Source organism: Tripterygium wilfordii, chromosome 11, assembly GCF_013401445.1.
Source record: "Tripterygium wilfordii isolate XIE 37 chromosome 11, ASM1340144v1, whole genome shotgun sequence".
Taxonomy (NCBI): domain Eukaryota; kingdom Viridiplantae; phylum Streptophyta; class Magnoliopsida; order Celastrales; family Celastraceae; genus Tripterygium; species Tripterygium wilfordii.
Window position 1 is genome coordinate 1,983,204 of NC_052242.1, and position 142,512 is coordinate 2,125,715.

The 142,512-nt window shown below is 36.0% G+C and overlaps 10 protein-coding genes, 8 long non-coding RNA genes and 1 pseudogene across 30 annotated transcripts; 10 read left to right on the forward strand and 9 right to left on the reverse strand.

The window, feature by feature from the left end:
- Window positions 1–13,213: 13,213 nt before the first annotated feature.
- Window positions 13,214–43,815, forward strand: LOC120009128 (cytochrome c oxidase subunit 6b-1-like). 2 transcript variants are annotated; one of them, XM_038859595.1, is made up of 5 exons: window positions 13,214–13,354; window positions 41,811–42,122; window positions 42,263–42,345; window positions 42,456–42,537; window positions 43,439–43,815. In XM_038859595.1, the coding sequence occupies exons 1-5, from the start codon at window positions 13,313–13,315 to the stop codon at window positions 43,490–43,492; spliced, it is 573 nt and encodes a 190-aa protein (XP_038715523.1). In that variant the 5' UTR covers window positions 13,214–13,312; the 3' UTR covers window positions 43,493–43,815. The 2 variants fall into 2 exon arrangements, with proteins under 2 accessions (XP_038715523.1, XP_038715524.1); XM_038859596.1 differs by lacking the exon at window positions 13,214–13,354 and adding an exon at window positions 39,809–39,964.
- LOC120009137 lies at window positions 13,361–15,816 on the forward strand. Its single transcript, XR_005470612.1, has 2 exons — window positions 13,361–14,774; window positions 15,460–15,816. It is a non-coding gene; the product is annotated as an uncharacterized LOC120009137 (long non-coding RNA).
- On the reverse strand, window positions 16,010–18,810 carry LOC120009127. 4 transcript variants are annotated; one of them, XM_038859594.1, is made up of 6 exons: window positions 18,601–18,806; window positions 17,477–17,747; window positions 16,987–17,168; window positions 16,782–16,882; window positions 16,384–16,582; window positions 16,010–16,335 (listed from the first exon to the last, which is right to left on the reverse strand). In XM_038859594.1, the coding sequence occupies exons 2-6, from the start codon at window positions 17,732–17,734 to the stop codon at window positions 16,269–16,271; spliced, it is 807 nt and encodes a 268-aa protein (XP_038715522.1). In that variant the 5' UTR covers window positions 17,735–17,747; window positions 18,601–18,806; the 3' UTR covers window positions 16,010–16,268. The 4 variants fall into 4 exon arrangements, with proteins under 4 accessions (XP_038715522.1, XP_038715521.1, XP_038715519.1 ...); XM_038859593.1 differs by having other exon boundaries at window positions 16,010–16,573; window positions 18,601–18,810; XM_038859591.1 differs by having other exon boundaries at window positions 16,010–16,582; window positions 17,477–17,750; window positions 18,601–18,808.
- On the reverse strand, window positions 21,419–23,789 carry LOC120009131. The gene is made up of 6 exons (XR_005470605.1): window positions 23,603–23,789; window positions 23,307–23,402; window positions 22,533–22,719; window positions 22,161–22,441; window positions 21,985–22,041; window positions 21,419–21,835 (listed from the first exon to the last, which is right to left on the reverse strand). It is a non-coding gene; the product is annotated as an uncharacterized LOC120009131 (long non-coding RNA).
- Window positions 27,570–30,616, forward strand: LOC120009134. Of its 2 annotated transcripts, XR_005470609.1 has the most exons (4): window positions 27,570–27,774; window positions 27,976–28,729; window positions 29,046–29,224; window positions 29,330–30,616. It is a non-coding gene; the product is annotated as an uncharacterized LOC120009134 (long non-coding RNA). The 2 variants fall into 2 exon arrangements; XR_005470608.1 differs by lacking the exon at window positions 27,570–27,774 and having other exon boundaries at window positions 27,813–28,729.
- A 259-nt stretch (window positions 43,816–44,074) lies between the features above and the next one.
- LOC120009124 lies at window positions 44,075–46,658 on the reverse strand. The gene is made up of 5 exons (XM_038859585.1): window positions 46,638–46,658; window positions 45,510–45,789; window positions 45,021–45,202; window positions 44,816–44,916; window positions 44,075–44,616 (listed from the first exon to the last, which is right to left on the reverse strand). Exons 2-5 carry the CDS (start codon window positions 45,774–45,776, stop codon window positions 44,207–44,209), a joined length of 960 nt encoding a protein of 319 aa, XP_038715513.1. The 5' UTR covers window positions 45,777–45,789; window positions 46,638–46,658; the 3' UTR covers window positions 44,075–44,206.
- Window positions 46,659–49,929: 3,271 nt separating this feature from the next.
- LOC120009135 lies at window positions 49,930–52,100 on the forward strand. The gene is made up of 3 exons (XR_005470610.1): window positions 49,930–50,213; window positions 50,530–50,708; window positions 50,814–52,100. It is a non-coding gene; the product is annotated as an uncharacterized LOC120009135 (long non-coding RNA).
- An 11,609-nt stretch (window positions 52,101–63,709) lies between these two features.
- On the forward strand, window positions 63,710–66,353 carry LOC120009136. The gene is made up of 2 exons (XR_005470611.1): window positions 63,710–65,289; window positions 65,977–66,353. It is a non-coding gene; the product is annotated as an uncharacterized LOC120009136 (long non-coding RNA).
- A 194-nt stretch (window positions 66,354–66,547) lies between these two features.
- LOC120009125 lies at window positions 66,548–69,333 on the reverse strand. 4 transcript variants are annotated; one of them, XM_038859589.1, is made up of 6 exons: window positions 69,139–69,328; window positions 68,015–68,285; window positions 67,525–67,706; window positions 67,320–67,420; window positions 66,922–67,120; window positions 66,548–66,873 (listed from the first exon to the last, which is right to left on the reverse strand). In XM_038859589.1, exons 2-6 carry the CDS (start codon window positions 68,270–68,272, stop codon window positions 66,807–66,809), a joined length of 807 nt encoding a protein of 268 aa, XP_038715517.1. In that variant the 5' UTR covers window positions 68,273–68,285; window positions 69,139–69,328; the 3' UTR covers window positions 66,548–66,806. The 4 variants fall into 4 exon arrangements, with proteins under 4 accessions (XP_038715517.1, XP_038715516.1, XP_038715515.1 ...); XM_038859588.1 differs by having other exon boundaries at window positions 66,548–67,111; window positions 69,139–69,333; XM_038859587.1 differs by having other exon boundaries at window positions 66,548–67,120; window positions 68,015–68,288; window positions 69,139–69,331.
- A 2,623-nt stretch (window positions 69,334–71,956) lies between these two features.
- On the reverse strand, window positions 71,957–74,327 carry LOC120009130. 2 transcript variants are annotated; one of them, XR_005470603.1, is made up of 6 exons: window positions 74,141–74,327; window positions 73,845–73,940; window positions 73,071–73,257; window positions 72,692–72,979; window positions 72,523–72,579; window positions 71,957–72,373 (listed from the first exon to the last, which is right to left on the reverse strand). It is a non-coding gene; the product is annotated as an uncharacterized LOC120009130 (long non-coding RNA). The 2 variants fall into 2 exon arrangements; XR_005470604.1 differs by lacking the exon at window positions 73,071–73,257.
- Window positions 74,328–78,105: 3,778 nt separating this feature from the next.
- On the forward strand, window positions 78,106–80,995 carry LOC120009132. 2 transcript variants are annotated; one of them, XR_005470607.1, is made up of 5 exons: window positions 78,106–78,310; window positions 78,927–79,265; window positions 79,581–79,759; window positions 79,864–79,965; window positions 80,648–80,995. It is a non-coding gene; the product is annotated as an uncharacterized LOC120009132 (long non-coding RNA). The 2 variants fall into 2 exon arrangements; XR_005470606.1 differs by lacking the exon at window positions 80,648–80,995 and having other exon boundaries at window positions 79,864–80,153.
- A 9,548-nt stretch (window positions 80,996–90,543) lies between these two features.
- LOC120009129 lies at window positions 90,544–94,560 on the forward strand (annotated as a pseudogene).
- A 157-nt stretch (window positions 94,561–94,717) lies between these two features.
- Window positions 94,718–97,403, reverse strand: LOC120009123. The gene is made up of 5 exons (XM_038859584.1): window positions 97,383–97,403; window positions 96,255–96,534; window positions 95,766–95,947; window positions 95,561–95,661; window positions 94,718–95,361 (listed from the first exon to the last, which is right to left on the reverse strand). The coding sequence occupies exons 2-5, from the start codon at window positions 96,519–96,521 to the stop codon at window positions 94,952–94,954; spliced, it is 960 nt and encodes a 319-aa protein (XP_038715512.1). The 5' UTR covers window positions 96,522–96,534; window positions 97,383–97,403; the 3' UTR covers window positions 94,718–94,951.
- Window positions 97,404–100,494: 3,091 nt separating this feature from the next.
- On the forward strand, window positions 100,495–104,912 carry LOC120009815 (replication protein A 70 kDa DNA-binding subunit E-like). The gene is made up of 12 exons (XM_038860524.1): window positions 100,495–100,636; window positions 101,757–101,905; window positions 102,010–102,283; window positions 102,367–102,463; window positions 102,548–102,678; window positions 102,770–102,851; window positions 102,946–103,075; window positions 103,163–103,320; window positions 103,674–104,048; window positions 104,188–104,273; window positions 104,516–104,561; window positions 104,681–104,912. Exons 2-12 carry the CDS (start codon window positions 101,762–101,764, stop codon window positions 104,769–104,771), a joined length of 1,614 nt encoding a protein of 537 aa, XP_038716452.1. The 5' UTR covers window positions 100,495–100,636; window positions 101,757–101,761; the 3' UTR covers window positions 104,772–104,912.
- A 5,615-nt stretch (window positions 104,913–110,527) lies between these two features.
- LOC120009516 lies at window positions 110,528–115,006 on the forward strand. The gene has a single exon (XM_038860137.1). The coding sequence runs from the start codon at window positions 110,528–110,530 to the stop codon at window positions 115,004–115,006; it is 4,479 nt and encodes a 1,492-aa protein (XP_038716065.1).
- Window positions 115,007–119,448: 4,442 nt separating this feature from the next.
- On the reverse strand, window positions 119,449–121,020 carry LOC120009835. The gene is made up of 4 exons (XR_005470751.1): window positions 120,798–121,020; window positions 120,502–120,597; window positions 119,727–119,914; window positions 119,449–119,635 (listed from the first exon to the last, which is right to left on the reverse strand). It is a non-coding gene; the product is annotated as an uncharacterized LOC120009835 (long non-coding RNA).
- Window positions 121,021–127,794: 6,774 nt separating this feature from the next.
- LOC120008864 lies at window positions 127,795–131,076 on the forward strand. Of its 3 annotated transcripts, none has more exons than XM_038859227.1 (5): window positions 127,795–128,454; window positions 129,303–129,582; window positions 129,890–130,071; window positions 130,176–130,276; window positions 130,477–131,076. In XM_038859227.1, the coding sequence occupies exons 2-5, from the start codon at window positions 129,316–129,318 to the stop codon at window positions 130,872–130,874; spliced, it is 948 nt and encodes a 315-aa protein (XP_038715155.1). In that variant the 5' UTR covers window positions 127,795–128,454; window positions 129,303–129,315; the 3' UTR covers window positions 130,875–131,076. The 3 variants fall into 3 exon arrangements, with proteins under 3 accessions (XP_038715155.1, XP_038715154.1, XP_038715152.1); XM_038859226.1 differs by having other exon boundaries at window positions 127,796–128,344; window positions 129,300–129,582; XM_038859224.1 differs by having other exon boundaries at window positions 127,797–128,344.
- Window positions 131,077–132,218: 1,142 nt separating this feature from the next.
- LOC120009893 (alcohol dehydrogenase-like 2) lies at window positions 132,219–135,539 on the reverse strand. The gene is made up of 10 exons (XM_038860619.1): window positions 135,448–135,539; window positions 135,204–135,343; window positions 135,085–135,131; window positions 134,659–134,981; window positions 133,994–134,076; window positions 133,526–133,601; window positions 133,358–133,422; window positions 133,067–133,162; window positions 132,771–132,932; window positions 132,219–132,554 (listed from the first exon to the last, which is right to left on the reverse strand). Exons 1-10 carry the CDS (start codon window positions 135,497–135,499, stop codon window positions 132,438–132,440), a joined length of 1,161 nt encoding a protein of 386 aa, XP_038716547.1. The 5' UTR covers window positions 135,500–135,539; the 3' UTR covers window positions 132,219–132,437.
- A 2,923-nt stretch (window positions 135,540–138,462) lies between these two features.
- LOC120009918 (14-3-3-like protein) lies at window positions 138,463–140,225 on the reverse strand. Its single transcript, XM_038860652.1, has 4 exons — window positions 139,619–140,225; window positions 139,085–139,207; window positions 138,844–138,960; window positions 138,463–138,753 (listed from the first exon to the last, which is right to left on the reverse strand). The coding sequence occupies exons 1-4, from the start codon at window positions 140,102–140,104 to the stop codon at window positions 138,697–138,699; spliced, it is 783 nt and encodes a 260-aa protein (XP_038716580.1). The 5' UTR covers window positions 140,105–140,225; the 3' UTR covers window positions 138,463–138,696.
- Between the last annotated feature and the right edge of the window lie 2,287 nt (window positions 140,226–142,512).

Here is a 142,512-nt window from a genome sequence, read left to right on the forward strand (position 1 = left end):
TTGAGAAGGGACCGCGCTTATAAACTAGCACCTCTTCTCCCACCTAACCGATGTGAGACTCATGACAGATCTCTAGCTTGTTCAAGCTTTGACATTGAACATTCATTCACAAAGCAATATTACATGCCTTTCTGGATATCTGCTCAATCCCAGTGGCTTTTTATGCAGTTAGAAGCATTTTGGAGTGCCGTATACTGGCTAAGTTATCATATTGATCTCCATTATTAATTATTGTCAGGATCTGATTCATAGAAGCCGGATTTTTCCTTTTATCAAGATGGGTTGGTGTGCAGCATTTTGGAGTGCTTTATCCAGGCTAATTTGTTTCTGGATTGATAGTGGAGCTAAAGGAAATATGGGTAACACAAGCAGTGACTCAAAACCAAGTAGTCAGTCTGATGCAAAAGAGCTTAATGCGCCCTCTGAACAAAAAGTTATAACAATGAAAGATTACATTCTACAGAAAGCTAAGCCATTTACCAACGATTGGCCTATGTACAATGATCCCACCATCTGGGGTATCACCGAAAGTGCAATTAATGGCAGAAAATACCAGGGATGCCAGGTGTTCATTGAAGCTTCAGTTCTCTTGTGATTTTCATTATGTTATTTTGATATTTGTGTCTACTGTGGCCGAGGATGATATGAATTAATGTTTTACTAGTGGCTTTAGTAATTTATTCTGCAAAAGAAAGGTTACATAGCTTGACATGAATTACAAGGAAGTGCTGAAACCTTCATCTGTTTGATCTGATAGTTTGACCATACCCTTGGCCATTTTATCTGTTTTTTTTTCTTTGTTCAAAAAATGCTCCACATTGGTAGGACATTTATCGATGTTATGTATTAGTTTTTAATGCTGATAAATGGTGCAAATTAGGGACACTGTATTATCTTGAAGCTGGCTGAGCATTGCATTGGCCTAGTATTGAAGGAAATGTTCAAATTTCCATAGGAGATGGTCAACGAAGACTATGGAATATATCTTAGCAGAGTTGATGGTGAAGAAGCAAAGCATCTCGGGAGCTATTATCCACCTGTCTTCTTGTGCGACACTAGGTAGTTATGCTTATAGATTTGGATATATTTATGCATAAGTTTGCGCGGATAAATACTAGTTATTTTTTTATTCATATATGCTGATTGTTCTGACCTTTTTGCAGCGCTTGTGACACATATGTCTATTGGCAAAAGTTGACCAAAGGAGAACCTGTTCGAATTTATCACGGAGATATCATATCTTTTTTTTTAAAGCTCCTGATCATGGTAATATAAGTACTTCTTCTCCTCCACCAAAAAACATAAAGAAAAAAAAAAAGTTTTCCTTGGCGGAACTTATTTCCTCTTCATTGTTGAAGTTTTAACTTCTAATGCTACAACTGTTGATCAATTTTTCTGCTTCTATTTTAATTGAGTGGCATTTGGATGGATTATTGTGTGTGTTTGGGGTGAGCGGTAGCGGACTCATATCATCCCCTTTCTTTGCCTAGTTCTTTTTATTTTCCTTTTTTACCTTGACGTCAAATCAAGTTATATTTCGTTTATGTCATTTGGCATCTATTTCTATTTTTCAGTGTTTGATAGTAATATTAAAATGTTTTCTTATATGAATCTAATGAGTTTTTACCATCAAAATGAGAAAGAATTTCATATATGAATAGCCATTTCAAAACACAATATCTTGTTAGAACATATTGTTCACTAATATCCCTGTCGATGTAACATTACAGAAGGTTGGGGATTATTTCAAAACCAAGTCGTAACAACTTGTTGGTGGAATGTACATCTCATACAGTCTTGTCTGTGGTTATACGCACAACTTGTGATTTCGAAAAGAAAAGCGATTAGATATTGTGGTTATTGTTGTGATCTTGAAGCTGTTAAGAGTTTATATATCTCATGTTAAGATAATAGAAAATAACTTCTGATATCTGTTACGTGTTTCCAGTTGATGCAGTTGGATATGTATATCAAATAGCAAGTAGGTCCGGTCCTTGGCAAGAAGGTCCCGTAGCAACAAGCCATGACCAATTTGAAACATTGCTTAAGGAATTTGCGGAGATGAAGAAATTGTTGTGTGTAAAAGAGCGTGCAGAGCTCAAGACTGAACTTAGGACCGAACTCAAGGCTGAACTAAGGACTGAAATCAAGGATGAAATCATGGTTGAACTCTCAAGCACAAACTCAGGTTAAAGCCTTGATGGCCGTATATGTTAATGCTAGAGCTATTTTATGCTTAAATTATAAGATGCTGAATGTGATTGCTAAATAAAGTTGCATTTCAGAACATCATAGGAGTTGGCTTGTCAATTAGCAAATTGACTCCCTAGTTGAATTTGCTATGGTGTGCGCTCTTCTTAAATAATTAAGAGTATTGACTCTAAACCTGAATTTGCTTTGCTGGGCTGAGCCATGACATACAATGTTGTAAATGTAGGTAAAAAGTGTGTGCGCAAGATCCATGCATATCACTCATAACCTTGTTTATGGCACTTGTTTTACTTTTGTAGACTAAAGGGTTTGCGATTTCTTTATTATAATTGTCTTTTTTTCATTTTGAATCTGGATTTATCGTCCATGAAATTGTACATGCATGTCTGGAGATCAACTCAATTCTAGTGGCCAAGTAGTTGCCTCCGTGCGAAAATTTCATCTTGCCAATTTTTGTGATGTTTGACGAACCCTTTTCATTAATGTCTGTCTCTATACACCGGACGGACGATGGTGTTGAGAAGAATGCTCATTTTAGGATTCCTTTCATTCTTTTTTGATCCTTATCTAAATCTGCAGCTAGAAAAGTTGTTATGAATTGCTCTGTATAAATTAAATTATGAAGTTTATATCTTCATTGTTAATTACTGTCACAATCTAGGTCCTAGAAGCGTATTTTTCATTTCTTGAAACTTTGTATGTGGCCAAAATTGTATTCTTTTGTTGCTGGTTTTTTGTAGTTTGTTTATCTGTGCAGGCCCAATTCTTGATACCTTCCATACCTAACTGTTCAAAGTTTTGACATTGAACATGGTTGGTTCATCTGCAATGGAAATTTTACATGGATTTGTTGGAACCAAATGACATGATCTCTAATATAGATTCATCCACAAAGCGATTTTACTCCTAATATAGAATAAGGCTACACAAATAATATTAGATGATATATGCGTCCAATTGTAGTAGTCCTAATATTAGACAAATTTCATTCAAAAGTTAATGCTGGTTTTGGATTTAGAAGGTGATAAAGTAATTTTGGCCATCACTTTATGAGTATCGAGAAAGGGCATGCTAACAATGTCTCTGATCTCTACCAATGTGCAAAAGAGAAGAAGTTGCATATATACTAGCATATATATGTGAGGGCTTTTCATTGTTGCAGTGTTTTTTTTTATTTATTTAATTTTATTTGGTAAGAAAAAGTGATAGGTTTACATGCAAGTTTGTAGAGATTGTTTTCAGATAATAAGAAGAAACATGTGGAATTCATTCCAAGTAATTTTGCTGGCGGCTCATCCGTGGTATTGCTTTATGGTTGATGTCTATAGCCTAAATCTTTGATTATTTCAATGGGTGTTTAGACGATTTCTCCTATCACGAGAAGCCAAGCCAAGACTTTTATGTTGCTTCAATGGTCACTAAGCCAAGACCCATTATCGATACAAAACAAAGCCCACCGTTGGTAGAAATGGGCGGCCTACTTATACAATGTGGGTGGGTTGGGCTTAATCGGCTATGTCAAACGGAACTTTGGGGAAGCAGCACTAACAGTCCCAGAATCATAAAGAATCAAAAATGACTGATCCAAAGCCAACTCATAAGCAAAGAAGAACTAATTCCGCTTACAAAATGATCATAAATAAGTTCAATAATAAGTTCCAAGTGCAAATGAAGAGCACTGTGTGCCTCAAAATAAAAAGTATCTTCAATCTAGAGTGATTATCATGTCCAAACCAAATTAACTTTTACAATACCTATAATTATGAAGTATTTAATACTGGCAAATCTAAACAAGTCATTAATCAAAAGTATTAGAGGTTAAATTTTGTAAATTGGCTTCCCACTCCACCCATCAAGACCACTTGCTTCCAACTTCACCCATCAATTTTTTGGCCACTTGCAACTACTTGGAAAACCTGCAAATCAAATTATATTTATAAGAATAATAGTTTCAATTTTTGTTTAAAAGCATACATAACTATTGGTAGAAAAAATTACCGCATGTTCCGAATTTGACCACCAATGCCAATACACCTCCCAACAATATCCCTGCCACGAGCAGCAACCACAATAGAGCTATCTTGTGATGGATGAATCTACTCATGTGCACTCTCGCCTCAATAATCTGGAGAGTGATAGATTCTGCTCGCTCAACCAATCCAACATCAAGTGGTGCACCTTCGCTCCAAGTAATTACCCTACCCTCCATATTAGCATACCGCACCCCCAATGCAGTAAAAGAAACTCCTATCTTCCTAAACCTCACAAGTGCACTCATGTGGGTGTGATATAATGTGGGTATGAACCACAAGAGGGTGACAAACAAGGGAGGCAATGAAATACTGTATGGAAAAGTGCGCAAAACAGACACAACTATTCCTACACATATAAGATAGAAGCCCATTGCCACTATTACACCATTGATAATTGCATCACTGTCACCCTCTAATGTAGCATGATCTTTCTTCACCTTCAGGAAATCAACTTCAATTTTTTCTAGCGAGCAAAAAATATTAACAATCAATAGACATCAACCGAGCGTACATTCTGTTCTAAACCAAGAAAAATAGATCGAAAGCTAGCATCATAAGGCCATGTTTCAATTCAACCTAAATCCACAACCACAAATGCGCAAAAGGAACATGCCGAATGTGGCTTAATTATTCTTCATGAAAATCAGTGAAGTAAAAACTCCTAGAAAGCATGCAGCATATTACAAATGAAGAAGAATCAACAAGGGAGCGCGAAATCAAAAACAGAGAGAGAAGTTCGGCTACTGAATTCAGCAATGACGCAAGTCGCTCATACATAGATATTGTACCATAAAATCAATTGGGGTTTTACAAGTCTGCTAGGAAAAGGAAAGCTAACAAAAAAAGAGAGAGGAACCATAGCTTATGGAGATTGCTGGAGTTTCGTTTCATTTCTTGATTTATATTATAGCAGCACCGGAAAAAAAAAACAAAAGAAAAGAAAAATACCTATTGCATGCTGAGGAGAAGGGTCCGGGGGTTGTTGAGCGACCGCTGCTAGAAGTTGGTTCTCCGAAAGTTGGACCTCCCGAACTTGCACTTCCGGAGGTTGGCCTGCCTGAACTCGTCCCTCCGCTCCAACTTGGCCCTCAGTCTGAACTTGGCCCTCGACCTGAACTAGTTCCTCCGCTCCAGCTTGGCCCTCAATCTGAACTTGGCCCTCGACCTGAACTTGTCCCTCCGCTCCAACTTGGCCCTCAGTCTGAACTTGGCCCTCGACCTGAACTTGTTTCTCCACCTGAACTTGCCCCTGCGGTGCTGGACCTCGTCCTTGAAGTGGGTCTAAACAAACAAATAACAATAAATAAGAAGAAGAAGGAAGAAACTAAACAAACAATTAACAATAAATGAAGAAGAGGAGAATCCAAGCAAAGACCCGAATAGATAAATGCAAAGAAAAACAAACCTAAAAACCAGATAAAGAGGTAGCAAGAACAAGAAGAATTAACTTAAAATAACCCAGAAAAAAAGAAGCCTAAAACCCAGAAAAAGTACCTGCAGCATAAGAAGTCTAAAACAAAAAAGGCCGTGCTATTTCATCCCTACGATGAAATGCAACCTAAACAAGAAGAAGAGAACCATACCTTGAGGAGGTTGGATTTCTGGAACATGTGGAGCTTCGACTCTCACACTCGGACTTGGTGGAAGTCCACTTGGAGCTACGCCTTTCCCAGGGTCTAAACGAGTAAACAAACAGTAAATGACAAAGAAAAAGAAACCTAAAAAAACCAGAAAAGGATGTAGCAAGAACAAGAAGAAGAAGCCTAAAACCCTGAAAAAGTAGCAGCATCAAAAGTCTAAAACAAATCTAGCCGGGCTATTTCATCCCTCTGATGAAATTCAACCTAAACAAGAAGAAGAGAACCATATACCTTGTGGAGGTTCGATTGCTGCAACATGAGGAGGTTGGGCTGTCACGCTCGGACTTGGTGGAAGTTCACTTTGAGCTACGCCTTTCCCAGGGTCTAGACAAGTAAACAAGCAGTAAATGACAAAGAAAAAGAAACCCTAAAATCAGGAAAAGATGTAGCAAGAACAAGAAGAATTAACTTAAACCCAGGAAGAAAAAAAAAGAAGAGCCTAAAACCCTGAAAAAGTAGCAGCAGCAAAAGAAGTGGCCCGGCTATTTCATCCCACTGATGAAATGCAACCTAAACAGGAGAAGAGAACCATATACCTTGTGGAGGTTGGATTGCTGCAACATGAGGAGGTTGGACTGTCACACTCGAACTTGGTGAAAGTTCACTTGGAGCTACGTTTTTCGCAAGTTCTAAACAAGTAAACAAACAGTAAATGACAAAGAAAAAGAAACCTAAAGAACCAGAAAAATATGTAGCAAGAACAAGAAAGAAGTAACTTAAAACCCATAAAAAAGAAGCCTAAAACCCAGAAAAAGTAGCTGCAGCAAAAGAAGTCCAAAAACAAAACAAAACAAGGAGGAAGAAGAAGAGTAAACTCCAGAAAAAGAAACCTAAAACCCATAGAAAGAAACATACTTCTCCCAGGTGGTGTGGAGCTTGACATGTTGCACAGTGGTGGCGGCCGGGGAAGAGAGTGAGGATGAAGAGAAATGTATTAAACCAGACACTCTTTCAAAACACACACACACTCTCTCTCTCAGACATTCCTTGGTCGCTCTCAACGTATAAAAATTGAAAAGGCAATTACTGTTATTTTTAATTTGTAATAAAAATTCATCTTCACCCTTAATATCATACCTATCCATGTCCACTTTTGAGATGTGTCATTTATTTGATAATTATGCTAATTCAAAACTTATCCTATTATTTGATAAATGATCATCCATTATATCAAGAAGAAAGTCGAAAACTTAAGGAAGTGTCTAGTCTAGCTGTGAGACTATTTATAACTATAGAATTTAGATTGCATGAACTCATTAAAAATCTAGTTGCAAATTAAATAAATTGGACTTTACGGTAATAATTCTAATCACAAATGTGTGTGTGATAATGTCCATATTTTTGCCATATTATATATTTAATTGTAATTTTTATATTTTTATGTGTTTGTATGATAATTATAGAAATTAGTATTTGTAATTAACTTTCATTTGAACTTACATTAGTATGACCACAAAATAATCAAATCTTCAATTGATCTTATAAAACACTACATATAAACTTGATTTTTTTTTAACAGGGAGGGAGATTCAAACCATGGTCACCAAAGTGATACATCATCTTTACCACTCCAACTAGTGGCTTGGATGTCATATAAATTTGATTTGATTACCTAATGATCAATATATATTTAGAATTATTTGCGGTGTTTCTTTTATTAAATTTCAAATAGTAATTTTGAAGTATTTACTTAATAATGTGTCTCAAACTATGCAAAACTGCAAAGAAAAAAAGGTACATCAAATGATGAATAAGAAAAACAATTGAATTAGAAATAGCGGAAAATGTTGAATAACAATTTTTTAGATCTTACAACCTTGAGAACAAATACCAATATGTTTTGGGGTTTGTACTTTTATACAATTGAATACTCATAAAATTTGTTAGTAGTCTAGATCTTTCATAAATATAACAAAAAAAAAATCAAATAATATAAGCAGTCCACTTGAGTCAAATATCTTTATTTTATGGGATAATTATCGAAAAAGCCTTTGTACTTTCCAAAAAAAGTCATGTATATTTTTCGGGTTAAACAAACCCTATAATTTACATGTTAGGCTCCAAAAAATAAAAAAAAGGAAATCGATGCAGCTTCAAAAGTCATTTTACTAATAAAAAAACCGAAAAACTGATATAATCTTAATTAATGAATTAAAAAAGGTATTTATAAAAGGAACTGTGAAATTTTGACCTGCTTGACATAGGATAGGATAAATGTCAAATCATGTGGATACAGGGTTTGGGGTTGGAAGAGATGACATCCCCAAAAATTACAAGAAAATGTGTGATGTGACAAAAAGGATTATACTTGACATGAGATAAGGGAAAAGGTTTAAACAGGTCGAATTTTGCAATGATTCTTTCTAATTGCATGCAACTATGCAAGTCAAATTACAAAATGTCGAAACAATTATATATCAGTTTATAAATTTCTTCTCTGACTACTTTTGGTCATATCTGTCTGTGTATATGGAATAATTTTGAAGTATTTTATTTATTTGATGTTGTCGTCGTTGTTCGTTTTTAATAATAATAGAAATAAACTCTCTGTTGCGAACCAATAGGCGTTGGGGTGCCTCTCAAAATTATATGTACGTGTGAGTTTTTGGTAGAGCTGATCTGCTGGTGACTACTGTGTAGCAGTGGTGATGGTGGTGGTGGAGCCGTGGAGGTTATCGAACAGACTAGTAGGTGTAGGTGTAGAGTGTGTGTGTGTGTGAGTAATGATGAGATCTTGGGGAGTGGAGATTACTCATACTCATAAGCTTTTGCATTAAATGATATGCATGCAGGGAGACAAAGTATATATATATATGTAAGGATTGGCGGCGTGAGTGATAGAGAGAGAAAGAGAGTGGGTGGGATCAAGTGAGAGAGTACTCCTCTCTCTCTCTCTCACTTGCCATGAAAAAGGGACAGACAGACAGACAGAGAGTTCACTCGCAGGGTTGTATGACTATGTTCTGCAGGTCCCACTACCATGCAACAATCCATTTTAAAAATACGAACGGTGTTTTTTTTTTGTTGTTTACGTTGGTTTTGGAATTTGAGCAAAGCAATCATGATTAATTAACCTAATCTTTCAAGGAAAATGATAAAATATCCAAAAGATTGTTTCTTAGAGAGGAAGAGAAATCAAGACTACTTAAAAAGCCTACTATTGATGCATATGTCGAAGGCACTTTTTCATGAATATAGGTAGCCTTTTTACATGCTAGGGCTTTCAAGGTCACTGTGAAAAAACACAAATATCCCTTTAAAATGTAAATTCCCCTTTCAATGTTGTGCTTTTTTCTTCCATATATAGTCCATGTTTTCCTTCAGATCCATTAAAATGAAAACTTTTCAAGTCAATAGAGCAGAAACACTTGTTGTATATAGTCATCTGTCTGTCTTTCTCTCAACTCCACCATTCATATATATATATATAGCTTTTAATCATGCAATGCAAGATAAGGCTAAAATGTATTTGGAAGGTTTGACTATGCCATTGGGCTTTCACTTCATGACCTGTTTTTAGCTGAAATAGAAACCCATGCTTAATTATTCTGACATGTTGAGGTGCCATAACAAACTAAACAAGTTAATAAATAGTACGATATTGGGTTTCGATTTTTGCCATTCTAAGTAGTCATGCTAGCTTTCTTACCAAATGCTTCAAACTGTCTTTTCTCTCTTCTTCTCTTTTCATTTGCATGTATGTATAAGACTACACGAAGGAAAAGAAGAAAGTGGACTAGTTTTAGCAAAGCATATCATGTGTTTACCCCAAAGAACTTAAATTCTCGAATTTACCTTGTGTGCCCAAAACCCAATCCCAATAAGAGACGGACCTTCTCTTCCTGTCATTAGAATAGAAAAAGTTGGCATTCTTGACCAAAATAAGCTTTTTCTTCAAATTTTTATTACATATATTTGAAATTTCGCAACTTACAAGAAATTATTATTAGGCGTAAAATTATGGATATTTTGCTGGAGGACGGTGATCAGGTCATGTGATATTAAGTCTAGAGAGAAAGAGAGGCATAGCTTTTGCATTCACACTTTCACAATGCCTACGCCATAGTATATCCCTATTTTTCTACTATTTTGTACGTATAACGAGTTAATATCACATTTGGGCATTGAAAGATAGACAGTGTTCAAATTTACACATCAAAAGTTAAAACGTTTCAATTTGGTTTCTCAAAGATCAAATGTCCCAAATAGATCACTCGAACATATTTTCTATGTTTTGGACAATCAACCCGTCTATGTGACAAGTTGATCGAATGGAAACTGCTAACATTTGATGACGTGGCTTGATGGCGTTCGCCTCATGGAAAATAAATTTTTATTTTTTTGAAAAATAACATATGGCAAAAACAAAATCACACACCTGTCTTCCATCCCTCTCGATATTATAAACCCTAATCTCAATTTTCATCCATCGCCTCAACCGATTCAATAAGCCCCCAAACCCAATCCAAGACTAAAAAATCTATCTTGCCATCGCCAATTTCTAAATAATGGGTCAAAAGGTCCAACAAAATTTTGAACCCTAGAAATCAGCTCCCCCTTGGCTAGAAATCAACCCTATTTTGACCAAATATGATATTAGCCCATTTTGCATATACTATATACATATAGATGAACTAATACGCAGAATTATCTTATGCGGACATAAAATGTGGATCTATATTTTCAACCTTGATTAAGAACATGTAAGTGACATTATTGCGAAAAGCATACACTCCATTGTTAGTGATGTGAAGTGTAAGATTGTGAAGTGCTATATTGATAAAAAAAAATTAGCAGGCAAAATTGTATTATTGGTATATGAATCTGTACGGATGTTAAAATTTGAAAAAAGGTCCAAATTTATAAGGTGCAACGTAGCAGCTTGGAGCTCTTGGACAAATGGAGGTGCAAAAATCAGATTGTGAGTTAGCTTGTTGCTTGCTGCATGCGGTACACGACTAACGACCAACATTTATTGTTCCACGTCGCAAATATCAGTCATAGTGGGTCTATGTTCTCATCAATGGCTAGGCAATAGGGGTGGTGGTACGATGTTTTGTTGCTGTAATTTTTAGAATACTTCTAATCTCAGCCTTTAACTATATCTAACGGTTCTGAATTGTTGACACGTCATTAATCTAGTTTCAACGATTCAACGCTACTTTTCTTCCCAAATGAGTAAACGACGTCCCATCTGTCTCCTCACGATCTCCCTCGCGAGCCTGTGGAAGAAGAGGGGAACTCGGTTTCTGGCGGAGGAGATGGACATTCTATTCTCCGTCGATTTTCGGTGCGGGAGGAGAGAGTGGGTATCTATGTTTTTTCCGATTTTATCCTTAAGCTATGAACTTAGCTATTTCTATCCTCGAACTTTCAATTTTTATCTTAAGTCACACTTCCGATGAGATTTCAGTCAGATTTTGCTGATATGGCTTCAAACTCTGACAAATTGTATAGATAGCGTGATGATGTGTCAAAAATCAAAAAAAATAAATCAAATCTTCTACACATGGCATCCACATGGCTATGACACCAAAAAACAAATAAATGTGTAATCCAAAGAACACCAAGAACACAAAATCTCAATTGCAAAATCCTACTATAATCTCAAAATTCGCAAAACCCGACCATCAAATTCGCAAAACCCTACAATCAAAATTTGTATTGAAATCCCAAAATTTGTTAGAACACAAAATCTCAATCTCCAATCGCAAAACCCACTGAGCTGACTCTAACCGCTTTACCAAAACCGTCTGCAATGTGTTAGTAGAGGTATTGAGAGTGTTTGGAGGAATTCATTGTAAGCCAATACAGATCCAGAGTACAAAAGACTTGGAATATGTGGCCGAGGACTAAGGTCGAAGCAAGCAAGTGCCAGCATTACCATTGCGAAGATCTGGGTTTGCCCCTTTTGCTTCCATCGTTGCGATTTGCGAAGATATGGGTATGCCCCATTGCGAAGATTTGGGAGAGAAGGAGCTAGTGAGTCGCCAATAAAATCAAATGTCTAAAAATTCAAATATGTCATGATATGAAATTCTTGTTTTGATCTACATATGAAAGAAAATGGCTTGTTCTTTTGCTAGGTTTAGCAAGAGAAGAGAGAGCGATAGTAAAATCGATAATCTAGAAAAAATAGGTAAAAAGGAAAATTTATGGTCAGAGAAAGATTAAACAAGTAGAGTCATTCTCCATCACATTCTCAATCGTCTCAGAATCTTGAAGAAAATGTGATTGAGGAAAGGGGCTCTGATGGTAGGATTTTGCATTTGGAGATTGAGATCTCGTGAGTTCTGGGTTTGGTTATTATTTTTTTTCATTTTACATGTGGAAAGAAGAAATTTTTCAAAAATTTTGATACACCAACATTTCACTTATATTGTTCATCAGAATTTGAATGCCACATCAGCAAAACTCGACAGATATGGATGGACAAGTAGCCGAATTTTATGTGTGTTATGAAAACTACATCGGAAAGATATTAATGACCAGTAAACTTGTTTCATTCCTTGATATTAAACCATCCCTTTACTGCTTATCTATGTATAATTTCATGCCATGAAAATGGAAGCTATTAGAGGACACTTGCCACGAAACAAAGTTAGTTTATACACGTATAGTCTTGACTCCTCGCAAGGTACTTAGTGATGATTTCGTGAGCAATAATAGGATTTTTTTATCTTCCACATTTATGATTGTTTACGGGAGATGATTATTTTAAGTATGACTCTAAGAAAATAACCCAAATAATCGATAACCGAATTGATTGATTGGTTTACTTTCTAGTTTTTAAATATATATTTCTTAAATGGAACCGACTGATAATCGAAATAATCATTGATAACTGATTGTCATTTGGTTAAATTTATGTCAAAAAATCAAAGAAATCGATTGTAATTGATTGTTCACACCTTACATAATTTTAAGATTAGGTAGGATGTTCAACTGTTTGGCTCATTTTTCACACAACCACGAATACTAGTTGGTATACACGTGGGCAATGGAACAGACCCAATTAAAAAAAAAAAAACCTGTGATCGACTTGAAATAGTATCAATGGATATGAATTTCGTAGATAAGAGTATGATCCTAAATAAAAATAAATAACGGAAATGAATATGGGTAGTTATTCTTTGGATACTTAGCGGGTTGGCCCAATTCACGGATCTCACGGGCTGATAAAACATCATCCTACATAGTGGATTCCTTGGATATTTAGTGGGCCGGCCCACTTTACAACAACCAACACGACCTACAATCGTCATCAAAACTACTGGATTTACATATGCGACGTGGCATGCACAGATGCACTGGTGGACTCTCAATTTACATTCGCAGTGAAACGGTAACCACACTCGAGCTCTTTTTTCTTGCGTTTGGCCGTCTCTGCGAAAGATTCCAGCAGATCGATAGCTTCGTCGTCCATCGATGGCGGAAGCTCAAGCTGTCAATACCCCAAGCCTCTCCGAGTTACCTATTTCATTCTCTTCTTTCTTTCTTTCTATACGTAAGGAGTGGGACAATTTTCGCAGTCCAATCATAAACTGAAAAAGGGGGAGGGAATTGCGGTAGTGTGGCCTTGATCTGTGTTGCTCATTTCCTTTTGTGATGTTCTGGAATTGTTATGTCTCATGATTATGATTTTTGATTGTACTGGATTCTTGATAGTAATTTTAGGACAACGATAATGAAATGCGGCGCGTATAGCGAATGGATTATGGTGATTTGTAGAATTCTTGATACCTGGTGCGAAAGTAATATAAATGAATTGGAGTAGTTCTTGGTTTCCATTTTTGCTGGGAAGAGTTGAGGTCATGGATTTATCTTAAGATCAATAGAGAGAGAAGGAAACTTATACCCTTAATTTCAATAGCTATGTGTTGGAAAATCTGGTTCCAGAGTTTCTGATGGCATTGGTTCCTTTTTGAGGCATGTAGTTGACAATTGGTCCAGTACTCTTAAGATTTTTCGGTTCATTTCGATCTGACTTTAATGCTTGTATTGTTTTAGATGTGATGGTCCTGATGGATTTAACCTCATATTTGTAGCTCTTTGCTGCACTTCTGCCATGCAATAAATTATTTTCTTACTGAAAAAGTATTGTTGAAGGCAGCGTCTATTAGTTGATTGTGAATTGAAATGCTTTTAATAGTTTTATATTGGATGTTGATGGGGGACTTCATTACACTGGTTCTTTTTGGGTTTAAGGTCCTACTGCTTGTGAAAATGGATATTTGTAGAAGTCTGGAAAATTTTCATTTGAATTATCAGAAATTCTCAAAAATATGTATGTGCGTTAAGGGCGATGGATGCAAAGTATGAAATGCTTCATAATTAGTATTATTACTCTATAGGTATCAGTAAAAGTTTGTTTTTGGACATGATAGACCCTTTGGAAGTTTTGGATTGAAGATGCTCTCTATTGTGAGGCAGAGGCACACATTGGTGTTCTTCATTTGCACTTGAACTTATTTACCATTTTGTGAGGGGAATAGTTCTTCTTTAGTTATGAGTTGGCTTTGGCATCAGTCTTTTTCTGATTTCAAAGGATGCTTTACTAATGCATGTCATATATAAAAGATTTTTGTTGTGGTTAACATTTCATAAAAGTATTCTCTTTATTGAGGTGCGAGATTTTTTAGTAAAATCATAATCTGAGACTGAGATTGAGCAACCGTGGGTTTGGTTTCAGGAGGATGATTCAGTACATTTTGGAATGATGTACTCTTGTCATCCCCGATAACTAAATTAAGTTGCTGGAGCGAAATACTTATGAAATCATTGCATATGGGGCACAAGTGCACAACGATTATGAAGTCATTTAGGTTGTAGCAATGTTGGAAGTTTAAACATTGAAGTATAAGAAGGATGTGAGCTGGATCAGATTGAGGTAAATACTGTCCTGATTCTTTCTTTATGACTCTGTATGGTTGTTAAGACTCAGGCTCTCGAATACCCAAGTCTCTGTTATTGGTAGCCTAAGTCTCCGAATATTGAATGTGGTGAGTACAAAGACTGCTCGGTCTGTACCCCCCATGAATTGCACACATGGCTAATGGTGTGAATTGGGGGCTTGTGAATATGTGTCTTCTGCCACTGGCGCTCAAATCCTTTGGAGTATCATGGGATATGACATATTGTTTTCATTACCATGGCCACCTTAAGTGCCAAGCATGTGTGCTCTTGATTAAGAGCTTCTGCCCATTGTCTTACGGTACCCCCAGAAAAGAGCGGATTTGCAGAAGCCATCGATTGAATTCTTAAAACAGCTGTTTTTTTCCTTCCCTTTCTAGAAAGGAAAGCTATATAATCAATCTGGTCATTATTTTTATCAGTCCATTACTGTAATGAATAAACTTCAGTTGAGGTAAAAGCTGGCTTTGGCTGTGCATAGAATCTGTGGGCACATTATGAATGTTGTTTCTCTATGACCAAGTTTAGGTTGTCAAGTCACGGCAGCAACCTTTTAGAAATTCTGAGCTAGTTTTTTTTTTGTCTTTGTTCTATTTTCGTTTACTTATTTTCTTTGTTACTCAAGGCCCAAGCTAACTGCCATATTACTAAACGGTTGGCAGGTAGAGAGATGGAATGAGCAGAGGGAGAATGGCACCTTTCCAGGTCCTCTGTAGGTGGCATCTGTCTTGGTTAATGGTTTGGTTCCAGCTTAATCAATTACTTGAATTTCTTCATTGGAAAGTGATTTCTTAGGGAATGGCATATTTAATTAAGTATGGGAATTAATAAGAAATTCTGACTTGTTTATCAGAGTTTCAGAAATTCGGAAATACAAAGAATGTATGCTCATAAGATGAAGGCGTTAGCCCTGTTTTTCATGTCAAAATTTTCTACATTACCTGCTCTCTTATGTTACAGCTGGCTGGATGGGATTGTAAGTAAACTTGCCACATAATAAAGATAATTGTTTTAGCATATGATCTTTATCTTCGACTGAAGATTATTAAGCCATTTCGAATCCACCGTTCTTGACGGACTCCAAATAACAATGGTCCGTTTGCTAGTTTAATGTTTGGCATGTACAAGCAAATCTTTGTAGATTACTAGGATCGGATTTGGCAAAAAAAAAACAAAAATCAGGCTTGAGGAGAGGAATTCTTATCCAGCCCCGCAAGTAAAACAAGGAATAGCATACCCATAATCTTTTCATTACAAGACAACATTCAACAGTTAGCACACGAGTAGAAATAGCCATTAGCATCAAGATCGCACACCATAAATACAGCTACAGAGTCAATTTGCTAATTTATAAGCCAACCCATATGAGGTTTCCAGATGCAACTTTATTTAGTAATAACATTCAGCATCTTATAATTAAAAGCATAAAATAGCTCTGGCATTAACATAGCCATCAAGGCTAGATCATAACTCATTTGAAACCTGGTAACATGAGTTCAGTCTTGAATTCAGCCCTGAGTTCAGCCTGAAGTTCAGTTCTGAGTTCAGACTTGAGTTCAGTCAGGAGTTCAGACTGAAGTTCAGTCCTGAGTTCAGACTTAAGTTCAGTCCTGAGTTCAGCCATGATGTCAGCCTTGAGTTCTACACGCTCTTTTACACACAACAATTTCATCTCTGCAAATTCCTTCTGCAATGCTTCAAATTGGTGATGGCTTGCTGCTACTCTAACTTCTTGCCAAGGACTTAACCTATATGCCATTTGATATACATATCCAACTGCATTAACTGGAACCACGTTACAGATATCAAAAGTTATTTTCTATTCGCATAACATGAGTTATATAAACTCTTAACAACTTCATCATAACAATAACCACAGTATATAATCACCATTTGATATACATATCCAACTCTTATCAACTGGAAGACACTTCTTTTTGTTTATGGTTTTTGGGGGAGGGTGAAGAAGAAGTAATTATATTACCATCATCAGGAGCAGCGAAAAGAGAGATGATATCTCCGTGAAAAATATTCACAGCTTCTCCTTTAGTCAACTTTTTCCAATTGACATATGTGTCAAATGCGCTGCATAAAGGGCCCAAACAATCACAGTATATGAATAACAAAATACATAGTATTTATATGCACAAATTTATGCATAAATATATCCAAACCTATAAGCATACTACCTAATGTCCCACAAGAAGACAGCTGGATAATAGGTCCCAAGATGCTTTGCTGCTTCACTATCAACTCTGGCAATATATATTCCATAGCCATTGTTGACCGCCTCGTTTGGAATTTGGAAATACATTTCCTTCAATACTAGGCCAATGCAATGCTCAGTCATCTTCAAGTCAATACAGTGTCCCTAATTTGCACCCATTTATCAGCATAAAAAACTAATATACAACACAAATAAATGTCCTAATAATGTGGAACAGTCCTTGAACAAAGAAAAAAATGGCCAAGGGTATGGTAAAACTATCAAATCAAGCAGATAAAGTTTCAATATTTCCTCGTAATTCAAGTAAAGCTATCAAACCTTCGTTTTGGAGAATGAAAATACTAAAAAGGCCGCTAGTAAAACAATAATTCATATCATTTTCGGCCATAGTAGACACAAAAATCAAAATAAAATAATGAAAATCACAAGAGAACTGAAGCTTCAGTGAAGACCTGGTATCCCTGGTAGCTCCTGCCATCAATTGCACGCTTGGTGATAGCCGTTAATACGCCCCAGATGATAGGATCATCATAGGTAGGGTAGTCATCCGAAAAGAGCTTAGCTTTCTGTAGTATGAGATCTTTTGTTGATATAACTTGTTGTTCGGAGGGCTTATCAAACTCTTTTGCATCAAATTTACTTGGTTTTGAGTAACTGCGTTCTTTTGCATCAGACATACTTGGTTTTGAGTAACTGCGTGTGTTACCCATATTTCCTTTACCTCTGCTATCAATAGAGAAACAACGTAAGCCAGAAACAACAAATTACACATCTGACAGATCTTGAGAAAAATCTGCTTCTATGACTCAGATTCTGACAACAATTAATAATGTTAGCCTGTATATCTAACTGCATAGAAAGCCACTGGGATTGAGCGGATATCCAAAAAGCATGTAAATCGCTTAGATCAATTGGTTCCAACAAATCCATATAAGAATCCACGTAAAAATTCCATTGCAGATGAACCAACATGTTCAATGTCAAAATTTAAACAGTCTGTATGGAGGGTATCATGAATTGGGCCTCAACAGATAAACAAACAAAAAACCAGCAACAAAAGAATACATGTCAACAATCATTTTTGCCAAATACAAAGTTTCAAGAAAAGAAAAATATGCTTCTAGGACCTAGATTATGTCAGTATTTAACAAAGAAAATAAATTTCATAAATTAACTTACACAGAGCAATTCATAACAACTTATAGCTGCAGATTTAGAGAAGGAAAGGAATTCTAAAGTGGAGAATCATCCGGTGTATGGACACAGAAATTAATAAAAAAGGTTCGTCAGACATCAGAAAAATATGCAAGATCAATTTTTTACACTGAGGCAACTACTTAGCCACTGGAATTGAATTGATCTCCAGACGTGCATGTACAATCCCAATATCCCATGGCAGATAAATCCATTTTAAACATGGAAAAAAATAAAATAATAATTGTAACAAAGAAATCGAAAACCCTTACCCTTCAAAAGTAAAACAAGCAACTAAAACAGAGATCGAAGGAGAGACACAAAACAAATCTCTTCAGAACACACAATTCATGAAAAAAGCAAACAAAGATGAGAGAATTACATGAGTGTTCCAAAGCAGAAGATTTGATCTGCCGAGATTCCCAGTTTGATATGATCGCACCGAATCAGGAAATAAAGACGTATCTTTCCTAAAGCGCAAACCGTTTCGTTTCTACTCGTAACGTTGCTTAGACTCGGACTCCCTCTTTTCGTTTACCTATCTACAAAGTGGCTTCCGTTCGACATAAGCGATTAAGCCCAACCCACATTGTCTAAGCAGGGTGGGCAGTAAACGGGCTTGTCAAAGCCGATGCAGCCTACTCTTATGGTACCTGGAAGAGAAGTAGCCAGCCTGGCCCAGCCATTACCAAATGGGTTCGTAGCAGGCTAAGCAAGAAGACTAGCCCAATTCATCACCACACCTCCCAAGTCCCAATGCTCCCATCAATATTTGGAGCAATCAATGGTGGGCTTTGAGAGCAAACTTGGACCTCTTCCTCTTAACAACCTTTGAACTCATTTGTCCCATATCTATATGCTAGAGCAATACCCTTGAACAGTTACATCTGATGATGTCAAAACAACTTTGATTATGTGTTCCCTTTGATGCAATCTGCACAATTTGGTGGGTGGGTTGTGAGAGATTTGCCCAAGGAGTAGTTTCCGCATCAAGAAAAATTTGCGTACCCAATAAAAACGACAGAGAATTAGGCGTTATTGTGGTGTAAGGCCAGGGAGTACACTCTGAGATGGTTTTTGTTTGAACTTTCCGTGCCAAATCAAGTTGACGGAGATTTTGCCAGTAAGAAAACCCAAACTCACAACTTAAAACTTGAAGAATTTGCTACTGAGATTTGAAAATAAGTTACCCTACCCATTCAAGTAAATAAATGGGCCTTTATGTGACTCAAAAAAAAATAAACTTTAATCAGACCCCTACTTTTATTAAAGACATTCATATTTGGGTTGACTTCGCACTGACTGTGTCCTGTTTTAGGGTTTGTCTCAAAACACCCCATAGGGCCATACCATTTATGGGGCCATACCATTTCTGACCTTCTTCCACTACAAAGTAACGAGCTCCCCCGCCTCAACCCCATAAACGAAATCAGAATCAGCTTTGCATGTCGTCGGTCTTGCTGCAGATCACGATTTAGAGTGCTTCTCCAACATTCTCTGACCTCCGCTCGGATTTTTTGTGGTTATGATAATCGTGATCGGGGATGCTTGAGGTAGTAATGCATTTTCTTCTCTCTTATTTGATTTTGTTTCTGGTTTTGTTTCGTTGAAGAAAAACATATGATTAGCTCTTAAGTTTTCTCTTCTTCATTGCTTCAATTTTTTTTTATTTAAAAAAATGGATGATGTTTTGATTCTCGGTATATTGAGTCAATGTTATTGTGTTCAAACTAGTAACGCTTACCTATTATCCTTTGAGATTGGGTACCAAGATGGGTTTCAGTCTTGGACCTGTTATGATGAGATTTGGGATGAGATCAGACCCTGATCAAGCTTCCATTAATTCTATTACTTTGTTCGTTGCCCTCCTTTCCACTTGCATAGTGATTGGGTATCAAGATGGGTTTCAATTTTGTACTAAGACATTTGATTTCTCCTCCACCCCTGTTTATTATTTGTTTTTATGGCTTGGGGTGTACTTTGAAAATGTTTTAAATTTAGTGTACTTTTGATGTATTCATAAGAATATAAGATTCTATCAGGTTTGTCTAATAAGGAGTGTTTTTAATAAACTTAGGGATGTGACTAAAGTTTACTAAAAAAAAAACTATATAAATGGGCCACAGGCTTTCAACAGGCAGGTTGCATATATGTACTTGCATAAAGTCAGGAGGGCCCAATCAAAAACAAAGAAGAGGCTGCCATCCATCACATAAGCTAAAAATAAAACCGTGATAATAAAAAAAAATTATAATAAGAGTATATTGTAATATAAGATGTGATCAAAATATAAAAACATTGCAGTTTTTATAAACCAATATAACTTTGCCTGGTAATTTTTTACCAATCTAGTACTGTCAAGAACATGAAGGCATTTGATCTCGAAATAGTGTGGGTAATCAATGAAACTGATGGTTTTATGAGATTAATGGTATGTGTGTAATAATATCAATGATTTGCGGGTGATTAATGGCCATTGGATTGCATATGCGGGCATTTTTCAAAGACAAGATTGTTTCAGGTTGGGGCCTACAATTTTTTTTATATGTACTTTTAATCTCAGATTTTAATTACATCGAATGGTTTTAAGAGATGGCACCTCATTATCCTATGGTGAGATTTTATACATATTTTACACATCAAGGGTAAATTAGTATTTTCATTATAATTTTGTGTATAAACCTACAATTTGTAGTGCAAACTTATCATGTTTAAAAGTAATGTGTAGATAAAATTTTTCTTACATATATATATTAGTCAGAATCCCGCGCGATGCGCGGGTATGTTTTTATTTTTTTTTTTGAGTTTTGCAATATCATAAAAAAGGGATTGCTTTGCACACTAAATTGAAATGACTACTGCATAGATTACTGAATTACAAATTGAAACTATACATATCACATATGCCTCTATATTTCATATTTAAAAATTATCAAAGGCGAACACTATACTGTCACTATAGGATAAAAGATACATTAAGAAATTAATATTATCAAAACCTAATACATGTTGTAAATTACAGAAAATGCACAAATTAAACATTACAAATCAAGGTATTAGGGTTCTACCACCCCTTTCAAGTAAAAGTAATTGTCTCATATTCAAAATTTGCTGCACATTTAATGCAACAATCTTCACAAAGAAAAAGTAGTACTCTTTCATAATTGTAAAATGATATCAATACGTCCGAACCTGATATATATATGAAATGAGAACCCCCAATAGTAGTTAGTCATCCCTCCTTTAGTAACGACAATTCATTACATCATTGTCATTAGACGTACAAATTAGTGATGTATACAGAGTTTATATGCTAGATGGTCGAAGAAAATTGAAAGGCTTAACATGGTATATAATTTGATAACTACAAAAGAGATCAAAATAACTATTAATAGCTTCTTTTCAATTGCTGCAGTGACTGAAGAGGATAGTAAGGGGCCTATTAATGTCAAAAGTCTGGAGATCACTGTGGTGATGGAGCCACCAAACCAAGCCAGGAATTGTTTCCAATTGGTAATTTTGAGAGACCTGCCTTTGAGTTGCTTGTTTGGTATGGAGCATCTCACAGTAATCCAGCAAAAATGGCCATAAAGAATTATACCCTGCAGGTTGGAGGGCTTTACCACAACAAAAGAATCATGTCAATTGTAAAACCATATTTGCTTTTAACCATAATTATACAAAAACTAAAAAATGTAACTTGAACGGCTTAGAAAGTTTGTGGAAATGCAATGAATTAACAAAAAAGTTGAGACCGAATGCCTACCTATATTTTCTCTTCTCCAAAAACCTTTGCAGGGAAGTTTCCTTGCTATTGGCAGAACTGACATCAAAGCAAAAAAACACTTACTAGAAAATCATGACCAAATAAATTGAAAATTTTGCTTAACTTGTGAATAACAAATGTAGGAAACCAAAGAGGCGGAAAGGATTACCATTTACCACTAACTATATGCTGACTGGGAGCTTGAATTTAGACTTGCTTTAAATCATTGCCAAAATTATGGGCAACATTAGGAGGACTCAGACTGTAAACTTCTACCGGTTTAGTAGTGATATCACTCTCGAAAGAAGAAAAAAATGTTGTGCAACTCTGTCCATTTCCCTTGCATGCTAAGAGAATGACTTCTTTAGCTTTGTCCACAGGAAAATCACTAAACACAAACACTTGCCAACCATAAAATATAGTCATATGTGCAGTCTAAAGTTCCCCCGCTGCATAACTACTTTACAATGAACATAACAAAAATCAATCAAAACTGTAAATTCAATTATAAAAGTAATAGCCTATATTTTATTAAAGCATAAACTCACCAAGAATTAGCCCTTTTGGGAGCTCCTCTTCTAATTTACCATCGATGATAGTCGTAAAACATTAATTTTTTACATCTAAATCGACATAGTTTCCATTTTCTTTTGTCTTGCGCTTGATTGCAGGGCTTGGATTCCAAACTCTGCGATGCAGATCCGATAGCAGTATTCACAGCACCAGTCCTTAAAACTACATATATTAAACACTTCGACTCATGTTATATCATGTGTAGATCAGACCATGAGAACATTACAAATTTAAAAGCTCTTATCAATAGATAAGAGTATCAATCTTTTCAACTTCCACATTCCAAATAATTCCAAAACAGAAATTGTATGCCAAATCCACGTCTTGTCACTCAAGAAGAAACAAAAATGTAAATTATAATGCAGTTTCTGGTTGAAAAACCTTCAATCCAATAATTGAGACACTTTCATCAAATTTAGGATCAGCAGAAGGAAATACGCGGACAAAAGGAGATGAAAGGATTAAAACCGTAGTATCCAGCATCTCCAGGAAACGTCCTATCTAATTACATCCCATGGCAACGTCTAAAATATACGCATCAAAAGGCATCACTCTAAAACTTCAAAATGTACTAAATTAAAAAACACAAAAGACCCAATGAAGGAAAAGGACCAAATTTCTAAGACCCATAACATATAAACAAAGAAACCCACCTAGCAATTCAAGGAAATCAATTGAGCCTGAAAAGGTGGTACCTATCAAAACTCCAAATGACAACATTAAATTGATCGTCAAATTGAGATATCTACCGTTCACGATAGATCATATGTTTCGTATTTCGCTCTCTCTGACTACTCCGTACCGATTCGTTCCGAGGTTTGATTGAGTTTTGCAATCAATTGAGTCTGTACATAGAATCGTTAATGATTAGAGTTGGGGAATGAAAAGCGATTCTATTGAAAATTTACAATTTTCACAAAAATGGATCATCAAAATGGATTAGATGACATAAGCAAAACAATAAATAACAAATCAACTTCATCTTTTTAAGAAGAATGGAATCATTATATAGAAAGAGACGGAAAGTAAAAATTTGAAGACGAACCTGGTCTAGATAAGGAATTGTTGTGCGATTTCTTTGTGTGAAGAAAAGGATAGCTGGTAAGAAATTGAGAGAGACCTGCATCGAGAAGCAATCGATGCAAAGGAAGATCTCGTAGAGAGAGATTCAGCGAAGCACGATAGGTACAAGACGTTTCATTTTTTTGTATTTATTGTTTTTCTGTTTTTTCTTGGCTTGCCGTGTGGGAAATTTAGCTAAACAAACGGTATGTGCTTGATTCAGAAATAGGAAGCAGTGAAGAGTCCACGTGGGCATCAACTAAGAAGAATAGCAATCCAGGTGTCAAGATAATATCAACTGTTGTTAGAGTTTTTGCTTTATATATATAACTAGTTTTGTGCCGGCGCTTCGCGCGGCATGCAATCCCATTTTTATGAAACCTTCATGCCTTGTCAAATTTGGGTATTGCGTTATATTTTTAATTGATAAATGATTTGGTGAGTTGACGGTGATTTTGTCATTTTTGGTCATAAGTTGTTTCTAACATTCATATTATCATTCACGTGGTCTTTGCAATTACGTTGCCGATCACCGTTGCAATGATATCCAATATGTAAACATTCTCAACTCGACAATGACATTATTTAACACAGCAATTCCATACTTGGAAAAAATAGATGAGGAAATCATTAGACTTCCCCATTAGCAGAATTTCAATTTTGTCTTCCAGCACAACTAAAAGAAGAATGAGTGGAACACCAGAAAAGTATAGAAACATATTTATGTATAACACAATAGAATAAACAATTAAAATTCCAAATACATTACGGCATATGTTTGTAAACTACCACAACAACCCTGTGTAATGCAGAGTCCATAGCTTAATTTAATAACGTTATTTTTGAAGTATTCAAGTTTTGAAATCTGAATAATAGAACCTTTTTTTCCCTGATAAGTATGTTAGTATACATTGACTGGGAAAGTTTAGATACAGGAAAAATATTGCAATAAACTATATGATCCAGAGGGCAAGCACATGGTAGTTTTTATAATCATTGAATAGGCAACAATTTTGACTAAGGTTTGTTAGAAAACCCCATTAACCAACTACCAGCTCTCTCTACATAACGTCACCAAGGAAACAACTGAATTTTGTTTCTCCCATGATTAGCATCATTTTACCTCACGGGTTATATGTGGTCGCATTACGATTCTCCGAAATCTATGACAGATACCATCAACAATTTCAATGAATTGACACAGTGATAAATTGTAGTTGATGGGAAAAATAGGATGGTTGGTTGAGTAAAAAATTAACTGACAATGAAAATTTATAAAAATTAATCACCAACCTCTCTCTTAAGGATGCAAAAGTCATTGGATCATCAATAGTCTTTCGAAGAATATTAGTAATCAAATCAACCGAAAGTGTAGTGAAATGGTCCATGATAGGGTATCTCCTGTTAGTCTTTATTATTCTTGTTTACAGTACATATAGATTCTTCAACGTTGACGAAGATACCATAAAAGTTTTCCTCACTTCATATATCTGCATTGGAAAGGTTTTTTTGTTAAGCATTGTTTGGAAGAAATAAATCACATCAGAAAGCATGTGGAGTAGTAAGTTAACAACATGCTGCAGCTCTTAAAACTAATAACTGAGATACTTCAATCATTGTACTAAAATGCAGATTGTCAAAACAGAAAGTAACAATTTTTTTTATAAAAAAAATGGTCAAAGTTTTCAAAGTACAAATCTCGTTAGCTCTAAAGGAGTGGCAGACAGTGTTTCAACAGGAGTTTAAACACTGTAGTTAAATTACTGGTAGAAGAAGGCCACAAAAACGATATAAAGAGCTCATAGTCTGGCTAAAAGCATATTCCCATTGAACCTAAAAAAAGAATAACCTCTCTATCCGTGCCTTCAGTCTGGTTTACACAGATTGGTAAGAAAGAATGAAGGCCAACTATTTTTCGTTAAGAATTGAAATAATAACATTATGGCATAGATTCAAGAATCTCCATACACCGGTTAAGTACAATAAACACATACATCTAAGGAGCTCACACTCTAATTGAAAGTTTATTCCCATCAGCCATTAAAAAGGGAAAAACTTCAACATTGTTTACACAGGTTGTTAAGATAGATTAAAGCACAACTTTTTTCCGAAAGACTCGATTTTACATTACCTGCTCCAAGAAAAATGACTGCGGAATACATGGTTCCCAATATATGGAGATGGGAACCAAAACAGAGCATAACAGGTGGGAAAGGGCTGAAGGTGCGAACAGACCCAGGCAGAGAGAGTTGAAACTCAATACCACATGATCAGATAAAAGATGACAGCAGCCATTAAAAAGGAAAAACTTCGACAATGTTTACACTGGTTGTAAAGATAGATTAAAGCACAACTTTTTTCCGAAAGACTCGAATTTACAATACCTGCTCCAAGAAAAATGACTGCGGAATACATGGTTCCCAATATATGGAGATGGGAACCAAAATAGGGGCATAACAGGGGGGAAAGGGCTGAAAGTGCGAACAGACCCAGGCAGAGAGAGTTGAAACTCAATACCACATGATCAGATAAAAGATGGCAGCAAGGAGAAGTTCGATGATACCTGACATTGAATAGGAAGTGTTGCGTGATTTCTACGCGTGAAGAAGAGGAGCGAGAGTAGCGTTGAGAATAAGATTTGGGGATTGAGAAGATTATATATAAACAATTTTAATTTTCCCCGAATTAAATCACCAGAGGGATTAAATAAATTTAGCCGGATAATCAAGTAAGAGACGAACCTGTCTTACAAAGGAGCAAATCATTGAGAAATACTCGCAAAGTATGAACCACCCCAATAAATCTTGCTTACCTCAAAAGAACTCGCAAAGTACCTTGAATTCAGAAACCCATGTGTATACTATATATAGATGGACAACGAACAGAGAATGAATCTAACATTGAGGAGCGGAACCGTTAGGTAGAAATAGAATGCAAATCGATTTCGTCCCTTTTGACGCAAAACTCAGAAGAATCGTTTCGAAAATCACGATTTGAAGGAATTTATTGCATATATTCAATTCTTCTCACTTAATGCATGAATTATGGCTTTCGTCTAAAGACGACAGGAGAGACGTGAGCGGATGAATCAAAAACGCGTCTATAATTGCAGTTTTTTTTCTTTAAACATTAATTTAAATCAGGAAATTTCCAGATGGCACTCGTACATCGCCTGTAAAATCTGACGAGGATGGCTAAGAGTGCTCTATTTCCGCCTCAGAACTCCGTAATTATATATATATATATATATATATATAAATGGGCATTGGGCCTCTTGGGCCTTTGATTTCTTCACAACTTATAATCTCTCTCTTTTAAATAACAGTTTTTATCTATACATCTATCTATACATCTATACATCTATATAAAATGGAAGCTCTAAATAGACGTTCTCTCTATTTGGACACCTAGACTATTTACATTTTGTTAGGAGTCTCCTAAAATTTCTCTATTCCTTTTATAAGCCTTAAGAGATTTTGAAAGCAATCAATTCAAAACATCTAAGAAATTAATAACAATATAAAAAGTAACAATTGTAACAATTACTATATTTACAAAATAGTAGATTGGTAGAAAATTACAAGAGAGATGCAGTAGGAGAGAGAAAGTTACTGTGATAAGAGAGATGCAGTAGAGAGAGAAGGTATAGTGAGATAAGAGAGATGTAGCATATAAGAAAGTAATGAGAGAGAAATCATATTAGATCTAATCCTCTCTGAAAAATGGACAAAAAAAAGATTCATATAAAATTTAAATGATTTAAATATTATAAAAAATAAAAATGAATTTATGAGGGATAAAGTTTTTTGAAATGAATCTAGATGTTCAATAATTTTGAAAGTGGTATTAATATATTATTTTCCATAAAATTTTCCAATATGATTTAGCAATGGGCCGCGTGCTTATTTAATGTGGGTTGGGCTTATCGCTTATGTCGAACGGAAGGGTAAGCACTTTATTGTTAGGTAAAAGACAAAAGAGAAGTCCGAGTCTAAACTTTAAACAAAGTACAACCAGAGACGAAACGGTTTGCGGAGAGTCAGTACTTGATACGTGTCATTTCCTGATTCGGTGCGATCATATCGAAGTGGGAGTCTTGGCAAATCAAATCCACCTCTGTGTTTGTTTTCTAATTCTGATTTGGAATCGACTCAAGTAATTCTCTCATCTTTGTTTGCTTTTTTATGAATTGTGGTCTGAAGAGATTTGTTTTGCTGTCTCTCCATGTATCTCTGTTTTTGGTACTTGTTTTACTTTTGAACGGTCAGGGTTTGCGATTTCTTTGTTACAATTATTGTTTTATTTTATTTTTCCATGTTTAAAATGGATTTATCTGCCATGGGATTGTACGTGCAGATCAATTCAATTCCAGTGGCTAAGTATTTGCCTCCGTACAAAAATTTGATCTTGCCTATTTTTCTGATGTATGACTAGAGCCGGCCACCCGCAGGCAGCCCGAGCTCGGCTCGTATGACAAAGGGGCTCGCTGGTTTTTGTTTGTTTTTTTGTTGAGGCCCAATTCTTGATACTTTTGACATTGAATATGTTGGTTCATCTGTAATGGAAATTTGTACATGGATTTGTTGGAACCAACTGATATGATCTCTAGCTTGTTTAAGCTTTGACATTGAACATTCATTCACAAAGCAATATTACATGCCTTTCTAGATATCTGCTCAATCCCAGTGGCTTTTTATGCAGTTAGAAGCATTTTGGAGTGCCGTATACTGGCTAAGTTATCATATTGATCTCCATCATTAATTATTGTCAGGATCTGATTCATAGAAGCCGGATTTTTCCTTTTATCAAGATGGGTCGGTGTGCAGCATTTTGGAGTGCTTTATCCAGGCTAATTTGTTTCTCGATTGATAGTGGAGCTAAAGGAAATATGGGTAACACAAGCAGTGACTCAAAACCAAGTAGTCAGTCTGATGCAAAAGAGCTTAATGCGCCCTCTGAACAAAAAGTTATAACAATGAAAGATTACATTCTACAGAAAGCTAAGCCATTTACCAACGATTGGCCTATGTACAATGATCCCACCATCTGGGGCGTACTAACTGCTATCACCGAAAGTGCAATTAATGGCAGAAAATACCAGGGATGCCAGGTGTTCATTGAAGCTTCAGTTCTCTTGTGATTTTCATTATGTTATTTTGATATTTGTGTCTACTGTGGCCGAGGATGATATGAATTAATGTTTTACTAGTGGCTTTAGTAATTTATTCTGCAAAAGAAAGGTTAGATAGCTTGACATGAATTACAAGGAAGTGCTGAAACCTTCATCTGTTTGATCTGATAGTTTGACCATACCCTTGGCCATTTTATCTGTTTTTTTTTTCTTTGTTCAAAAAATGCTCCACATTGGTAGGACATTTATCGATGTTATGTATTAGTTTTTAATGCTGATAAATGGTGCAAAATAGGGACACTGTATTATCTTGAAGATGGCTGAGCATTGCATTGGCCTAGTATTGAAGGAAATGTTCAAATTTCCATAGGAGATGGTCAACGAAGACTATGGAATATATCTTAGCAGAGTTGATGGTGAAGAAGCAAAGCATCTCGGGAGCTATTATCCACCTGTCTTCTTGTGCGACACTAGGTAGTTATGCTTATAGATTTGGATATATTTATGCATAAGTTTGCGCGGATAAATACTAGTTATTTTTTTATTCATATATGCTGATTGTTCTGACCTTTTTGGCAGCGCTTGTGACACATATGTCAATTGGCAAAAGTTGACCAAAGGAGAACCTGTTCGAATTTATCACGGAGATATCATATCTTTTTTTTAAAGCTCTTGATCATGGTAATATAAGTACTTCTTCTCCTCCACCAAAAAACATAAAGGAAAAAAAAATGTTTTCCTTGGCAGAACTTATTTCCTCTTCATTGTTGAGGTTTTAACTTCTAATGCTACAACTGTTGATCAATTTTTCTGCTTCTATTTTAATTGAGTGGCATTTTGATGGATTATTGTGTGTGTTTGGGGTGAGCGGTAGCGGACTCATATCATCCCCTTTCTTTGCCTAGTTCTTTTTATTTTCCTTTTTTACCTTGACGTCAAATCAAGTTATATTTCGTTTATGTCATTTGGCATCTATTTCTATTGTTCAGTGTATGATAGTAATATTAAAATGTTTTCTTATATGAATCTAATGAGTTTTGACCATCAAAATGAGAAAGAATTTCATATATGAATAGCCATTTCAAAACACAATATCTTGTTAGAACATATTGTTCACTAATATCCCTGTCGATGTAACATTACAGAAGGTTGGGGATTATTTCAAAACCAAGTCGTAACAACTTGTTGGTGGAATGTACATCTCATACAGTCTTGTCTGTGGTTATACGCACAACTTGTGATTTCGAAAAGAAAAGCGATTAGATATTGTGGTTATTGTTATGATCTTGAAGCTGTTAAGAGTTTATATATCTCATGTTAAGATAATAGAAAATAACTTTTGATATCTTTGATGTGTTTCCAGTTGATGCAGTTGGATATGAATATCAAATAGCAAGTAGGTCCGGTCCTTGGCAAGAAGGTCCCGTAGCAACAAGCCATGACCAATTTGAAATAGTGCTCAAGAAATTTGCGGAGATGAAGAAATTATTGTGTGTAAAAGAGCGTGCAGAGCTCAAGACTGAACTTAGGACCGAACTCAAGGCTGAAGTAAGGACTGAAATCAAGGATGAAATCATGGCTGAACTCTCAAGCACAAACTCAGGTTAAAGCCTTGATGGCTGTATATGTTAATGCTAGAGCTATTTTATGCTTAAATTATAAGATGCTGAATGTGATTACTAAATAAAGTTGCATTTCAGAACCTCATAAGAGTTGGCTTGTCAATTAGCAAATTGACTCCCTAGTTGAATTTGCTATGGTGTGCGCTCTTCTTAAATAATTAAGAGTATTGACTCTAAACCTGAATTTGTCGGGCCGGGCCATGACATACAATGTTGTAAATGTAGGTAAAAAGTGTGTGCGCAAGATCCATGCATATCACTCATAACCTTGTTTACGGCACTTCTTTATTATAATTATCTTTTTTTTCATTTTGAATCTGGATTTATCGTCCATGAAATTGTACATGCACGTCTGGAGATCAACTCAATTCCAGTGGCTAAGTAGTTTCCTCTGTGCAAAAATCTCGTCTTGCCAATTTTTGTGATGTTTGACGAACCCTTTTCATTAATATCTGTCTCTATACACCGGACGATGGTGTTGAGAAGAATGCTCATTTTAGAATTCCTTTCATTCTTTTTTGTTCCTTATCTAAATCTGCAGCTAGAAAAGTTGTTATGAATTGCTTTGTATAAGTTAAATTATGAAGTTTATATCTTCATTGTTAATTACTGTCACAATCTAGGTCCTAGAAGCATATGTTTCATTTCTTGGAACTTTGTATTTGGCCAAAATGGTTGTTGACATGTTTTCTTTTGTTGTTGGTTTTTAGTAGTTTGTTTATCTGTGGAGGCCCAATTCTTGATACCTTCCATACCTGACTGTTTAAAGTTTTGACATCGAACATGTTTTGTTCATCTGCAATGAAAATTTTTACATCTGGTTTTGGCCATCACTTTATGAGTATCAAGAAAGGGCATGCTAACAATGTCTCTAATCTGTACCAATGTGCAAAACAGAAGAAGTTGCATATATATTAGCATATATATGTGAGGGCTTTTCATTGTTGCAGTGTTTTTTTTTTTTAATTTTATTTTATTTGGTAAGAAAATGTGATAGGTTTACATGCAAGTTTGTAGAGATTGGTTTCAGATAATAAGAAGAAACATGTGGAATTCATTCCTTTTGAGTAACCTCTTGCAATTCCATGTAATTTTGCTGGCGGCTCATCCGTGGTATTGCTTTATTGTTGATGTCTATAGCCTAAATCTTTGATTATTTCAATGGGTGTTTAGACGATTTCTCCTATCACGAGAAGCCAAGCCAAGACTTTTATGTTGCTTCAATGGTCACTAAGCCAAGACCCATTATCGATACAAAACAAAGCCCACCGTTGGTAGAAATGTGGGTTGGGCTTAATCGGCTATGTCAAACGGAACTTTGGGGAAGCAGCACTAACAGTCCCAGAATCATAAAGAATAAAAAATGACTGATCCCAAAGCCAACTCATATAAGTAAAGAAGAACTAATTCCGCTTACAAAATGATCATAAATAAGTTCAATAATAAGTTCCAAGTGCAAATGAAGAGCACCGTGTGCCTCAAAATAAAAAGTATCTTCAATCTAGAGTGATTATCATGTCCAAACCAAATTAACTTTTACAATACCTATAATTATGAAGTATTTAATACTGCCAAATCTAAACAAGTCATTAATCAAAAGTATTAGAGGTCAAATTTTGTAAATTGGCTTCCCACTCCACCCATCAAGACCACTTGCTTCCAACTTCACCCATCAATTTTTTGGCCACTTGCAACTACTTGGAAAACCTGCAAATCAAATTATATTTATAAGAATAATAGTTTCAATTTTTGTTTAAAAGCATACATAACTATTGGTAGAAAAAATTACCGCATGTTCCGAATTTGACCACCAATGCCAATACACCTCCCAACAATATCCCTGCCACGAGCAGCAACCACAATAGAGCTATCTTGTGATGGATGAATCTACTCATGTGCACTCTCGCCTCAATAATCTGGAGAGTGATAGATTCTGCTCGCTCAACCAATCCAACATCAAGTGGTGCACCTTCGCTCCAAGTAATTACCCTACCCTCCATATTAGCATACCGCACCCCCAATGCAGTAAAAGAAACTCCTATCTTCCTAAACCTCACAAGTGCACTCATGTGGGTGTGATATAATGTGGGTATGAACCACAAGAGGGTGACAAACAAGGGAGGCAATGAAATACTGTATGTAAAAGTGCGCAAAACAGACACAACTATTCCTACACATATAAGATAGAAGCCCATTGCCACTATTACACCATTGATAATTGCATCACTGTCACCCTCTAATGTAGCATGATCTTTCTTCACCTTCAGGAAATCAGCTTCAATTTTTTCTAGCGAGCAAAAAATATTAACAATCAATAGACATCAACCGAGCGTACATTCTGTTCTAAACCAAGAAAAATAGATCGAAAGCTAGCATCATAAGGCCATGTTTCAATTCAACCTAAATCCACAACCACAAATGCGCAAAAGGAACATGCCGAATGTGGCTTAATTATTCTTCATGAAAATCAGTGAAGTAAAAACTCCTAGAAAGCATGCAGCATATTACAAATGAAGAAGAATCAACAAGGGAGCGCGAAATCAAAAACAGAGAGAGAAGTTCGGCTACTGAATTCAGCAATGACGCAAGTCGCTCATACATAGATATTGTACCATAAAATCAATTGGGGTTTTACAAGTCTGCTAGGAAAAGGAAAGCTAACAAAAAAAGAGAGAGGAACCATAGCTTATGGAGATTGCTGGAGTTTCGTTTCATTTCTTGATTTATATTATAGCAGCACCGGAAAAAAAAAACAAAAGAAAAGAAAAATACCTATTGCATGCTGAGGAGAAGGGTCCGGGGGTTGTTGAGCGACCGCTGCTAGAAGTTGGTTCTCCGAAAGTTGGACCTCCCGAACTTGCACTTCCGGAGGTTGGCCTGCCTGAACTCGTCCCTCCGCTCCAACTTGGCCCTCAGTCTGAACTTGGCCCTCGACCTGAACTTGTTCCTCCGCTCCAGCTTGGCCCTCAATCTGAACTTGGCCCTCGACCTGAACTTGTCCCTCCGCTCCAACTTGGCCCTCAGTCTGAACTTGGCCCTCGACCTGAACTTGTTTCTCCACCTGAACTTGCCCCTGCGGTGCTGGACCTCGTCCTTGAAGTGGGTCTAAACAAACAAATAACAATAAATAAGAAGAAGAAGGAAGAAACTAAACAAACAATTAACAATAAATGAAGAAGAGGAGAATCCAAGCAAAGACCCGAATAGATAAATGCAAAGAAAAACAAACCTAAAAACCAGATAAAGAGGTAGCAAGAACAAGAAGAATTAACTTAAAATAACCCAGAAAAAAAGAAGCCTAAAACCCAGAAAAAGTACCTGCAGCATAAGAAGTCCAAAACAAAAAAGGCCGTGCTATTTCATCCCTACGATGAAATGCAACCTAAACAAGAAGAAGAGAACCATACCATGAGGAGGTTGGATTTCTGGAACATGTGGAGCTTCGACTCTCACACTCGGACTTGGTGGAAGTCCACTTGGAGCTACGCCTTTCCCAGGGTCTAAACGAGTAAACAAACAGTAAATGATAAAGAAAAAGAAACCTAAAAAAACCAGAAAAGGATGTAGCAAGAACAAGAAGAAGAAGCCTAAAACCCTGAAAAAGTAGCAGCAGCAAAAGTCTAAAACAAATCTGGCCGGGCTATTTCATCCCTCTGATGAAAGTCAACCTAAACAAGAAGAAGAGAACCATATACCTTGTGGAGGTTCGATTGCTGCAACATGAGGAGGTTGGACTGTCACGCTCGGACTTGGTGGAAGTTCACTTTGAGCTACGCCTTTCCCAGGGTCTAAACAAATAAACAAGCAGTAAATGACAAAGAAAAAGAAACCCTAAAACCAGGAAAAGATGTAGCAAGAACAAGAAGAATTAACTTAAACCCAGGAAGGAAAAAAAAAAAAGAGCCTAAAACCCTGAAAAAGTAGCAGCAACAAAAGAAGTGGCCCAGCTATTTCATCCCACTGATGAAATGCAACCTCAACAGGTGAAGAGAACCATATACCTTGTGGAGGTTGGATTGCTGCAACATGAGGAGGTTGGATTGTCACACTTTTACTTGGTGTAAGTTCAGTTGGAGCTATGCTTTTTCCAGGAGGGTCTAAAGACGTTAAACAAGTAAGCAAGCAGTAAATGACAAAGAAAAGAAACCCAAAAACCAGGAAAAGATGTAGCAAGAACAAGAAGAATTAACTTAAACCCAGGAAGGAAAAAAAAGAGCCTAAAACCCTGAAAAAGTAGCAGCAGCAAAAGAAGTGGCCCGGCTATTTCATCCCACTGATGAGATAGAACCTAAACAGGAGAAGAGAACCATATATATACCTTGTAGAGGTTGGATTTCTGCAACATGAGGAGGTTGGACCGTCACACTCGGACTTGGTGGAAGTTCACTTGGAGCTACGCTTTTCGCAGGGGCCAAACAAGTAAACAAACAGTAAATGACAAAGAAAAAGAAACCTAAAAACCCAGAAAAATATGTAGCAAGAACAAGAAGAAGTAACTTAAAACCCATAAAAAAGAAGCCTAAAACCCAGAAAAAGTAGCTGCAGTAAAAGAAGTTCAAAAACATAACAAGACAAGGAGGAAGAAGAAGAGAACTTCAGAAATAGAAACCTAAAACCCATAGAAAGAAACATACTTCTCCCAGGTGGTGTGGAGCTTGACATGTTGCACAGTGGTGGCGGCCGGGGAAGAGAGTGAGGATGAAGAGAAATGTAATAAACAAGACACTCTTTCAAAACACACGCACACTCTCTCTCTCAGACATTCTTTGGTCGCTCTCAACGTATAAAAATTGAAAAGGCAATTACTGTTATTTTTAATTTGTAATAAAAATTCATCTTCACCCTTAATATCATACCTGTCCCTGTCCACTTTTGAGATGTGTCATTTATTTGATAATTATGCTAATTCCTATTATGAATCTCTCAAGTTTGATGATTATACCATGGTAAATGATCATCCATTATATCAAGAAGAAAGTCGAAAACTTAAGGAAGTGTCTAGTCTAGCTGTAAGACTATTTATAACTATAGAATTTAGATTGCATGAACTCATTAAAAATCTAATTGCAAACTAAATAAATTGGACCTTACGCTAATAATTCTAATCACAAATGTGTGTGTCACACTAGTGATCATGTCCATATTTTTGCCATATTATATATTTAATTGTAATTTTTATATTTTTATGTGTTTGTATGATAATTATTGAAATTAGTATTTGTAATTAACTTTCGTTTGAACTTACATTAGTATGACCACAAAATAATCAAATCTTCAATTGATCTTATAAAACACTACATATAAATTTGATTGTTTTTTAACGGGGAGGGAGATTCAAACCATGGTCACCAAAGTGATACATCATCTTTACCACTCCAACTAGTGGCTTGGATGTCATATAAATTTGATTTGATTACCTAATGATCAATATATATTTAGAATTATTTGCGGTGTTTCTTTTATTAAATTTCAAATAGTAATTTTGAAGTATTTACTTAATAATGTGTCTCAAACTATTCAAAACTGCGAAAAAAAAAAAAGGTACATCAAATGATGAATAAGAAAAACAATTGAATTAGAAATAGCGGAAAATGTTGAATAACAATTTTTTAGATCTTACAACCTTGAGAACAAATACCAATATGTTTTGGGGTTTGTACTTTTATACAATTGAATACTCATAAAAGTTGTTAGTAGTCTACATCTTTCATAAATATAACAAAAAAAAAATCAAATAATATAGGCAGTCCACTTGAGTCGAATATCTTTATTTTATGGGATAATTATCGAAAAAGCCTTTGTACTTTCCAAAAAAAGTTATGTATATTTTTCTGAGTTAAACAAACCCTATACTTTACATGTTAGGCTCCAAAAAATAAAAAAGGAAATTGATGCAGCTTCAAAAGTCATTTTACTAATAAAAAACCGAAAAACTGATATAATCTTAATTAATGAATTAAAAAAGGTATTTATAAAAGGAACTGTGAAATTTTGACCTGCTTGACATAGGATAGGATAAATGTCAAATCATGTGGATACAGGGTTTGGGGTTGGAAGAGATGACATCCCCAAAAATTACAAGAAAATGTGTGATGTGACAAAAAGGATTATACTTGACATGAGATAAGGGAAAAGGTTTAAACAGGTCGAATTTTGCAATGATTCTTTCTAATTGCATGCAACTATGCAAGTCAAATTACAAAATGTCGAAACAATTATATATCAGTTTATAAATTTCTTCTCTGACTACTTTTGGTCATATCTGTCTGTGTATATGGAATAATTTTGAAGTATTTTATTTATTTGATGTTGTCGTCGTTGTTCGTTTTTAATAATAATAGAAATAAACTCTCTGTTGCGAACCAATAGGCGTTGGGGTGCCTCTCAAAATTATATGTACGTGTGAGTTTTTGGTAGAGCTGATCTGCTGGTGACTACTGTGTAGCAGTGGTGATGGTGGTGGTGGAGCCGTGGAGGTTATCGAACAGACTAGTAGGTGTAGGTGTAGAGTGTGTGTGTGTGTGAGTAATGATGAGATCTTGGGGAGTGGAGATTACTCATACTCATAAGCTTTTGCATTAAATGATATGCATGCAGGGAGACAAAGTATATATATATATGTAAGGATTGGCGGCGTGAGTGATAGAGAGAGAAAGAGAGTGGGTGGGATCAAGTGAGAGAGTACTCCTCTCTCTCTCTCACTTGCCAGGAAAAAGGGACAGACAGACAGACAGAGAGTTCACTCGCAGGGTTGTATGACTATGTTCTGCAGGTCCCACTACCATGCAACAATCCATTTTAAAAATACGAACGGTGTTTTTTTTTTGTTGTTTACGTTGGTTTTGGAATTTGAGCAAAGCAATCATGATTAATTAACCTAATCTTTCAAGGAAAATGGTAAAATATCCAAAAGATTGTTTCTTAGAGAGGAAGAGAAATCAAGACTACTTAAAAAGTCTACTATTGATGCATATGTCGAAGGCACTTTTTCATGAATATAGGTAGCCTTTTTACATGCTAGGGCTTTCAAGGTCACTGTGAAAAAACACAAATATCCCTTTAAAATGTAAATTCCCCTTTCAATATTGTGCTTTTTTCTTCCATATATAGTCCATGTTTTCCTTCAGATCCATTAAAATGAAAACTTTTCAAGTCAATAGAGCCGAAACACTTGTTGTATATAGTCATCTGTCTGTCTGTCTTTCTCTCAACTCCACCATTCATATATATGTATAGCTTTTAATCATGCAATGCAAGATAAGGCTAAAATGTATTTGGAAGGTTTGACTATGCCATTGGGCTTTCACTTCATGACCTGTTTTTAGCTGAAATAGAAACCCATGCTTAATTATTCTGACATGTTGAGGTGCCATAACAAACTAAACAAGTTAATAAATAGTACGATATTGGGTTTCGATTTTTGCCATTCTAAGTAGTCATGCTAGCTTTCTTACCAAATGCTTCAAACTGTCTTTTCTCTCTTCTTCTCTTTTCATTTGCATGTATGTATAAGACTACACGAAGGAAAAGAAGAAAGTGGACTAGTTTTGGCAAAGCATATCATGTGTTTACCCCAAAGAACTTAAATTCTCGAATTTACCTTGTGTGCCCAAAACCCAATCCCAATAAGAGACGGACCTTCTCTTCCTGTCATTAGAATAGAAAAAGTTGGCATTCTTGACCAAAATAAGCTTTTTCTTCAAATTTTTATTACATATATTTGAAATTTCGCAACTTACAAGAAATTATTATTAGGCGTAAAATTATGGATATTTTGCTGGAGGAAGGTGATCAGGTCATGTGATATTAAGTCTAGAGAGAAAGAGACGTATAGCTTTTGCATTCACACTTTCACAATGCCTACGCCATGGTATATCCCTATTTTATTTTATTTTTTTACTATTTTGTACTTATAGGATTAATATCACATTTGGGCATTGAAAGATAGATAGTGTTCCAATTTACATATCAAAAGTCAAAACGTTTCAATTTGGTTTCCCAAAGATCAAATGTGCCAAATAGATCACTCAGACATATTTTCTATGTTTTGGGTAATCAACCCGTCTATGTGACAAGTTGATCGTATGGAAACCGCTAACATTTGATGACGTGGCTTGATGGCGTTTGCCTCATGGAAAATAAATTTTTATTTTTTTTGAAAAATAACATATGGCAAAAACAAAATCACACACCTGTCTTCCATCCCTCTCTATAGTATAAATCACACATCTGTACTTGGTGGTTGCCATTTGTATGCATGATAAGGACTCAGTCTCATCCATCCAGTAACACAAAACCTTGAATTTTTTTGAACTCTCAATGAAAACATCCACCAGTTCTTTCACTTTATGTTCATCAGAGTAAGGAATCACTCTCTGTCTCTCTTTCTGTCTTTTTTTGGCTTTATTGTGTAACAGGAGCTTAATTTGGACAAATTCATAACACACGAAGTAAGCTTCTCGGACATCAACAAAGCGTTTGATCTGCTCCTTGAAGGCAAAAGCGTCCGCTGCATGATATGGATGGACAAGTAGCCGAATTTTATGTGTGTTATGAAAACTACATCGGAAAGATATTAATGACCAGTTTCATTCCTTGATATTAAACCATCCCTTTACTGCTTATCATGTATAATTTCATGCCATGAAAATGGAAGCTATTAGAGGACACTTGTCACGAAACAAAGTTAGTTTATACACGTATAGTCTTGGGTCCTCGCAAGTTCTTTAGTGATGATTTCGTGAGTAATAGTAGGATTTTTTATTTTCTACATTTATGATTGTTTATAGGAGATGATTATTTTAAGTATGACTCTAAGAAAATAACCCAAATAATCGATAACCGAATCGATTGATTGGTTTACTTTCTATTTTTTTATATATTTCTTAAATGGAACCGACTGATAATCGAAATAATCGTTGATAATTGGTTGTCATTCAGTTAAATTTATGTCAAAAAATCAAAGAAATCGATTGTAATTGATCGTCCACACCTTACATAATTTTAAGATTAGGTAGGATGCTCAACTCTTTAGCCCATTTTTCACACAACCACGAATACTAATTGGTATACACGTGGGCAATGGAACTAACCCAATTAAAAAAAAAAAAAACATGTGTACGACTTGAAATAGTACCAATGAATATGAATTTCGTTCATAAGAGTATGATCCTAAATAAAAATAAATAACGGAAATGAATATAGGTAGTTATTCTTTGGATACTTAGCGGGTTGGCCCAATTCACGGATTTCACGGGCTGGTAAAACATCATCCTAAATAGTGGATTCCTTGGATATTTAGTGGGCCAGCCCAGCCAACCAATCTCGCGGGCCAGCCCACTTTACAACAACCAAAACCAGCACGACCTACAATCCTCATGAAAAGTTGAAAACTACTGGATTTACATATGCGACGTGGCATGCACAGATGCACTGGTGGACTCTCAATTTACATTCGCAGTGAAACGGTAACCACACTCGAGCTCTTTTTTCTTGCGTTTGGCCGTCTCTGCGAAAAATTCGAGCAGATCGATAGCTTCATCGTCCATCGATGGCGGAAGCTCAAGCTGTCAATACCCCAAGCATCTTCGAGGTACCGATTTCATTCTCTTCTTTTTTCTATACGTAAGGAGTGGGACAATTTTCGCAGTCCAATCATAAACTGAAAAAGAGGGAAGGGAATTGCGGTAGTGTGGCCTTGATCTGTGTTGCTCATTTCCTTTTGTGATGTTCTGGAATTGTTATGTCTCATGATTATGATTTTTGATTGTACTGGATTCTTGATAGTAATTTTTAGGACAACGATAATGAAATGCGGCGCGTATAGCGAATGGATTATGGTGATTTGTAGAATTCTTGATACCAGGTGCGAAAGTAATATAAATGAATTGGAGTAGCTCTTGGTTTCCATTTTTGGTGGGAAGAGTTGAGGTCATGGATTTATCTTAAGATCAATAGAGAGAGAAGGAAACTTATACCCTTAATTTCAATAGCTATGTGTTGAAAAATCTGGTTCCAGAGTTTCTGATGGCATTGGTTCCTTTTTGAGGCATGTAGTTGACAATTGGTCCAGTACTCTTAAGATTTTTCGGTTCATTTCGATCTGACTTTAATGCTTGTATTGTTTTAGATGTGATGGTCCTGATGGATTTAACCTCATATTTGTAGCTCTTTGCTGCACTTCTGCCATGCAATAAATTATTTTCTTACTGAAAAAGTATTGTTGAAGGCAGCGTCTATTAGTTGATTGTGAATTGAAATGCTTTTAATAGTTTTATATTGGATGTTGATGGGGGACTTCATTACACTGGTTCTTTTTGGGTTTAAGGTCCTACTGCTTGTGAAAATGGATATTTGTAGAAGTCTGGAAAATTTTCATTTGAATTATCAGAAATTCTCAAAAATATGTATGTGCGTTAAGGGCGATGGATGCAAAGTATGAAATGCTTCATAAATAGTATTATTACTCTATAGGAATTTGTAAAAGTTTGTCTTTGGACATGATAGACACTTTGGAAGTTTTGGATTGAAGATACTATTTATTTTGAGGCAGAGGCATACGTTGGTGTTCTTCATTTGCACAATTGCACTTGAACTTATTTACCATTTTGTTAGGGGAATAGTTCTTCTTTAGTTATGAGTTGGCTTTGGCATCAGTCTTTTCTGATTTCAAAGGATGCTTTACTAATGCATGTCATATAATAAGAGAATGTTGTTGTGATTAACATTTAATAAAAATATTCTCTTTATTGAGGTGTGAGATTTATTAATAAAATCATAATCTGAGACTGAGCAACCGTGGGTTCGGTTTCAAGAGGATGAAGAAGTACATTTTGGAATGCAGTACATTTTGGAATGATGTACTTTTGTCATCCCAATAACTAAATTAAGTTGCTGGAGTGAAATGCTTATGAAATCGTTGCATATGGGGCACAACGGTTATGAAGTCATTTAGGTTGTAGCAATGTCGGAAGTTTAAACATTTAAGTATAAGAAGGATGTGAGCTGGATTTGATTGAGGTAAATACTGTTCCGATTCTTTATGACTCTGTATGCTTGTTAAGACTCGGGCTATATTGAATCAAAAAAATGAGTTAGAGCAAGAGACACCTTTCTGGTAAACTTGAGGATGGCTCATGCAAGGGTTCTTCATTCACCCTTGCAGAGCTTGAACACCCAAGTCTCTGTTATTTGTAGCCTAAGTCTCTGAATATTGAATGTGGTGAGTACAATGACTGCTTTGTCTGTACCCCATGAATTGCACACATGGCTACCGGTGTGAATTGGGGGCTTGTGAATATGTGTCTTCTGCCACTGGCGCTCAAATCCTTTGGAGTATTATGGGATATGTAAGACCTTTTGAAGTACCCGACATTCCCTTCTTTGATTTGAATCATTTTGTGGCATAATTTTTTTTTTCTTGATGCTCTGGCATGCAGCAATATCTCTTAAAGGGAAAAGAGGAGAAACAAGATGTGGGTCCAAAGTCTTCGGAAGTAAAAGAAGCTGAGATTCCTGTTAGTGCTGCTTATGAGGAAGTTGCCTCTCAGAAAACTGAGGAAATGCCTGCAGCTGTTGCTGAAGAAAGCACCCAATTTACATCTGCTGTGACTGAAGGGAGTAGTGCTGCCAGCCCTGCAACTGATGGAAACAGCATCGAACCTGCTCCAGCTGCTGAAGAAGGCAGTGAAAGTACTGAAGAGGAGACTCCAGGCAATCAAGAAGCTGCTGAAGAGACGCCAGAGATTAAGGTTAATTGCCCACTACCCAGCCAATTACAACATATCGTTACTCTTTCTAACTGCTTAGTGGATCATCTACTGTTTTGAGTACCTTTTTCATGTGTTCTGTATATTTATTTGCATGTTGCGGTTGTGTGATTGATCTTCAGCTGGAGACAGCCCCAGGAGATTTTCGTTTCCCAACTACCAATCAAACTAGGCATTGCTTTACTCGATATATCGAGTATCATCGGTGAGAAAGGCGTAGATAATGATTCTTCGTTCACTTTTTTTCTTTGGTTGTTCTACCGCATTGCTTTTAGGGTTGAAGATATTATTATTTATTACTTTAGATTATCGCAGGTGCACAGCTGCTAAGGGAGAAGGTGCTCCAGAGTGTGATAAGTTTGCAAAGTATTATCGCTCTCTCTGTCCTGGCGAATGGGTAAGTATATCTCAATGTCGTTGCATGCCCTAGAAACATAAAGGTCATAGTATATTAGTATCTTCTTAGTAAGGTTTGCTTGGATTTTACAAAAGTTTGTGATAGTTGCTGTTCAGTACATATTCATAACCATTTGTTTTGTCTCTTGCTTATTTAGTCTGATGTGTTGGTTGGTTTCTTTTAGTTAATTGGTGTTGATGGAATATGTTTTATCGTTATACAGCATACATAGGAATAGCACGTGTATGAGCTTGAATTGGTGCCTTTTAAGTCAATAAAAAGGTAGGAAAGATTAATTTTGTTTTGAGATAAAAAAAATAAAAACAGACACGGAAAAGAGATGCCTTCAGATAAGCTTTTTTTTTTAATGCTATTTATACCTTGATAAAAGGGCCCGACTTGTTCTCATACATTGACTTTGCGATTGCATGCCTGGCTTGTTTTTTATGCCTATACATACTGTTTTCATTACCATGGCCACCTTAAGTGCCAAGCATGTGTGCTCTTGATTAAGAGCTTCTGCCCATTGTCTTACGGTACCCCCAGAAAAGAGCGGATTTGCAGAAGCCATTGATTGAATTCTTAAAACAGCTGTTTTTTTTCCTTCCCTTTCTAGAAAGAAAAGCTATATAATCAATCTGGTCATTATTTTTATCAGTCCATTACTGTAATGAATAAACTTCAGTTGAGGTAAAAGCTGGCTTTGGCTGTGCATAGAATCTGTGGGCACATTATGAATGTTGTTTCTCTATGACCAAGTTTAGGTTGTCAAGTCACGGCAGCAACCTTTTAGAAATTCTGAGCTAGTTTTTTTTTTTTTGTCTTTGTTCTATTTTCGTTTACTTATTTTCTTTGTTACCCAAGGCCCAAGCTAACTGCCATATTACTAAACGGTTGGCAGGTAGAGAGATGGAATGAGCAGAGGGAGAATGGCACCTTTCCGGGTCCTCTGTAGGTGGCATCTGTCTTGGTTAATGGTTTGGTTCCAGCTGTTATAGCTGCTGAATCAATTACTTGAATTTCTTCATTGGAAAGTGATTTCTTAGGGAATGGCATATTTAATTAAGTATGGGAGTTAATAATAAATTCTGACTTGTTTATCAGAGTTTCAGAACCAGCCCAATTCGGAAATACAAAGAATGTATGCTCATAAGATGAAGGCGTTAGCCCTGTTTTTCATGTCAAAATTTTCTACATTACCTGCTCTCTTATGTTACAGCTGGCTGGATGGGATTGTAAGTAAACTTGCCACATAATAAAGATAATTGTTTTAGCATATGATCTTTATCTTCGACTGAAGATTATTAAGCCATTTCGAATCCACCGTTCTTGACGGACTCCAAATAACAATGGTCCGTTTGCTAGTTTAATGTTTGGCATGTACAAGCAAATCTTTGTAGATTTGCTAATTTATAAGCCAACCCATATGAGGTTTCCATAATCTTTTCATTACAAGACAACATTCAACAGTTAGCACACGAGTAGAAATAGCCATTAGCATCAATATCGCACACCATAAATACAGCTACAGAGTCGATTTGCTAATTTATAAGCCAACCCATATGAGGTTTCCAGATGCAACTTTATTTAGTAATAACATTCAGCATCTTATAATTAAAAGCATAAAATAGCTCTGGCATTAACATAGCCATCAAGGCTAGATCATAACTCATTTGAAACCTGGTACCATGAGTTCAGTCTTGAGTTCAGCCTGAAGTTCAGTTCTGAGTTCAGACTTGAGTTCAGCCTTGAGTTCAATCAGGAGTTCAGACTGAAGTTCAGTCCTGAGTTCAGACTTGAGTTCAGTCCTGAGTTCAGCCATGATGTCAGCCTTGAGTTCTACACGCTCTTTTACACACAACAATTTCTTCATCTCCTCAAATTCCTTATGCAACGCTTCAGTCCTGAGTTCAGCCATGATGTCAGCCTTGAGTTCTACACGCTCTTTTACACACAACAATTTCATCTCTGCAAATTCCTTATGCAATGCTTCAAATTGGTGATGGCTTGCTGCTACTCTAACTTCTTGCCAAGGACTAAACCTATATGCCAATTGATATACATATCCAACTGCATTAACTGGAACCACGTCACAGATATCAAAAGTCATTTTCTATTCGCATAACATGAGTTATATAAACTCTTAACAACTTCATCATAACAATAACCACAGTATATAATCACCATTTGATATACATATCCAACTCTTATCAACTGGAAGACACTTTTTTTTGTTTATGGTTTTTGGGAGAGGGAGAAGAAGAAGTAATTATATTACCATCATCAGGAGCAGCGAAAAGAGAGATGATATCTCCGTGAAAAATATTCACAGCTTCTCCTTTAGTCAACTTTTTCCAATTGACATATGTGTCAAATGCGCTGCAAAAAGGGCCCGAACAATCACAGTATATGAATAACAAAATACATAGTATTTATATGCACAAATTTATGCATAAATATATCCAAACCTATAAGCATACTACCTAATGTCACACAAGAAGACAGCTGGATAATAGGTCCCAAGATGCTTTGCTGCTTCACTATCAACTCTGGTAATATATATTCCATAGCCATTGTTGACCGCCTCGTTTGGAATTTGGTAAGACATTTCCTTCAATACTAGGCCAATGCAATGCTCAGTCATCTTCAAGTCAATACAGTGTCCCTAATTTGCACCCATTTATCAGCATAAAAAACTAATACACAACACAAATAAATGTCCTACTAATGTGGAAAAGTCCTTGAACAAAGAAAAAATGGCCAAGGGTTTAGTAAAACTATCAAATCAAGCAGATAAAGTTTCAATATTTCCTTGTAATTCAAGTAAAGCTATCAAACCTTCGTTTTGGATAATGAAAATACTAAAAAGGCCGCTAGTAAAACAATAATTCATATCATTTTCGGCCATAGTAGACACAAAAATCAAAATAAAATAATGAAAATCACAAGAGAACTGAAGCTTCAGTGAAGACCTGGCATCCCTGGTATCTCCTGCCATAAATTGAATGTTTGGTGATAGCCGTTAAAACACCCCAGACGATGGGATCATCATAGGTAGGGTAGTCATCCGAAAAGGGCTTAGCTTTCTGTAGTATGAGATCTTTTGTTGATATAACTTGTTGTTCTTGTTGTTTGGAGGGCTTATCAGACTCTTTTGCATCAAATTTACTTGGTTTTGAGTAACCGCGTTCTTTTGCATCAGACATACTTGGTTTTAAGTAACTGCGTGTGTTACCCATATTTCCTTTACCTCTGCTATCAATAGAGAAACAACAAATTACACATCTGACAGATCTTGAGAAAAACCTGCTTCTATGACTCATATTCTGACAACAACTAATAATGGAATAGAAGAAACAACTTAAGCCAGAAACAACAAATTACACATCTGAAACATCTTGATAAAAACCTGCTTCTATGACTCAGATTCTGACAATAATTAATAATGGAGATCAATACGAAAACATAGCCTGTATATCTAACTGCATAGAAAGCCAATGGGATTGAGCGGATATCCAAAAAGCATGTAAATCGCTTAGATCAATTGGTTCCAACAAATCCATATAAGAATCCACGTAAAAATTCCATTGCAGATGAACCAACATGTTCAATGTCAAAACTTAAACAGTCTGTATGGAGGGTATCACGAATTGGGCCTCTAACAGATAAACAAACAAAAAACCAGCAACAAAAGAATACATGTCAACAATCATTTTTGCCAAATACAAAGTTTCAAGAAAAGAAAAATATGCTTCTAGGACCTAGATTATGTCAGTATTTAACAAAGAAAATAAATTTCATAAATTAACTTACACAGAGCAATTCATAACAACTTATAGCTGCAGATTTAGAGAAGGAAAGGAATTTTAAAATGGAGAATCATCCGGTGTATAGACACAGAAATTAATAAAAAAGGTTCGTCAGACGTCAGAAAAATATGCAAGATCAATTTTTTACACTGAGGCAACTACTTAGCCACTGGAATTGAATTGATCTCCAGACTTGCATGTTCAATCCCAATATCCCATGGCAGATAAATCCATTTTAAACATGGAAAAAAATAAAATAATAATTGTAACAAAGAAATCGAAAACCCTTACCCTTCAAAAGTAAAACCAGCAACTAAAACAGAGATCCATGGAGAGACACAAAACAAATCTCTTCAGAACACACAATTCATGAAAAAAGCAAACAAAGATGAGAGAATTACATGAGTGTTCCAAAGCAGAAGATTTGATCTGCCGAGATTCCCAGTTTGATATGATCGCACCGAATCAGGAAATAAAGACGTATCTTTCATTCTTTCCTAAAGCGCAAACCGTTTCGTCTCTACTCGTAACGTTGCTTAGACTCGGACTCCCTCTTTTCGTTTACCTAACTAGGCTTCCGTTCGACAAGCGATTAAGCCCAACCCACATTGTCTAAGCAGGGTGAGCAGTAAACGGGCTTGTCCAAGCCGATGCAGCCTACTCTTTTGGTCCCCGGAAGAGAAGTAGCCAGCCTGGCCCAGCCATTCCCAAATGGGTTCGTAGCAGGCTAAGCAAGAAGACTAGCCCAATTCATCACCACACCTCCCAAGTCCCAATGCTCCCATCAATATTTGGAGCAATCAATGGTGGGCTTTGTGAGCAAACTTGGACCTCTTCCTCTTAACAACCTTTGAACTCATTTGTCCCATATCTATATGCTAGAGCAATATCCTTGAACAGGTACATCTGATGATGTCAAAACAACATTGATTATGTGTTCCCTTTGATGCAATCTGCACAATTTGGGGGGTGGGTTGTGAGAGATTTGCCCAAAGAGTAGTTTCCGCATCAAGAAAAATTGATGGGGACTATTTACACTCCACGTTTTCCTATTCACACCCCAAAACTAAAAACCTCCATTAAAAAATTACATGATTCTGAGTACACCCCATTTTTTTATTTCTTCAAAAAAAACCATTCACACCCCATATATGTTTCTTATCAAGCAGCAGTCTTAGGTCAATCCTATACCCATGAAATCAACAATACTACCATTATTTCCACCATTGGCATTGCTATCGTCATCAATTCCCTTGTTGGTTACCATTTATCTGGAAAATTCAGTTGAGAGAGAGAAGGAGAGAGAGAAACAGAGAAGTGGATAGGGAAGAATAGGAGGCAAGAAATCCAACGGTAGATAAATGGAGATAGAAAAATGGTTAGGGCCGAGAATAAATGGAGAAATTGATAGGGAAGAACAGGAGGGAAGAAATAGAGACAATGAAATGGTTAGGACAGTGGGGTGTTTTGAGACTAGGGTTTTTTGGGGTGTGAATGGAAAAAGGTTGAGTGCAAATAGTCCTCACCGAAAAATTTGCGTACCCAATAAAAACGACAGAGAATTAGGCGTTGTTGTGGTGTAAGGCCAGGGAGTACACTCTGAGATGGTTTTTGTTTGAACTTTCCGTGCCAAATCAAGTTGACGGAGATTTTGCCAGTAAGAAAACCCAAACTCACAACTTAAAACTTGAAGAATTTGCTACTGAGATTTGAAAATAAGTTACCTTACCCAATCAAGTAAATAAATGGGCCTTTATGTGACTCAAAACAAATTAAACTTTAATCAAACCCCTACTTTTATTAAAGACATTCCTATTTGGGTTGACTTCGCGTTGACCGCGTGTTGTTTTAGGGTTTGTCTCAAAACACCCCATAGGGCCATACCATTTCTGACCTTCCACTACAAAGTAACGAGCTCCCCCGCCTCAACCCCATAAGCGAAATCCATTTTGCATGTCGTCGGTCTTGCTGCAGATCACGATTTAGAATGCTTCTCCGACATTCTCTGACCTCCGCTCGGATTTTTTGTGATTATGATAATCGTGATCGTGGATGCTTGAGGTAATAATGCATTTTCTTCTCTCCTATTTGATTTTGTTTCTGGTTCTGTTTCATTAAAGAAAAACATATGCTTAGCTCTTAAGTTTTCTCTTCTTCATTGCTTCATTTTTTTTTATTTAAAAAAATGGATGCTGTTTTGATTCTCGGTATATTGAGTCAATGTTATTGTGTTCAAACTAGTGACGCTTGCCTATTATCCTTTGAGATTGGGTACCAAGATGGGTTTCAGTCTTGGACCTTTTATGATGAGATTTGGGACGAGATCAGACCCTGATCAAGCTTCCATTAATTCTATTACTTTGTTCGTTGCCCTCCTTTCCACTTGCATAGTGATTGGGTATCAAGATGGGTTTCAATTTTGTACTAAGAAATTTGATTTTTCTGCCACCCCTGTTTATCATCTATTTTTATGGCTTGGGGTGTACTTTGAAAATGTTTTAAATTTAGTGTACTTTTGATGTATTCATAAGAATATAAGATTCTATCCGATTCGCTTAATAATGGGTGTCTTTAGTAAACTTAAGGATGTGACTAAAGTTTACCTAAAAAAAACTATATAAATGGGTCACATGCTTTCAACAGACAGGTTGCATATCTGTACTGGCATAAAGTTAGGAGGGCCCAAACAAAAACAAAGAAGAGGCTGTCATCCATCACATAAGCTAAAATAAAACGGTGATAATAAAAAAAATATTATAATAACTAATAAGAGTATATTGTAATATAAGATGTGATCAAAATATCAAAACGTTGCAGTTTTTATATACCAATATAACTTTGCCTAGTAATTTTTTACCAATCTAGTACTGTTAAGAACATGAAGGCATTTGATCTCGAAATAGTGTGGGTAATCAATGAAACTGATGGTTTTATGAGATTAATGGTATGTGTGTAATAATATCAATGATTTGCGGGTGATTAATGGCCATTGGATTGCATATGGGGGCATTTTTCAAAGACAAGATTGTTTCAGGTTGGGGCCTACAATTTTTTTTATATATACTTTTAATCTCAGCTTTTAATTACATCTAATGGTTTTAAGAGATGGCACCTCATTATCCTATGTTGAGATTTTATATATACTAGCGACATTCCCGCGCGTTGCAGCAGGACTTGTGAATTGTGACCCTTGGATTGTCTATCATTATAGGCAATGAACATATTATATATTTGTAAGAAAAAAAATAGTCAGATACGACCACTGTTGTTAGAAATTGAGATGACAGATGACAATCAGGGAAAATACTAACTGGTATTCTCAATTTGAATTGGCTACATATATGTTTAACCAAACCACTTTCAACAGTACTGTTGTAGGGAAAAAAAATGAATACAGCTTTCACTAAAATCCTTTAAAACAAAGCATCGTCCTTAATGGTCTCCGAAAAACACATTCATTTTCACTACTACACTCGTCAAGCATCTGGCTAAGTTATCATATTGATCTCCATTATTAATTATTGTCAGGATCTGATTCATAGAAGCCGAATTTTTCCTTTTATCAAGATGGGTCGGTGTGCAGCATTTTGGAGTGTTTTATCCAGGCTAATTTGTTTCTCGATTGATAGTGGAGCTAAAGGAAATATGGGTAACACAAGCAGTGACTCAAAACCAAGTAGTCAGTCTGATGCAAAAGAGCTTAATGCGCCCTCTGAACAAAAAGTTATAACAATGAAAGATTACATTCTACAGAAAGCTAAGCCATTTACCAACGATTGGCCTATGTACAATGATCCCACCATCTGGGGCGTACTAACTGCTATCACCGAAAGTGCAATTAATGGCAGAAAATACCAGGGATGCCAGGTGTTCATTGAAGCTTCAGTTCTCTTGTGATTTTCATTATGTTATTTTGATATTTGTGTCTACTGTGGCCGAGGATGATATGAATTAATGTTTTAGTAGTGGCTTTAGTAATTTATTCTGCAAAAGAAAGGTTAGATAGCTTGACATGAATTACAAGGAAGTGCTGAAACCTTCATCTGTTTGATCTGATAGTTTGACCATACCCTTGGCCATTTTATCTGTTTTTTTTTTCTTTGTTCAAAAAATGCTCCACATTGGTAGGACATTTATCGATGTTATGTATTAGTTTTTAATGCTGATAAATGGTGCAAAATAGGGACACTGTATTATCTTGAAGATGGCTGAGCATTGCATTGGCCTAGTATTGAAGGAAATGTTCAAATTTCCATAGGAGATGGTCAACGAAGACTATGGAATATATCTTAGCAGAGTTGATGGTGAAGAAGCAAAGCATCTCGGGAGCTATTATCCACCTGTCTTCTTGTGCGACACTAGGTAGTTATGCTTATAGATTTGGATATATTTATGCATAAGTTTGCGCGGATAAATACTAGTTATTTTTTTATTCATATATGCTGATTGTTCTGACCTTTTTGGCAGCGCTTGTGACACATATGTCAATTGGCAAAAGTTGACCAAAGGAGAACCTGTTCGAATTTATCACGGAGATATCATATCTTTTTTTTAAAGCTCTTGATCATGGTAATATAAGTACTTCTTCTCCTCCACCAAAAAACATAAAGGAAAAAAAAATGTTTTCCTTGGCAGAACTTATTTCCTCTTCATTGTTGAGGTTTTAACTTCTAATGCTACAACTGTTGATCAATTTTTCTGCTTCTATTTTAATTGAGTGGCATTTTGATGGATTATTGTGTGTGTTTGGGGTGAGCGGTAGCGGACTCATATCATCCCCTTTCTTTGCCTAGTTCTTTTTATTTTCCTTTTTTACCTTGACGTCAAATCAAGTTATATTTCGTTTATGTCATTTGGCATCTATTTCTATTGTTCAGTGTATGATAGTAATATTAAAATGTTTTCTTATATGAATCTAATGAGTTTTGACCATCAAAATGAGAAAGAATTTCATATATGAATAGCCATTTCAAAACACAATATCTTGTTAGAACATATTGTTCACTAATATCCCTGTCGATGTAACATTACAGAAGGTTGGGGATTATTTCAAAACCAAGTCGTAACAACTTGTTGGTGGAATGTACATCTCATACAGTCTTGTCTGTGGTTATACGCACAACTTGTGATTTCGAAAAGAAAAGCGATTAGATATTGTGGTTATTGTTATGATCTTGAAGCTGTTAAGAGTTTATATATCTCATGTTAAGATAATAGAAAATAACTTTTGATATCTTTGATGTGTTTCCAGTTGATGCAGTTGGATATGAATATCAAATAGCAAGTAGGTCCGGTCCTTGGCAAGAAGGTCCCGTAGCAACAAGCCATGACCAATTTGAAATAGTGCTCAAGAAATTTGCGGAGATGAAGAAATTATTGTGTGTAAAAGAGCGTGCAGAGCTCAAGACTGAACTTAGGACCGAACTCAAGGCTGAAGTAAGGACTGAAATCAAGGATGAAATCATGGCTGAACTCTCAAGCACAAACTCAGGTTAAAGCCTTGATGGCTGTATATGTTAATGCTAGAGCTATTTTATGCTTAAATTATAAGATGCTGAATGTGATTACTAAATAAAGTTGCATTTCAGAACCTCATAAGAGTTGGCTTGTCAATTAGCAAATTGACTCCCTAGTTGAATTTGCTATGGTGTGCGCTCTTCTTAAATAATTAAGAGTATTGACTCTAAACCTGAATTTGTCGGGCCGGGCCATGACATACAATGTTGTAAATGTAGGTAAAAAGTGTGTGCGCAAGATCCATGCATATCACTCATAACCTTGTTTACGGCACTTCTTTATTATAATTATCTTTTTTTTCATTTTGAATCTGGATTTATCGTCCATGAAATTGTACATGCACGTCTGGAGATCAACTCAATTCCAGTGGCTAAGTAGTTTCCTCTGTGCAAAAATCTCGTCTTGCCAATTTTTGTGATGTTTGACGAACCCTTTTCATTAATATCTGTCTCTATACACCGGACGATGGTGTTGAGAAGAATGCTCATTTTAGAATTCCTTTCATTCTTTTTTGTTCCTTATCTAAATCTGCAGCTAGAAAAGTTGTTATGAATTGCTTTGTATAAGTTAAATTATGAAGTTTATATCTTCATTGTTAATTACTGTCACAATCTAGGTCCTAGAAGCATATGTTTCATTTCTTGGAACTTTGTATTTGGCCAAAATGGTTGTTGACATGTTTTCTTTTGTTGTTGGTTTTTAGTAGTTTGTTTATCTGTGGAGGCCCAATTCTTGATACCTTCCATACCTGACTGTTTAAAGTTTTGACATCGAACATGTTTTGTTCATCTGCAATGAAAATTTTTACATCTGGTTTTGGCCATCACTTTATGAGTATCAAGAAAGGGCATGCTAACAATGTCTCTAATCTGTACCAATGTGCAAAACAGAAGAAGTTGCATATATATTAGCATATATATGTGAGGGCTTTTCATTGTTGCAGTGTTTTTTTTTTTTAATTTTATTTTATTTGGTAAGAAAATGTGATAGGTTTACATGCAAGTTTGTAGAGATTGGTTTCAGATAATAAGAAGAAACATGTGGAATTCATTCCTTTTGAGTAACCTCTTGCAATTCCATGTAATTTTGCTGGCGGCTCATCCGTGGTATTGCTTTATTGTTGATGTCTATAGCCTAAATCTTTGATTATTTCAATGGGTGTTTAGACGATTTCTCCTATCACGAGAAGCCAAGCCAAGACTTTTATGTTGCTTCAATGGTCACTAAGCCAAGACCCATTATCGATACAAAACAAAGCCCACCGTTGGTAGAAATGTGGGTTGGGCTTAATCGGCTATGTCAAACGGAACTTTGGGGAAGCAGCACTAACAGTCCCAGAATCATAAAGAATAAAAAATGACTGATCCCAAAGCCAACTCATATAAGTAAAGAAGAACTAATTCCGCTTACAAAATGATCATAAATAAGTTCAATAATAAGTTCCAAGTGCAAATGAAGAGCACCGTGTGCCTCAAAATAAAAAGTATCTTCAATCTAGAGTGATTATCATGTCCAAACCAAATTAACTTTTACAATACCTATAATTATGAAGTATTTAATACTGCCAAATCTAAACAAGTCATTAATCAAAAGTATTAGAGGTCAAATTTTGTAAATTGGCTTCCCACTCCACCCATCAAGACCACTTGCTTCCAACTTCACCCATCAATTTTTTGGCCACTTGCAACTACTTGGAAAACCTGCAAATCAAATTATATTTATAAGAATAATAGTTTCAATTTTTGTTTAAAAGCATACATAACTATTGGTAGAAAAAATTACCGCATGTTCCGAATTTGACCACCAATGCCAATACACCTCCCAACAATATCCCTGCCACGAGCAGCAACCACAATAGAGCTATCTTGTGATGGATGAATCTACTCATGTGCACTCTCGCCTCAATAATCTGGAGAGTGATAGATTCTGCTCGCTCAACCAATCCAACATCAAGTGGTGCACCTTCGCTCCAAGTAATTACCCTACCCTCCATATTAGCATACCGCACCCCCAATGCAGTAAAAGAAACTCCTATCTTCCTAAACCTCACAAGTGCACTCATGTGGGTGTGATATAATGTGGGTATGAACCACAAGAGGGTGACAAACAAGGGAGGCAATGAAATACTGTATGGAAAAGTGCGCAAAACAGACACAACTATTCCTACACATATAAGATAGAAGCCCATTGCCACTATTACACCATTGATAATTGCATCACTGTCACCCTCTAATGTAGCATGATCTTTCTTCACCTTCAGGAAATCAGCTTCAATTTTTTCTAGCGAGCAAAAAATATTAACAATCAATAGACATCAACCGAGCGTACATTCTGTTCTAAACCAAGAAAAATAGATCGAAAGCTAGCATCATAAGGCCATGTTTCAATTCAACCTAAATCCACAACCACAAATGCGCAAAAGGAACATGCCGAATGTGGCTTAATTATTCTTCATGAAAATCAGTGAAGTAAAAACTCCTAGAAAGCATGCAGCATATTACAAATGAAGAAGAATCAACAAGGGAGCGCGAAATCAAAAACAGAGAGAGAAGTTCGGCTACTGAATTCAGCAATGACGCAAGTCGCTCATACATAGATATTGTACCATAAAATCAATTGGGGTTTTACAAGTCTGCTAGGAAAAGGAAAGCTAACAAAAAAAGAGAGAGGAACCATAGCTTATGGAGATTGCTGGAGTTTCGTTTCATTTCTTGATTTATATTATAGCAGCACCGGAAAAAAAAAACAAAAGAAAAGAAAAATACCTATTGCATGCTGAGGAGAAGGGTCCGGGGGTTGTTGAGCGACCGCTGCTAGAAGTTGGTTCTCCGAAAGTTGGACCTCCCGAACTTGCACTTCCGGAGGTTGGCCTGCCTGAACTCGTCCCTCCGCTCCAACTTGGCCCTCAGTCTGAACTTGGCCCTCGACCTGAACTTGTTCCTCCGCTCCAGCTTGGCCCTCAATCTGAACTTGGCCCTCGACCTGAACTTGTCCCTCCGCTCCAACTTGGCCCTCAGTCTGAACTTGGCCCTCGACCTGAACTTGTTTCTCCACCTGAACTTGCCCCTGCGGTGCTGGACCTCGTCCTTGAAGTGGGTCTAAACAAACAAATAACAATAAATAAGAAGAAGAAGGAAGAAACTAAACAAACAATTAACAATAAATGAAGAAGAGGAGAATCCAAGCAAAGACCCGAATAGATAAATGCAAAGAAAAACAAACCTAAAAACCAGATAAAGAGGTAGCAAGAACAAGAAGAATTAACTTAAAATAACCCAGAAAAAAAAGAAGCCTAAAACCCAGAAAAAGTACCTGCAGCATAAGAAGTCCAAAACAAAAAAGGCCGTGCTATTTCATCCCTACGATGAAATGCAACCTAAACAAGAAGAAGAGAACCATACCATGAGGAGGTTGGATTTCTGGAACATGTGGAGCTTCGACTCTCACACTCGGACTTGGTGGAAGTCCACTTGGAGCTACGCCTTTCCCAGGGTCTAAACGAGTAAACAAACAGTAAATGATAAAGAAAAAGAAACCTAAAAAAACCAGAAAAGGATGTAGCAAGAACAAGAAGAAGAAGCCTAAAACCCTGAAAAAGTAGCAGCAGCAAAAGTCTAAAACAAATCTGGCCGGGCTATTTCATCCCTCTGATGAAAGTCAACCTAAACAAGAAGAAGAGAACCATATACCTTGTGGAGGTTCGATTGCTGCAACATGAGGAGGTTGGACTGTCACGCTCGGACTTGGTGGAAGTTCACTTTGAGCTACGCCTTTCCCAGGGTCTAAACAAATAAACAAGCAGTAAATGACAAAGAAAAAGAAACCCTAAAACCAGGAAAAGATGTAGCAAGAACAAGAAGAATTAACTTAAACCCAGGAAGGAAAAAAAAAAAAAGAGCCTAAAACCCTGAAAAAGTAGCAGCAACAAAAGAAGTGGCCCAGCTATTTCATCCCACTGATGAAATGCAACCTCAACAGGTGAAGAGAACCATATACCTTGTGGAGGTTGGATTGCTGCAACATGAGGAGGTTGGATTGTCACACTTTTACTTGGTGTAAGTTCAGTTGGAGCTATGCTTTTTCCAGGAGGGTCTAAAGACGTTAAACAAGTAAGCAAGCAGTAAATGACAAAGAAAAGAAACCCAAAAACCAGGAAAAGATGTAGCAAGAACAAGAAGAATTAACTTAAACCCAGGAAGGAAAAAAAAGAGCCTAAAACCCTGAAAAAGTAGCAGCAGCAAAAGAAGTGGCCCGGCTATTTCATCCCACTGATGAGATAGAACCTAAACAGGAGAAGAGAACCATATATATACCTTGTAGAGGTTGGATTTCTGCAACATGAGGAGGTTGGACCGTCACACTCGGACTTGGTGGAAGTTCACTTGGAGCTACGCTTTTCGCAGGGGCCAAACAAGTAAACAAACAGTAAATGACAAAGAAAAAGAAACCTAAAAACCCAGAAAAATATGTAGCAAGAACAAGAAGAAGTAACTTAAAACCCATAAAAAAGAAGCCTAAAACCCAGAAAAAGTAGCTGCAGTAAAAGAAGTTCAAAAACATAACAAGACAAGGAGGAAGAAGAAGAGAACTTCAGAAATAGAAACCTAAAACCCATAGAAAGAAACATACTTCTCCCAGGTGGTGTGGAGCTTGACATGTTGCACAGTGGTGGCGGCCGGGGAAGAGAGTGAGGATGAAGAGAAATGTAATAAACAAGACACTCTTTCAAAACACACGCACACTCTCTCTCTCAGACATTCTTTGGTCGCTCTCAACGTATAAAAATTGAAAAGGCAATTACTGTTATTTTTAATTTGTAATAAAAATTCATCTTCACCCTTAATATCATACCTGTCCCTGTCCACTTTTGAGATGTGTCATTTATTTGATAATTATGCTAATTCCTATTATGAATCTCTCAAGTTTGATGATTATACCATGGTAAATGATCATCCATTATATCAAGAAGAAAGTCGAAAACTTAAGGAAGTGTCTAGTCTAGCTGTAAGACTATTTATAACTATAGAATTTAGATTGCATGAACTCATTAAAAATCTAATTGCAAACTAAATAAATTGGACCTTACGCTAATAATTCTAATCACAAATGTGTGTGTCACACTAGTGATCATGTCCATATTTTTGCCATATTATATATTTAATTGTAATTTTTATATTTTTATGTGTTTGTATGATAATTATTGAAATTAGTATTTGTAATTAACTTTCGTTTGAACTTACATTAGTATGACCACAAAATAATCAAATCTTCAATTGATCTTATAAAACACTACATATAAATTTGATTGTTTTTTAACGGGGAGGGAGATTCAAACCATGGTCACCAAAGTGATACATCATCTTTACCACTCCAACTAGTGGCTTGGATGTCATATAAATTTGATTTGATTACCTAATGATCAATATATATTTAGAATTATTTGCGGTGTTTCTTTTATTAAATTTCAAATAGTAATTTTGAAGTATTTACTTAATAATGTGTCTCAAACTATTCAAAACTGCGAAAAAAAAAAAAGGTACATCAAATGATGAATAAGAAAAACAATTGAATTAGAAATAGCGGAAAATGTTGAATAACAATTTTTTAGATCTTACAACCTTGAGAACAAATACCAATATGTTTTGGGGTTTGTACTTTTATACAATTGAATACTCATAAAAGTTGTTAGTAGTCTACATCTTTCATAAATATAACAAAAAAAAAATCAAATAATATAGGCAGTCCACTTGAGTCGAATATCTTTATTTTATGGGATAATTATCGAAAAAGCCTTTGTACTTTCCAAAAAAAGTTATGTATATTTTTCTGAGTTAAACAAACCCTATACTTTACATGTTAGGCTCCAAAAAATAAAAAAGGAAATTGATGCAGCTTCAAAAGTCATTTTACTAATAAAAAACCGAAAAACTGATATAATCTTAATTAATGAATTAAAAAAGGTATTTATAAAAGGAACTGTGAAATTTTGACCTGCTTGACATAGGATAGGATAAATGTCAAATCATGTGGATACAGGGTTTGGGGTTGGAAGAGATGACATCCCCAAAAATTACAAGAAAATGTGTGATGTGACAAAAAGGATTATACTTGACATGAGATAAGGGAAAAGGTTTAAACAGGTCGAATTTTGCAATGATTCTTTCTAATTGCATGCAACTATGCAAGTCAAATTACAAAATGTCGAAACAATTATATATCAGTTTATAAATTTCTTCTCTGACTACTTTTGGTCATATCTGTCTGTGTATATGGAATAATTTTGAAGTATTTTATTTATTTGATGTTGTCGTCGTTGTTCGTTTTTAATAATAATAGAAATAAACTCTCTGTTGCGAACCAATAGGCGTTGGGGTGCCTCTCAAAATTATATGTACGTGTGAGTTTTTGGTAGAGCTGATCTGCTGGTGACTACTGTGTAGCAGTGGTGATGGTGGTGGTGGAGCCGTGGAGGTTATCGAACAGACTAGTAGGTGTAGGTGTAGAGTGTGTGTGTGTGTGAGTAATGATGAGATCTTGGGGAGTGGAGATTACTCATACTCATAAGCTTTTGCATTAAATGATATGCATGCAGGGAGACAAAGTATATATATATATGTAAGGATTGGCGGCGTGAGTGATAGAGAGAGAAAGAGAGTGGGTGGGATCAAGTGAGAGAGTACTCCTCTCTCTCTCTCTCACTTGCCATGAAAAAGGGACAGACAGACAGACAGAGAGTTCACTCGCAGGGTTGTATGACTATGTTCTGCAGGTCCCACTACCATGCAACAATCCATTTTAAAAATACGAACGGTGTTTTTTTTTTGTTGTTTACGTTGGTTTTGGAATTTGAGCAAAGCAATCATGATTAATTAACCTAATCTTTCAAGGAAAATGATAAAATATCCAAAAGATTGTTTCTTAGAGAGGAAGAGAAATCAAGACTACTTAAAAAGCCTACTATTGATGCATATGTCGAAGGCACTTTTTCATGAATATAGGTAGCCTTTTTACATGCTAGGGCTTTCAAGGTCACTGTGAAAAAACACAAATATCCCTTTAAAATGTAAATTCCCCTTTCAATGTTGTGCTTTTTTCTTCCATATATAGTCCATGTTTTCCTTCAGATCCATTAAAATGAAAACTTTTCAAGTCAATAGAGCAGAAACACTTGTTGTATATAGTCATCTGTCTGTCTTTCTCTCAACTCCACCATTCATATATATATATATAGCTTTTAATCATGCAATGCAAGATAAGGCTAAAATGTATTTGGAAGGTTTGACTATGCCATTGGGCTTTCACTTCATGACCTGTTTTTAGCTGAAATAGAAACCCATGCTTAATTATTCTGACATGTTGAGGTGCCATAACAAACTAAACAAGTTAATAAATAGTACGATATTGGGTTTCGATTTTTGCCATTCTAAGTAGTCATGCTAGCTTTCTTACCAAATGCTTCAAACTGTCTTTTCTCTCTTCTTCTCTTTTCATTTGCATGTATGTATAAGACTACACGAAGGAAAAGAAGAAAGTGGACTAGTTTTAGCAAAGCATATCATGTGTTTACCCCAAAGAACTTAAATTCTCGAATTTACCTTGTGTGCCCAAAACCCAATCCCAATAAGAGACGGACCTTCTCTTCCTGTCATTAGAATAGAAAAAGTTGGCATTCTTGACCAAAATAAGCTTTTTCTTCAAATTTTTATTACATATATTTGAAATTTCACAACTTACAAGAAATTATTATTAGGCGTAAAATTATGGATATTTTGCTGGAGGACGGTGATCAGGTCATGTGATATTAATTCTAGAGAGAAAGAGACGTATAGCTTTTGCATTCACACTTTCACAATGCCTACGCCATGGTATATCCCTATTTTTTTTTTTTTTTACTATTTTGTACTTATAGGATTAATATCACATTTGGGCATTGAAAGATAGATAGTGTTCCAATTTGCATATCAAAAGTCAAAACGTTTCAATTTGGTTTCCCAAAGATCAAATGTGCCAAATAGATCACTCAGACATATTTTCTATGTTTTGGGTAATCAACCCGTCTATGTGACAAGTTGATCGTATGGAAACCGCTAACATTTGATGACGTGACTTGATGGCGTTTGCCTCATGGAAAATAAATTTTTTTTTTTTTTGAAAAATAACATATGGCAAAAACAAAATCACACACCTGTCTTCCATCCCTCTCGATGATATAAACCCTAATCTCAATTTTCATCCATGGCCTCAACCGATTCAATAAGCCCCCAAACCCAATCCAGTACTAAAAAATCTATCTTGCCATCGCCAATTTCTAAATAATGGGTCAAAAGGTCCAACAAAATTTTGAACCCTAGAAATCAGCTCCCCCTTGGCTAGAAATCAACCCTATTTTGACCAAATGTGATATTAGCCCATTTTGCATATGCTATATACATATAGATGAACTAATAGGCAGAATTATCTTATGCGAACTTAAAATGTGGATCTATATTTTCAACGTTGATTAGGAACATGTGAAACACAAATATTTTGTCTCACTTGTCATTTGACTTATCTACTTTAAAGAGTGATTTTTTGAAAAAAGACGCTATCACCAAATGGGTCCGTTTGGTAGAGTGGTAAGATTGATTTTCAATGCTAACAAAAAAGCTGTGGAAAAAAAAATGAGCTTAAAGCTATAGAATATGTTGTGAGGTGTTTGGCGAATTAAAATCTGAAGCTAACAGAAAAGCTGTTGAATTAAAGTATTATAATATTAATAATTATGATTTTATATTCAAATTCTTTATTAAATTTAATCTAATAAATATTTTTTTTATTAAAATTAGTTTTAGGCATAAATTATTAAATATTTTTATATCAAAATTAAAATGATTATTTTAAATATTAGTAATCATATAAATTATTTTTTCATTAAAAAAAGTTAAGTAGAATAATAATATACATTAAATAAATAAAAATATTGAGTAAATGATTGTTAAGTAGAATAATAAAATAATAAAATAAATAATAAAAAATGTTAAAACAAACTCGTGGGACAAAGTCAAAACGTGGGTCTCATCATATTGTACACTTTATCAGTTTTTAAGTGGGATCCACGTGAATTTTTTGAAAAAAAATGAAATGGGAAACTCCATCCCATAAGCTCCTATCTGGAGCTCTGGGAATGCGAGCAGATTCGTTGACATCATGCCAACGGATCCACTGGCATGAGCTCCTTGTTTGGTGTAGTGGAAGCCGGAAGCGGATTCGCTTCCGCTGGGCCAACAGACACATTATTGTGAAAAGTATTTTCTAATGACGCTATTATTAGTGACGTGAAGTGTTAGATGATGCTAGATTGGTAAAAGAAATAGCAGGCAAAATTGTCTTATTGGTATATAAATCTGTACGGATGTTAAAATTTGAAAATGGTCCTAATTTATAAGGTGCAACGTAGCAGCTTGGAGTTCTTGGACAAATGGAGGTGCAAAAATGAGATTGTATTTTATACGTATAAAGTGCAAAAAGCAACGCCCGCACTACATCGTCACGTGAGTTAGCTTGTTGCTTGCTGCAAGGGGTACACGACTAACGACCAACATTTAAATGTTCCACGTCGCAAATATCAATCTAGTTTCAACGATTCAACGCTACTTTTCTTCCCAAATGAGTAAACGACGTCCCATCTGTCTCCTCACGATCTCCCTCGCGGGCCCGTGGAAGAAGAGGGGAACTCAGTTTCTGGCGGAGGAGATGGACATTCTATTCTCCGCCGATTTTGGGTGCGGGAGGAGAGAGTGGGACTCTCTGAGATCAGTCGTTAAATTATCTATGTTTTTTTCGATTTTATCCTTAAGCTATGAACTTAGCTATTTCTATCCTCGAACTTTCAATTTTTATCTTAAGTCACACTTCCGATGAGATTTCAGTCAGATTTTGCTGATATGGCTTCAAACTCTGACAAATTGTATAGATAGCGTGATGATGTGTCAAAAATCAAAATAAATAAATCAAATCTTCTACACATGGCATCCACGTGGCTATGACACCAAAAAACAAATAAATGTGTAATCCAAAGAACACCAAGAACACAAAATCTCAATTGCAAAATCCTACTATAATCCCAAAATTCGCAAAACCCGACCATCAAATTCGCAAAACCCTACAATCAAAATTTTTATTGAAATCCCAAAATTTGTTAGAACACAAAATCTCAATCTCCAATCGCAAAACCCACTGAGCTGACTCTAACCGCTTTACCAAAACCGTCTGCAATGTGTTAGTAGAGGTATTGAGAGTGTTTGGAGGAATTCATTGTAAGCCAATACAGATCCAGAGTACAAAAGACTTGGAATATGTGGCCGAGGACTAAGGTCGAAGCAAGCAAGTGCCAGCATTACCATTGCGAAGATCTGGGTTAGCTCTTTTGCTTCCACGTTACCAGTGCGAAGATCTGGGTTTGCCCCTTTTGCTTCCATCGTTGCGATTTGCGAAGATATGGGTATGCCCCATTGCGAAGATTTGGGAGAGAAAGAGCTAGTGAGTCGCCAATAAAATCAAATGTCTAAAAATTCAAATATGTCATGATATGAAATTCTTGTTTTGATCTACATATGAAAGAAAATGGCTTGTTCTTTTGCTAGGTTTAGCAAGAGAAGAGAGAGCGATAGTAAAATCGATAATCTAGAAAAAATAGGTAAAAAGGAAAATTTATGGTCAGAGAAAGATTAAACAAGTAGAGTCATTTTCCATCACATTCTCAATCGTCTCAGAATCTTGAAGAAAATGTGATTGAGGAAAGGGGCTTTGATGGTAGGATTTTGCATTTGGAGATTGAGATCTCGTGAGTTCTGGGTTTGGTTATTATTTTTTTTCATTTTACATGTGGAAAGAAGAAATTTTTCAAAAATTTTGATACACCAACATTTCACTTATATTGTTCATCAGAATTTGAATGCCACATCAGCAAAACTCGACAGATATGGATGGACAAGTAGCCGAATTTTATGTGTGTTATGAAAACTACATCGGAAAGATATTAATGACCAGTAAACTTGTTTCATTCCTTGATATTAAACCATCCCTTTACTGCTTATCTATGTATAATTTCATGCCATGAAAATGGAAGCTATTAGAGGACACTTGCCACGAAACAAAGTTAGTTTATACACGTATAGTCTTGACTCCTCGCAAGGTACTTAGTGATGATTTCGTGAGCAATAATAGGATTTTTTTATCTTCCACATTTATGATTGTTTACGGGAGATGATTATTTTAAGTATGACTCTAAGAAAATAACCCAAATAATCGATAACCGAATTGATTGATTGGTTTACTTTCTAGTTTTTAAATATATATTTCTTAAATGGAACCGACTGATAATCGAAATAATCATTGATAACTGATTGTCATTTGGTTAAATTTATGTCAAAAAATCAAAGAAATCGATTGTAATTGATTGTTCACACCTTACATAATTTTAAGATTAGGTAGGATGTTCAACTGTTTGGCTCATTTTTCACACAACCACGAATACTAGTTGGTATACACGTGGGCAATGGAACAGACCCAATTAAAAAAAAAAAAACCTGTGATCGACTTGAAATAGTATCAATGGATATGAATTTCGTAGATAAGAGTATGATCCTAAATAAAAATAAATAACGGAAATGAATATGGGTAGTTATTCTTTGGATACTTAGCGGGTTGGCCCAATTCACGGATCTCACGGGCTGATAAAACATCATCCTACATAGTGGATTCCTTGGATATTTAGTGGGCCGGCCCACTTTACAACAACCAACACGACCTACAATCGTCATCAAAACTACTGGATTTACATATGCGACGTGGCATGCACAGATGCACTGGTGGACTCTCAATTTACATTCGCAGTGAAACGGTAACCACACTCGAGCTCTTTTTTCTTGCGTTTGGCCGTCTCTGCGAAAGATTCCAGCAGATCGATAGCTTCGTCGTCCATCGATGGCGGAAGCTCAAGCTGTCAATACCCCAAGCCTCTCCGAGTTACCTATTTCATTCTCTTCTTTCTTTCTTTCTATACGTAAGGAGTGGGACAATTTTCGCAGTCCAATCATAAACTGAAAAAGGGGGAGGGAATTGCGGTAGTGTGGCCTTGATCTGTGTTGCTCATTTCCTTTTGTGATGTTCTGGAATTGTTATGTCTCATGATTATGATTTTTGATTGTACTGGATTCTTGATAGTAATTTTAGGACAACGATAATGAAATGCGGCGCGTATAGCGAATGGATTATGGTGATTTGTAGAATTCTTGATACCTGGTGCGAAAGTAATATAAATGAATTGGAGTAGTTCTTGGTTTCCATTTTTGCTGGGAAGAGTTGAGGTCATGGATTTATCTTAAGATCAATAGAGAGAGAAGGAAACTTATACCCTTAATTTCAATAGCTATGTGTTGGAAAATCTGGTTCCAGAGTTTCTGATGGCATTGGTTCCTTTTTGAGGCATGTAGTTGACAATTGGTCCAGTACTCTTAAGATTTTTCGGTTCATTTCGATCTGACTTTAATGCTTGTATTGTTTTAGATGTGATGGTCCTGATGGATTTAACCTCATATTTGTAGCTCTTTGCTGCACTTCTGCCATGCAATAAATTATTTTCTTACTGAAAAAGTATTGTTGAAGGCAGCGTCTATTAGTTGATTGTGAATTGAAATGCTTTTAATAGTTTTATATTGGATGTTGATGGGGGACTTCATTACACTGGTTCTTTTTGGGTTTAAGGTCCTACTGCTTGTGAAAATGGATATTTGTAGAAGTCTGGAAAATTTTCATTTGAATTATCAGAAATTCTCAAAAATATGTATGTGCGTTAAGGGCGATGGATGCAAAGTATGAAATGCTTCATAATTAGTATTATTACTCTATAGGTATCAGTAAAAGTTTGTTTTTGGACATGATAGACCCTTTGGAAGTTTTGGATTGAAGATGCTCTCTATTGTGAGGCAGAGGCACACATTGGTGTTCTTCATTTGCACTTGAACTTATTTACCATTTTGTGAGGGGAATAGTTCTTCTTTAGTTATGAGTTGGCTTTGGCATCAGTCTTTTTCTGATTTCAAAGGATGCTTTACTAATGCATGTCATATATAAAAGATTTTTGTTGTGGTTAACATTTCATAAAAGTATTCTCTTTATTGAGGTGCGAGATTTTTTAGTAAAATCATAATCTGAGACTGAGATTGAGCAACCGTGGGTTTGGTTTCAGGAGGATGATTCAGTACATTTTGGAATGATGTACTCTTGTCATCCCCGATAACTAAATTAAGTTGCTGGAGCGAAATACTTATGAAATCATTGCATATGGGGCACAAGTGCACAACGATTATGAAGTCATTTAGGTTGTAGCAATGTTGGAAGTTTAAACATTGAAGTATAAGAAGGATGTGAGCTGGATCAGATTGAGGTAAATACTGTCCTGATTCTTTCTTTATGACTCTGTATGGTTGTTAAGACTCAGGCTCTCGAATACCCAAGTCTCTGTTATTGGTAGCCTAAGTCTCCGAATATTGAATGTGGTGAGTACAAAGACTGCTCGGTCTGTACCCCCCATGAATTGCACACATGGCTAATGGTGTGAATTGGGGGCTTGTGAATATGTGTCTTCTGCCACTGGCGCTCAAATCCTTTGGAGTATCATGGGATATGACATATTGTTTTCATTACCATGGCCACCTTAAGTGCCAAGCATGTGTGCTCTTGATTAAGAGCTTCTGCCCATTGTCTTACGGTACCCCCAGAAAAGAGCGGATTTGCAGAAGCCATCGATTGAATTCTTAAAACAGCTGTTTTTTTCCTTCCCTTTCTAGAAAGGAAAGCTATATAATCAATCTGGTCATTATTTTTATCAGTCCATTACTGTAATGAATAAACTTCAGTTGAGGTAAAAGCTGGCTTTGGCTGTGCATAGAATCTGTGGGCACATTATGAATGTTGTTTCTCTATGACCAAGTTTAGGTTGTCAAGTCACGGCAGCAACCTTTTAGAAATTCTGAGCTAGTTTTTTTTTTTTGTCTTTGTTCTATTTTCGTTTACTTATTTTCTTTGTTACCCAAGGCCCAAGCTAACTGCCATATTACTAAACGGTTGGCAGGTAGAGAGATGGAATGAGCAGAGGGAGAATGGCACCTTTCCGGGTCCTCTGTAGGTGGCATCTGTCTTGGTTAATGGTTTGGTTCCAGCTGTTATAGCTGCTGAATCAATTACTTGAATTTCTTCATTGGAAAGTGATTTCTTAGGGAATGGCATATTTAATTAAGTATGGGAGTTAATAATAAATTCTGACTTGTTTATCAGAGTTTCAGAACCAGCCCAATTCGGAAATACAAAGAATGTATGCTCATAAGATGAAGGCGTTAGCCCTGTTTTTCATGTCAAAATTTTCTACATTACCTGCTCTCTTATGTTACAGCTGGCTGGATGGGATTGTAAGTAAACTTGCCACATAATAAAGATAATTGTTTTAGCATATGATCTTTATCTTCGACTGAAGATTATTAAGCCATTTCGAATCCACCGTTCTTGACGGACTCCAAATAACAATGGTCCGTTTGCTAGTTTAATGTTTGGCATGTACAAGCAAATCTTTGTAGATTACTAGGATCGGATTTGGCAAAAAAAAAAACAAAAATCAGGCTTGAGGAGAGGAATTCTTATCCAGCCCCGCAAGTAAAACAAGGAATAGCATACCCATAATCTTTTCATTACAAGACAACATTCAACAGTTAGCACACGAGTAGAAATAGCCATTAGCATCAAGATCGCACACCATAAATACAGCTACAGAGTCAATTTGCTAATTTATAAGCCAACCCATATGAGGTTTCCAGATGCAACTTTATTTAGTAATAACATTCAGCATCTTATAATTAAAAGCATAAAATAGCTCTGGCATTAACATAGCCATCAAGGCTAGATCATAACTCATTTGAAACCTGGTAACATGAGTTCAGTCTTGAATTCAGCCCTGAGTTCAGCCTGAAGTTCAGTTCTGAGTTCAGACTTGAGTTCAGTCAGGAGTTCAGACTGAAGTTCAGTCCTGAGTTCAGACTTAAGTTCAGTCCTGAGTTCAGCCATGATGTCAGCCTTGAGTTCTACACGCTCTTTTACACACAACAATTTCATCTCTGCAAATTCCTTCTGCAATGCTTCAAATTGGTGATGGCTTGCTGCTACTCTAACTTCTTGCCAAGGACTTAACCTATATGCCATTTGATATACATATCCAACTGCATTAACTGGAACCACGTTACAGATATCAAAAGTTATTTTCTATTCGCATAACATGAGTTATATAAACTCTTAACAACTTCATCATAACAATAACCACAGTATATAATCACCATTTGATATACATATCCAACTCTTATCAACTGGAAGACACTTCTTTTTGTTTATGGTTTTTGGGGGAGGGTGAAGAAGAAGTAATTATATTACCATCATCAGGAGCAGCGAAAAGAGAGATGATATCTCCGTGAAAAATATTCACAGCTTCTCCTTTAGTCAACTTTTTCCAATTGACATATGTGTCAAATGCGCTGCATAAAGGGCCCAAACAATCACAGTATATGAATAACAAAATACATAGTATTTATATGCACAAATTTATGCATAAATATATCCAAACCTATAAGCATACTACCTAATGTCCCACAAGAAGACAGCTGGATAATAGGTCCCAAGATGCTTTGCTGCTTCACTATCAACTCTGGCAATATATATTCCATAGCCATTGTTGACCGCCTCGTTTGGAATTTGGAAATACATTTCCTTCAATACTAGGCCAATGCAATGCTCAGTCATCTTCAAGTCAATACAGTGTCCCTAATTTGCACCCATTTATCAGCATAAAAAACTAATATACAACACAAATAAATGTCCTAATAATGTGGAACAGTCCTTGAACAAAGAAAAAAATGGCCAAGGGTATGGTAAAACTATCAAATCAAGCAGATAAAGTTTCAATATTTCCTCGTAATTCAAGTAAAGCTATCAAACCTTCGTTTTGGAGAATGAAAATACTAAAAAGGCCGCTAGTAAAACAATAATTCATATCATTTTCGGCCATAGTAGACACAAAAATCAAAATAAAATAATGAAAATCACAAGAGAACTGAAGCTTCAGTGAAGACCTGGTATCCCTGGTAGCTCCTGCCATCAATTGCACGCTTGGTGATAGCCGTTAATACGCCCCAGATGATAGGATCATCATAGGTAGGGTAGTCATCCGAAAAGAGCTTAGCTTTCTGTAGTATGAGATCTTTTGTTGATATAACTTGTTGTTCGGAGGGCTTATCAAACTCTTTTGCATCAAATTTACTTGGTTTTGAGTAACTGCGTTCTTTTGCATCAGACATACTTGGTTTTGAGTAACTGCGTGTGTTACCCATATTTCCTTTACCTCTGCTATCAATAGAGAAACAACGTAAGCCAGAAACAACAAATTACACATCTGACAGATCTTGAGAAAAACCTGCTTCTATGACTCAGATTCTGACAACAATTAATAATGTTAGCCTGTATATCTAACTGCATAGAAAGCCACTGGGATTGAGCGGATATCCAAAAAGCATGTAAATCGCTTAGATCAATTGGTTCCAACAAATCCATATAAGAATCCACATAAAAATTCCATTGCAGATGAACCAACATGTTCAATGTCAAAATTTAAACAGTCTGTATGGAGGGTATCATGAATTGGGCCTCAACAGATAAACAAACAAAAAACCAGCAACAAAAGAATACATGTCAACAATCATTTTTGCCAAATACAAAGTTTCAAGAAAAGAAAAATATGCTTCTAGGACCTAGATTATGTCAGTATTTAACAAAGAAAATAAATTTCATAAATTAACTTACACAGAGCAATTCATAACAACTTATAGCTGCAGATTTAGAGAAGGAAAGGAATTCTAAAATGGAGAATCATCCGGTGTATGGACACAGAAATTAATAAAAAAGGTTAGTCAGACATCAGAAAAATATGCAAGATCAATTTTTTACACTGAGGCAACTACTTAGCCACTGGAATTGAATTGATCTCCAGACGTGCATGTACAATCCCAATATCCCATGGCAGATAAATCCATTTTAAACATGGAAAAGAATAAAATAATAATTGTAACAAAGAAATCGAAAACCCTTACCCTTCAAAAGTAAAACAAGCAACTAAAACAGAGATCGAAGGAGAGACACAAAACAAATCTCTTCAGAACACACAATTCATGAAAAAAGCAAACAAAGATGAGAGAATTACATGAGTGTTCCAAAGCAGAAGATTTGATCTGCCGAGATTCCCAGTTTGATATGATCGCACCGAATCAGGAAATAAAGACGTATCTTTCCTAAAGCGCAAACCGTTTCGTTTCTACTCGTAACGTTGCTTAGACTCGGACTCCCTCTTTTCGTTTACCTATCTACAAAGTGGCTTCCGTTCGACATAAGCGATTAAGCCCAACCCACATTGTTTAAGCAGGGTGGGCAGTAAACGGGCTTGTCAAAGCCGATGCAGCCTACTCTTATGGTCCCTGGAAGAGAAGTAGCCAGCCTGGCCCAGCCATTACCAAATGGGTTCGTAGCAGGCTAAGCAAGAAGACTAGCCCAATTCATCACCACACCTCCCAAGTCCCAATGCTCCCATCAATATTTGGAGCAATCAATGGTGGGCTTTGAGAGCAAACTTGGACCTCTTCCTCTTAACAACCTTTGAACTCATTTGTCCCATATCTATATGCTAGAGCAATACCCTTGAACAGTTACATCTGATGATGTCAAAACAACTTTGATTATGTGTTCCCTTTGATGCAATCTGCACAATTTGGTGGGTGGGTTGTGAGAGATTTGCCCAAGGAGTAGTTTCCGCATCAAGAAAAATTTGCGTACCCAATAAAAACGACAGAGAATTAGGCGTTATTGTGGTGTAAGGCCAGGGAGTACACTCTGAGATGGTTTTTGTTTGAACTTTCCGTGCCAAATCAAGTTGACGGAGATTTTGCCAGTAAGAAAACCCAAACTCACAACTTAAAACTTGAAGAATTTGCTACTGAGATTTGAAAATAAGTTACCCTACCCATTCAAGTAAATAAATGGGCCTTTATGTGACTCAAAAAAAAATAAACTTTAATCAGACCCCTACTTTTATTAAAGACATTCATATTTGGGTTGACTTCGCACTGACTGTGTCCTGTTTTAGGGTTTGTCTCAAAACACCCCATAGGGCCATACCATTTATGGGGCCATACCATTTCTGACCTTCTTCCACTACAAAGTAACGAGCTCCCCCGCCTCAACCCCATAAACGAAATCAGAATCAGCTTTGCATGTCGTCGGTCTTGCTGCAGATCACGATTTAGAGTGCTTCTCCAACATTCTCTGACCTCCGCTCGGATTTTTTGTGGTTATGATAATCGTGATCGGGGATGCTTGAGGTAGTAATGCATTTTCTTCTCTCTTATTTGATTTTGTTTCTGGTTTTGTTTCGTTGAAGAAAAACATATGATTAGCTCTTAAGTTTTCTCTTCTTCATTGCTTCAATTTTTTTTTATTTAAAAAAATGGATGATGTTTTGATTCTCGGTATATTGAGTCAATGTTATTGTGTTCAAACTAGTAACGCTTACCTATTATCCTTTGAGATTGGGTACCAAGATGGGTTTCAGTCTTGGACCTGTTATGATGAGATTTGGGATGAGATCAGACCCTGATCAAGCTTCCATTAATTCTATTACTTTGTTCGTTGCCCTCCTTTCCACTTGCATAGTGATTGGGTATCAAGATGGGTTTCAATTTTGTACTAAGACATTTGATTTCTCCTCCACCCCTGTTTATTATTTGTTTTTATGGCTTGGGGTGTACTTTGAAAATGTTTTAAATTTAGTGTACTTTTGATGTATTCATAAGAATATAAGATTCTATCAGGTTTGTCTAATAAGGAGTGTTTTTAATAAACTTAGGGATGTGACTAAAGTTTACTAAAAAAAAAACTATATAAATGGGCCACAGGCTTTCAACAGGCAGGTTGCATATATGTACTTGCATAAAGTCAGGAGGGCCCAATCAAAAACAAAGAAGAGGCTGCCATCCATCACATAAGCTAAAAATAAAACCGTGATAATAAAAAAAAATTATAATAAGAGTATATTGTAATATAAGATGTGATCAAAATATAAAAACATTGCAGTTTTTATAAACCAATATAACTTTGCCTGGTAATTTTTTACCAATCTAGTACTGTCAAGAACATGAAGGCATTTGATCTCGAAATAGTGTGGGTAATCAATGAAACTGATGGTTTTATGAGATTAATGGTATGTGTGTAATAATATCAATGATTTGCGGGTGATTAATGGCCATTGGATTGCATATGCGGGCATTTTTCAAAGACAAGATTGTTTCAGGTTGGGGCCTACAATTTTTTTTATATGTACTTTTAATCTCAGATTTTAATTACATCGAATGGTTTTAAGAGATGGCACCTCATTATCCTATGGTGAGATTTTATACATATTTTACACATCAAGGGTAAATTAGTATTTTCATTATAATTTTGTGTATAAACCTACAATTTGTAGTGCAAACTTATCATGTTTAAAAGTAATGTGTAGATAAAATTTTTCTTACATATATATATTAGTCAGAATCCCGCGCGATGCGCGGGTATGTTTTTATTTTTTTTTTTGAGTTTTGCAATATCATAAAAAAGGGATTGCTTTGCACACTAAATTGAAATGACTACTGCATAGATTACTGAATTACAAATTGAAACTATACATATCACATATGCCTCTATATTTCATATTTAAAAATTATCAAAGGCGAACACTATACTGTCACTATAGGATAAAAGATACATTAAGAAATTAATATTATCAAAACCTAATACATGTTGTAAATTACAGAAAATGCACAAATTAAACATTACAAATCAAGGTATTAGGGTTCTACCACCCCTTTCAAGTAAAAGTAATTGTCTCATATTCAAAATTTGCTGCACATTTAATGCAACAATCTTCACAAAGAAAAAGTAGTACTCTTTCATAATTGTAAAATGATATCAATACGTCCGAACCTGATATATATATGAAATGAGAACCCCCAATAGTAGTTAGTCATCCCTCCTTTAGTAACGACAATTCATTACATCATTGTCATTAGACGTACAAATTAGTGATGTATACAGAGTTTATATGCTAGATGGTCGAAGAAAATTGAAAGGCTTAACATGGTATATAATTTGATAACTACAAAAGAGATCAAAATAACTATTAATAGCTTCTTTTCAATTGCTGCAGTGACTGAAGAGGATAGTAAGGGGCCTATTAATGTCAAAAGTCTGGAGATCACTGTGGTGATGGAGCCACCAAACCAAGCCAGGAATTGTTTCCAATTGGTAATTTTGAGAGACCTGCCTTTGAGTTGCTTGTTTGGTATGGAGCATCTCACAGTAATCCAGCAAAAATGGCCATAAAGAATTATACCCTGCAGGTTGGAGGGCTTTACCACAACAAAAGAATCATGTCAATTGTAAAACCATATTTGCTTTTAACCATAATTATACAAAAACTAAAAAATGTAACTTGAACGGCTTAGAAAGTTTGTGGAAATGCAATGAATTAACAAAAAAGTTGAGACCGAATGCCTACCTATATTTTCTCTTCTCCAAAAACCTTTGCAGGGAAGTTTCCTTGCTATTGGCAGAACTGACATCAAAGCAAAAAAACACTTACTAGAAAATCATGACCAAATAAATTGAAAATTTTGCTTAACTTGTGAATAACAAATGTAGGAAACCAAAGAGGCGGAAAGGATTACCATTTACCACTAACTATATGCTGACTGGGAGCTTGAATTTAGACTTGCTTTAAATCATTGCCAAAATTATGGGCAACATTAGGAGGACTCAGACTGTAAACTTCTACCGGTTTAGTAGTGATATCACTCTCGAAAGAAGAAAAAAATGTTGTGCAACTCTGTCCATTTCCCTTGCATGCTAAGAGAATGACTTCTTTAGCTTTGTCCACAGGAAAATCACTAAACACAAACACTTGCCAACCATAAAATATAGTCATATGTGCAGTCTAAAGTTCCCCCGCTGCATAACTACTTTACAATGAACATAACAAAAATCAATCAAAACTGTAAATTCAATTATAAAAGTAATAGCCTATATTTTATTAAAGCATAAACTCACCAAGAATTAGCCCTTTTGGGAGCTCCTCTTCTAATTTACCATCGATGATAGTCGTAAAACATTAATTTTTTACATCTAAATCGACATAGTTTCCATTTTCTTTTGTCTTGCGCTTGATTGCAGGGCTTGGATTCCAAACTCTGCGATGCAGATCCGATAGCAGTATTCACAGCACCAGTCCTTAAAACTACATATATTAAACACTTCGACTCATGTTATATCATGTGTAGATCAGACCATGAGAACATTACAAATTTAAAAGCTCTTATCAATAGATAAGAGTATCAATCTTTTCAACTTCCACATTCCAAATAATTCCAAAACAGAAATTGTATGCCAAATCCACGTCTTGTCACTCAAGAAGAAACAAAAATGTAAATTATAATGCAGTTTCTGGTTGAAAAACCTTCAATCCAATAATTGAGACACTTTCATCAAATTTAGGATCAGCAGAAGGAAATACGCGGACAAAAGGAGATGAAAGGATTAAAACCGTAGTATCCAGCATCTCCAGGAAACGTCCTATCTAATTACATCCCATGGCAACGTCTAAAATATACGCATCAAAAGGCATCACTCTAAAACTTCAAAATGTACTAAATTAAAAAACACAAAAGACCCAATGAAGGAAAAGGACCAAATTTCTAAGACCCATAACATATAAACAAAGAAACCCACCTAGCAATTCAAGGAAATCAATTGAGCCTGAAAAGGTGGTACCTATCAAAACTCCAAATGACAACATTAAATTGATCGTCAAATTGAGATATCTACCGTTCACGATAGATCATATGTTTCGTATTTCGCTCTCTCTGACTACTCCGTACCGATTCGTTCCGAGGTTTGATTGAGTTTTGCAATCAATTGAGTCTGTACATAGAATCGTTAATGATTAGAGTTGGGGAATGAAAAGCGATTCTATTGAAAATTTACAATTTTCACAAAAATGGATCATCAAAATGGATTAGATGACATAAGCAAAACAATAAATAACAAATCAACTTCATCTTTTTAAGAAGAATGGAATCATTATATAGAAAGAGACGGAAAGTAAAAATTTGAAGACGAACCTGGTCTAGATAAGGAATTGTTGTGCGATTTCTTTGTGTGAAGAAAAGGATAGCTGGTAAGAAATTGAGAGAGACCTGCATCGAGAAGCAATCGATGCAAAGGAAGATCTCGTAGAGAGAGATTCAGCGAAGCACGATAGGTACAAGACGTTTCATTTTTTTGTATTTATTGTTTTTCTGTTTTTTCTTGGCTTGCCGTGTGGGAAATTTAGCTAAACAAACGGTATGTGCTTGATTCAGAAATAGGAAGCAGTGAAGAGTCCACGTGGGCATCAACTAAGAAGAATAGCAATCCAGGTGTCAAGATAATATCAACTGTTGTTAGAGTTTTTGCTTTATATATATAACTAGTTTTGTGCCGGCGCTTCGCGCGGCATGCAATCCCATTTTTATGAAACCTTCATGCCTTGTCAAATTTGGGTATTGCGTTATATTTTTAATTGATAAATGATTTGGTGAGTTGACGGTGATTTTGTCATTTTTGGTCATAAGTTGTTTCTAACATTCATATTATCATTCACGTGGTCTTTGCAATTACGTTGCCGATCACCGTTGCAATGATATCCAATATGTAAACATTCTCAACTCGACAATGACATTATTTAACACAGCAATTCCATACTTGGAAAAAATAGATGAGGAAATCATTAGACTTCCCCATTAGCAGAATTTCAATTTTGTCTTCCAGCACAACTAAAAGAAGAATGAGTGGAACACCAGAAAAGTATAGAAACATATTTATGTATAACACAATAGAATAAACAATTAAAATTCCAAATACATTACGGCATATGTTTGTAAACTACCACAACAACCCTGTGTAATGCAGAGTCCATAGCTTAATTTAATAACGTTATTTTTGAAGTATTCAAGTTTTGAAATCTGAATAATAGAACCTTTTTTTCCCTGATAAGTATGTTAGTATACATTGACTGGGAAAGTTTAGATACAGGAAAAATATTGCAATAAACTATATGATCCAGAGGGCAAGCACATGGTAGTTTTTATAATCATTGAATAGGCAACAATTTTGACTAAGGTTTGTTAGAAAACCCCATTAACCAACTACCAGCTCTCTCTACATAACGTCACCAAGGAAACAACTGAATTTTGTTTCTCCCATGATTAGCATCATTTTACCTCACGGGTTATATGTGGTCGCATTACGATTCTCCGAAATCTATGACAGATACCATCAACAATTTCAATGAATTGACACAGTGATAAATTGTAGTTGATGGGAAAAATAGGATGGTTGGTTGAGTAAAAAATTAACTGACAATGAAAATTTATAAAAATTAATCACCAACCTCTCTCTTAAGGATGCAAAAGTCATTGGATCATCAATAGTCTTTCGAAGAATATTAGTAATCAAATCAACCGAAAGTGTAGTGAAATGGTCCATGATAGGGTATCTCCTGTTAGTCTTTATTATTCTTGTTTACAGTACATATAGATTCTTCAACGTTGACGAAGATACCATAAAAGTTTTCCTCACTTCATATATCTGCATTGGAAAGGTTTTTTTGTTAAGCATTGTTTGGAAGAAATAAATCACATCAGAAAGCATGTGGAGTAGTAAGTTAACAACATGCTGCAGCTCTTAAAACTAATAACTGAGATACTTCAATCATTGTACTAAAATGCAGATTGTCAAAACAGAAAGTAACAATTTTTTTTATAAAAAAAATGGTCAAAGTTTTCAAAGTACAAATCTCGTTAGCTCTAAAGGAGTGGCAGACAGTGTTTCAACAGGAGTTTAAACACTGTAGTTAAATTACTGGTAGAAGAAGGCCACAAAAACGATATAAAGAGCTCATAGTCTGGCTAAAAGCATATTCCCATTGAACCTAAAAAAAGAATAACCTCTCTATCCGTGCCTTCAGTCTGGTTTACACAGATTGGTAAGAAAGAATGAAGGCCAACTATTTTTCGTTAAGAATTGAAATAATAACATTATGGCATAGATTCAAGAATCTCCATACACCGGTTAAGTACAATAAACACATACATCTAAGGAGCTCACACTCTAATTGAAAGTTTATTCCCATCAGCCATTAAAAAGGGAAAAACTTCAACATTGTTTACACAGGTTGTTAAGATAGATTAAAGCACAACTTTTTTCCGAAAGACTCGATTTTACATTACCTGCTCCAAGAAAAATGACTGCGGAATACATGGTTCCCAATATATGGAGATGGGAACCAAAACAGAGCATAACAGGTGGGAAAGGGCTGAAGGTGCGAACAGACCCAGGCAGAGAGAGTTGAAACTCAATACCACATGATCAGATAAAAGATGACAGCAGCCATTAAAAAGGAAAAACTTCGACAATGTTTACACTGGTTGTAAAGATAGATTAAAGCACAACTTTTTTCCGAAAGACTCGAATTTACAATACCTGCTCCAAGAAAAATGACTGCGGAATACATGGTTCCCAATATATGGAGATGGGAACCAAAATAGGGGCATAACAGGGGGGAAAGGGCTGAAAGTGCGAACAGACCCAGGCAGAGAGAGTTGAAACTCAATACCACATGATCAGATAAAAGATGGCAGCAAGGAGAAGTTCGATGATACCTGACATTGAATAGGAAGTGTTGCGTGATTTCTACGCGTGAAGAAGAGGAGCGAGAGTAGCGTTGAGAATAAGATTTGGGGATTGAGAAGATTATATATAAACAATTTTAATTTTCCCCGAATTAAATCACCAGAGGGATTAAATAAATTTAGCCGGATAATCAAGTAAGAGACGAACCTGTCTTACAAAGGAGCAAATCATTGAGAAATACTCGCAAAGTATGAACCACCCCAATAAATCTTGCTTACCTCAAAAGAACTCGCAAAGTACCTTGAATTCAGAAACCCATGTGTATACTATATATAGATGGACAACGAACAGAGAATGAATCTAACATTGAGGAGCGGAACCGTTAGGTAGAAATAGAATGCAAATCGATTTCGTCCCTTTTGACGCAAAACTCAGAAGAATCGTTTCGAAAATCACGATTTGAAGGAATTTATTGCATATATTCAATTCTTCTCACTTAATGCATGAATTATGGCTTTCGTCTAAAGACGACAGGAGAGACGTGAGCGGATGAATCAAAAAAGCGTCTATAATTGCAGTTTTTTTTCTTTAAACATTAATTTAAATCAGGAAATTTCCAGATGGCACTCGTACATCGCCTGTAAAATCTGACGAGGATGGCTAAGAGTGCTCTATTTCCGCCTCAGAACTCCGTAATTATATATATATATATATATATATAAATGGGCATTGGGCCTCTTGGGCCTTTGATTTCTTCACAACTTATAATCTCTCTCTTTTAAATAACAGTTTTTATCTATACATCTATCTATACATCTATACATCTATATAAAATGGAAGCTCTAAATAGACGTTCTCTCTATTTGGACACCTAGACTATTTACATTTTGTTAGGAGTCTCCTAAAATTTCTCTATTCCTTTTATAAGCCTTAAGAGATTTTGAAAGCAATCAATTCAAAACATCTAAGAAATTAATAACAATATAAAAAGTAACAATTGTAACAATTACTATATTTACAAAATAGTAGATTGGTAGAAAATTACAAGAGAGATGCAGTAGGAGAGAGAAAGTTACTGTGATAAGAGAGATGCAGTAGAGAGAGAAGGTATAGTGAGATAAGAGAGATGTAGCATATAAGAAAGTAATGAGAGAGAAATCATATTAGATCTAATCCTCTCTGAAAAATGGACAAAAAAAAGATTCATATAAAATTTAAATGATTTAAATATTATAAAAAATAAAAATGAATTGATGAGGGATAAAGTTTTTTGAAATGAATCTAGATGTTCAATAATTTTGAAAGTGGTATTAATATATTATTTTCCATAAAATTTTCCAATATGATTTAGCAATGGGCCGCGTGCTTATTTAATGTGGGTTGGGCTTATCGCTTATGTCGAACGGAAGGGTAAGCACTTTATTGTTAGGTAAAAGACAAAAGAGAAGTCCGAGTCTAAACTTTAAACAAAGTACAACCAGAGACGAAACGGTTTGCGGAGAGTCAGTACTTGATACGTGTCATTTCCTGATTCGGTGCGATCATATCGAAGTGGGAGTCTTGGCAAATCAAATCCACCTCTGTGTTTGTTTTCTAATTCTGATTTGGAATCGACTCAAGTAATTCTCTCATCTTTGTTTGCTTTTTTATGAATTGTGGTCTGAAGAGATTTGTTTTGCTGTCTCTCCATGTATCTCTGTTTTTGGTACTTGTTTTACTTTTGAACGGTCAGGGTTTGCGATTTCTTTGTTACAATTATTGTTTTATTTTATTTTTCCATGTTTAAAATGGATTTATCTGCCATGGGATTGTACGTGCAGATCAATTCAATTCCAGTGGCTAAGTATTTGCCTCCGTACAAAAATTTGATCTTGCCTATTTTTCTGATGTATGACTAGAGCCGGCCACCCGCAGGCAGCCCGAGCTCGGCTCGTATGACAAAGGGGCTCGCTGGTTTTTGTTTGTTTTTTTGTTGAGGCCCAATTCTTGATACTTTTGACATTGAATATGTTGGTTCATCTGTAATGGAAATTTGTACATGGATTTGTTGGAACCAACTGATATGATCTCTAGCTTGTTTAAGCTTTGACATTGAACATTCATTCACAAAGCAATATTACATGCCTTTCTAGATATCTGCTCAATCCCAGTGGCTTTTTATGCAGTTAGAAGCATTTTGGAGTGCCGTATGCTGGCTAAGTTATCATATTGATCTCCATTATTAATTATTGTCAGGATCTGATTCATAGAAGCCGAATTTTTCCTTTTATCAAGATGGGTCGGTGTGCAGCATTTTGGAGTGCTTTATCCAGGCTAATTTGTTTCTCGATTGATAGTGGAGCTAAAGGAAATATGGGTAACACAAGCAGTGACTCAAAACCAAGTAGTCAGTCTGATGCAAAAGAGCTTAATGCGCCCTCTGAACAAAAAGTTATAACAATGAAAGATTACATTCTACAGAAAGCTAAGCCATTTACCAACGATTGGCCTATGTACAATGATCCCACCATCTGGGGCGTACTAACTGCTATCACCGAAAGTGCAATTAATGGCAGAAAATACCAGGGATGCCAGGTGTTCATTGAAGCTTCAGTTCTCTTGTGATTTTCATTATGTTATTTTGATATTTGTGTCTACTGTGGCCGAGGATGATATGAATTAATGTTTTACTAGTGGCTTTAGTAATTTATTCTGCAAAAGAAAGGTTAGATAGCTTGACATGAATTACAAGGAAGTGCTGAAACCTTCATCTGTTTGATCTGATAGTTTGACCATACCCTTGGCCATTTTATCTGTTTTTTTTTCTTTGTTCAAAAAATGCTCCACATTGGTAGGACATTTATCGATGTTATGTATTAGTTTTTAATGCTGATAAATGGTGCAAAATAGGGACACTGTATTATCTTGAAGATGGCTGAGCATTGCATTGGCCTAGTATTGAAGGAAATGTTCAAATTTCCATAGGAGATGGTCAACGAAGACTATGGAATATATCTTAGCAGAGTTGATGGTGAAGAAGCAAAGCATCTCGGGAGCTATTATCCACCTGTCTTCTTGTGCGACACTAGGTAGTTATGCTTATAGATTTGGATATATTTATGCATAAGTTTGCGCGGATAAATACTAGTTATTTTTTTATTCATATATGCTGATTGTTCTGACCTTTTTGCAGCGCTTGTGACACATATGTCTATTGGCAAAAGTTGACCAAAGGAGAACCTGTTCGAATTTATCACGGAGATATCATATCTTTTTTTTAAAGCTCCTGATCATGGTAATATAAGTACTTCTTCTCCTCCACCAAAAAACATAAAGAAAAAAAAAAAGTTTTCCTTGGCGGAACTTATTTCCTCTTCATTGTTGAAGTTTTAACTTCTAATGCTACAACTGTTGATCAATTTTTCTGCTTCTATTTTAATTGAGTGGCATTTGGATGGATTATTGTGTGTGTTTGGGGTGAGCGGTAGCGGACTCATATCATCCCCTTTCTTTGCCTAGTTCTTTTTATTTTCCTTTTTTACCTTGACGTCAAATCAAGTTATATTTCGTTTATGTCATTTGGCATCTATTTCTATTTTTCAGTGTTTGATAGTAATATTAAAATGTTTTCTTATATGAATCTAATGAGTTTTTACCATCAAAATGAGAAAGAATTTCATATATGAATAGCCATTTCAAAACACAATATCTTGTTAGAACATATTGTTCACTAATATCCCTGTCGATGTAACATTACAGAAGGTTGGGGATTATTTCAAAACCAAGTCGTAACAACTTGTTGGTGGAATGTACATCTCATACAGTCTTGTCTGTGGTTATACGCACAACTTGTGATTTCGAAAAGAAAAGCGATTAGATATTGTGGTTATTGTTGTGATCTTGAAGCTGTTAAGAGTTTATATATCTCATGTTAAGATAATAGAAAATAACTTCTGATATCTGTTACGTGTTTCCAGTTGATGCAGTTGGATATGTATATCAAATAGCAAGTAGGTCCGGTCCTTGGCAAGAAGGTCCCGTAGCAACAAGCCATGACCAATTTGAAACATTGCTTAAGGAATTTGCGGAGATGAAGAAATTGTTGTGTGTAAAAGAGCGTGCAGAGCTCAAGACTGAACTTAGGACCGAACTCAAGGCTGAACTAAGGACTGAAATCAAGGATGAAATCATGGTTGAACTCTCAAGCACAAACTCAGGTTAAAGCCTTGATGGCCGTATATGTTAATGCTAGAGCTATTTTATGCTTAAATTATAAGATGCTGAATGTGATTGCTAAATAAAGTTGCATTTCAGAACATCATAGGAGTTGGCTTGTCAATTAGCAAATTGACTCCCTAGTTGAATTTGCTATGGTGTGCGCTCTTCTTAAATAATTAAGAGTATTGACTCTAAACCTGAATTTGCTTTGCTGGGCTGAGCCATGACATACAATGTTGTAAATGTAGGTAAAAAGTGTGTGCGCAAGATCCATGCATATCACTCATAACCTTGTTTATGGCACTTGTTTTACTTTTGTAGACTAAAGGGTTTGCGATTTCTTTATTATAATTGTCTTTTTTTCATTTTGAATCTGGATTTATCGTCCATGAAATTGTACATGCATGTCTGGAGATCAACTCAATTCTAGTGGCCAAGTAGTTGCCTCCGTGCGAAAATTTCATCTTGCCAATTTTTGTGATGTTTGACGAACCCTTTTCATTAATGTCTGTCTCTATACACCGGACGGACGATGGTGTTGAGAAGAATGCTCATTTTAGGATTCCTTTCATTCTTTTTTGATCCTTATCTAAATCTGCAGCTAGAAAAGTTGTTATGAATTGCTCTGTATAAATTAAATTATGAAGTTTATATCTTCATTGTTAATTACTGTCACAATCTAGGTCCTAGAAGCGTATTTTTCATTTCTTGAAACTTTGTATGTGGCCAAAATTGTATTCTTTTGTTGCTGGTTTTTTGTAGTTTGTTTATCTGTGCAGGCCCAATTCTTGATACCTTCCATACCTAACTGTTCAAAGTTTTGACATTGAACATGGTTGGTTCATCTGCAATGGAAATTTTACATGGATTTGTTGGAACCAAATGACATGATCTCTAATATAGATTCATCCACAAAGCGATTTTACTCCTAATATAGAATAAGGCTACACAAATAATATTAGATGATATATGCGTCCAATTGTAGTAGTCCTAATATTAGACAAATTTCATTCAAAAGTTAATGCTGGTTTTGGATTTAGAAGGTGATAAAGTAATTTTGGCCATCACTTTATGAGTATCGAGAAAGGGCATGCTAACAATGTCTCTGATCTCTACCAATGTGCAAAAGAGAAGAAGTTGCATATATACTAGCATATATATGTGAGGGCTTTTCATTGTTGCAGTGTTTTTTTTTATTTATTTAATTTTATTTGGTAAGAAAAAGTGATAGGTTTACATGCAAGTTTGTAGAGATTGTTTTCAGATAATAAGAAGAAACATGTGGAATTCATTCCAAGTAATTTTGCTGGCGGCTCATCCGTGGTATTGCTTTATGGTTGATGTCTATAGCCTAAATCTTTGATTATTTCAATGGGTGTTTAGACGATTTCTCCTATCACGAGAAGCCAAGCCAAGACTTTTATGTTGCTTCAATGGTCACTAAGCCAAGACCCATTATCGATACAAAACAAAGCCCACCGTTGGTAGAAATGGGCGGCCTACTTATACAATGTGGGTGGGTTGGGCTTAATCGGCTATGTCAAACGGAACTTTGGGGAAGCAGCACTAACAGTCCCAGAATCATAAAGAATCAAAAATGACTGATCCAAAGCCAACTCATAAGTAAAGAAGAACTAATTCCGCTTACAAAATGATCATAAATAAGTTCAATAATAAGTTCCAAGTGCAAATGAAGAGCACTGTGTGCCTCAAAATAAAAAGTATCTTCAATCTAGAGTGATTATCATGTCCAAACCAAATTAACTTTTACAATACCTATAATTATGAAGTATTTAATACTGGCAAATCTAAACAAGTCATTAATCAAAAGTATTAGAGGTTAAATTTTGTAAATTGGCTTCCCACTCCACCCATCAAGACCACTTGCTTCCAACTTCACCCATCAATTTTTTGGCCACTTGCAACTACTTGGAAAACCTGCAAATCAAATTACATTTGTAAAAATAATAGTTTCAATTTTTGTTTAAAAGCATACATAACTATGGGTGAGAAAATTACCGCATGTTCCAAATTTGACCACCAATGCCAATACGCCTCCCAACAATATCCCTACAACAAGCAGCAACCACAATAGAACTATCTTGTGATGGATGAATCTCCTCATGTGCACTCTCGCCTCAATAATATGGAGAGTGATTGACTCTACCCGCTCAACCAATCCAACATCAAGAGGTGCACCTTCTCCCCAAGCAATTACCCTACCCTCCAAATTAGCATGCCGCACCCCCAATGCAGTAGAAGAAACTCCTATCGTCCTAAACCTCACAAGTGCACTAATGTGGGTGTGATATAACGTGGGTATGAACCACAAGAGTGTGACAAACAAGGGAGGCAGTGAAATATTGTATGGAAAAGTGCGCAATATAGACACTATTATTCTTTTACACACAAGATAAAAGCCTATTACCACTATTACACCATTGATAAATTGCATTACCCTCACCCTCTAATGTAGCATGGTCTTTCTTCACCTCCTGGAAATCAGCTTCAATTTTTTCTAGCGAGCAAAAAATATTAACAATCAATAGACATCAACCGAGCGTACATTCTGTTCTAAACCAAGAAAAATAGATCGAAAGCTAGCATCATAAGGCCATGTTTCAATTCAACCTAAATCCACAACCACAAATGCGCAAAAGGAACATGCCGAATGTGGCTTAATTATTCTTCATGAAAATCAGTGAAGTAAAAACTCCTAGAAAGCATGCAGCATATTACAAATGAAGAAGAATCAACAAGGGAGCGCGAAATCAAAAACAGAGAGAGAAGTTCGGCTACTGAATTCAGCAATGACGCAAGTCGCTCATACATAGATATTGTACCATAAAATCAATTGGGGTTTTACAAGTCTGCTAGGAAAAGGAAAGCTAACAAAAAAAGAGAGAGGAACCATAGCTTATGGAGATTGCTGGAGTTTCGTTTCATTTCTTGATTTATATTATAGCAGCACCGGAAAAAAAAAACAAAAGAAAAGAAAAATACCTATTGCATGCTGAGGAGAAGGGTCCGGGGGTTGTTGAGCGACCGCTGCTAGAAGTTGGTTCTCCGAAAGTTGGACCTCCCGAACTTGCACTTCCGGAGGTTGGCCTGCCTGAACTCGTCCCTCCGCTCCAACTTGGCCCTCAGTCTGAACTTGGCCCTCGACCTGAACTAGTTCCTCCGCTCCAGCTTGGCCCTCAATCTGAACTTGGCCCTCGACCTGAACTTGTCCCTCCGCTCCAACTTGGCCCTCAGTCTGAACTTGGCCCTCGACCTGAACTTGTTTCTCCACCTGAACTTGCCCCTGCGGTGCTGGACCTCGTCCTTGAAGTGGGTCTAAACAAACAAATAACAATAAATAAGAAGAAGAAGGAAGAAACTAAACAAACAATTAACAATAAATGAAGAAGAGGAGAATCCAAGCAAAGACCCGAATAGATAAATGCAAAGAAAAACAAACCTAAAAACCAGATAAAGAGGTAGCAAGAACAAGAAGAATTAACTTAAAATAACCCAGAAAAAAAGAAGCCTAAAACCCAGAAAAAGTACCTGCAGCATAAGAAGTCCAAAACAAAAAAGGCCGTGCTATTTCATCCCTACGATGAAATGCAACCTAAACAAGAAGAAGAGAACCATACCATGAGGAGGTTGGATTTCTGGAACATGTGGAGCTTCGACTCTCACACTCGGACTTGGTGGAAGTCCACTTGGAGCTACGCCTTTCCCAGGGTCTAAACGAGTAAACAAACAGTAAATGATAAAGAAAAAGAAACCTAAAAAAACCAGAAAAGGATGTAGCAAGAACAAGAAGAAGAAGCCTAAAACCCTGAAAAAGTAGCAGCAGCAAAAGTCTAAAACAAATCTGGCCGGGCTATTTCATCCCTCTGATGAAAGTCAACCTAAACAAGAAGAAGAGAACCATATACCTTGTGGAGGTTCGATTGCTGCAACATGAGGAGGTTGGACTGTCACGCTCGGACTTGGTGGAAGTTCACTTTGAGCTACGCCTTTCCCAGGGTCTAAACAAATAAACAAGCAGTAAATGACAAAGAAAAAGAAACCCTAAAACCAGGAAAAGATGTAGCAAGAACAAGAAGAATTAACTTAAACCCAGGAAGGAAAAAAAAAAAAGAGCCTAAAACCCTGAAAAAGTAGCAGCAACAAAAGAAGTGGCCCAGCTATTTCATCCCACTGATGAAATGCAACCTCAACAGGTGAAGAGAACCATATACCTTGTGGAGGTTGGATTGCTGCAACATGAGGAGGTTGGATTGTCACACTTTTACTTGGTGTAAGTTCAGTTGGAGCTATGCTTTTTCCAGGAGGGTCTAAAGACGTTAAACAAGTAAGCAAGCAGTAAATGACAAAGAAAAGAAACCCAAAAACCAGGAAAAGATGTAGCAAGAACAAGAAGAATTAACTTAAACCCAGGAAGGAAAAAAAAGAGCCTAAAACCCTGAAAAAGTAGCAGCAGCAAAAGAAGTGGCCCGGCTATTTCATCCCACTGATGAGATAGAACCTAAACAGGAGAAGAGAACCATATATATACCTTGTAGAGGTTGGATTTCTGCAACATGAGGAGGTTGGACCGTCACACTCGGACTTGGTGGAAGTTCACTTGGAGCTACGCTTTTCGCAGGGGCCAAACAAGTAAACAAACAGTAAATGACAAAGAAAAAGAAACCTAAAAACCCAGAAAAATATGTAGCAAGAACAAGAAGAAGTAACTTAAAACCCATAAAAAAGAAGCCTAAAACCCAGAAAAAGTAGCTGCAGTAAAAGAAGTTCAAAAACATAACAAGACAAGGAGGAAGAAGAAGAGAACTTCAGAAATAGAAACCTAAAACCCATAGAAAGAAACATACTTCTCCCAGGTGGTGTGGAGCTTGACATGTTGCACAGTGGTGGCGGCCGGGGAAGAGAGTGAGGATGAAGAGAAATGTAATAAACAAGACACTCTTTCAAAACACACGCACACTCTCTCTCTCAGACATTCTTTGGTCGCTCTCAACGTATAAAAATTGAAAAGGCAATTACTGTTATTTTTAATTTGTAATAAAAATTCATCTTCACCCTTAATATCATACCTGTCCCTGTCCACTTTTGAGATGTGTCATTTATTTGATAATTATGCTAATTCCTATTATGAATCTCTCAAGTTTGATGATTATACCATGGTAAATGATCATCCATTATATCAAGAAGAAAGTCGAAAACTTAAGGAAGTGTCTAGTCTAGCTGTAAGACTATTTATAACTATAGAATTTAGATTGCATGAACTCATTAAAAATCTAATTGCAAACTAAATAAATTGGACCTTACGATAATAATTCTAATCACAAATGTGTGTGTCACACTAGTGATCATGTCCATATTTTTGCCATATTATATATTTAATTGTAATTTTTATATTTTTATGTGTTTGTATGATAATTATTGAAATTAGTATTTGTAATTAACTTTCGTTTGAACTTACATTAGTATGACCACAAAATAATCAAATCTTCAATTGATCTTATAAAACACTACATATAAATTTGATTGTTTTTTAACGGGGAGGGAGATTCAAACCATGGTCACCAAAGTGATACATCATCTTTACCACTCCAACTAGTGGCTTGGATGTCATATAAATTTGATTTGATTACCTAATGATCAATATATATTTAGAATTATTTGCGGTGTTTCTTTTATTAAATTTCAAATAGTAATTTTGAAGTATTTACTTAATAATGTGTCTCAAACTATTCAAAACTGCGAAAAAAAAAAAAAAAGGTACATCAAATGATGAATAAGAAAAACAATTGAATTAGAAATAGCGGAAAATGTTGAATAACAATTTTTTAGATCTTACAACCTTGAGAACAAATACCAATATGTTTTGGGGTTTGTACTTTTATACAATTGAATACTCATAAAAGTTGTTAGTAGTCTACATCTTTCATAAATATAACAAAAAAAAAATCAAATAATATAGGCAGTCCACTTGAGTCGAATATCTTTATTTTATGGGATAATTATCGAAAAAGCCTTTGTACTTTCCAAAAAAAGTTATGTATATTTTTCTGAGTTAAACAAACCCTATACTTTACATGTTAGGCTCCAAAAAATAAAAAAGGAAATTGATGCAGCTTCAAAAGTCATTTTACTAATAAAAAACCGAAAAACTGATATAATCTTAATTAATGAATTAAAAAAGGTATTTATAAAAGGAACTGTGAAATTTTGACCTGCTTGACATAGGATAGGATAAATGTCAAATCATGTGGATACAGGGTTTGGGGTTGGAAGAGATGACATCCCCAAAAATTACAAGAAAATGTGTGATGTGACAAAAAGGATTATACTTGACATGAGATAAGGGAAAAGGTTTAAACAGGTCGAATTTTGCAATGATTCTTTCTAATTGCATGCAACTATGCAAGTCAAATTACAAAATGTCGAAACAATTATATATCAGTTTATAAATTTCTTCTCTGACTACTTTTGGTCATATCTGTCTGTGTATATGGAATAATTTTGAAGTATTTTATTTATTTGATGTTGTCGTCGTTGTTCGTTTTTAATAATAATAGAAATAAACTCTCTGTTGCGAACCAATAGGCGTTGGGGTGCCTCTCAAAATTATATGTACGTGTGAGTTTTTGGTAGAGCTGATCTGCTGGTGACTACTGTGTAGCAGTGGTGATGGTGGTGGTGGAGCCGTGGAGGTTATCGAACAGACTAGTAGGTGTAGGTGTAGAGTGTGTGTGTGTGTGAGTAATGATGAGATCTTGGGGAGTGGAGATTACTCATACTCATAAGCTTTTGCATTAAATGATATGCATGCAGGGAGACAAAGTATATATATATATGTAAGGATTGGCGGCGTGAGTGATAGAGAGAGAAAGAGAGTGGGTGGGATCAAGTGAGAGAGTACTCCTCTCTCTCTCTCACTTGCCAGGAAAAAGGGACAGACAGACAGACAGAGAGTTCACTCGCAGGGTTGTATGACTATGTTCTGCAGGTCCCACTACCATGCAACAATCCATTTTAAAAATACGAACGGTGTTTTTTTTTTGTTGTTTACGTTGGTTTTGGAATTTGAGCAAAGCAATCATGATTAATTAACCTAATCTTTCAAGGAAAATGGTAAAATATCCAAAAGATTGTTTCTTAGAGAGGAAGAGAAATCAAGACTACTTAAAAAGTCTACTATTGATGCATATGTCGAAGGCACTTTTTCATGAATATAGGTAGCCTTTTTACATGCTAGGGCTTTCAAGGTCACTGTGAAAAAACACAAATATCCCTTTAAAATGTAAATTCCCCTTTCAATATTGTGCTTTTTTCTTCCATATATAGTCCATGTTTTCCTTCAGATCCATTAAAATGAAAACTTTTCAAGTCAATAGAGCCGAAACACTTGTTGTATATAGTCATCTGTCTGTCTGTCTTTCTCTCAACTCCACCATTCATATATATGTATAGCTTTTAATCATGCAATGCAAGATAAGGCTAAAATGTATTTGGAAGGTTTGACTATGCCATTGGGCTTTCACTTCATGACCTGTTTTTAGCTGAAATAGAAACCCATGCTTAATTATTCTGACATGTTGAGGTGCCATAACAAACTAAACAAGTTAATAAATAGTACGATATTGGGTTTCGATTTTTGCCATTCTAAGTAGTCATGCTAGCTTTCTTACCAAATGCTTCAAACTGTCTTTTCTCTCTTCTTCTCTTTTCATTTGCATGTATGTATAAGACTACACGAAGGAAAAGAAGAAAGTGGACTAGTTTTGGCAAAGCATATCATGTGTTTACCCCAAAGAACTTAAATTCTCGAATTTACCTTGTGTGCCCAAAACCCAATCCCAATAAGAGACGGACCTTCTCTTCCTGTCATTAGAATAGAAAAAGTTGGCATTCTTGACCAAAATAAGCTTTTTCTTCAAATTTTTATTACATATATTTGAAATTTCGCAACTTACAAGAAATTATTATTAGGCGTAAAATTATGGATATTTTGCTGGAGGAAGGTGATCAGGTCATGTGATATTAAGTCTAGAGAGAAAGAGACGTATAGCTTTTGCATTCACACTTTCACAATGCCTACGCCATGGTATATCCCTATTTTATTTTATTTTTTTACTATTTTGTACTTATAGGATTAATATCACATTTGGGCATTGAAAGATAGATAGTGTTCCAATTTACATATCAAAAGTCAAAACGTTTCAATTTGGTTTCCCAAAGATCAAATGTGCCAAATAGATCACTCAGACATATTTTCTATGTTTTGGGTAATCAACCCGTCTATGTGACAAGTTGATCGTATGGAAACCGCTAACATTTGATGACGTGGCTTGATGGCGTTTGCCTCATGGAAAATAAATTTTTATTTTTTTTGAAAAATAACATATGGCAAAAACAAAATCACACACCTGTCTTCCATCCCTCTCTATAGTATAAATCACACATCTGTACTTGGTGGTTGCCATTTGTATGCATGATAAGGACTCAGTCTCATCCATCCAGTAACACAAAACCTTGAATTTTTTTGAACTCTCAATGAAAACATCCACCAGTTCTTTCACTTTATGTTCATCAGAGTAAGGAATCACTCTCTGTCTCTCTTTCTGTCTTTTTTTGGCTTTATTGTGTAACAGGAGCTTAATTTGGACAAATTCATAACACACGAAGTAAGCTTCTCGGACATCAACAAAGCGTTTGATCTGCTCCTTGAAGGCAAAAGCGTCCGCTGCATGATATGGATGGACAAGTAGCCGAATTTTATGTGTGTTATGAAAACTACATCGGAAAGATATTAATGACCAGTTTCATTCCTTGATATTAAACCATCCCTTTACTGCTTATCATGTATAATTTCATGCCATGAAAATGGAAGCTATTAGAGGACACTTGTCACGAAACAAAGTTAGTTTATACACGTATAGTCTTGGGTCCTCGCAAGTTCTTTAGTGATGATTTCGTGAGTAATAGTAGGATTTTTTATTTTCTACATTTATGATTGTTTATAGGAGATGATTATTTTAAGTATGACTCTAAGAAAATAACCCAAATATCGATAACCGAATCGATTGATTGGTTTACTTTCTATTTTTTTATATATTTCTTAAATGGAACCGACTGATAATCGAAATAATAGTTGATAATTGGTTGTCATTCAGTTAAATTTATGTCAAAAAATCAAAGAAATCGATTGTAATTGATCATCCACACCTTACATAATTTTAAGATTAGGTAGGATGCTCAACTCTTTAGCCCATTTTTCACACAACCACGAATACTAATTGGTATACACGTGGGCAATGGAACTAACCCAATTAAAAAAAAAAAAAACATGTGTACGACTTGAAATAGTACCAATGAATATGAATTTCGTTCATAAGAGTATGATCCTAAATAAAAATAAATAACGGAAATGAATATAGGTAGTTATTCTTTGGATACTTAGCGGGTTGACCCAATTCACGGATCTCACGGGCCGGTAAAACATCATCCTAAATAGTCGATTCCTTGGATATTTAGTGGGCCAGCCCAGCCAACTAATCTCGCGGGCCCGCCCACTTTACAACAACCAACACGACCTACAATCGTCATCAAAACTACTGGATTTACATATGCGACGTGGCATGCACAGATGCACTGGTGGACTCTCAATTTACATTCGCAGTGAAACGGTAACCACACTCGAGCTCTTTTTTCTTGCGTTTGGCCGTCTCTGCGAAAAATTCGAGCAGATCGATAGCTTCATCGTCCATCGATGGCGGAAGCTCAAGCTGTCAATACCCCAAGCATCTTCGAGGTACCGATTTCATTCTCTTCTTTCTTTCTTTCTATACGTAAGGAGTGGGACAATTTTCGCAGTCCAATCATAAACTGAAAAAGAGGGAAGGGAATTGCGGTAGTGTGGCCTTGATCTGTGTTGCTCATTTCCTTTGGTGATGTTCTGGAATTGTTATGTCTCATGATTATGATTTTTGATTGTACTGGATTCTTGATAGTAATTTTTAGGACAACGATAATGAAATGCGGCGCGTATAGCGAATGGATTATGGTGATTTGTAGAATTCTTGATACCAGGTGCGAAAGTAATATAAATGAATTGGAGTAGCTCTTGGTTTCCATTTTTGGTGGGAAGAGTTGAGGTCATGGATTTATCTTAAGATCAATAGAGAGAGAAGGAAACTTATACCCTTAATTTCAATAGCTATGTGTTGGAAAATCTGGTTCCAGAGTTTCTGATGGCATTGGTTCCTTTTTGAGGCATGTAGTTGACAATTGGTCCAGTACTCTTAAGATTTTTCGGTTCATTTCGATCTGACTTTAATGCTTGTATCGTTTTAGATGTGATGGTCCTGATGGATTTAACCTCATATTTGTAGCTCTTTGCTGCACTTCTGCCATGCAATAAATTATTTTCTTACTGAAAAAGTATTGCTGAAGGCAGATTAGTTGATTGTGAATTGAAATGCTTTTACTAGTTTTGTATTGGATGTTGATGGGGGACTTCATTACACTGTTTCTTTTTCGGTTTAAGGTTATACTGCTGTGAAAATGGATATTTGTAGAAGTCTGGAAAATTTTCATTTGAATTATCAGAAATTCTCAAAAATATGTATGTGCGTTAAGGGCGATGGATGCAAAGTATGAAATGCTTCATAAATAGTATTATTACTCTATAGGAATTTGTAAAAGTTTGTCTTTGGACATGATAGACACTTTGGAAGTTTTGGATTGAAGATACTATTTATTTTGAGGCAGAGGCATACATTGGTGTTCTTCATTTGCACAATTGCACTTGAACTTATTTACCATTTTGTTAGGGGAATAGTTCTTCTTTAGTTATGAGTTGGCTTTGGCATCAGTCTTTTCTGATTTCAAAGGATGCTTTACTAATGCATGTCATATAATAAGAGAATGTTGTTGTGATTAACATTTAATAAAAATATTCTCTTTATTGAGGTGTGAGATTTATTAATAAAATCATAATCTGAGACTGAGTAACCGTGGGTTCAGTTTCAAGAGGATGAAGCAGTACATTTTGGAATGATGTACTTTTGTCATCCCAATAACTAAATTAAGTTGCTGGAGTGAAATGCTTATGAAATCGTTGCATATGGGGCACAATGATTATGAAGTCATTTAGGTTGTAGCAATGTTGGAAGTTTAAACATTCAAGTATAAGAAGGATGTGAGCTGGATTTGATTGAGGTAAATACTGTTCTGATTCTTTATGACTCTGTATGCTTGTTAAGACTCGGGCTATATTGAATCAAAAAAATGAGTTAGAGCAAGAGACACCTTTCTGGTAAACTTGAGGATGGCTCATGCAAGGGTTCTTCATTCACCCTTGCAGAGCTTGAACACCCAAGTCTCTGTTATTTGTAGCCTAAGTCTCTGAATATTGAATGTGGTGAGTACAAAGACTGCTTTGTCTGTAACCCCATGAATTGCACACATGGCTACTGGTGTGAATTGGGGGCTTGTGAATATGTGTCTTCTGCCACTGGCGCTCAAATCCTTTGGAGTATCATGGGATATGTAAGATCTTTTGAAGTTTCTATTGGGTTTCTACCCTACATTCCCTTCGTTGGTTTGAATCATTTTGTGGCATAAACTTGTTTTCTTGATGCTCTGGCATGCAGCAATATCTCTTAAAGGGAAAAGAGGAGAAATAAGATGTGGGTCCAAAGTCTTCGGAAGTAAAAGAAGCTGAGATTCCTGTTAGTGCTGCTTCGGAGGAAGTTGACTCTCAGAAAACTGAGGAAATACCTGCAGCTGTTGCTGAAGAAAGCACTCAAGTTACATCTGCTGTGATTGAAGGGAGTAGTGATGTCATCCCTGCAACTGATGGAAGCAGCATCGAACCTGCTCCAGCTGCTGAAGAAGGCAGTGAAAGTACTGAAGAGGAGACTTCAGGCAATCAAGAAGCTGCTGAAGAGACGCCAGAAATCAAGGTTAATTACCCACTACCCAGCCAATTACAACATATCATTACTCTTTCTAACTGCTTAGTGGATCATCTGCTGTTTTGAGTACCTTTTTCATGTGTTCTGTATATTTATTTGCATGTTGCGGTTGTGTGATTGATCTTTAGCTTGAGACAGCCCCAGGAGATTTTCATTTCCCAACTACCAATCAAACTAGGCATTGCTTTACTCGATATATCGAGTATCATTGGGGAGAAAAGCGTAGATAATGATTCTTCGTTCACTTTTTTTCTTTGGTTGTTCTACCGCATTGCTTTTAGGGTTGAAGATATTATTATTTATTACTTTAGATTATCGCAGGTGCACAGCTGCTAAGGGAGAAGGTGCTCCAGAGTGTGATAAGTTTGCAAAGTATTATCACTCTCTCTGTCCTGGCGAATGGGTAAGTATATCTCAATGTCGTTGCATGCCCTAGAAACATAAAGGTCATAGTATATTAATATCTTCTGAGTAAGGTTTACTTGGATTTTACAAAAGTTTTTGATAGTTGCTGTTCAGTACATATTCATAACCATTTGTTTTGTCTCTTGCTTATTTAGTCTGATGTGTTGGTTGGTTTCTTTTAGTTAATTGGCTATAAGAATTGGTGTTGATGGAATATGTTTTATCGTTATACAGCATACATAGGAATAGCACGTGTATGAGCTTGAATTGGTGCCTTTTAAGTCAATAAAAAGGTAGGAAAGATTAATTTTGTTTTGAGATAAAAAAAATAAAAACAGACACGGAAAAGAGATGCCTTCAGATAAGCTTTTTTTTTTAATGCTATTTATACCTTGATAGAAGGGCCCGACTTGTTCTCATACATTGACTTTGCGATTGCATGCCTGGCTTGTTTTTTATGCCTATACATATTGTTTTCATTACCATGGCCACCTTAAGTGCCAAGCATGTGTGCTCTTGATTAAGAGCTTCTGCCCATTGTCTTACGGTACCCCCAGAAAAGAGCGGATTTGCAGAAGCCATTGATTGAATTCTTAAAACAGCTGTTTTTTTTCCTTCCCTTTCTAGAAAGAAAAGCTATATAATCAATCTGGTCATTATTTTTATCAGTCCATTACTGTAATGAATAAACTTCAGTTGAGGTAAAAGCTGGCTTTGGCTGTGCATAGAATCTGTGGGCACATTATGAATGTTGTTTCTCTATGACCAAGTTTAGGTTGTCAAGTCACGGCAGCAACCTTTTAGAAATTCTGAGCTAGTTTTTTTTTTTTTGTCTTTGTTCTATTTTCGTTTACTTATTTTCTTTGTTACCCAAGGCCCAAGCTAACTGCCATATTACTAAACGGTTGGCAGGTAGAGAGATGGAATGAGCAGAGGGAGAATGGCACCTTTCCGGGTCCTCTGTAGGTGGCATCTGTCTTGGTTAATGGTTTGGTTCCAGCTGTTATAGCTGCTGAATCAATTACTTGAATTTCTTCATTGGAAAGTGATTTCTTAGGGAATGGCATATTTAATTAAGTATGGGAGTTAATAATAAATTCTGACTTGTTTATCAGAGTTTCAGAACCAGCCCAATTCGGAAATACAAAGAATGTATGCTCATAAGATGAAGGCGTTAGCCCTGTTTTTCATGTCAAAATTTTCTACATTACCTGCTCTCTTATGTTACAGCTGGCTGGATGGGATTGTAAGTAAACTTGCCACATAATAAAGATAATTGTTTTAGCATATGATCTTTATCTTCGACTGAAGATTATTAAGCCATTTCGAATCCACCGTTCTTGACGGACTCCAAATAACAATGGTCCGTTTGCTAGTTTAATGTTTGGCATGTACAAGCAAATCTTTGTAGATTTGCTAATTTATAAGCCAACCCATATGAGGTTTCCATAATCTTTTCATTACAAGACAACATTCAACAGTTAGCACACGAGTAGAAATAGCCATTAGCATCAAGATCGCACACCATAAATACAGCTACAGAGTCGATTTGCTAATTTATAAGCCAACCCATATGAGGTTTCCAGATGCAACTTTATTTAGTAATAACATTCAGCATCTTATAATTAAAAGCATAAAATAGCTCTGGCATTAACATAGCCATCAAGGCTAGATCATAACTCATTTGAAACCTGGTACCATGAGTTCAGTCTTGAGTTCAGCCTGAAGTTCAGTTCTGAGTTCAGACTTGAGTTCAGCCTTGAGTTCAATCAGGAGTTCAGACTGAAGTTCAGTCCTGAGTTCAGACTTGAGTTCAGTCCTGAGTTCAGCCATGATGTCAGCCTTGAGTTCTACACGCTCTTTTACACACAACAATTTCTTCATCTCCTCAAATTCCTTATGCAACGCTTCAGTCCTGAGTTCAGCCATGATGTCAGCCTTGAGTTCTACACGCTCTTTTACACACAACAATTTCATCTCTGCAAATTCCTTATGCAATGCTTCAAATTGGTGATGGCTTGCTGCTACTCTAACTTCTTGCCAAGGACTAAACCTATATGCCAATTGATATACATATCCAACTGCATTAACTGGAACCACGTCACAGATATCAAAAGTTATTTTCTATTCGCATAACATGAGTTATATAAACTCTTAACAACTTCATCATAACAATAACCACAGTATATAATCACCATTTGATATACATATCCAACTCTTATCAACTGGAAGACACTTTTTTTTGTTTATGGTTTTTGGGAGAGGGAGAAGAAGAAGTAATTATATTACCATCATCAGGAGCAGCGAAAAGAGAGATGATATCTCCGTGAAAAATATTCACAGCTTCTCCTTTAGTCAACTTTTTCCAATTGACATATGTGTCAAATGCGCTGCAAAAAGGGCCCGAACAATCACAGTATATGAATAACAAAATACATAGTATTTATATGCACAAATTTATGCATAAATATATCCAAACCTATAAGCATACTACCTAATGTCACACAAGAAGACAGCTGGATAATAGGTCCCAAGATGCTTTGCTGCTTCACTATCAACTCTGGTAATATATATTCCATAGCCATTGTTGACCGCCTCGTTTGGAATTTGGTAAGACATTTCCTTCAATACTAGGCCAATGCAATGCTCAGTCATCTTCAAGTCAATACAGTGTCCCTAATTTGCACCCATTTATCAGCATAAAAAACTAATACACAACACAAATAAATGTCCTACTAATGTGGAAAAGTCCTTGAACAAAGAAAAAATGGCCAAGGGTTTAGTAAAACTATCAAATCAAGCAGATAAAGTTTCAATATTTCCTTGTAATTCAAGTAAAGCTATCAAACCTTCGTTTTGGATAATGAAAATACTAAAAAGGCCGCTAGTAAAACAATAATTCATATCATTTTCGGCCATAGTAGACACAAAAATCAAAATAAAATAATGAAAATCACAAGAGAACTGAAGCTTCAGTGAAGACCTGGCATCCCTGGTATCTCCTGCCATAAATTGAATGTTTGGTGATAGCCGTTAAAACACCCCAGACGATGGGATCATCATAGGTAGGGTAGTCATCCGAAAAGGGCTTAGCTTTCTGTAGTATGAGATCTTTTGTTGATATAACTTGTTGTTCTTGTTGTTTGGAGGGCTTATCAGACTCTTTTGCATCAAATTTACTTGGTTTTGAGTAACCGCGTTCTTTTGCATCAGACATACTTGGTTTTAAGTAACTGCGTGTGTTACCCATATTTCCTTTACCTCTGCTATCAATAGAGAAACAACAAATTACACATCTGACAGATCTTGAGAAAAACCTGCTTCTATGACTCATATTCTGACAACAACTAATAATGGAATAGAAGAAACAACTTAAGCCAGAAACAACAAATTACACATCTGAAACATCTTGATAAAAACCTGCTTCTATGACTCAGATTCTGACAATAATTAATAATGGAGATCAATACGAAAACATAGCCTGTATATCTAACTGCATAGAAAGCCAATGGGATTGAGCGGATATCCAAAAAGCATGTAAATCGCTTAGATCAATTGGTTCCAACAAATCCATATAAGAATCCACGTAAAAATTCCATTGCAGATGAACCAACATGTTCAATGTCAAAACTTAAACAGTCTGTATGGAGGGTATCACGAATTGGGCCTCTAACAGATAAACAAACAAAAAACCAGCAACAAAAGAATACATGTCAACAATCATTTTTGCCAAATACAAAGTTTCAAGAAAAGAAAAATATGCTTCTAGGACCTAGATTATGTCAGTATTTAACAAAGAAAATAAATTTCATAAATTAACTTACACAGAGCAATTCATAACAACTTATAGCTGCAGATTTAGAGAAGGAAAGGAATTTTAAAATGGAGAATCATCCGGTGTATAGACACAGAAATTAATAAAAAAGGTTCGTCAGACGTCAGAAAAATATGCAAGATCAATTTTTTACACTGAGGCAACTACTTAGCCACTGGAATTGAATTGATCTCCAGACTTGCATGTTCAATCCCAATATCCCATGGCAGATAAATCCATTTTAAACATGGAAAAAAATAAAATAATAATTGTAACAAAGAAATCGAAAACCCTTACCCTTCAAAAGTAAAACCAGCAACTAAAACAGAGATCCATGGAGAGACACAAAACAAATCTCTTCAGAACACACAATTCATGAAAAAAGCAAACAAAGATGAGAGAATTACATGAGTGTTCCAAAGCAGAAGATTTGATCTGCCGAGATTCCCAGTTTGATATGATCGCACCGAATCAGGAAATAAAGACGTATCTTTCATTCTTTCCTAAAGCGCAAACCGTTTCGTCTCTACTCGTAACGTTGCTTAGACTCGGACTCCCTCTTTTCGTTTACCTAACTAGGCTTCCGTTCGACAAGCGATTAAGCCCAACCCACATTGTCTAAGCAGGGTGAGCAGTAAACGGGCTTGTCCAAGCCGATGCAGCCTACTCTTTTGGTCCCCGGAAGAGAAGTAGCCAGCCTGGCCCAGCCATTCCCAAATGGGTTCGTAGCAGGCTAAGCAAGAAGACTAGCCCAATTCATCACCACACCTCCCAAGTCCCAATGCTCCCATCAATATTTGGAGCAATCAATGGTGGGCTTTGTGAGCAAACTTGGACCTCTTCCTCTTAACAACCTTTGAACTCATTTGTCCCATATCTATATGCTAGAGCAATATCCTTGAACAGGTACATCTGATGATGTCAAAACAACATTGATTATGTGTTCCCTTTGATGCAATCTGCACAATTTGGGGGGTGGGTTGTGAGAGATTTGCCCAAAGAGTAGTTTCCGCATCAAGAAAAATTGATGGGGACTATTTGCACTCCACGTTTTCCTATTCACACCCCAAAACTAAAAACCTCCATTAAAAAATTACATGATTCTGAGTACACCCCATTTTTTTATTTCTTCAAAAAAAACCATTCACACCCCATATATGTTTCTTATCAAGCAGCAGTCTTAGGTCAATCCTATACCCATGAAATCAACAATACTACCATTATTTCCACCATTGGCATTGCTATCGTCATCAATTCCCTTGTTGGTTACCATTTATCTGGAAAATTCAGTTGAGAGAGAGAAGGAGAGAGAGAAACAGAGAAGTGGATAGGGAAGAATAGGAGGCAAGAAATCCAACGGTAGATAAATGGAGATAGAAAAATGGTTAGGGCCGAGAATAAATGGAGAAATTGATAGGGAAGAACAGGAGGGAAGAAATAGAGACAATGAAATGGTTAGGACAGTGGGGTGTTTTGAGACTAGGGTTTTTTGGGGTGTGAATGGAAAAAGGTTGAGTGCAAATAGTCCTCACCGAAAAATTTGCGTACCCAATAAAAACGACAGAGAATTAGGCGTTGTTGTGGTGTAAGGCCAGGGAGTACACTCTGAGATGGTTTTTGTTTGAACTTTCCGTGCCAAATCAAGTTGACGGAGATTTTGCCAGTAAGAAAACCCAAACTCACAACTTAAAACTTGAAGAATTTGCTACTGAGATTTGAAAATAAGTTACCTTACCCAATCAAGTAAATAAATGGGCCTTTATGTGACTCAAAACAAATTAAACTTTAATCAAACCCCTACTTTTATTAAAGACATTCCCATTTGGGTTGACTTCGCGTTGACCGCGTGTTGTTTTAGGGTTTGTCTCAAAACACCCCATAGGGCCATACCATTTCTGACCTTCCACTACAAAGTAACGAGCTCCCCCGCCTCAACCCCATAAGCGAAATCCATTTTGCATGTCGTCGGTCTTGCTGCAGATCACGATTTAGAATGCTTCTCCGACATTCTCTGACCTCCGCTCGGATTTTTTGTGATTATGATAATCGTGATCGTGGATGCTTGAGGTAATAATGCATTTTCTTCTCTCCTATTTGATTTTGTTTCTGGTTCTGTTTCATTAAAGAAAAACATATGCTTAGCTCTTAAGTTTTCTCTTCTTCATTGCTTCATTTTTTTTTTATTTAAAAAAATGGATGCTGTTTTGATTCTCGGTATATTGAGTCAATGTTATTGTGTTCAAACTAGTGACGCTTGCCTATTATCCTTTGAGATTGGGTACCAAGATGGGTTTCAGTCTTGGACCTTTTATGATGAGATTTGGGACGAGATCAGACCCTGATCAAGCTTCCATTAATTCTATTACTTTGTTCGTTGCCCTCCTTTCCACTTGCATAGTGATTGGGTATCAAGATGGGTTTCAATTTTGTACTAAGAAATTTGATTTTTCTGCCACCCCTGTTTATCATCTATTTTTATGGCTTGGGGTGTACTTTGAAAATGTTTTAAATTTAGTGTACTTTTGATGTATTCATAAGAATATAAGATTCTATCCGATTCGCTTAATAATGGGTGTCTTTAGTAAACTTAAGGATGTGACTAAAGTTTACCTAAAAAAAACTATATAAATGGGTCACATGCTTTCAACAGACAGGTTGCATATCTGTACTGGCATAAAGTTAGGAGGGCCCAAACAAAAACAAAGAAGAGGCTGTCATCCATCACATAAGCTAAAATAAAACGGTGATAATAAAAAAAATATTATAATAACTAATAAGAGTATATCATTACTTTATTCTATTGTTCAGTTTTTTGGGGCCCTGTACGGGCGAGTTCCCTTTGTTATTCATACTCTCGCAACTGTTGACCTCACAAAAAACAAGAGTTAATTGGTTTTTTTTCTCCCCAAAAAAGAAGACTTATTGGGGTTTTTTTGTTCCTCACTCTCCCTAGAGCAATAGTAATAGAAGACTACAACTGCAGTAGAACTGCACTTGCGTGTGTCAGTCAAAAAACAGGAGTTAGTGGGCTTTTTTTCTCCCCACAAAAGAAGACTTACTGGGCTTTTTTTTGTCCCTACTCTCCCTAGAGCAATAGTAATAGAAGACTACAAGTGCAGTAGACGTGTGTCAGTTTAATGCTCTGTTAATATCAAGCGTACGTTATCGAGATTGGGCTGCCTGTACATGATGCATGCACCTAATGATCTAAAAAAATAAAAGGTTAAATGGGTAGATGTTTATCCCGTCACTGGTTGTATATATCATCATACAGACCGTTGGATTCCTATCAATTTCTTTTCATCATCACCGTCAAAATAATACATGCATCTCTGACATCAATTTATTTTCACTTCATCTCTGCACGCCTCTTCCTTCCCATTAACGACGAAATACCCAAAACGACGAAAACTTCAGTAGAAGCTGCGGAGGATTTTTTTTCCCCCAATTTTCCGTTGCTGTAGAAGCTGTAGTATAAATACGTTTACACTCGCCAAAACGATCTCTCAATCTTTCCAACCAGCCGTCGTCTCGCATATTTCCTCTTACAAGTAAGTTCTCTACATCCCACGAGTGTTTAGAGTAGATTGATGATCTCTTTTCTCCACACCTGTGGTTATTTCATAGTATCTCTTCTCTTCTCTCTAAACTCCCATCGCTCCCGAATTCCATTCTATTTGATGGTTGTTTGTGTTGTTCGAGGTTGTTTTTCCCACGGGTGATTGGGGTTTCTCACCCGTTGTGTACGTTTGTTGTTTTCATCTCTTTGTGGATTTAACATTGCTACTCTGTCTTGCGCTTCAATTTCTGGGTTTTGGGTCACTATACTTTTTTGTCGTTCGTATTTATCGGCTTTTAGTTCACTGTTCCGTCTGACGATTCAATCTCTCAGTTCGCTGTCACTGTGCTTTGCTATTTTTCCTGTTTATTGTATGTCTGGGTTCGTTTATTGCTCTTCTTCGTCTTTCTTTTGTTTCTTTGCATGCCGCATCACATCTTCGAATTACGCTGGCCTTTTTCGTCGTTAATTTCCTTGGTGTTCTTATGCGCATCATATCATTACTTTTGTTTCCTTGGTGACTTTCTTTTTTTAAATCCCAATTTTACAAGATTCTTACTACTGTGATAACGTAGCACAATATTATCTATGTGTTCCTTAATAATTTGTAATAGAACTTTTCTTTTAACGATCAATCTGTCATTTACGGACATTGAGATTGTGATGAGTGAAAATTTTTATCATTTCTCACTCATTTACACCAAATTTGTTGTCACTAGAAAAAGTTCCAAGAGATAGAAAATAGCATTATGAATCTGCTTATGCTGTAGTTAGTCATATTCATAACATGATAGATTCGCCTCAGAGTCTTGGCCTGGGCTATAGAAGTTTAAGATGTCTTAAAACTTTTTATTGTCCCATTGTTTTTTATCATCGCTAAAATTCCTTGGTTAATGCAGCTTCTTAGGGTTCGCACATTTGAACTTCCCATTTCACCGAATACCTCATCTTCTTCATATCAGCTGACTTTACTGTCGCTATATATGTGGTGTCATAACCTGTTTCTCTTTCTCATTTGCATTATCCATTCCTCCTTATGTTCAAACTGGAATGTCGTCTATCATATCAGCTGCTTTCTAATAATCATTTGTCCAAACATCTGTGACTATCAGGGGCTATGGAATACACATCTATTTCAGATTTGCAGATTGGGCAGCGTGGTTGTAAAATCAAGTGTCATGTTGCAAGGATGTGGAAATCCATAAATCCTACAATGCAAGACCAGTTGATGAGCGTGGATTTTATCTTGGTGGATAGACAGGTTCATCATCTTACAAATATCTTTAAATTCAGACAGTGATTAATATCAAATGCATGTGCATATAAAACATATTCTTTAATTCTTAATAAAGTTACATTTTGAAGGGCACATCAATACAAGGAACAATGCGAAAGGAGGATGCCCCTACAATTACTGAGCTGCTTATGGAGGGAAAGACTTATATTCTTGCAAACTTTATGGTCGTTCCACCACGAAAATCATTCCGAGCATGCCCAAACCACAATATGTTACGGGTTGGAACATGGACAGTGATAAAGGAGTGCTTTGACACTGATTCAGAATTTCCTGTTAATAAATTTCACTTCATTGATGAAGAAGAAATGGAAAATAGAATTCAGAATGACATTCTACTGACAGGTAACATGTAAATTTTTTTTTTATGCTTATTCTCTTCCTTTTTACAACAATGGTTAATGGCTCTATGGACAAATAATGTGCAGACATTATAGGTCATCTCATTTCAGTTGGGACACTCAGCAAAGTCTTCTCAAATGGCAGATACATTTCGAAGAAAAATATGGTCATTCAAACACTGACGTGAGAATCTTGTATTTTGCTTTAATTGCTTTAAAACTGTGAAGATGAAAATATGTATTGATAAACCCACTTAATTTTACGTAGGATCACCCACATATCAGTTACATTGTGGGGGACTATCGCAGAAGGTTTCGATGAGTGCTCCGTGTTAAAACTTCCAAAAAAAGAACCATTGATTGTTGTACTTACAGGAATGACAGTAAGAGCATTTAGAGGTAACGTGGATTTTGCATTTTTATTTAATTTCTTCATCTCGCAATAGAAGATGAATCGCTATAATTCATACATTTGTTTTTAAAACTGCAGCTCAAACAACTCTGTCAAGCACATCAGCAACCAACATCTACATCAATCTTGAAACTCAAGAGGTCCAAAAATTTCGTGAAAGGTAATCTATGTATTACTTATATACTATAAAATATATTTGGTATAATATATACACAGATTTTCGTCGTAATTTATTAACTATATTTTCTGTCAAGCCTTTCATATCCAAACGAGGTAACATTCTTCGAAACCACTGTGAAGCATGGAATTGGTTCAGCAGAAGATTCTATGATGGATAATAAAACTATTTCAACACTTCTATCCCTCAATAGCATATCAGATAAAGTAAGTGGTGCTCAACCCAAATATATATTTCCTTCAAAATCACCTTAAGTTGTATATTTCATGTATTTAATTAAAGAATTTTTGCAGAACAACCAATTTTCGTGCGAGGCCACAATAACAAAGGTGGATGCATCTAGGGGTTGGTGGTACAATGCATGTGCTAAATGCAAAGCTGGGATAAGTAACTATAATGGGTTACTGACATGCAGAAAATGCGGTCCAACTGCTAATTTGCCCATTCCATGGTAACCTATTCATTTATAAAAGTTTGCTACTAATGATTCACAAATTTTTTTTTAAATATAAGTGAAGATTTGATAACCCCATATTATTTACATATTTGTTTCCAGAGATAATAATGACCAACTATACGAATAGTATGATAGTGTACATCCTCATATCCAGATTTTGCTGCAGTTACTTTATTGAAAATACGAACCACAATTCCCTTTTATCATATAATATTTTCTATCTCCTATTGTTAGTCAGTCTTCCTTTTATGATATCATAGTTTTAAGTACGTCAACGACTTTAAATTTCAATTATAATGAAGTCCACTTCTAGAATACAATCTTATAATCTAAACATGTATTAATAGGTACATGGTCCCTGTACATGTCAAAGACGACACTGGAGAGGCAAAGTTTATCATGTTTGGAAAACATGTTGAAAGATTACTCAAAATATCAGCCTACCAATTGTCCCAAATTCCCAACTCAAGTAGAACTACAGTTCCAGTGATAATGGAACAACTCCTGGGAAAGAAGTTGATGTTCATAGTGTCAATTAGTGAAAAGTTAGACAACTCAGAAAAATTGACTTTCAAAGTTGCAAAGGTAATTGATGAGCAACCCACAAAGACAGAAGGCCTTCAAATATTGAAACAACAAGATAGAACTTACAGTCTTCGTACTTCATCAGACGAACAATTTACTGAGGACATTTGTGGAAATTCAAATTCAACGAAGAAAAGGTACAAAACATTATCTTTATCTTGATGTACTTAAAAATTTACAGAGAAGAAGGGAAAAAATTAACCTTCTTAATCATTGTTCTCATTAATCTTCATTTACCTATTCTAATTCAGCTATTCATATTTTTTTATTTGACAGGGACTTGAAAGACTTAGAGGATAATGCAACTGTAACAATCAACCTTGGGAAAGGAGATGCTGCTAAAAACCCAACCATCGAACAAGGTTCTCTTTACTTTATACAAAGAATTTATAACATTATTGCTATTTTCTTATGTATATGTGTTTTTAACAACTATAAAATACTTTGGCTTTCTGAATATGCATAAATCCAAACAGATCAAAAAAATTAGTTAAAAATCTGTGTCATGCAAGTAGGAAAGCCCTAGAGAAATTACTCAAAGTACATGTTTATAACTATATGTAGAACTGTGAATCTGTTATTATTTGTGTTTTGGTATTTGCAGAAATTGCTGACAAAATTTCTGGGTTACCAAAAGCAACGAAAAAAAGGTGCAACACAACTCTCTACCATATGTTTTTAAATATTTGCACATGACAAAAAATAAATACCTTAGTTATGGTGGTTGACCATCTGTTTGACTTTTGTATCAATACCTTTGGATAAACAGCGAGTTGGAAACAAAAGAGGACAATGCATCTGTTATAATGAAGCATGAAAAAGCAACTGCTGCCAAAAAGGGAAAGTCAAGCCAATGTTAAAGTACACACAGAGAAGTTACGAGATTTTGTTGTGTGCATATGTATTTTGAACAACTACAACTACTTTTGCCTTCTGGGTGTACAAAAAGTTATGCAGGTGGAAAAAACTTTGTGAATAGCCAACAATACCCTGCAAAAATGAGTGATCCACATGTTTCTAACCATGTGTGAAACTTTGTAACCTTTTGTTCGTTGTGTATAAATAAAGTATGCAGCTATGTAATTATGTGTATAAAAGTATCATATGAGGTTTGAACAATCTAACAACTGGGAGAACCACCTCAATCATGGCATATGTATAACATTGATCACCCGATTCACTAGGTTTCAACATGGTGACCACAACGCCTCACCATGCATACGCTATCTTTCAATCTCTATGTATTAAGATTTCGCGCTACAGAATGAAATATTTTACCTCCTCCCTTTTTTTTTTTTTTTTTTTTTTTGAGGAAATTTTACCTCCTCCCTTATCTGCTGCCATTACTTGATTTATGTATTGCTATTCAAATATTTCAAAACATATCACAAATTGAAAATCTATTGAAATATTTGAAAACATATACGAAATTAAAAATCACGTAGCCCTTACATCTACCCTTCATTGTCTTTCTCAGTTTTATTCCGCTTACTAAATGCAAATGCTTAAAAAACCACTCTCGCACATGCACATTGTTGCAGTGCACGCCCTAAAACCAACTATCATGGATTCTTTTATTATCAGCAAAGTAGAGTAGTACAAAATAAGAAAAATACTCCAAAATAGTCACTCTTCATCCTATCATGTGTCCATATTCTTAATATCATCTATGCATACACGTTTGAGGCAATCACAATGAATACATATTGATTTATGTATTTAAAAAAACCAATGACAATGAGATTAAAAAACCAATCACAATAAATAGAATAAAGTAATGTATTTATCCACTTATTGTGCCAAAAAAATAATTACCCATCAAACTATTACTGTTTTAATAGGACAAAAAACTCGAACGGAACCATGGTGATTCATTTCAAACTAAAAACAAGTATACATTGAATCTGTAAATTTCAAAAAGCAATAACAAATTAATGCAAATACATGATGACACTACAACCCAGACCATGCTAATCACTAGGACACAAATACATTTGTAAAAATTTTACAAATACCCATAAAAAGGAAAGGTCGAGATAAAAACATCAGGAAAACAACTTTTAATAACAAATATGGGATAAATACAAACTAACAACCACAAATATCTTCCTCCAATCTTGAACATCATCGAACTCCATTCTCTACAAATACTGCTGCTATTCAACACACCTTACAAGGTTGAAGATAAAAGCTGTGGACGCTCAGCTTCAGAGCTTCTTATATTGGTAAGTAAAAATTAACTGGAACAGAAAAACAATAACCAAGTAAGAGTTTCTTTAAGTAGATATTCATATTATTTGCTGCCTTGAATTTCTCTCACGCTTTCACAGTTCACATTTCAAAGTCTGGGATGTTAATTTATGGTAGTAAATGCTCTTTTCATTCGTTCAGTACCATTCCTCTCAACTTTGTCCACCAACCAACTTCCTCAAAACACCATTACATATATCTTTCCACACAAGAATTACCTAATTACGCTACAACTTCCTTTGCATCAAATTTTATTGTCAACTGCATGACCTTACACTTTAGTAACAAAAAAAACATGAATCTTTTTCACTTTGCATCAAATTTTATTGTCAACTGCATGACCTTACAGTTTAGTAACAAAAAAAACATGAATCTTTTTCACAACTACACTTACCTGATTTTAGCTCAAAAATGGTGAGGAATAAATTTACTTGCCGCCATATATTTCCACAAAATAACTTACTGCAGTATATATATATTCATGACAAGATTGTTATAGTTACTAATACAAATAGATGACATTCATTATTTTACTTATAATTTTTACACAATATGCAAATATCTAACAAGGTTTTTCTCAATTCCCTTCACAGCATTTCCAAAAATGTTTACCTCCAGTTTACAGCGGATCATCTGCCCTGAAAACTTATTCGGGCCAAAACACGAGGGACCAATCAGGGATCTTCAATGGTTGTCTACACAAATAGAGATCATTGCAACAAATAATGAGAAATTAGCAGATAAAGAAATGGAATGCTTAATAGAAGCTGCGGAAGAGGTGTTGAAGATGAAGAACTTCCTTAAAAATAAATGGGAGACAGAATTACAGTTGATGGATAACTGTACAAGTGTGGATATATCTTACACAACCAACTACCGATCAGCCACGAATGAAGAAAACAAGATAGACTCATTGATGAGAAATATCATTGTCCACAATCTCAAACTCATCTGTTCAGAAGATAAAGAAGACGCATCTTTTATACTGTCGGCAATAAAGAAACTCTGCCAACAAATTGAAGATCTATATCAAGTACTCACCAAATATACAGAAGAGCCATTAACAAAGACAGTCAAAGAAAACATCAGAGCAATTCCAAAAATTGAATGGTGTAGAATTCAATTGGGTTCATTCACACTCAAAGCACTACAACATCTGAAGAAGAAACTCAAGGAAGCTGAACAGAATGACAAGTTTGATGAACAAAAGCCAGAAATAGTTGGTAAGTAAAAATTAACTGGAACAGAGAGACAATAACAAGTAAGAGTTTGTTTAAGCAGATATTCATATTATTAGCTGCCTTCAATTTCTCTCACGCTTTCACAGTTTACATTTCAAAGTCTGGGATGTTAATTTATTGTAGTAAATGCTCATCTCATTCGTTCAGTACCATTCCTCTCAACTTTGTCCACCAACCAATTTCCTCAAAACACCATTACATATATCTTTCCACACAAGAATTACCTAATTACGCTACAACTTCCTTCGCATCAAATTTTATTGTGACGTGCATGACCTTACAGTTTAGTAAGAAAAAAAAAACATGAATCTTTTTCACAACTACACTTACCTGGTTTTAGCTCAAAAATGCTGAGGAATATATTTACTTCCTGCCATATAATTCCACAAAATAACTTACTGCAGTATATATATATTCATGACAATATTGTTATACTTATTAATACAAATAGATGATATTCATTATTTTACTTATAATTTTTACAGAAATATGCAAATATCTAACAACTTTTTCTCAATTCCCTTCACAGCATTTCCAAAAATGTTTACCTCCAGTTTACAACAGATCATCTGTCCTGAAAACTTATTCGGGCCAAAACACGAGGGACCAATCAGGGATCTTCAATGGTTGTCTACACAAATAGAGATTGTTGCGACAAATAATGAGAAATTACAAGATAAAGAAATTGAATGCTTAATAGAAGCTGCGGAAGAGGTGTTGAAGATGAAGAACTTTCTTAAAAATAAATGGGAGACAGAATTACAGTTGATGGATAACTGTACAAGTGTGGATATATCTTACACAACCAACTACCGATCAGCCATGAATGAAGAAAACAAGATAGACTTATTGATGAGAAATATCATTGTCCACAATCTCAAACTCATCTGTTCAGAAGATAAAGAAGACGCATCTTTTATACTGCCGGCAATAAAGAAACTCTGCCAACAAATTGAAGATCTATATCAAGTACTCACCAAATATGCAGAAGAGCCATTAACAAAGACAGTGAAAGAAAACATCAGAGCAATTCCAAAAATTGAATGGTGTAGAATTCAATTGGGTTCATTGACACTCAAAGCACTACAACATCTGAAGAAGAAACTCAAGGAAGCTGAACAGAATGACAAATTTGATGAACAAAAGCCAGAAATAGTCCACAACATAGATCAACAAGAAGGAAAGGAGATCAACGAGCATTTTATCCCCACGTCATATAATGCCAGACTACACATACCCATCATTTCAGACATTTGCAATATCCTACAAGTGCTTAGCTTGAGGTCAAAACACCTAGCAAAGGGAAAAGGAATCACACATGATAGTGATGAATACAACACCAGAGGAAAAGAAATAAGGACATCTACCAAGAAGAGGAAAAGAACATGAAGAACGTCAGAGTTATAACAACAAGCTTTTGAGGATCTTCAGACAACTATAAAGGTGAGTTACTCTAACATAATTAAATTTCAATATCATATTATGAAGTATATACCTATCCTGTCTAACAATATTATAAATTTATAATTTAATAATCATTCATAAACTATTACGTGATTGAAAGTTATTAAATTTACCATTACAGATCATTGTCTATTCGAGAAGTCTGCTTCTGATGGAATATTGGGTGCTTCAATTATGTTGTTGCCTCCCTTGCCATCTCATCTTCATTTTGTGCGTGAAGAGGTCATTCACTCCCACAACAAGACCAACGCAGGGTAAAATATTAGTGTAATGCATGTTAATATGTCTGTAAATGTTTAACGCACATTTTCAAAATATATAAACTCTATAAATAGTTGTCTATACTAACTCTACTAGAACACCTACCTCTGCAAACAAATAGGTTAAAAACCTAAAGGTTAACCCCAACTTAGAACAACAAATTATAGCGTCAAGCTTCACATCCAAAACCCAGAAGAGGACAATTAATAGTTCTAATCAAAGTTAGAACTTGAAATTGAGCCATAGACTGTATATTGAAGTACTCTCACAACCCAGAATCTCAAATCTAACAGCAACATGAAAAACATATACCAAAACCAACCAAGTTACCTAAATACACACAAATTAAAGTATACATGTGTCGAGTGAATGTACGGTTGTTGGCACAGAGGAAATATAAACGCATCCATTGTAGAATTGCTTCCAGATCATACTTACATTTGTAAGCAACTCAAAGGCATACCTAAAAATAAACAAGGCTGGGATAAAGCAGCCACTTCACAATCGGCACAGGAACCCTAAACCCATGAAAGAATAAATTCAGCACCTGTGTATCGCCGACCAATAGAACAAAATAGAAGAACACATCCGAAATTGCCGACAAGGACACAAAACCCTAAGCCCCAACCATTGCCTTACTTTCTTCACTATATACATTCTTTACACCCTTTTAAGTTATCGATTGCCTCTTAAAAGGATATTACCGCTTGCTGAAAATGTTTATTGGGCCACCATATTGGACTTTAAATTCCTATTATCCTGATGGGCTTCTTTGCAGCGTTTCATCTAAAAAATCCAACGCCCGATACAAACCACGACTTCAAAAACACCTTATCTTCAACTTCTCTGCTCCTTTTCTGAAACGGCGTCGTCAACACTCATTGTCTTCCATACATCAAACAAACTAAATAGGTACATGAATCTCATTTTACAAACTTTATCAGCTTTCAAACTTTTCTGAGGTGACATCCTTTTTTGTCTGGATTTGCCTCACGAAAACAAAGCCAATCAGAACAATACAAAAAAATAGTCAGACTCACCATAGAACAATCCAGCTCATAATCAGGTTCCTTAACAAGTTATAGTACTGCTGTTCGTTCCAACTGATCTTTGTTTCTAATCACCTCTGCTTTATCTTCTTTCGGATCGACTCTGCTTCCATATCAATTGCTTGGAGGATTTTTAAGGTACGCCTACTTGGGTTTCTATTTCATTTGCATGACTCATTTTGTTTCAATCTGATTTCTTCTTTCACATATTTGTTTTAACCTCATCTTCTTCAAATCGCACAACGTATTCTTCGAATTGCATAGTATAATTGTTTTAAGAACTTAGGCTGAATTATATCAGGTGTACCAAAACTAACACATCTATCCTATGTCCAATCCTAAGCTTACACTATGGATAACCAGGACTCAAGTACGAATAATCGGCTAAAGAGAAAGCAAATGATGCTGCAAAAAAGGCGAGTTGTTGGAAGATCTATTAGTCCCAGCAAAGCCTCATCTTCCAATACATTTAATCAAAGTAATTGTAAACTTCTAGAGCCAACTCAACAACATCCTCAAACCATACCACTTAGATCAGAAGAATCTACAAATAACACTCATCTTCTTCTCAATTTTGGTTTCCCAGAGTATACTTGCAACTTTTGTGGCGCAATCTTCTGGTTTGCAGAACGACTAAAATCTTATGGATCTCAAAACCCAATTTTCTCACAGTGTTGTAGGGTGGGTCGTATTAAGCTTCCTAAACCTAGAGAAATTCCATCCCCCCTAAAAGAACTAATGGATTACAGAGGTTCTTCATCTTCAAAGCTTTTCCGTGACAATTTAAGGACATACAACTCTATCTTCGCCTTTACATCAATGGGTGCAAAAATTGATAGAGATATCAACAAGCATCCAGGCCCATATGTTTTCAAGATCAATGGGCAAAATCATCACCTAATAGGATCTCTCCTTCCAATGGAAGGAAAAACACCAAATTTTGCCCAGCTATACATATATGACACAGATAATGAAGTTGCTAATAGGATGTCTACCTTTACAAACACTGGAAGCCCAAAAAAAATTGATGAGGCAGTTGTGGCTCAGTTAATTGCAATGTTTGATAGAGTTAATGAGCTGGTGAAGGTATTTCGCATGGCAAGAGATAGGTTTACAAGTGGTGAAACACATTCTCTTTCTTTAACACTGTGTGGGAAACGTATTGGAGATGGATCACAGTATAACACACCTACTGCTTCTGAAATGGCTGGTTTAATCGTTGGAGATTTGGGTCAGGCAAGTCAAGCACGAGACATAATTGTGGAATATCAGACTAAAATGCTCAAACAAATAGATGATCTACACCCATCATTCATGGCAATGCAATACCCGATTTTATTTCCCTACGGTGAAGATGGATTCAGGCTTAAGATCCCTTACCAGAAACAACCAAATCAACCAGAATTGAAACGAGGAACAGTGACACGGAGAGAATACTATGCGTATATGTTACAACAAAGGAAAAACTCTCCTCAGTTATTAATTAGCGGTGGCAGATTGTTCCAGCAATATATAGTCGATGCATTTACATGCATTGAGGATGAGAGGCTACGTTATATTAGATTTAAACATCAACAAGAACATCATAGGTGTGAATTGTATAAAGGAGTTCAGGATGCATTTCTTCGTGGTGATGTAGCCTCAAGTTCAATAGGCCAACGAGTAATATTGCCTTCAAGTTTTACTGGAGGACCAAGATATATGATTCAAAACTATCACGATGCAATGGCAATTTGCCGAACTAGGGGTAATCCAGATTTGTTCATCACTTTCACATGTAATGTAAACTGGATAGAAATTCAGAATGCTCTAAGTTTAATCCCTGGACAAAAAGCACAGGATAGACCAGACATAGTCTCCCGGGTTTTTAACATGAAACTTACAGAATTTATGAACGACATAAGGAAGAACAATTATTTTGGCAGAGTCGTCGCTGCTATTTACACAGTTGAATTCCAAAAAAGAGGACTTCCTCATGTGCATATTATAGTCTGGTTGAATCAACAAGACAAGTGCCCAACTGTAAACGATATCAACAAGATAATATCTGCTGAAATACCAGATAAAGAGACAGACCAAGAGTTATACAATGTTGTGTCAAAGTTTATGATCCATGGCCCATGTGGAGAAGCAAATTCCCAGGCTCCTTGTATTAAAGAGGGTAAGTGCATGAAACATTTTCCTAAGAAATACAGCCCTGAAACAATAATAGCAGAGGATGGATTTATCGTTTATAAAAGACGAGATGATGATAAAGTTGTAGTTAAAGTTGGGGTTGAACTTGACAATAGATTTGTGGTTCCATATAACAGAGGACTGCTCTTGAAGTACCAAGCACATATAAATGTCGAATGGTGTAATCGTTCTAGGTCAATCAAATATTTATTCAAATATGTTAACAAAGGACCTGATAGAACTAGAGCTGTGTTAAGGGACTCACAAGAACCTAATTCTGAGATAGTTGACGAGATACGAAATTATGTGGATTGTAGGTATCTTACTGCATACGAGTCATCTTGGAGAATTTTTGAATATCATATCCACTATAAATTCCCTACTGTTGAAAGACTGACAATTCATATGCCACTGATGAATAACATAGTATTTCCAGGAGATAAAGAAATTGAGGAACTTTTGAACCAGCCTGGGATAGAGAAAACAATGTTGACTGAATGGATGTTTACAAATTTCATGTTTGAAGATGCAAGAGGACTTACATATACTGAATTTCCAACATATTGGAGATGGGATGGAGCAAAAAAATTATGGTTTAGGAGAAAACAAGGTCAATGTATTGGGCGGATATCATATATTCATCCAGCTTCTGGAGATCTTTACTATTTGCGTATGTTACTCAGCCAAGTTAAAGGAGCACTCAATTTCACTGATATTAGAACTGTCAAAGGGGTTGTACATCAAACATTTAAAGAAGCATGTAATGCAATGGGCTTGATAGGGGATGATAGAGAATGGCACGACGCAATGGATGAAGCTTCACAATGGGCAACCTCAAAGGAGCTTAGGCAATTGTTTGTCACATTAATAATATTCTGCGAAGTGACGAATGTCAATCATTTGTTTCAAACACAGCTGTCTAATTTAAGGGATGATATCATTTACAAAGCTCAACAAAGGCTTGGGATGAGCGACATCAATTTAACAGAGGAACAAACAAGAAATCAGGTGTTAATTGAGCTGCAAATTTTGTTCCAAAGAAATGGTACGTGCCTCACTGACTTTAAGTTACCAACACCTACTGGAGGACAAGTAGATGACTATAACAATACATTGCTAAGGGAAGAGATGAGTTACAACACAATTGAACTGCAGGATCAAAATCATTCTCTTGCGCAGCAGTTAAATGATGAACAAAAAATTGTCTACGAGGCAATATTGACATCGGTTTATCAACATAGTGGAGGTTTATTCTTTGTTTATGGACATGGCGGAACAGGAAAAACTTTTTTATATAACGCAATAATATCTCGCTTAAGATCAGAGGGAAAAATTGTATTGGCGGTTGCATCTTCTGGAATAGCATCTTTGCTCTTGCCTGGAGGCCGCACAGCTCACTCGAGATTCAAAATACCAATTGATGTCCATGAACAATCATGCTGCCACATAAAGAAAGGCACACAGCTTGCACAACTGCTACAAATTACAAGCCTCATTGTATGGGACGAAGCACCCATGGCACATCGAAATTGCTTCGAGGCACTCGATAGGTCCCTAAATGATATTCTTTCACAGAATGAGGATGTTCATCTAGATACAGCCCTAACTTTTGGTGGGAAAACAGTTTTACTAGGTGGAGACTTTAGACAGATATTGCCAGTGGTTGTAAAAGGTTCGAGGCACGATACCATACAGTCTTGCATTGCAAAATCAGCCCTATGGAACCACTGCAAAATATTCCAACTGAAAACTAATATGAGGTTATCTATAATTGGTTTGACAGAAGAAGAAAAATCACAGATGAACAACTTTGCAAGGTGGCTATTAGATATTGGTGAGGGTAAAGTTGAAGCTAAAAGACTCAATGATGAAGAAGAATACGCAAGTTGGATAAAAATACCTGATTCAATGCTTATACTTTCTGAAAAAGGAGATGTTGAAGATATAACCTCAGAGATATATGATAAATTAGACATGTTCTACAAGGAAGCAAAATACCTGAAAGAAAGAGCAATTCTCACAGCAACTAATGAGGCAGTTGATGTCATTAACACAAAAGTTTTATCTCTTATTCCTTCTGAAGAAAAAAATTACCTTAGTTTTGATTCAATTAGCAAAGAAGCTGGTGCTTCATCTGAAGATGATATTCTATATCCCACGGAGTTCCTAAACTCCTTATCGTTCCCTGGAGTTCCAAATCATCAACTTTCCCTCAAAATAAATACCCCAGTTATGTTGCTGCGAAATATAAACCAGAGCATGGGATTATGTAATGGGACCAGGTTAATGATCAAAAGATTGGGAGACAGGATCATTGAGGCTGTTATCATGACAGGGAGTAACATTGGTGATAAAGTCTACATACCAAGAATTATAATGTCAGCAACCGACAAAAAATGGCCCTTCACACTGAAAAGAAGACAATTCCCAATAAGATTGTGTTATGCAATGACAATAAACAAAAGTCAAGGACAAACTCTTGAGAAGGTGGGTTTATATCTTCCAAGACCCGTGTTCTCCCATGGACAATTGTATGTGGCAGCATCAAGGGTGACGACGTATAAAGGACTTAAAGTAATGTTGGGTTCTACCAATGAAGACAACAATGGATACACAAAAAACATTGTGTATCACGAAATCTTTCATGAACTATAAGCGAGTAAGTCTATAATATTACTGTACAAAATATTACATATAATTAGGTTTCTCATTTTTTATTTATTCAATATATGACCATTTTTTAGTGAAGTTGAAGACTGTTTTTCCCTTTCCACTGCCTCCATGTGTTATGATCCTTACCTTCTTCTCTAATTGATTTCTCATGTTATAATTGCTTTTCTTCACACTGCCTAACAAAGACAATGATAATGGCCGTCTATTGCTACCAATTCTATTCACGGCTGCCAATTTTTTTGTTATTAAATTCTCTTATTTGCTCCTGAACTTTTGTAATCTTTTTGAGAGCAATACAAGGGATTCATGTCGAGGTCACATTCGTATGCATCAAAATCCTTCTGTATTGTGCATATTACTTGGTCAATCACTTTCAATGTTGGTTTTTTTTTATTGCTACTACCCTATTGATCTTCTGTATCTTTAAATCATTCGTTAAGGGCTTTATGATATATTGTGTCATAATCCTTCTGTCAATTACCTCAGGTTGTTCTATGCGCACTGGGTTGCCTATGCTGCTTGCTGTTCAGGCTCCAAATTACATCGTCTCTCATATTTCCTCTCAGGATAGGTGACTCGCGCAACTAATTGTGTGCTTCATTTTCACTAATTTTCAATTACTATTTCACACATTCTGACTAGAGGGACATTCCTCTGTAGATGCAAACCCTTGGATTGCAACCTCAAAATGGTGCAAATGTAGAAACTCTTTGTCATGCCTTCTATTTGCTGCACTTAAAATAATGGCTGACGAAGGGATTGAAGAGAACTTCAAATGCTCTTTTGCTCAAAATATGTATACATATATAATTCAATCAAGCATGCTTCTATATTATATGATCTTTAATTCGTCTCCGTATACTCAATTCTTCCCTATGATTGTTTATGCTTTCAATCATAAGATTATTCCGTCTGTAAATGATACTGTGTTTTACTAATGTTTCTCAAATGATTGCACTTGATGATTTTTATAACAAACCTCTGCAGTTAAACCAAACCACGAAATTACCTTTTTAAAATCCTCCCTCACCCGTAATCTCCTACTCACCCCAACCAAGTGTAACATAAGTCTTTAAGCATGTGTTTATCACAAACGAAAAAAACAATCTTCAATGTACAAATGTCTTCGATGTACATTGCCTATTGTTGTCTTCTTTCTTCCAATTAACAACGGAGAACAATCACAACGCATCTCTTTCTAACTAACCGGGGCAACGCCCGGGCCCCACACTAGTTGTAATATAAGATGTGATCAAAATATCAAAACGTTGCAGTTTTTATATACCAATATAACTTTGCCTAGTAATTTTTTACCAATCTAGTACTGTTAAGAACATGAAGGCATTTGATCTCGAAATAGTGTGGGTAATCAATGAAACTGATGGTTTTATGAGATTAATGGTATGTGTGTAATAATATCAATGATTTGCGGGTGATTAATGGCCATTGGATTGCATATGGGGGCATTTTTCAAAGACAAGATTGTTTCAGGTTGGGGCCTACAATTTTTTTTATATATACTTTTAATCTCAGCTTTTAATTACATCTAATGGTTTTAAGAGATGGCACCTCATTATCCTATGTTGAGATTTTATATATATTTTACACATCAAGGGTAAATTGGTCTTTTCACTATAATTTTGAGTATAAACGTACAATTTTGTAGTCTAAACTTATCATGTTTAAAAAGTGATATAAACATAGTGTTTTTGTGGTGTGTAGATAAAATTTCTCTTACATATATATAAAAATAGGCATTGGGCCTCTTGGGCCTTTGATTTCTTCACAACTTATAATCTCTCTCTTTTAAATTACAGTTTTTATCTATACATCTATACATATATATAAAATAGAAGCTCTATCCGACACCTAGACTATTCACATTTTGTTAGGAGTCTACGTGGACTCCTAAAATTTCTCTATTCCTTTTTATAAGCCTTAAGAGATTTTGAAAAGAATTAATTTAAAACATCTAAGAAATTAATAACAAAATAAAAAGTAACAATTGTAATAATTACTATTTACAAAATAGTAGATTGGTAAAAAATTACAAGAGAGATGTAGTAGGAGAGAAAGTTGTTGTGATGAGAGAGATGCAGTAGAGAGAAAATATAGTGAGATAAGAGAAATATAACATATAAGAAAGTAAGAGAGAAACCATATTAGATTTAACCCTCTTTGAAAAAATGATAAAAAAAGAATCATATTAAATTTAAAAGATTTAAATATTATAAACAATAAAAAATAAACTTATGAGAATAAAGTTTTTTGAATGGACTTAGATGTTCAATAATTTTTAAAATGGTATTAATATGTCATTTCCCATAAAATTTTCCAATATGATTTAGTATTGGGCCGCGTGCTTATTTAATATGGGTTGGGCTTATCGCTTATGTCGAACGGAACTGCGGGGAAGCACTTTGTTGTTAGGTAAAAGACAAAAGAGAAGTCCGAGTCTATACTCTAAACAAAGTACACCTGAGACGAAACAGTTTGCGGAGAGTTGGTACTTGATACGTGTTCATTTCCTGATTCGGTGCGATCATATCGAACTGGGAGTCTTGGCAAATCAAATCTACCTCCCTGTTTGTTTTCTAATTCTGATTTGGAATCGACTCAAGTAATTCTCTCATCTTTGTTTGCTTTCTTATGAATTGTGTTCTGAAGAGATTTGTTTTGCTGTCTCTCCATGGATCTCTGTTTTTGGTACTTGTTTTACTTTTGAACGGTAAGGGTTTGCGATTTCTTTGTTACAATTATTGTTTTATTTTATTTTTCCATGTTTAAAATGGATTTATCTGCCATGGGATTGTACGTGCAGATCAATTCAATTCCAGTGGCTAAGTATTTGCCTCCGTACAAAAATTTGATCTTGCCTATTTTTCTGATGTATGACTAGAGCCGGCCACCTGCAGGCAGCCCGAGCTCGGCTCGTATGACAAAGGGGCTTGCTGGTTTTTGTTTGTTTTTTAGTTGAGGCCCAATTCTTGATACTTTTGAACATGGTTGTTGACATGTATTCTTTTGTTGCTGGTTTTTAGTTTGTTTATCTGTGGAGGCCCAATTCTTGATACCTTCCATACCTGACTGTTTAAAGTTTTGACATCGAACATGGTTGGTTCATCTGCAACGGAAATTTTTACTTCTGGTTTTGGATTTAGAAGGTGATAAAGTAATTTTGGCCATCACTTTATGAGTATCAAGAAAGGGCATGCTAACAATGTCTCTAATCTCTACCAATGTGCAAAAGAGGAAGTTGCATATATATATATATACACATACATACATATATGTGAGGGCTTTTTATTGTTGCAGTGTTTTTATTTATTTATTTAATTTTATTTGGTAAGTGTAGGGGTCAAATTCAACCTTAACAAATTATATGGGTCTTGTTCAACCCAATCCATATACAAATACAAAAGGGCCCCGAAGCCCAACAACATAGAAGCCCAACAACAATCAGACCAGAACTCATAGTCCAAAAAAGGACTTGGTCTTAAAAAGGCAGTAAGAAGCCGATGCAAAGAAAGTCGAACCAATAACTAAGAGACGATGCCGAAGATAAGGCAGTTCCTAGTTAAATGGTAACAGCTGAAACTGCTGCAAACTACTCTAAACTGTCGTACCTCCAAACTGTTATGAACTTTTCCAAATGCCACAACTGCTGGTAACTGCTTAAGAAAAGCATAAAAGGAGTTCATTAGAACAGGAAAGGGGGATTCGGATTCGGATTTCCTACTCGCACTGTATTCACAAGTGAAAAATAAAATATCATATCATTTTCTGCACCGTGGACCTAGGCTAAAAGTCGAACCACGTAAAATATCTCTGTTTTGTCTCATATTTAACCGATCACTCTCCACTATTCGATTGTCGATAATTTACATCAACAATTTGGTGTGCCAGATAGGGGGAGATAGTATTATCACAATGGCAAACGCAGAAGATTCACGAGATGATGCTGTAAGCGAGAAGATGAAAGCTTTGATTCAACGCTTTGACGAACATGAAAGAAGGGTCCAACAGTTGGAGCAAGAAAACTTGACTGTTCGAAGAGAAAATCAAAAGCTACTTGATCTTATGAATCAACCTTCAAGTCCACACGTAACCATAACCATCCCTCCAACATCAGATGATTTGTATCGACTGAGACAGAAGCACGGAGAATCTCTACGGTCATTCTTGACAAGATTCAATAAAGAAAAACTGGAGATTCCAGGGTGCTTAGATGAGATTGCAATTAATGCATTTCGCATGGCTCTTCTTCCTGGAAGTAAATTGTACGGAAAGCTTACTCGTTATCCATGTAAGTCATTTCAAGAAGTGCAGGCAAGAGCGAGCGTTCAAATTAAATGGGAAGAAGATGAAGGAAGACTTCCAGAGCGACTAACAGAGCAGCCGAAGAAATCTGAGCAAAAGCAAACTTCTACCGGTTTAGTAGTGATATCACTCTCGAAAGAAGAAAAAAATGTTGTGCAACTCTGTCCATTTCCCTTGCATGCTAAGAGAATGACTTCTTTAGCTTTGTCCACAGGAAAATCACTAAACACAAACACTTGCCAACCATAAAATATAGTCATATGTGCAGTCTAAAGTTCCCCCGCTGCATAACTACATTACAATGAACATAACAAAAATCAATCAAAACTGTAAATTCAATTATAAAAGTAATAGCCTATATTTTATTAAAGCATAAACTCACCAAGAATTAGCCCTTTTGGGAGCTCCTCTTCTAATTTACCATCGATGATAGTCGTAAAACATTAATTTTTTACATCTAAATCGACATAGTTTCCATTTTCTTTTGTCCTGCGCTTGATTGCAGGGCTTGGATTCCAAACTCTGCGTATGCAGATCCGGTAGCAGTATTCACAGCACCAGTCCTTAAAACTACATATATTAAAAACTTCGACTCATGTTATATCACGTGTAGATCAGACCATGAGAACATTACAAATTTAAAAGCTCTTATCAATAGATAAGAGTATCAATCTTTTCAACTTCCACATTCCAAATAATTCCAAAACAGAAATTGTATGCCAAATCCATGTCTTGTCACTCAAGAAGAAACAAAAATGTAAATTATAATGCAGTTTCTGGTTGAAAAACCTTCAATCCAATAATTGAGACACTTTCATCAAATTTAGGATCAGCAGAAGGAAATACGCGGACAAAAGGAGATGAAAGGATTAAAACCGTAGTATCCAGCATCTCCAGGAAACGTCCTATCTAATTACATCCCATGGCAACGTCTAAAATATACGCATCAAAAGGCATCACTCTAAAACTTCAAAATGTATTAAATTTAAAAACACAAAAGACCCAATGAAGGAAAAAGACCAAATTTCTAAGACCCATAACATATAAACAAAGAAACCCACCTAGCAATTCAAGGAAATCAATTGAGCCTGAAAAGGTGGTACCTAACAAAACTCCAAATGACAACATTAAATTGATCGTCAAATTGAGATATCTACCGTTCACGATAGATCATATGTTTCGTATTTCGCTCTCTCTGACTACTACGTACCGATTCGTTCCGAGGTTTGATTGAGTTTTGCAATCAATTGAGTCTGTACATAGAATCGTTAATGATTAGAGTTGGGGAATGAAAAGCGATTCTATTGAAAATTTACAATTTTCACAAAAATGGATCATCAAAATGGATTAGATGACATAAGCCAAACAATAAATAACAAATCAACTTCATCTTTTTAAGAAGAATGGAATCATTATATAGAAAGAGACGGAAAGTAAAAATTTGAAGACGAACCTGGTCTAGATAAGGAATTGTTGTGCGATTTCTTTGTGTGAAGAAAAGGATCGCTGGTAAGAAATTGAGAGAGACCTGCATCGAGAAGCAATCGATGCAAAGGAAGATCTCGTAGAGAGAGATTCAGCGAAGCACGATAGGTACAAGACGTTTCATTTTTTTGTATTTATTGTTTTTCTGTTTTTTCTTTGCTTGGCGTGTGGGAAATTTAGCTAAACAAACGGTATGTGCTTGATTCAGAAATAGGAAGCAGTGAAGAGTCCACGTGGGCATCAACTAAGAAGAATAGCAATCCAGGTGTCAAGATAATATCAACTGTTGTTAGAGTTTTTGCTTTATTTATATAACTAGTTTTGTGCCTGCGCTTCGCGCGGCATGCAATCCCATTTTTATGAAACCTTCATGCCTTGTCAAATTTGGGTATTGCGTTATATTTTTAATTGATAAATGATTTGGTGAGTTGACGGTGATTTTGTCATTTTTGGTCATAAGTTGTTTCTAACATTCATATTATCATTCACGTGGTCTTTGCAATTACGTTGCCGATCACCGTTGCAATGATATCCAATATGTAAACATTCTCAACTCGACAATGACATTATTTAACACAGCAATTCCATACTTGGAAAAAATAGATGAGGAAATCATTAGACTTCCCCATTGGCAGAATTTCAATTTTGTCTTCCAGCACAACTAAAAGAAGAATGAGTGGAACACCAGAAAAGTATAGAAACATATTTATGTATAACACAATAGAATAAACAATTAAAATTCCAAATACATTACGGCATATGTTTGTAAACTACCACAACAACCCTGTGTAATGCAGAGTCCATATCTTAATTTAATAACGTTATTTTTGAAGTATTCAAGTTTTGAAATCTGAATAATAGAACCTTTTTTTCCCTGATAAGTATGTTAGTATACATTGACTGGGAAAGTTTAGATACAGGAAAAATATTGCAATAAACTATATGATCCAGAGGGCAAGCACATGGTAGTTTTTATAATCATTGAATAGGCAACAATTTTGACTAAGGTTTGTTAGAAAACCCCATTAACCAACTACCAGCTCTCTCTACATAACGTCACCAAGGAAACAACTGAATTTTGTTTCTCCCATGATTAGCATCATTTTACCTCACGGGTTATATGTGGTCGCATTACGATTCTCCGAAATCTATGACAGATACCATCAACAATTTCAATGAATTGACCCAGTGATAAATTGTAGTTGATGGGAAAAATAGGATTGTTGGTTGAGTAAAAAATTAACTGACAATGAAAATTTATAAAAATTAATCACCAACCTCTCTCTTAAGGATGCAAAAGTCATTGGATCATCAATAGTCTTTCGAAGAATATTAGTAATCAAATCAACCGAAAGTGTAGTGAAATGGTCCATGATAGGGTATCTCCTGTTAGTCTTTATTATTCTTGTTTACAGTACATACAGATTCTTCAATGTTGACGAAGATACCATAAAAGTTTTCCTCACTTCATATATATGCATTGGAAAGGTTTTTTTGTTAAGCATTGTTTGGAAAGGTTTTTTTGTTAGTCTTTATTATTCTTGTTTACAGTACATATAGATTCTTCAATGTTGACGAAGATACCATAAAAGTTTTCCTCACTTCATATATCTGCATTGGAAAGGTTTTTTTGTTAAGCATTGTTTGGAAGAAATAAATCACATCAGAAAGCATGTGGAGTAGTAAGTTAACAACATGCTGCAGCTCTTAAAACTAATAACTGAGATACTTCAATCATTGTACTAAAATGCAGATTGTCAAAACAGAAAGTAACAATTTTTTTTATAAAAAAAATGGTCAAAGTTTTCAAAGTACAAATCTCGTTAGCTCTAAAGGAGTGGCAGACAGTGTTTCAACAGGAGTTTAAACGCTGTAGTTAAATTACTGGTAGAAGAAGGCCACAAAAACGATATAAAGAGCTCATAGTCTGGCTAAAAGCATATTCCCATTGAACCTAAAAAAAGAATAACCTCTCTATCCGTGCCTTCAGTCTGGTTTACACAGATTAGTAAGAAAGAATGAAGGCCAACTATTTTTCGTTAAGAATTGAAATAATAACATTATAGCATAGATTCAAGAATCTTCATACACCGGTTAAGTACAATAAACACATACATCTAAGGAGCTCACACTCTAATTGAAAGTTTATTCCCATCAGCCATTAAAAAGGGAAAAACTTCAACATTGTTTACACAGGTTGTTAAGATAGATTAAAGCACAACTTTTTTCCAAAAGACTCGATTTTACATTACCTGCTCCAAGAAAAATTACTGCGGAATACATGGTTCCCAATATATGGAGATGGGAACCAAAACAGAGCATAACAGGTGGGAAAGGGCTGAAGGTGCGAACAGACCCAGGCAGAGAGAGTTGAAACTCAATACCACATGATCAGATAAAAGATGGCAGCAGCCATTAAAAAGGAAAAAACTTCGACATTGTTTACACTGGTTGTAAAGATAGATTAAAGCACAACTTTTTTCCGAAAGACTCGAATTTACAATTCCTGCTCCAAGAAAAATGACTGCGGAATACATGGTTCCCAATATATGGAGATGGGAACCAAAATAGGGGCATAACAGGGGGGAAAGGGCTGAAAGTGCGAACAGACCCAGGCAGAGAGAGTTGAAACTCAATACCACATGATCAGATAAAAGATGGCAGCAAGGAGAAGTTCGATGATACCTGACATTGAATAGGAAGTGTTGCGTGATTTCTACGCGTGAAGAAGAGGAGCGAGAGTAGCGTTGAGGATAAGATTTGGGGATTGAGAAGATTATATATAAACAATTTTAATTTTCCCCGAATTAAATCACCAGAGGGATTAAATAAATTTAGCCGGATAATCAAGTAAGAGACGAACCTGTCTTACAAAGGAGCAAATCATTGAGAAATACTCGCAAAGTATGAACCACCCCAATAAATCTTGCTTACCTCAAAAGAACTCGCAAAGTACCTTGAATTCAGAAACCCATGTGTATACTATATATAGATGGACAACGAACAGAGAATGAATCTAACATTGAGGAGCGGAACCGTTAGATAGAAATAGAATGCAAATCGATTTCGTCCCTTTTGACGCAAAACTCAGAAGAATCGTTTCGAAAATCACGATTTGAAGGAATTTATTGCATATATTCAATTCTTCTCACTTAATGCATGAATTAGGGCTTTCGTCTAAAGACGACAGGAGAGACGTGAGCGGATGAATCAAAAACGCGTCCATAATTGCAGTTTTTTTTTCTTTAAACATTAATTTAAATCAGGAAATTTCCAGATGGCACTCGTACATCGCCTGTAAAATCTGACGTGGATGGCTAAACAAGAAGAAGAGAACCATATACCTTGTCTGCAACTTTATATGCAAGTCAAATTACAAACAAAATGTCGAAACAATTATATATCGGTTTATAAATTTCTTCTCTGACTACTTTTGGTCATGTCTGTCTGTGTATATGGAATAATTTTGAAATATTCTATTTATTTGATGTTGTCCTCGTCGTTCGTTTTTAATAATAATAGAAATAAACTCTCCGTTGCGAACCAATAGGCGTTGTGGTGCCTCTCAAAATTGTATATACGTGTGAGTTTTTGGTAGAGCTGATCTGCTGGTGACTACCGTGTAGCAGTGGTGATGGTGGTGGTGGAGCCGTGGAGGTTATCGAACAGACTGTGTGTGTGTAAGTAATGGTGAGATCTTGGTGAGTGGAGATTACTCGTACTCATAAGCTTTTGCATTAAATGATATGCATGCAGGGAGACAAAGTATATATATATATGTAAGGATTGGCGGCGTGAGTGATAGAGAGAGAAAGAGAGTGGGTGGGATCAAGTGAGAGAGTACTCCTCCCTCTCTCTCACTTGCACTTGCCAAGAAAAAGTGACAGACAGACAGGGAGTTCCCTCGCAGGGTTGTATGGCTATGTTCTGCAGGTCCCACTACCATGCAACAATCCATTTTAAAAATACGAACGGTGTTTTTTTTGTTTACGTTGTGGAATTTTGAGCAAAGCAACCCTGATTAATTAACCTAATCTTTCAAGGAAAATGATAAAATATCCAAAAGATTGTTTCTTAGAGAGGAAGAGAAATCAAGACTATTTAAAAAGCCTACTATTGATGCAAATGTCGAAGGCACTTTTTCATGAATATGGGTAGCCTTTTTACATGCTAGGGCTTTCAAGGTCACTGTGAAAAAGCACAAATATCTCTTTAAAATGTAAATTCCCCTTTCAATGTTGTGCTTTTTTCTTCCATATATCGTCCATGTTTTCCTTCAGATCCATTAAAATGAAAACTTTTCAAGTCAATAGAGCAGAAACACTTGTTGTATATAGTCATCTGTCTGTCTTTCTCTCAACTCCACCATTTATATATATATATATATATATATATATATATATATATATATATATATATATATATATATATATGTATAGCTTTTAATCATGCAATGCAAGATAAGGCTAAAATGTAATTGGAAGGTTTGACTATGCCATTGGGCTTTCACTTCATGACCTGTTTTTAGCTGAAATAGAAACCCATGCTTAATTATTCTGACATGTTGAGGTGCCATAACAAACTAAACAAGTTAATAAATAGTACGATATTGGGTTTCGGTTTTTGCCATTCTAAGTAGTCATGCTAGCTTTCTTACCAAATGCTTCAAACTGTCTTTTCTCTCTTCTTCTTTTTTCATTTGCATGTATGTATAAGACTACACGAAGGAAAAGAAGAAAGTGGAGTTTTAGCAAAGCATATCATGTGTTTACCCCAAAGAACTTAAATTCTCGAATTTACCTTGTGTGCCCAAAACCCAATCCCAATAAGAGACAGACCTTCTCTTCTTGTCATTAGAATCGAAAAAGTTGGCATTCTTGACCAAAATAAGCTTTTGTCTTCAAATTTTTAGTACATATATTGAAATTTCGCAACTTACAAGAAATTATTATTAGGCGTAAAATTATGGATATTTTGCTGGAGGTGATCAGGTCATGTGATATTAAGTCTAGAGAGAAAGAGAGGCATAGCTTTTGCATTCACACTTTCACAATGCCTACGCCATAGTATATCCCTATTTTTCTACTATTTTGTACGTATAACGAGTTAATATCACATTTGGGCATTGAAAGATAGACAGTGTTCAAATTTACACATCAAAAGTTAAAACGTTTCAATTTGGTTTCCCAAAGATTAAATGTGCCAAATAGATCACTCGGACATATTTTCTATGTTTTGGACAATCAACCCGTCCATGTGACAAGTTGATAGAATGGAAACTGCTAACATTTGATGACGTGGCTTGATGGCGTTTGCCTCATGGAAAATAAATTTTTATTTTTTTGAAAAATAACATATGGCAAAAACAAAATCACACACCTGTCTTCCATCCCTCTCGATATTATAAACCCTAATCTCAATTTTCATCCATCGCCTCAACCGATTCAATAAGCCCCCAAACCCAATCCAAGACTAAAAAAATCTATCTTGCCATCGCCAATTTCTAAATAATGGGTCAAAAGGTCCAACAAAATTTTGAACCCTAGAAATCAGCTCCCCCTTGGCTAGAAATCAACCCTATTTTGACCAAATGTGATATTAGCCCATTTTGCATATACTATATACATATAGATGAACTAATACGCAGAATTATCTTATGCGGACTTAAAATGTGGATCTATATTTTCAACTTTGATTAAGAACATGTAAGTGACATTATTGCGAAAAGCATACACTCCATTGTTAGTGATGTGAAGTGTAAGATTGTGAAGTGCTATATTGATAATAAAAAAATTAGCAGGCAAAATTGTATTATTGGTATATGAATCTGTACGGATGTTAAAATTTGAAAAAAGGTCCAAATTTATAAGGTGCAACGTAGCAGCTTGGAGCTCTTGGACAAATGGAGGTGCAAAAATCAGATTGTGAGTTAGCTTGTTGCTTGCTGCATGGGGTATACGACTAACGACCAACATTTATTGTTCCACGTCGCAAATATCAGTCATAGTGGGACTATGTTCTGGGATGGGGGGAGCTGGAATTGTGGTCAACCGAAAATTTTAGAATTTTTTAAATCTTAACCGTTGGTTTAATCTGATGGTTAAGGGTGGACATATCTCAACATGACAAAATTAATTTTTTGCCCTTTTTTCGTCTTCTCTCCTCTGCAACACCATCAGGTTCTCAAAGCTTCACTGTCTTGAATCAATCTTTTAGATCTAGCGTCCGGTAATTTTCCGGTGATGGACCAAACCCTTGAGAAGAATATATTACCTCGTGTAATAACTGTGCCTTCGATGATTCAAAACTTGATGATGATTAGGCTAAAAGGGTAACCTCGGATTTCTTATCCTCGAGTGATTTTGGTTTTTGCTAGATGTGTTTTTGTTCTTTTTCTAGTGATTATGCTGGTTAAGGCTTTTGAGTCTATGGCTCCCCTTTGCGGGCTTTTTATGGGTTTGTAGCCACTCTTTTGTCTTTTGGAGTTGGCCTTTGTTGTAATTTTTGTCTTTTAACTTCACATATTCAGATTTATCAAGAAAAAGAGAGGTGTGCTGGAGAGATTAAAACTCTAATTCTTCTTATTCGGATCCATTGTCTGGTTTTCTGAGCTAGACTGAGAACGGAGGTGTTGCGGAGAAGAGAGGGATATAGGAGGTGCAACGTGTAAGTTAGGGGGCCAAGAGATTGAACCAACGGTTAAGATTTAAAAAATTCTAAAATTTTCAGTTGACCGCAATTCCAGCTCCCCCCATCCCCTATGTTCTCATCAATGGCTAGGCAATTGGGGTGGCGCTACGATGTTTTGTTGCTGTAATTTTTTGAATACTTCTAATCTCAGCCTTTAACTGTATCTAACGGTTCTGAATTATTGACACGTCATCAATCTAGTTTCATGGCCGATTCACAAAATTCAATCGCAAAATCCTACTATAATCCCAAAATTCACAAAACCCTACCATCAAATTCGCAAAACCCTACAATCAAAATTTGCATTGAAATCCCAAAATTTGTAGAACACGAAATCCCAATCTCCAATCGCAAAACCCACTCCCGAGCTGACTCTAACCGCTTTACCAAGGCCGTCTGCGATCGATGTGTTAGTAGAGGTATTGAGATTTCTCCAAATATTGATGGGATTATTAGGACTTAGGAGGTGTGGTGATGAATTGGGCTAGTCTTCTTGCTTGGCCTGCTACGAACCCATTTGGGAATGGCTGGCTACTTCTCTTCCGGGGACCAAAAGAGTAGGCTGCATCGGCTTTGGGAAGCCCGTTTACTGCCCACCCTGCTTAGACAATGTGGGTTGGGCTTAATCGCTTATGTCGAACGGAAGCCACTTGGTAGTTAGGTAAACGAAAAGAGGGAGTCCGAGTCTAAGCAACGTTACGAGTAGAGACGAAACGGTTTGCGCTTTAGGAAAGAATGAAAGATACGTCTTTATTTCCTGATTCGGTGCGATCATATCAAACTGGGAATCTCGGCAGATCAAATCTTCTGCTTTGGAACACTCATGTAATTCTCTCATCTTTGTTTGCTTTTTTCATGAATTGTGTGTTCTGAAGAGATTTGTTTTGTGTCTCTCCATCGATCTCTGTTTTAGTTGCTGGTTTTACTTTTGAAGGGTAAGGGTTTTCGATTTCTTTGTTACAATTATTATTTTATTTTTTTCCATGTTTAAAATGGATTTATCTGCCATGGGATATTGGGATTGAACATGCAAGTCTGGAGATCAATTCAATTCCAGTGGCTAAGTAGTTGCCTCAGTGTAAAAAATTGATCTTGCATATTTTTCTGATGTCTGACGAACCTTTTTTATTAATTTCTGTGTCTATACACCGGATGATTCTCCATTTTAAAATTCCTTTCCTTCTCTAAATCTGCAGCTATAAGTTGTTATGAATTGCTCTGTGTAAGTTAATTTATGAAATTTATTTTCTTTGTTAAATACTGACATAATCTAGGTCCTAGAAGCATATTTTTCTTTTCTTGAAACTTTGTATTTGGCAAAAATGATTGTTGACATGTATTCTTTTGTTGCTGGTTTTTTGTTTGTTTATCTGTTCGAGGCCCAATTCGTGATACCCTCCATACAGACTGTTTAAGTTTTGACATTGAACATGTTGGTTCATCTGCAATGGAATTTTTACGTGGATTCTTATATGGATTTGTTGGAACCAATTGATCTAAGCGATTTACATGCTTTTTGGATATCCGCTCAATCCCATTGGCTTTCTATGCAGTTAGATATACAGGCTATGTTTTCGTATTGATCTCCATTATTAATTTTTGTCAGAATCTGAGTCATAGAAGCAGGTTTTTATCAAGATGTTTCAGATGTGTAATTTGTTGTTTCTGGCTTAAGTTGTTTCTTCTATTCCATTATTAGTTGTTGTCAGAATCTGAGTCATAGAAGCAGGTTTTTCTCAAGATCTGTCAGATGTGTAATTTGTTGTTTCTCTATTGATAGCAGAGGTAAAGGAAATATGGGTAACACACGCAGTTACTCAAAACCAAGTATGTCTGATGCAAAAGAACGCAGTTACTCAAAACCAAGTAAATTTGATGCAAAAGAGTCTAATAAGCCCTCAAAACAACAAGAACAACAAGTTATATCAACAAAAGATCTCATACTACAGAAAGCTAAGCCCTTTTCGGATGACTACCCTACCTATGATGATCCCATCGTCTGGGGTGTTTTAACGGCTATCACCAAACATTCAATTTATGGCAGGAGATACCAGGGATGCCAGGTCTTCACTGAAGCTTCAGTTCTCTTGTGATTTTCATTATTTTATTTTGATTTTTGTGTCTACTATGGCCGAAAATGATATGAATTATTGTTTTACTAGCGGCCTTTTTAGTATTTTCATTATCCAAAACGAAGGTTTGATAGCTTTACTTGAATTACAAGGAAATATTGAAACTTTATCTGCTTGATTTGATAGTTTTACTAAACCCTTGGCCATTTTTTCTTTGTTCAAGGACTTTTCCACATTAGTAGGACATTTATTTGTGTTGTGTATTAGTTTTTTATGCTGATAAATGGGTGCAAATTAGGGACACTGTATTGACTTGAAGATGACTGAGCATTGCATTGGCCTAGTATTGAAGGAAATGTCTTACCAAATTCCAAACGAGGCGGTCAACAATGGCTATGGAATATATATTACCAGAGTTGATAGTGAAGCAGCAAAGCATCTTGGGACCTATTATCCAGCTGTCTTCTTGTGGGACATTAGGTAGCATGCTTATAGGTTTGGATATATTTATGCATAAATTTGTGCATATAAATACTATGTATTTTGTTATTCATATACTGTGATTGTTCGGGCCCTTTTTGCAGCGCATTTGACACATATGTCAATTGGAAAAAGTTGACTAAAGGAGAAGCTGTGAATATTTTTCACGGAGATATCATCTCTCTTTTCGCTGCTCCTGATGATGGTAATATAATTACTTCTTCTCCCCCTTCCCCCAAAAACCATAAGCAAAAAAAAAGTTTCTTCCAGTTGATAAGAGTTGGATATGTATATCAAATGGTGATTATATACTGTGGTTATTGTTATGATGAAGTTGTTCAGAGTTTATATAACTCATGTTATGCGAATAGAAAATAACTTTTGATATCTGTGACGTGGTTCTAGTTAATGCAGTTGGATATGTATATCAAATGGCATATAGGTTTAGTCCTTGGCAAGAAGTTAGAGTAGCAGCAAGCCATGACAAATTTGAAGCATTGCATAAGGAATTTGCAGAGATGAAATTGTTGTGTGTAAAAGAGCGTGTAGAACTCAAGGCTGACATCATGGCTGAACTCAGGACTGAAGTATTGCATAAGGAATTTGCGGAGATGAAGAAATTGTTGTGTGTAAAAGAGCGTGTAGAACTCAAGGCTGACATCATGGCTGAACTCGGGACTGAACTCAAGTCTGAACTCAGAACTGAACTTCAGGCTGAACTCCTGACTGAACTCAGGGCTGAACTCAAGTCTGAACTCAGGGCTAAACTCAAGACTGAACTCATGGTACCAGGTTTCAAATGAGTTATGATTTAGCCTTGATGGCTATGTTAATGCCAGAGCTATTTTATGCTTTTAATTATAAGATGCTGAATGTTATTACTAAATAAAGTTGCATCTGGAAACCTCATATGGGTTGACTTATAAATTAGCAAATTGACTCTGTAGCTGTATTTATGGTGTGCGAACTTCTTGATGCTAATGGCTATTTCTACTCTTGTGCTAACTGTTGAATGTTGTCTTGCAATGAAAAGATTATGGGGATGCTATTCCTTGTTTTACTTGCGGGGCTGGATAAGAATTCCTCTCCTCAAGCCTGATTTTTGTTTTTTTTTTGCCAAATCCGATCCTAGTAATCTACAAAGATTTGCTTGTACATGCCAAACATTAAACTAGCAAACGGACCATTGTTATTTGGAGTCCGTCAAGAACGGTGGATTCGAAATGGCTTAATAATCTTCAGTCGAAGATAAATATCATATGCTAAATAAAACAAGTATCTTTATTATGTGGCAAGTTTACTTACAATCCCATCCAGCCAGCTGTAACATAAGAGAGTAGGTAATGTAATCGGTACCTCGGAGAGGAATGGGGTATTGACAGCTTGAGCTTCCGCCATCGATGGACGATGAAGCTATCGATCTGCCGGAATCTTTCGCAGAGACGGCCAAACGCAAGAAAAAAGAGCTCGAGTGTGGTTTATAGACCGTTTCACTGCGAATGTAAATTGAGAGTCCACCAGTGCATGCCACGTCGCATATGTAAATCCAGTAGTTTTCATGACGATTGTAGGTCGTGTTGGTTGTTGTAAAGTGGGCCGGCCCACTAAATATCCAAGGAATCTACTATTTAGGATGATGTTTTACCAGCCCGTGAGATCCGTGAATTGGGCCAGCCCGCTAAGTATCCAAAGAATAAACTACCTATATTCATTTCCGTTATTTATTTTTATTTAGGATCATACTTTTATCAACGGAATTCATATTCATTGATACTATTTCAAGTTGTACACAGGTTTTTTTTATTTTTTAAATTGGGTCTATTCCATTGCCCACGTGTATACTGTATACCAACCAGTATTCGTGGTTGTGTAAAAAATGGGCCAAAGAGTTGAGCATCCTACCTAATCTTAAAATTATGTAAGGTGTGAACAATCAATTAGAATCGATTTCTTTGATTTTTTGACATAAATTTAATCAAATGACAATCAGTTATCAATGATTTTTTCGATTATCAATCGGTTCCATTTAAGAAATATAAAAAAAAAATAGAAAGTAAACCAATCAATCGATTCGAGTCATACTTAAAATAATCATCTCCTGTAAACAATCATAAATGTAGAAAATAAAAAAAAAATCCTATTATTACTCACGAAATCATCTCTAAGTACCTTGCGAGGAGCCAAGACTATACGTGTATAAACTAACTTTGTTTCGTGGCAAGTGTCCTCTAATAGCTTCCATTTTCATGGCATGAAATTATTACATGATAAGCAGTAAAGGGATGGTTTAATATCAAGGAATGAAACAAGTTTACTGGTCGTTAATATCTTTCCGATGTAGTTTTCATAACACACATAAAATTCGGCTACTTGTCCATCCATATCATGCAGCGGAGGCTTTTGCCTTCAAGGAGCAGATCAAACGCTTTGTTGATGTCCGAGAAGCATACTTCGTGCGTTATGAATTTGTCCAAATTAAGCTCCTGTTACACAATAAAGCCAAAAAAGACACAGAGTGATTCCTTACTCTGATGAACATAAAGTGAAAGAACTGGTGGATATTTTCATTGAAAGTTCAAAAAAATTCAAGGTTTTGTGTTACTGGATGGATGAGACTGAGTCCTTATCATGCATACAAATGGCAACCACCAAGTACAGAAATCAATCAGGGTTAATTAGTTAACTAACAATTTAATTACCTTCTCCAAGAATTTGTTGGCGAGGAGAGGGATATCGGATTTGGGTTTTATGCCTCCATACAATGAGCCACTAAAACTTCTGCCATTAAGAATCTCAGAGCAGTTCAACGACACAGGCAATCCATGCGCCTCCACTCCTAATATCACTGTCTTGCCCCACCCCTGATATCATTCAAACCAATTGTTTTAATTAAGAAGGCCCAAGAGAAAATAGTAAAAAAAAAAACACCAAGCAGTTTGGCAGATACATTAGCGTATTGATATATTGATGGATAGATATAAAGGGAGGAGCTAACCACTCGGCTGCTACGAAATGCATCCTCCATCAATGAAGCCAAGCCAATACACTCGAAACAATAATCAGCACCACCATCAGTCATTTCCTTAATCACCTGATCATTGACATGTGAAACTAGTTGTCACAAAATTTTGATAAGAATCCCATTTTCCACAGAATGTACAACTCCAGTGTACTCCTGCACTAGATGCAAGAACGGGAAAAGGCAAGATGTACGCAGTTTCACCCCTGCATTTTTGTGATCTTCCATTAAATATATGTTAGTAGAAGGTAAATATTTATTGCTAACCTCACTGACTGGTTTATCTCCACAGGACGATGGGTTGATGAAATTGGTGACTCCAAATTCTTTACCTGCAACAGAAAACTTAGCTGACTTAAAAATTGAACCACTCAAGTACTGGTAGAAAGTAGAAAAGGGAATGGGAGTGGATCTCTAGGTTAAAAGACAGCATACCTATCTCAAACTTGCCAGGATTCAAATCAATACCTATAATCTTGGAAGCTCTACGCAGCCTTGCTCCTTCAGCAACCTGACACCAGAAAATTGGAATTAACTTTGCTTGCATGAAGAACTAAACCTCATTAGGCTTGTGCCTAATAAGGTAAGAATCAGGTTTGTGTACGATAAATCTGAACCTCCTCGGATGATATTAGATATATGTCTCATGCAACCATATACATAGGGCAGCTTCGATACATGTTCAGATGCTTATATGAGACCCAAAAGCTGAAGTTTATAACTCGAGTCCATTCATGTATTTTAATTGTTAATATCTTCTTATCTACTGTGGGACTTTTAATCACATGTCTACTCAACAAATTTCCATGTTTAAGATTTCTGAATCAAGTCCAAATAGCCAAGTGTTGGTAGTTAGCACACAGGACTGAAGCCAAAAATTTATGATGAAGAAGGAAAGTTTACGGCAAGGCCAACAGCTCCAAGACCAAATATAGCCACTGTGGATCCCTCTTCCACATCTGCCGCCTTCCATGCTGCTCCTACCCCTACATCGCCAAGCCACGAAACTTGCATAAATACATTATCATGCACTGAGCTAGAAGAAAACAAAAGGTACATGTATTTGTCACACTAAGACATAAAACTAAGAATTCCATTTGTGCTCACTTGATCAAATAATCTGTCTTGAAATCCAAAGAGTTAATAATCCTCCTTTCTTTTGACATGTGAAGAACTAGTTTAATTATTAGGTATTTCCTTATGGTATGGTTGGAGGCATAATCATTGAGCTCTCTCTGCTTGTGGTGTACAGTGTACTGCCATAAGGTCAGTGGATGTATCATTTATTGTTTGAAGAACATGTAAATGGCCAAAGATGTTACTACTTACAACAGGAAATGACCAAACACAACAAGTTAAAGACACAAATTTTATAATATAAATACGCGAGACTTTCTCATAAGAGAGGCACAACAAAGAAAGTTACAAAAGGAAATGGCCAAGCTCATCCAAGTTGGCCGGCCTTAGGCAGCCAATATTTGTTTGGCCCGCCTTTGTTAATAATTTCTGCATAGACAAGAAAAAGATAAACTAACAACACCAATGCTTTGAAGACAAAGTCAGTTTACCTGTTGACACTCCACAACTAAGCAAGCAAGCCTTATCGACAGGCATGTCACGGCTGATCTTCACCAGAAATGCGATGTCCACCACCGTATACTCGGTGAAGGTTGAAACAGACATGAAATGGTGAACAGTCTCCCCATTTATGTCCCTGAATCTGCTGGTCCCGTCCCTAGGCATGTCGTGTGACCGCATTTTAAACTTAGAACACATGTTGCTCTTGCTCGACTTGCAATCCCTGCATTCCCCACAATTCGGAATAAACACTGGCAACACCATATCTCCTTTTTCTACTTCTTCCACATGCTCTCCTACACTCTCCACGACACTACATTCCATATATAGCACGACAGAAGACACACAAATAACATCAATTCAAGCAAAATAATCGAACAGCAACAAAGTCTAAGCGGAAAAGGTGGTTAAAATACCCAACAGCCTCATGGCCAAAAACTCTAGGGAAAACTGTGTAAGGTCCCTGGAGAAAAAATTAAAATGATTAAACAAGTAGTGATATAATCTGGTTGGTTATATAAGTGAAGAATCTTACTGAATTCATTTTCCAGATAGTAACATCAGTGTGACAAAGTGAGCTGCACAGAATCTTGATCCGGACCTCCCAAGCTTTAGGCGGATCCACTTGGATTTCCTCTACCACGAGTGGCTCTCCCGGATTCCTGCAAATTGCAGCTGCTTGTACGGCAGAGAAGCCAGAAACAGAGTGATTAGCTATAAAAATATAGTAACGTAAGCATTAAGAGTTGTGGATTCAGGAATGTTCTGCTAAAAACAACCTTTGCATGTTATGACATTGCCTGCAGCCTCTCGTGCCTTATTGTTATCCATTACAAAGACGAACTCACTGTTTTCCTAGAAATAATCCAGCTTAAAGAGAGAGCTCTTTGTCTAGAATTTTCTTCCAATGATCTTTCTCTCTAGCTATGCCCATATATAAGGCTAGATTTTTAAAAACAAAATATTATATTATTTTTTATTATTTCTATTACAGACTCGAACATGGGACCTTGCCTTGGAGATTACTTTGCCACAAGAAAATCGTCCCCATTAGAGAAGCCTAGTCTTGAAACAAAAAAATTTGCTTAAATTTTTAACCAAAAAATGGTTATATCAGGTATGTATTGACTATTGAGATCCTGCATTGTTTTGTTTATAATAAAGTTGAGTGACAACAAAGAGTCCTAATCAGAAGGATAAATCAATGTAATGTAGCCCTATAGTTTAATTTATGTCAGAATTAGATCAATAAGAGTTTATGACAGGCTTGACTAAATCTCCATGTCCAATTAATTAGAATCAAATTCGTTTTTGACTTGGTTTCCACATTAGCCCTCGCGATCCACCAAGAAATTAAAATTTTATTCGTCCGGCCAGCAAATCATGTGTAATAAATATCAATGAGATTAAAGAAACGGAAAATAATACTATCAACTAAGGCCACCGACCTCTCTGCTCCTTCGTAAGGGGGTGGTTGCCCATCACACATAGTTGCATCCATCTTTTCATGACTGACAGGCCCACTTCGACACTGGACCCCGTCCATTTATTAGGTATACCCCATTAATATTATAAAAAATCTTTAGAGTCTGTTTGATAGACAATTTTGATGGTAACATATATTGTAGACAGTATATGCTGATAGAAAATGATAGCAGACATGGTTTCTAAAATGTTGATAGTGTTTGATGTACTTTTATTGATAATATATATGTTAGTTAAACTATTGTGACAAATTACATGCAGGGGGTATTTATATATTTTATTTCTAACATAAGTAAATAAATATTTAAAATAAAATAAAAATAATATGTAAAGAAAAGATAAACATTTAAAATATCTGATAAATCGAAATAACCTTGAAATTCATTTTTCATTTGAATGCAAACCCAACATCCCCTTTCTTTCTATGTGCACGTTTGTCTCCCTCTCTTATTCTCTCTGTCTCTCTCACGTGGTCCAGACGTTCTTAGGTAGTTAGGTTAACAAAGCTCGGCCTAATCAAGCCCTTGCCCTTGCCATTCCCGATAAACACTGACAGTGATTGAAGTTGAGCCTCACGACGGAGCTTCGATGGGACAGTTCCAGACTAAAATTTTGAGGGGCAGGATCCACATCTTCCTTGGCGCCGACGGATATGATTGGATCATCGGAATCTTGTACTCCGTCGATGTCGAAGTATGTCAGGACTCGACAATGTTGAGAAGACTAATCAAGGGTGTTTTTGACTTAATGGTTAAAAACAAGGGTGTTTAGATAATGTACCCTTAATATTGTCTTAAAATTTTTCAAAATTGAATAATTTGGAGAATACAATAATATGATCCCAAAATTGCTTAGGAATATGCACCTAAAAAAAGTTGTTTGTTTCACCACTACAATATATTGTCTCAAAATTGTAGCTGGGCAATATATTGTCTTCCAAAATTGTGTGTCAAATTGGCACTTAGTTTATGATGTATTTGGTAAAATACGAGGTGCATATAATGCTCATCTTTATTTGTTAGAGAGGAGCTCACGCGAGACCTGGAAATCTAGACATTATTTATTTGCTTAATGTTTAAAGAAAGAAAGAAAGAAATTCCTCCATAAATAACATAAAAGTAAAAACAAGGTAATAAGTAATTAATATAAATTTTTATATTAATCATTGATTTTCATTTTAAAATATTCTTAAGTAAATATATTTAAAGTAATAAATACTACTCAAATTATTTTCCAAAATTTTACTAAAATAGATGTAGCTTTCATAAACTACTTTTGATTTTTTTTTTCCCTTCTAAAATATTAATAAGTGTTTTCTATTATTATATTTAAGGTAACATAATTCTAATTGTCGTTTGCTCTAAATTTAAAAGCAATAGTATAGATTGATTCCATGTCTATTCAATATTGAGGTGTCATCTGATTTAGACTACGGTCACCCGGTCTAAAATCTAGTTCACTTTATTCTTTTCAATAATAAAATTTAGTGGAATTGGAGTGATTATAGTTGCAAATCAATGTCACAATACAAACACTGCTCAAGACCACCACCAAACTGACACTACATTGCCACGATTGATATTGCCAATGCTATGTAATTTAAAATTCTATTTTTTCCTCCTTGAGAGTCGATAACGAATGAAATCGTTGTAATCCCTTCCATTGTGATGGGTACAGAGTTTCTTTACTTTATTCTTTTTTTTAAATGACAAGTATTTGAGTGGGTCAAAACTCAAAAACAGAGCTCCTAGTATGAAAAGTCAGGCAACTTCCAAGAAATGTGGTCTAGGCTCGAACAAGAAGATGCTGACATTTGAAAGGAATGCCCCAACTAATACACCGAGACAAACATCAGTATAATTCCCTCTTAAGCTCAATCACAACTCCAAAAGAACATCATTACACAATATATCATTTATCATAAAACTAAGCAAACGCAATACTGAAATGCATCTGCAAATTTGATATCAAATTCAAAACGAAGAACCGATCTAACGAGTTTTAAAGAATCTCAACAGGCTTGGTTGGTCAAAGATAGAGATTAATGGCTATACTCATTGTGAGAACAAAAGGGGAAAAAGACTACCAATAAAAATAACCCTGTGATGCTTTCTGGCTGTAGGAACCGACCAATGACTTTACACATGCACCATTAATGCAGAATAGGGCAAGTCAATGCTAGATTGGCCCATTAATCCTGAGGAAATGAGTGCCCTGTAAAATTACAGGTAACAAAAGGGAACAAAAGCAAGAAGATGTATAAAGGAGTGAGAGGGGGACAAAAGGCAAAAGAGCACCATGACCGGATAAGAGAAATCCAACGTCAATGCAACAGCTTGGATATCATCAAGAAGAAAGGCTTCATTCAGAAACACATCAATGGATAAAACAAACTAAAAGAAAAGCTCAGTACATCCATTGATTCATAACAAAACAAGAATTGACTAAAAATAGTAGATAAATCAGCAAACAAGCACCTTCTCCCTTCTCCCATTAAAAACATATTACGGAGAAGTCCCTAATTTGCAGTTGATTGAGTTGCATCACTGCTGGTCATCATCGCGCTTGGGTGCTTCTTTAATCTCATCCGCTCCATCATCCTGGAAAATAAATTTCACAGTAAAAATCATACCAAAACCAGAATGATATCATAATACAAATTATAAAGTCGACAGAATCAATTTCAAGACCTGCATATCAGAGGTCCAGAGGGTGAGATTGTCACGCAGAAGCTGCATGATCAGAGTGCTATCCTTGTATGACTCCTCGCCCAAGGTATCCAACTCGGCAATAGCTTCATCAAAAGCCTGATTTGATTAGTAAACAAGTCCCTTAGTTAGCAACGCTATAAGTTCCACAGTTTACAAAAACAACACTGTATGAACACATATTAGGCAAGAAGGACATCATATGACATCCAGATTTGCTAACCTGCTTGGCAAGATTGCAGGCACGGTCAGGAGAATTCAGAATCTCATAGTAGAAGACAGAAAAGTTCAGAGCCAGTCCCAAACGGATCGGGTGAGTTGGAGCCAATTCTGCATTTGCAATATCCTGCACCAGCAAAGATTAACAGTAAACAATCAACACATATTCCTTCTAAGAATATATCAATGTCAAAATCTCCTTCGGAAAATGAAAAACGCAAGGAAGTTTTTTTGCGACTATAAATAACATTGTTCAAGTCCAGATCAATGGCAAATATTCTGCAACATAATTATCTACTCAAATGGCAAATAATCAACGCATGTATAGTGGCATAAACTGCTTTGAGACAAACAAACATGTATCACAACAGCTCGGTTATAAATACATCTTAAATATAAATCTGTAAAACGGATCTAATGAAACCACGTAGAAACATATCAGGAACATCGGTAAACAATATAAAATCAAAATCCTAGATCGGCGAATCGACACAAAAGTGATGCAAACAATACATATATAAAGGTTGGAGAGACAAACCTGAGCAGCTTTGTAGGCAGTAAGGGTGCTCTCGGCGGCTTCCTTGCGCTCGGCTGCAGTCTTGAACTCAGCGAGGTACCGGTGGTAGTCCCCCTTCATTTTGAGATAGAAGACCTTGGAATCACCTGCAAAGGCAGATGGGATGAGCCTGGTATCAAGGAGCTTTAGGATGCCATCACAAATATTCGAGAGCTCATTCTCGATCTTGGATCTGTAGTCTCGGATCGTAGAGACATGATCCTCGTTGCCCCTGCTCTCCTCCTTCTGCTCGATGGAGGAGATGATGCGCCAGGAAGCCCTACGAGCACCGATAACGTTCTTGTAAGCCACAGAGAGGAGATTCCTCTCCTCAACGGTGAGCTCCTCGTTGTCGACTGATGCCGATAACTTCTCCATGAACTCAACCATCTCTTCGTAGCGCTCGGCCTGCTCCGCCAGCTTAGCCATGTACACGTTTTCCTCGCGAGGTGAAGGTGTCACCGCCATTGCTGAAATGTAAAGAGTCAAAGATTGAAAGACAGAGAGAGAGGGAGATTAGATCTGAGAGAGAAGGACTGTTCGACTGCGATTTGGTTTTTTTTTTTTGAGGGGGAGAAAGAAAACTACTATGAGGAAGGGCTAATTTTGGGTGTGGGCGATGATTGCGTTGTAGAAGGAGAGGAATTTGGGGATGGAATGTGGACCGTTGGATCTGTTAGGGGTCTTTTGGGGGCAAAGAAAGGGCACAAGTGGCAAACACGGGTGGTTGTTTGAATTCTGCTGCCTTTTCTTTAGCGGAAGGGATAAAAAAAAAAGTGGAAATTTGAAAAAAAAACCCGATCGGCTCACAAGGAAATCAGGCTTTCAATGGGCTTGGCCACTTGGGGTCTAGGTTTGAATGGGCCTTGTACAGCTGGAGGTCCAAATTGCTTTGAAAAGTTGAAGAAGGGATAGAGATTGATGCCAATGAATGTCAGCTCCAGCAATGCAACTTGCAAGTGGGTTATATTTTTAGATTTTGGAGAGATTGACTTGGAAATAAATTGGCTGAATATGTATAAATAAAACAGATATAAATAGTCATGCTTTACAACCTGGCAATTAAGCTTTGGATGCCTTTTATTAATAATTCATTGTACTTTCAAAACGAAAGGTAACGAAAGGTCGTCAGATAACGTATTCACGTTTTCAATGTAAGCAGGAGTTGGAAAAGCATGACCCATGACCATACGATTGTAACGCCAAACCACTTCCATAAGTAGTAGATCAAAGCCAGAAACAAACGACAAAAAAGAAATGAAAACTGAAACATTGATTAGGAGAAGGACTTGGGCCGAAGTGGGCCTATATTTGGTCCACAACAACCAAAACGACAACGAATCTTACCAAATACCACCAAGTTGGTTAGTTGGGCCTCGTTAAAATTGGGCTTCCGCTGCTTATTGTTTCGGGCTTCCGTGTCAGTAAATTAGTCCAAGTAGAAGTGGGCTTCAACTACTTTTGGTTTGGGCTTCCACCACAGACCAATTGCTCCATAGTTCATACAATACCGACACATTAATCAAGACAAAAATAATAAATAATATCCATTCAGCAAGCTTTTGGAGAATCCCCGTCTTCGATCCGATACTTTTCATCATTAGTTTCTTTCCGGGATGTATTCCTATTCCCTACTACTCGAGATGTGAAAGTTTGTTTGTGTGCGTTCATAATAGGCACAAATTCGACATTACGCAGAAAGCAACATGATAATACTAATTCCTCTACAAATATGTACTGTTCATTTATCAAATTTTGTTTGTCCATGCATGGTCTAAGTAATATGCTTTTCCCTCTCGTTTAAGAACAGTACAGTACTCGAAACACGGCATTGAATTAAGAAGCAATTCGTCTCGTTCGAAATGACAAATACAAAGCACACAAAAAAAACAAAAACACAGAAAAAGAGTTCAAGAGAATCTTCCTGTTGATGATCTCTCTATTATATGATCAAATGTGGGACCTTACTGTCTGTGTATACAGTACAAAATTCTTTTCATTCCAATTTTACCCATCCCAAACACGGAAGAACAAGGGCAAATATGTCATAAAAAAATTTGTACGTAGAGGAGGGGCTCTCAGAATATTATGATGGGGCCCGCCCACATGCAATTTTATATATTCGTTTGGTATTTTTAAACCATGAAAGGGGACCTGCCGTGATTGCCATCCCCAATTTTCATACGTTTGAACTAAAAAAATTTGACAGTCAAGAGTTGGTTCTACACTTCTCACGTTATTTCGACAGTGGCTGAAGATTGCATTTGCTTCTTTATGAAATAAACCAGATTTAAGGCAATACCACTATTGTTTTCTTCTTCTTTTTTATATCCAATACAAGTACGTACATATAAACAAAGAGAACACGTGCAACTCTGTTTGCAGGTGTAGCGGCTGACATCCTCCAACTGAGAGTTTCAGAACAGAAATATCAAAAATCAGTCTTGAGTGAGTGGGTAGTAGAAAACCACATTCAATTATTCAAATGGGATGAAGCACATGTAATCATGTGTCTAACTAGATGGTTTGTGCAATATGGCCAAAAGAAAAAAAAAACCCTTGGAAAATCAGACAAACCCGTCAAATTTGGTTTTGACAGAACATAAGAAGCAACTCCAGGCTAAACCCCCTCCCATTTACAGAGAATTTAAACCATGACTTTCTTGATGATGCCAAAGACACTAAATGATAAGGGTGAATGAAACGGCTAGACTTTTAACATTCACTTTTGGGATGTATAATAAAGGGCATTGAAATTGAGGAGTTGGGGGTTAAGTTGGTTGCTCAGTGCCAGGCAGCCTCCCCTCAATCTCAACTCAATCTCAAATATCAATGTGGGCCACTTCCAATAGTACTCAAATTGTTTACTTAGGCTA

Coding starts and splice junctions, on each gene's coding strand:
- LOC120009128 (XM_038859595.1), top strand. CDS start 13,313: ATGGCGGAAGCTCAAGCTGTCAATACCCCAAGCCTCTCCGAG. Junction 42,346..42,455: donor CGATATATCGAGTATCATCG/GTGAGAAAGGCG, acceptor AGATTATCGCAG/GTGCACAGCTGCTAAGGGAG. Junction 42,538..43,438: donor CTCTCTGTCCTGGCGAATGG/GTAAGTATATCT, acceptor AACGGTTGGCAG/GTAGAGAGATGGAATGAGCA.
- LOC120009127 (XM_038859591.1), bottom strand. CDS start 17,734: ATGGGTAACACACGCAGTTACTCAAAACCAAGTATGTCTGATGCAAAA. Junction 17,169..17,476: donor GGAGCTACCAGGGATACCAG/GTCTTCACTGAA, acceptor GGTGCAAATTAG/GGACACTGTATTGACTTGAA. Junction 16,583..16,781: donor TTTCGCTGCTCCTGATGATG/GTAATATAATTA, acceptor ACGTGGTTCCAG/TTAATGCAGTTGGATATGTA.
- LOC120009124 (XM_038859585.1), bottom strand. CDS start 45,776: ATGGGTAACACACGCAGTTACTTAAAACCAAGTATGTCTGATGCAAAA. Junction 45,203..45,509: donor GGAGATACCAGGGATGCCAG/GTCTTCACTGAA, acceptor GGTGCAAATTAG/GGACACTGTATTGACTTGAA. Junction 44,917..45,020: donor GTCTTCTTGTGTGACATTAG/GTAGTATGCTTA, acceptor CCCTTTTTGCAG/CGCATTTGACACATATGTCA.
- LOC120009125 (XM_038859587.1), bottom strand. CDS start 68,272: ATGGGTAACACACGCAGTTACTCAAAACCAAGTATGTCTGATGCAAAA. Junction 67,421..67,524: donor GTCTTCTTGTGGGACATTAG/GTAGTATGCTTA, acceptor CCCTTTATGCAG/CGCATTTGACACATATGTCA. Junction 67,121..67,319: donor TTTCGCTGCTCCTGATGATG/GTAATATAATTA, acceptor ACGTGGTTCCAG/TTAATGCAGTTGGATATGTA.
- LOC120009123 (XM_038859584.1), bottom strand. CDS start 96,521: ATGGGTAACACACGCAGTTACTTAAAACCAAGTATGTCTGATGCAAAA. Junction 95,948..96,254: donor GGAGATACCAGGGATGCCAG/GTCTTCACTGAA, acceptor GGTGCAAATTAG/GGACACTGTATTGACTTGAA. Junction 95,662..95,765: donor GTCTTCTTGTGTGACATTAG/GTAGTATGCTTA, acceptor CCCTTTTTGCAG/CGCATTTGACACATATGTCA.
- LOC120009815 (XM_038860524.1), top strand. CDS start 101,762: ATGGAATACACATCTATTTCAGATTTGCAGATTGGGCAGCGTGGTTGT. Junction 102,464..102,547: donor ATGGTCATTCAAACACTGAC/GTGAGAATCTTG, acceptor AATTTTACGTAG/GATCACCCACATATCAGTTA. Junction 103,321..103,673: donor GCTAATTTGCCCATTCCATG/GTAACCTATTCA, acceptor ATGTATTAATAG/GTACATGGTCCCTGTACATG.
- LOC120009516 (XM_038860137.1), top strand. CDS start 110,528: ATGGATAACCAGGACTCAAGTACGAATAATCGGCTAAAGAGAAAGCAA.
- LOC120008864 (XM_038859227.1), top strand. CDS start 129,316: ATGGGTAACACACGCAGTTACTCAAAACCAAGTATGTCTGATGCAAAA. Junction 129,583..129,889: donor GGAGATACCAGGGATGCCAG/GTCTTCACTGAA, acceptor GGTGCAAATTAG/GGACACTGTATTGACTTGAA. Junction 130,277..130,476: donor TTTCGCTGCTCCTGATGATG/GTAATATAATTA, acceptor ACGTGGTTCTAG/TTAATGCAGTTGGATATGTA.
- LOC120009893 (XM_038860619.1), bottom strand. CDS start 135,499: ATGGATAACAATAAGGCACGAGAGGCTGCAGGCAATGTCATAACATGC. Junction 134,982..135,084: donor TTTGGCCATGAGGCTGTTGG/GTATTTTAACCA, acceptor TATGGAATGTAG/TGTCGTGGAGAGTGTAGGAG. Junction 134,077..134,658: donor TAGTTGTGGAGTGTCAACAG/GTAAACTGACTT, acceptor TTGGCGATGTAG/GGGTAGGAGCAGCATGGAAG.
- LOC120009918 (XM_038860652.1), bottom strand. CDS start 140,104: ATGGCGGTGACACCTTCACCTCGCGAGGAAAACGTGTACATGGCTAAG. Junction 139,208..139,618: donor CTGCCTACAAAGCTGCTCAG/GTTTGTCTCTCC, acceptor TTGCTGGTGCAG/GATATTGCAAATGCAGAATT. Junction 138,961..139,084: donor CCTGCAATCTTGCCAAGCAG/GTTAGCAAATCT, acceptor TAATCAAATCAG/GCTTTTGATGAAGCTATTGC.